The sequence below is a fragment of the Epargyreus clarus genome, unplaced genomic scaffold, assembly GCF_041222505.1.
Source record: "Epargyreus clarus isolate Ecla_fem2 unplaced genomic scaffold, WU_Ecla_fem_2.2 ptg000010l, whole genome shotgun sequence".
Lineage (NCBI taxonomy): Eukaryota > Metazoa > Arthropoda > Insecta > Lepidoptera > Hesperiidae > Epargyreus > Epargyreus clarus.
Genome location: NW_027332218.1, coordinates 12,977,400 through 13,115,192, shown reverse-complemented (window position 1 = coordinate 13,115,192; position 137,793 = coordinate 12,977,400). Strand labels below are relative to the sequence as shown.

At 36.4% G+C, this 137,793-nt stretch overlaps 2 protein-coding genes across 2 annotated transcripts; both read right to left on the bottom strand.

Moving 5' to 3' along the window:
• Window positions 1–23,117: 23,117 nt before the first annotated feature.
• On the bottom strand, window positions 23,118–117,558 carry LOC140745575 (uncharacterized). The gene is made up of 4 exons (XM_073077514.1): window positions 117,340–117,558; window positions 105,715–106,656; window positions 84,749–84,990; window positions 23,118–23,741 (listed from the first exon to the last, which is right to left on the bottom strand). The coding sequence occupies exons 2-4, from the start codon at window positions 106,502–106,504 to the stop codon at window positions 23,319–23,321; spliced, it is 1,455 nt and encodes a 484-aa protein (XP_072933615.1). The 5' UTR covers window positions 106,505–106,656; window positions 117,340–117,558; the 3' UTR covers window positions 23,118–23,318.
• Window positions 117,559–130,527: 12,969 nt separating this feature from the next.
• Window positions 130,528–132,588, bottom strand: LOC140745650 (uncharacterized). Its single transcript, XM_073077590.1, has one exon. It carries the CDS (start codon window positions 132,586–132,588, stop codon window positions 130,528–130,530), a length of 2,061 nt encoding a protein of 686 aa, XP_072933691.1.
• Between the last annotated feature and the right edge of the window lie 5,205 nt (window positions 132,589–137,793).

The window sequence follows — 137,793 nt, the reverse complement described above, 5'->3', positions numbered from 1 at the left end:
CTGACTAATACCAACGGTAATAAACTCCTAACCATTTCCCGCGCACTGGACTTTGATATCTTCTCTCCAATAGCGCCAACCCACTACCCCGATCGGGAAGACCAAGAACCCGACGTGCTGGATTTCGCCCTACTCAAAGGCGTCGCGCTCAATACAAGAGCGATCGAAACATTGGACGATCTGGGCTCAGACCATCGTCCAGTCTCTCTCCAGTTAGGTCCCTATGATCCAACTCCCCATACTTCCTCGAAAACCTTCACCAACTGGGAAGGGTACGAGAAATCTCTCACCTCGGCCATAGAGGCCCCCGATTCACCGTATGCTATTCCCCCAGGCTACCTTGTTAGCACGGACAAAATAGACAGTTCGGTCAACTCACTCACCCAGCTAGTTCAGACTTCGCTTCATGACAACGCGAAGGTGGTAGAGGTCCCGAACCGCAAACTACCTCGCGAGGTCAGGAAGCTAATCCAAACTAAGAACGCAGCCCTCAGATGGGCCGCTAAGTATCCCACCCCTGTCCTTAGGAGGCGCGCTAACGCCCTCCAAAGGAAAGTCAGATCCCGGCTAGCCGAACTGAGGGACTCCAACTGGAACTCTCTCATGGAGGATATCCAACCTTCTCATGAGGCATTCTACAAAATCACTAGACGATTTCGTACCGAAGCCTTTTCTAGCACTCCCCCTCTCACGCGTCCCGACGGCAGCATAGCCTTCGAGGACACCGAGAAGGCCGAATGCTTCGCAGATAGCATCGCTGCGCAGTGCTCCCCCAGCACTCAACCGTGCGACCCTATCCACATTCTCAAGGTGGAGGAGGAGGTCCTTAAAAAGATCTCTCTCCCTGTCACCTCTGCTCCCATTAAAATCACTACAGACGAGGTCCGGACCGTCATCCGCGGTTTGAAACCTCGCAAAGCCCCAGGTTCGGATGGTATCTCCAACCTGGCGCTTAAACACTTCCCCGAGCAGGTACTGACCCTTCTGGTCATTATCTTCAATGCCTGCCTCGACCTCAGCTTCTTTCCAACAGCCTGGAAGACAGCAACAGTTATCGGTATTCCCAAGCCTGGGAAACCGAAACATATTCCCTCCAACCACCGCCCCATTAGCCTCCTCAATGCAATGGGCAAGGTTTTCGAACGGGTGATCCTCGTTCACATAAGAGGGCACCTCTTCCCAATAGATGCTCCCCCACTCATCATTCCTCACCAATTTGGCTTTCGCCACCAGCACTCGTGCCCCCAACAAGTCCACCGCATTGTCGAGTACATCACAAGCGGGTTTTATCCAAGACGTAACAAGACACTAGCAGTCTTCTTCGACGTCGCCAAGGCTTTTGACAAAGTCTGGCATGGAGGACTGGTATACAAGCTATACCAATCTGGTCTTCCTGATAGCCTAGTCCGCATCGTGGCTTCCTACCTTCAGGACAGAACCTTCCGCTACAGGCACGAAGGTATCCTCTCTTCACCACGCCCCATAACAGCCGGAGTCCCTCAAGGCTCAGTGCTCGCTCCCACATTATTCATATCGTACTCCAACGATATTCCTATCCCCAAAAATGGGGTGCAGCTATCACTCTTCGCCGATGACACCGCTCTTTACATCCAAGGGCAAAAGGAGTCATCTGTCCTCGCCAAACTCCAACGCTCGGTCAACGAGTTAGGAGATTGGTTTAGGAAATGGCGCATCGAAGTCAATGCGGAGAAAAGCTCCGCAATGCGCTTCGACCACAAACGCAGGCGCTTAAACAACCTGCCCTCCGTCAAATTACTTGGGGCCCCCATTCCATGGAGGCCCACAGTAAAATACCTAGGAGTTACCCTTGACCCGGGCCTCACCTTTAGACCCCACGTCTCTAAGGTCACCCATACCGCCCGCTCTTACATGAGCCGCCTCAACGCCATGATTGGCAGACACAGCAAGTTGTCAGCCAGGAATAAGCGAACGCTGTATAAGGTTTGCATTCGACCGGTGTTAACCTACGCCTCTCCAGTCTTCGCTCACGCGAATCCCACTATCCTAGACAAACTCCAGGTCATACAAAATCTTTTTTGTCGTCGGGCACTTAATGCCCCCTGGTATGTCAGGAACGCTGACCTCCACCGCGACCTGGAGCTCGCTCCAATACAACAAGTCCTTAGACAATTCTCTGAAGCGTTCTTCGTCCGCTCAGAAAATCATTCCAACCCCTTAATCAAGGGTGCAGCGGACTATGCTGCCCCTCTTCCTACCCGCTACAATTGCCGTCGGCCAAGAAATATCTTGACCGACGCTCCTAACAAACTCTCCACCGATGTGGAGAATCTTCTGGCCGCCCACAGGGGCGTACAACTCTCCATAGAGAATCGTCTTCCCGACGATTCTAGTCTTATTCACGATACGTTGACACCTTCAGTGTCATCTATCCAGCGGTCGCTCTCTAGGGAGCGCCGCTAGCGCCTCTCGGTCCGCAACGAGAGGTCGCTATCCGATGTCGGCTGTACGGTCCCCTTGGACGAATGCCTTTAAAGGAGTTTTTTTAGTGGGATGGTCCTCCCTTCAGGAGGACCTTTCATTCAGCCCCACACGACGCAGGCACCGGCCGTCGCGGCCTGTAAGTGCTTGGATGCATTTTTTACTCCTCCCTCTCCGTAGAGGGTTAGCCCTTTTTCCACCTACATCTGGGCGCCAAAAAAAACAAAAAAAAAAAAAAAAAAACCGACAAGATTGCTTTATTCTTATTTGTTTTTTGTATGGAGGAATGCGAGCTAAGGATCGCGACCGGTGTGGCTAAGTGTTTCCATTGCACTTCTTACCCGATAAGTTTACCTGTGTTATAGCTAAGCTTCAGTCTGGCACACCGATTAGTTATCTCGCTCGATTTAAGCATTGAGAGAGACATACCTAAAATGTAATAATGTTTATGTTTTGAGTTCTATTAAGTGTAACCGCAGTCGATCCGCCGAGGGTTCTACCAACTTCACCTATTCGTAACACTAATAGTATACTTTATACATCATCGTCATCAACCTATTATTGTCCCACTGCTGGGCACGGGTCTCCTCTCAAAATGAGAAGGACTCTCCACAGCGCTGGCCAAGTACGAATGGGTAGACATATCTTTGAAAAGTTTTTTTTTTCAAGATTTCTCAGACTTGCAGGTTTCCTGCACCGTTTAAGCAAGTGGTAATTAATTTCTAATAATCAGAGGTGCGTGCCTGGGATTTGAACCTCGGACCCCTCGAGGCCCCCAAGAGGCCGTGTTTCTTAACTACTAGGGTATCACTGCGTACTATAAACATACTCTTCCAAAACTGCAAAAATCGACGAAGATCTGGAATGCAAGCCCCCAACTGTCCAAGCCTTTGAGCTATCTACGAACAAGACAAACCCGCGGCACAAAGCTAGCCAGTCGTAAACCACACGCCACGTGACTTTGTGGGCAGTATTTCAGAACACACCGGCAGTTAATCAAACCATCCAGAGTTTACGCGATTATAACTCTCCGGTGTACGGAATAACATTTATTATTCCGTGAGCGTCGCTATTAAAATCTCTACACGATTTTTACGTATTAAATATTTCTACAATTATGGGTTTTTGTTTGTATTATATCTTATAGGAAAGTCACTATTCCTAATTCACGCCTTTCAAGGCGCCACCTCCTAAAGGTGGTAGAACCCTTTGTGGTTCGACTCCGGCACTACCGCCACACCTACTTCTGCCTCATAACAGCAGTGTTAAGCGCTGCTGTATTCTGGTTTGGGGTGTGGTAAGGGAGACATAATTGTCCGAGGCGTTCCAGCTTAGTCCTCAGGGGCAGCGGCGCATCAGGTAGGAATATCTAATCCTATCTGGGGTTGATTTCAGATGTCCATGGGCAGCAGTAGTAAGTGACCATCAGGTGGACTGTATGCTCGTCTGCTAATACTATATTATAAAAAAACGCATGCGGGAATAATCATATCTATAAAATGACCTGTAAGCGTTTTTCCTGTCACGCGTGTTAGCGTAACGGCGAGCCAGGCGACTTTATAAACAAATTGATATAGGGAGCATAGTTATCGAGCTACATTTGGATTAAAGTCTGAGAAGTAAGATTTTTTGAATAAAAAAGTTCTATACTGACAGCCTTTGGGCAAAGACGTGTTTTCATTTACCGAATCTCCCATACATACATACATACATGTCAGACACGCGTGTTATGCCCACACGCATGTTTCGCCTGTATGTATGCCACTAGCATCCTGTCTACAGAGACTGCAGGCAATTACCTCATCCGTGCGAGTAAGACACGCGGACATACGACCGTGTGACAGGAAAAGATGGTAGAGCTTTTCGTTCTAATATATCATTTTTGCTTTAGCTGTACTGTGTTTTGGTTTGAAGGTTTTTTTTAATGAAACATTAAATACAATTAAAGTCTTACCTGAGGGTACAAGCGCTTTGCTACGGTTGAAGACTAAGGTAGAATACCTCCAGTGTTTCTCTTACTTACCACATTTTCCCAATCGGAGTACAGCTACAGTCCTACTGTTGTTACGAAGCAGAAATCGGTGTGACAGAAGTACCTCGAGAGTGGGACCAGGATTCTACCACCTACTCTAATTCGAGATGTGATATAGGTTATAGAATACTAATCCATAATACTTGTATACTAATCCATAGAACTGAAGAAAGCATTTTTTATCATAAAAAGTTCATCGCCATCATTTTAGTTTTAAGTTTGTTTAACATTAAATAACATTAAAAGTTTCCTTTTAAAGGACGTTTCGTTGATAGCTTTACGTCGAAAAAAGCGAGAAAATCAACAAAAGAGTCAGTATTGTTACAATAACAGCGGGTGACAGCTCAGTGGTTGTTTCCGCAAACCATTGTTGACTTGGGTTCGAGTTACTATCTCTACTTCCTATTAGTGTAAAGTGATCCGGTGAATGAAATGGCTTGAACAGGTTTATGGGGATCTATTTAAGGTTTAAGTAGATTAAAATAGCGTCTTTTTTATTTAATTGAAAGGTTTTTGGATTCTTCGGAGTTTGATTCTGATGGCTGCGTCAGGAATAAAGAACACATTCTACACTTTTAGCCCTTCACTTGGATATTTTCTTTTGTTATAGGTTCACATGGACACACACAAAGATGTATACACCAACATTAATATAAATTAATCATTTAGTGTCTGACCAACAATCTAACTTGAAACCGTGTATGTGTCAGTAAGGTATGGTAACGATTCTTTTGCGTTTAAAATCCAATGTGGTAAATAAGAGTTTTAGTAATAGCGAATACTAATTATAATCAAAATGTAAGTTTCATACCATTAAGTGAACTACATACCTGAATAAATTATTAAACCAATAGATTGCTAAAATCAAATATCAGTTTCTACTAGCGATAGTCCTACAAATTGAAATTTACATTAGAACCAACTCACCACTTGGCAGTTGTTAGCCAATACCCAGATTAACATTTAATTAAATATTGATCATAAGCTCTAATCATAAAGTCTAGGTCGAATCGATCCACATCCGGTCAGTTCTTTAATAACACCTCACTCCCATAACTAAAACGACCTCAAAAGGCCAATAAATCGTGAATTAATAACTCCATCCGTAGAAACTTCATATTAACTCGGCCATTTAATCTTTACATTTAATTTAACCCTTATACTTAAGATATAAGGTCGGTTTCGTTAAGTTTTTGAGTAACAATGCGTTGGGATATAATAATCCCGTACAATAAAAAACGCGGTCAGTATAAACCGGTAGCCGAAAAGGATTACTTATTGCCTTTGTATCGATAGCGCTGACGGGTTGGCTAAGGTTGTTCCACTACTACTGTTTGTCGATATTTCAATGATATTGGATTAATCTAACGTAACAAACATTCCTTATGTGCGAGTTTTCAATTTTATCGAAGGAATCCACGTTTTCGGAGTAAAAAGTACCGATTTGACTAGCATTCTTTGTGTTGTTATACTTAGATGGGCATAGGTACTTACTGACAATAATTTATTTTCTAAAAAAACTGTATGACATTCTGCCCAAAGGAATAAATTCGAGTGTTAATCGTAAGTATGTCCTTTTGCTGTAGATACCGTACTAAGTTGTGCCTAATGGTAATCATAGTAGACATATCCTACGACATTCAGCTAACAAGGGTGATGATAAAGATTTGATCCTTTAGATCGTTAGTCAAACAAATACTTTCGTTTATGTCTGAAGATTCACTTAGAATCTACCAATTAAAATGTATAGTTTTACTTCAAACTAATCCTTACTAATATTATAAATCCGAAAGTAACTCTGTCTGTCTGTCTGTCTGTCTGTCTGGTTGTCTCTTCTTCACGCCTAAACCACAGAACCGATTTTTATGAAATTTTGTACAAAGATAGTTTGAGACCCGAGAAAGGACATAGGATAGTTTTTATCCCAGAAATCCCACGGCAACTAGGGGTGGCGATGTAAGATCGATTAATCGGAGAATCGATCTTTTGGACCCAAAACATCGATTATTTTAATCGATATTTGTAAGGATTGAATCATAAACTATGTATTTGATCAAGTGATGATCTTTAGTAAAGTTGAAGGTACGAATTTACAGTTTTATGTATGTTAGTATGTTATATTATTTTCTTTTAAACGCGGGCGAAGCCGCGGGCAAAAACTAGTACGTGTATAATTTTGCCTTGTTCGAGCATATTACAATCATCTACAAAATTAATACTGTGTGGTTAACCCAAAAACTGTTTATTGGTTTATACCCAAACCCAATATATTATATAAATATTGATATATATTACCCAAAATATGTTTTTGGATTTGCACTTTTGCAAGGTGGTAAAGCCTGAGTAGTCCGGCTCCGGCGGCCCCACCGCCCCATCTATGTCTGCCTAAAAGCAGCAGTGTTAAGCGCTGCTGTGTTCTGGTTTAAAGGACGTGTTAAGGAAGACATGTTTTTCCGAGGCAATCCAGTTTAGTACTCAGAAGTAGCGGCGCATATTTGACCGGAAGTAGGTATAAAATCTAATCTTATATAGGTTTGATTACAGATGTCAACGGGCGGCAGTAGCTACTTACCATCAGGTTGACTACACACTCGTCTACTATTCCTATATTATGAAGAAAAACTTTGCAGTTAAATACATGATTCATCGATATTTATGCCTACAAATTTTATTACAACTAATACATCACTATGCATTATAAAAATAATTATAAATGACCGCGGCATCATTAGCAGTGGCTACTCTGCACAAAGGTTGTCTGTCTCGCTCTATCATCATCTCTCTCACTCTAGATGGGAAACCTGAGATTGTTGTTGTAGGCCAAAGAGGAATTTAGAAATTTAGACTTGGGTAATTTTAGTTCCATTCTCTTGTTATACAGGGTGGGATTTTTAATTTTAAGTTATGTTGCTTAATTGTAGTCTGACTCAGTTACCATCACCACTAAATCTATTTCTGTAGTTTTTTTTTTAATATGGAAGTAGCAGACGACCATGCAGTCCACCTGATGGTAAGAGGCTACTGCTGCCCATGGATATCTGTAACCAACCCCAGATTTAATTAGATATTCCTACCTGAGGTTGGTCACAGATGTGGAGCTACCCCTGAGGACTAAACTGGAACGCCTCGGAAAAGTATGTCTCCTTTACTACACCCTTTAAACCAGAACACAGCAGCGCTTAACACTGCTGTTATGAAGCAGAAATAGGTGTGGCGGTGGTGCCGACGGAGTCGAACCACAAAGGGTTCAATACCTTCAAAACCTTTGTAGTTTACATTGGTAGTAATATTGTCATTGATTTCAGTTAAAATTTAACGGTGGTTTAAGAGCGGGAGTGTTGGTATATGATGTAGACGATGACAAAATATGGAAAATAATAATAAAAAAGGTACTTAAATAAGAGCGTCAATTATGCCAATATTTTCAAATATTTTGATGTATATGATAAATACCACAAACGAGCATATTCCTGCGTGCTAATAACTGTAGCTATTTTACAAGCCTGTACCTTTACCATGAGTTTTTACGTTTTGACAAATATAACTGTTTGGGTATTTGTTTACGTATTTGCCCATATAATTTCCAATCAGCGCTCCTAGCGGATTGTGTCAGAACTTGGAAAATGTTTGGACCAATACGTACACAAATACCAAAACAGTCATATTTGTCAAAACGTAAAAACTCATGGTAAGGGTACTGGACATCAGTCACGGATACGTTACCACCCCGAAGACTAAATCGGAATGCCTAAACTTTTTCTCTATAATATTCTACTGTAACTAAACACAATATTATTATCATTATACAGTCGCCCTGTACGCGCGACCATTCAGTTTCCCTACCTGCAACTTCCTTCCTACAACTATCCATTACCTATGAATGACATTCCTCCCTTTGACAGCCAAATGGATATCCTGACACCTTTACAAAATTATACAGCGCTTTTATTTTACATTTACACTACGTTCAAAGTCGCTTAACCAGTGACTTTAGTGACAAATTTGGAGAACCACTACCAAGGTAACTTTACGGATGAATTAGAACTAACAAAACCTTGTAAAAGTCGAAATAAGGTTTAGTATTGATAGGTAATGTGTTTAACGGTTATAAAAATGGATTTTTATTATTGTAAGGATGTGTAAACGATACGTAAGGACTCGGGCACATTGTGATCGGTGCCACGCTGTCTGCGGTGGTTTTTGTAATTTTTTGTTATCCAACCCTCTAAAATTAAATGTATCCAATTTGGTTAATGATACCTGATGACGTTTGGATAATTAAGGGATGAAATGTTGGGTTTTTTGGTCATTAGTACAGGATTAGTCTTAAGTCGGATATGGTTGTAGAATTTTATATTTTAACTGCTGAAGTTTTATAGGTTCCAGTTTAGAGTGATTAGTTGATATAAATTTTAATTCTGTTACCTATAATCTACATATTGTGTAATATTAAATATGGACAATTTACACCTTTTTAAGAATAATTCTAATCGAGTAGTAATGATGAGTAAATTAAATGTTTTAATGGTATGATTCACCTAGATTGTTCCTACTGCGTTCTGGTCGCCAGGATAGAATTAGGATTTAAAATAAACCACATCTAAGTAACATTTATCGGAACTTAAAGAACACCTTTTGAATATAGGACGTGTTTTTGGGGTTAATACTTAAACTTTTATGTCAATAATTCGTTACAGAATATTACATATAAACAACATACATATTACATGTTGGTACTATTTTCACAATATTAGAGCAAAATCATGTGAATATAACGTACTTTTAGCGTGCGTAACAGTCCATATTATGCTCTATTGACTCCGTTAGCTAACAAAAGAACCGATCTCAACTAGATTTACTATTTACTACGACAAATACGCCATTTAAAGTAGTAAGAATAGACTCGACTCATTCACCTGGGTTTGTTGGCAAAAAATTGACTTTTATTGCAACAAATTTCCGGTTCGACGCTTTGTGTAATTGTTACTTATACTCGACTATTGTTGTTTAGAGGAAATACAGTTTTGGAGAACTCCAAAATCCTGACACCTTTGATGTTTTCACGTGATTTGTCCCAAATTCGTGTTTGTTATTGAATTTCGGGATTAATGTCCCAGTAAGCGACAGATCCAATTTTGGTAAAGTGATATTATTTGTGTAATTGGATACAATGCTTTGATGGATATGAATGGATAATCTTTGGATGCGAAATCCTATTTTTAGATTATTTTCCTTTTTTGATTTCGGGCTTAGTGTTATTAGATGTCATATTAAGTTAGAACATAATAGAAACTAATAATTAAACGTTTTTTCCGAGAAAGGTATAACAGTCGTCTAAAATTTACTTTTTATATTACATTTAGATTAATGAAAGCTCACTGGTATGAATTTTAGCTACACATATGTGGTTTTAAATTATATTCGGAATCAAATATTTGGAATTCGACATTCACCTCATGTGCTGCTTTAAGTACCTATCTTTTTCATGTAAGTTGCATTTTTTTGTAAGTGGTCGTTTCACATTACCTTAAAGCTTATGGTAAGATAGAGTTTCAAATATGAAGTTCAAAATACTCCTCAAAGTAGCAGTGTGTGATCGACCTTAAGTAGGATTTGGTCTTGTTAAAAATGACCATGGGCGACATAACCTAGTTAACATTAAGGGGGGCTTCATGGTATTGCTGCTACCGTTATATTAGATTTTTTACGTGTCTGCCGTTAAAGCCGAATCATAACAATATTGTCTAAAAAATAAAACAAATATCCTTAATTAAATTGCCTGTCTGTCAAAGGTTGAATGTTATGATAGGACGAGCGAAGTCATCAGGAAGTGGAGATGTCAGCAATCTCATTATGACCCACTAATTACGTGTTGTGTGAAATTTTGTTTGTTCATTAACAAATTCTTAAAAAGTAACACTTTTATAGCATTCACATTTGACAGTATGAAATCCTGTGTTGTGCCATACCATAAGGTAATGTATGTACAAGAAAATATAACTTAGTTACATTTGTGTTCATTAAATTCACTTTTTTATTATATAGGAGTAGCAGACGAGCATGCCGTCCACCGATGGTAAGCGGCTATTGCCGCCCATGGACATCTATAATCAACCCCAAATAGGATTATATATTGCTGCGCAGATGCGCCGCTATTCCTGAGGACTAAGCTGAAATGCCTTGGAAAAGTATGTCTTCCTTACCACACCCTTCAGACCAGAACACAGCAGCGTTTAACACTGCTGTTATAAAGCAGAAATGAGTGTGGCGGTGGTGTCACCGAAGTCCAAATGTAATAATTTAACGCCTACTGGCTACTTTACTACACGCTCCTGTAGAATATAGGTTTTAAAGTTATTTTAATATTGAATTCATACTTAAATATAATTATTTAAATAGGTGATCGCCGAATTAATTTAAAACTGCTTTGCCATCATAATTATTATATCGTGACCGTCTGTAGTATTAGTATAAATTGATTTGATTTGAAATCATAGTCAAATAACTCATTTTAGGCCGATCGGTTTTTTATATCAATATTTTTCATGTTTACATCTAAGCTTAACGTCTTATATTTCCATCTTTCTTCTTTTTCGTCATTGAAAGAGTCATATTTACTGAACCTTCCTGATCTACTTACTACCCTAACTCGTATTACTGAAAACACAATAGTCTACAAAATACCTAAATAAATTAACCATAGGTTCTTTGTAGCCACAAGAGCAGGTTAAATTGTGGAAGTAAGACAGTTAGCCCTAAATGGTAGTTAGTTATAAGCAGAATATTTTTATCGCAATAAGCCGGTGATACAGTGAGGTAAAAATAAGTTAATAATAAGATGCGGACGCCAATGATATTCTCAACTGTACTTAATTTACGCTACCGTTTACATGCCGTTGGCTTTTTTTTAAAAAATAAAACAAATGGACATATCGACGGGTCCTACGTATACTGGTACAAGTAGCAAAATGTCAAAAACGTTTTTATTGCATCATTCGTACTTAAATAACCCATTCTTTAATATCCTGAAAAAATATTTTCCAAAAATCAATAAGTTTCGGAGATAAAAATGTGTAAACTGGTCCAAATAATACTATTTTGCGCTAAAAGACTGTAAATACTAGTGTAAGTCCCTTATACTAGTCTACGTGGTCCCGAACTGCGCGACGCTCGAGTGCAAGTGAAGGTTACACCAGTAAGCGTGTTGCGACGCTACCGGCGCGCACGCGTCACACTGATGTAAGTGATGAAAGAGTTTGCGTTATTTTTATTATATGTTCAAAGAAATAGTATATTTAATAATATGTTTGTTTCTAATATTTAGGCCATAACCACGTTAATACGATGAAGCATAAAATATTTCAAGTAATGATTTATTATTTTAAAGTCATAATTTTAAATAAATCATGCAACAGTGTAAACTGGTGTAAGTGCAACTTATACCAGTATACGCGTTGTGGCACTTTAAGAAAAACAAGCTACACAAATGCAAGTACAGCTATTTTCCAAAGTTTCAGAATTAATTAAAAATTATAAATGCAGTTTTTTTTCAAAAGGATTCAATTATACCATTTTAAAATTTTAACTATGTACGTTGAATAATGTTAAAGTTACACGCATTAGAACATTCAAATCGCTCTACTGTAAAGTTGTGAAAACGCACTTGCACCAGTTTACGTAGGACCCGTCGATATAATTCATTGAGGAACCACTGGCAGGCATAGGTCATTGTTTGGAAAAGTTTCCCTTTTTATAATATAGGAGAAGCAGACTAGCATGCAGTCCGTGGCAACTGCCGCCCTTGGACATACCTGATACGTAATCAACCCCAGATAAGATCTGAGGTCAGCCACAGATGCGCCGCTGAGGACTATGCTGGAATGTTTCGGATAACTTTTTTTATAATATAGGAGTAGCAGACGAGCGTGCAGTCCAACTGATAGTAAGGGGGTACTGCCGCCCATAGACATCTGTAATCAACCAGATAAGATTAGATATTCCTACCTGAGGTCGTGCACAGATTCACCACTACCCCCGCCGATTAATTTCTCCCTTACCGAACCCTTAAAGTGGAACACAGCAACGCCTAACACTGCGGTTGTTACGCATAAATAGTAGTACCCCTAAAGTCGTAGAGGTCGCGTTCCGATCCGGTAGTAGTTTAAGAAAAATATTGTAACTGACAATTTGTAAGTACCGCCGTTGGCCTATACAAAATAAATAAATAAAGTATCACCTAGTTACGTGTAAGGGACAGCCCTACACGTTAAGTCTGCATGGCGCAGCCCTACACCGTGCTCACGCTGCATCGTGCCTTCGCGGAACGGTCAACGCTGACTAGGCGCGTCCCACGTGCAGGTGGCCGTCCGCCCAGCTCCCATAACTACATTCTTAACGAAACCTAACATTATTTCAATTTTTGTAAGTGACATTTTTAAACAACAAACATTATAGAGCTCCATATAAGCCAACCGTGGTCAGGCGCACAGCGGCCGGCGCGGGCCGCGTAAACAAATATATTTATTTAATAAGTTTTTATTGCCGTAATCTGGACATAATTTACGCTGATAAGCAGATCAGCGCGGCTTATATGAACGTTTGATGCCCAGTAGCGGCCAAGTGTTTACTTGCAACCTTTGGATACAATATATCTGTAAATTGAAAGCTATTTATTATTAATAACTGTATTTAAATGCGGTTTTTCATACGTTTTAATTTTAGTAATTTTATAATATTTTTGTACCGAAAATCATTTAGGGTACAATTCCTTATCATGATTATAGTCAGGAAGACAAAAAAAATGTTAGATATTTTTTGTATTTCCTTTGAAGGAACTAAATTATATCGAACGAAATACTGAACTATTGTTTTATTTGAAGACAAGACCACATTACACTAATGGAAGGCGTTCCAAGTTAGTCCTCGACAATAGGTTCTGTGACCAAATTAAAAACTAACTTAAAACTCTCCTATTTGTATTTAGTAGGTGGCATTTTTTTGCTACTTATCATATAAAACACCTATATCATAACAGTGACACGCTAGATTTTACCTATCTGGGAATCGAACGTTGATCCTAGTGGCGGTCTGAGGACCATTGCTATCACGTCAAATTATCCACACTTTAGTACCCATATCGTGTCATCTAAGAACCAGATGTTCAATCACACGAATCATTACACTCTGTTAACGTTGCTATCCCCGAGAATCGAACCCGCGGCAGATGTGCGACGAGAAATTGTGGCAAAAAACCTCGCCTTCACGCTTGTTACCTTCAACTATTAGATGTTAATACTCGATAAATAATGTTATTATTGACAGTAATTGCTTAGTGACAATGAGTATGAATATTTGTAGAGCGAATAGCCAATTGGGTTAGTAAGTTACGAGTACATGTCATGTCTATTCATTTACTGATCTATAACAAGTTTTATAGTTATAGATGTAAATTATTAAAAAGCTAAGAGCGAAATTAAATTGAGAGAAAGGCAATAAATATTTTTTATAGCTCAGCAAAACAAAATATAGATTTATTCCCTTAAATATGTAAGTGTGTATACAAAGGAACCAAAATAAAAAACTTGAAAGTAAATAATCAATAATTAAGTGAAGATTTAAATCGTATGAAATGAAAAATAGTTATACATCTGATATTTCATAATTAGGTATATTACGTGTATCAGAAATGCTTAATTATCACTTGCTTAAAGGAAGCTCGTAGTAGTTCGACTCCGGCGGCACCACCGCCACACCTATTTCTGTCTCATAAAAGCAGTGTTAGGCGCTGCTGTGTTTCCTATTTAAAAGTGTCCAATTTAAAAGGTGCGGTAAGGAAGACTTATGCGAGGCTTTCAATCTTAGTCCTCAAGAGTAGCAACGCATCTGTTGCCCACCTCAAGTAGCGATCTAATCTTATCTAGGATTGAAGATTGGATTGGAAAAAAACAAGTAATTAGTTGTATATCGATTCCTATATTTTTAAAGACAAAAAGTTAATTTAATTTTTTAATATCAGACTATAACACTAACCAACAAAAGCTCATACAAATGACAGTAAACGCCTTAAATAACAACTCACCGCACCTTTACAGAATTGCAAGCGTCACTTATACTTTTAGCGACTTAAACCCTATTGACGTCGCACGTCCCTATAATCCGATTATTTGTAATAGATCGGCACATTTTCACACATTTGCTTCTAAACATTCAATAAAAACCACAAAGTTATTTTTACTTGACTTACAACCACTATTTTTATAGAACTTAGGGTGGTTTTTGGGTAAATAGTGTTGTGAATAAGTTGTAATCGTAATGTGAAATGTTCGGACAATTGATATCGATACAAATAACCGATTTCTACCAAATTCTGTGATTGACGTATGCGGTGCTGCCATCTGTGTGCAGTAAATAGTATTATTATTGCCATTTAAGTATAATAAAGTTGTATTTTAGTATATTTTTGCACACAAAGGTAGACATATTCATTAATTAATTTGATTGGCTACTACAGAGTACTTAAGCGTAATTGTTCACTATTTCTAGTAAATACAAGGTAAGGTTGATAGAGTAATAGGAAAATATATATTTCGTATTCTTTATTAATTATATTTGAAGTTAATTTTCTTAAAAGTTAGTGGCAATAACGTTAATATAATCAGAGGAAATAAAGGTACTTACGACTTGTGCACTTCGTTAAAATTTAAGAGTTTTCAAGAGTGTACAGCACGATGAACTATGGTTCATAGATGTTTAAAGAGATGCCTAGAAAGATACAAGAGGAGATAAAATTATTACAGAACAGTGAAATGTTGTATACAAGATAGTATCCTTTTTGGTTCGTCGACATTAATATGTATATTTATTTAAGATTAAAAAATAAAAATGAAAAAATTATAAAAGTATCATATATAACGATTCTTCTAAAGGTCGGTTTCAGACACCCATATTCATATGACGACATAATATCGGTTGGAATGCATGCTCGTATGCTATTTAAATTTAATAAAAACATCTTAACAATGACAGATATTATTTTCCTTATCCAACGAAGATAAAACAAAGGGCTAAACAAATACCATGTAAGGGAACTAAACATACTTGTGTCCGGCCCTCCGCCTGACCCTTGCCTCTTACGGCCAACTAATTGCCCTCTAAGGGCTCCGTGAGGAATTACAACCTCTCTCACTGTTGATTTAACGGGAATTACGGGTTTATACTATGTGGGAAAGAGGTTTGTCTGGTAAATAAACTTGCACAACAATCAATAAATAAAAAAAATAAAGGTACCACCTTTACCTTTGTCGTTCGACTGAAGAGGCACCATCGCACCTATTTCTACCTAATAACAGTGATTAACGTTGCAACGTGGTGCCACCGGAGACAAACCAAAGGGTTCTACCACCTTCAAAACTTGAAACGGAGTTATTATATGCTAATTTTATATTTACCGAATTGATGACATAAAACTAGGTCTACTAAAGGTGGTAGAACCCTTTGCGGTTTGACTCCGGCGGCACCACCGCCACACCTATTTCTACCTAATAACAGCAGTGTTAGGCGCTGCTGTGTTCCGGTTTGAAGGGTGTGGTAAGGGAGACAGACTTTTCGAAGGCGTTCCAGCTTAGTCCTCAGGGGTAGCGGCGCATCTGTGGCCGACCTCAGGTAGGACAATCTAATCCTATCTGTGGTTGATTACAAATGTCCATGGGCTGCAGTAGCCACTTACCATCAGGTGGACTGCATGCTCGTCTGCTACTCCTATATTATAAAAAAAAAATAACATAATATTTTCTGCAATTTTACATCCAAAACATGGCGGATACTGCATTTTAAATAACGACAAATTGAGCTATAAATAAGGATATGATGATGGATGTTAAAATTTAACAAGCTGTCGTTGGGCCACGTTGTCAGCCCTTACGGGAGGGGGTGGGAAGATGAGCGATTTGATAACATTTACCAAATTACTCGTTTAAGAAGAGTTGTAAGTGATTCAATTAAAGTTTCCCTTTTATTAATAAGGTGGTCATGGGCATAGCCTTTTGGATAAAGGGCAAAGGAGAGTTTTGATTTAGCCAAATATTAAAAACGAAGAAGTTATAGCCTAGTGGTTGAAATGCGGTCTTTCTGTCCAAGAGTCCGATGTTCAAATCCCAGAATCGCACTTCTGATTAATTAAAGTTAAATGTGTATTTCAAATTGATTCTTTCTCGCTTTCGCAGTGAACAAAAACATCGCAAGGAAAACTGGATATCTGATAGATCTTAAAAAAACAGTTTTAAAAAGTATGTGAAGTCTACCTAAGAATTCGCAATTGGCCAGCGCGATGGACTATGGCGTAATCCTTCTCATTCAGAAAGATTTCTTCTCAGTGGGACACTAATGTGTTGACGATAATCTTTAGTAGACAGAAGCCACTTAATATCAAATGAAGTGCAAGTCCGCTTTCTACTTTAATTACTAGAAAACAATAATCCTTACCAATATTGTAAATGTGAGTTTGTTTGTTTGCTACACTTTAATGTCTTAAATACATATCTAACTGATTGTCATTAAATTTTGTATATACATTGGGCACCTTTATTCCTAAAAAAAGTACCGACCCTTCTCGAGATATACATAAAAACCTCTGACCGCAAGTGTCGCCGCGGGAGAAAGCTAGTAATAATGCATACCTTATATTAGAAACTATTCGCGAGTGTCTACAGAGGGGCGTCCACGGGAGCAGGTTGGAAGTAATCAACAATTTAAAATTGGGGCTAATCCCGCGCTGCGCCGTAATCGCCGCGATCAGTCTTCGAGTCGCGGGATATTAAGCTGCGTTCACACGTGTTTTTTTTAAAGATTTCAAAAAGTAAGCAACTTCAGATTTTAAACATAAGAGTAAGAAACGTTTAAAAGATTTAGTCTACGTCTACCCCGGTCGGTATCTTAAGTATTTTTCTATAAAATAATTTCCTAAACATAAAATGGTAATTTAGTTCAGTTCATTTAGACGAGTTGGGCCTGAGTCTGAAGAATTACTTAATAGAAAAATGTCACTATTTAGAGTTTAGGTTGGAATTTGTTATCTAGTTGTTTCATCCATGTTGGAGGACTAAAATGATGTTTATCGTAACAACTATGAAATTATAGAACCACAGTTCCTAATATATAAATAGGTACTTACCTATGTACTTATCAACGAAAAGGAAAATCCAAGAAATAATGAAGTAAGACTCAAAAAATAGCTTGACATTTCAATTTGTAGGGTATAAGTTAATTGTTCCTTTGGTCTTTAATATTCGTTTAAAGTAACTAGGACTTACTTTCGATAATTTTGAGTCCGCCTTAATACAGATATTTACTGCAAATTATAATAAAAACATAACAAAAATAAAAATACTGCAAGCCATTTTTTTAAACAAAATAAATCCTATGTGAACGCACCCTCCAAGGTGTTTGTTTTTCACTGAAACTGTACAGGACAAATTGACGCGTCACTCAGAACCCATCCCCCTCCTTCCCATACATCATCATATCTCCGTCCCGCTCGCTCTAAATAACGAATAACAAACATAATCCGGATTACATCGCGAATCATTTGTAGGCGGAATGTAGAACGCTTGATAATTGATCGCTTTCTATCAAATATCCTTAGCCTTATTAAGATGCAAATATTTAAAGAAATTGTTGTTTATCAGTATGCTTCCATAAAAAATGACTATTTCTTAAAAATAAGGTTTTTATTTTAGTTTGTCATTTATCATTAATTCCCAGAATTTGATTCTTATAATAATAAAGGCCGTGTTTTTTTTTTCAAAATGATTTCGTTTGATTCCCGGCTAGGGAAAATGATATTTCAAGAAACTAATGATGCAATTTAGTTTTTATCAAAATTGGCCCCGTAACTCCTTTCAGCATTTTTCGCTAATCCTTATAATTCCTTTGGCTCTGAAGGCCTATTTGAAAAAAACATCCTGTATAGTTAGAAAGTAGTTATAAAAATAACAGAAAGTTATAAATAGTAGATATTGATATGCTTTTTTTGATGTTGTTATTGTTTATTTCGAAGTCTATTAATAGTTAATTTAAAGTTTCTCACTTTCACTTTTCACAATTTAGTTAACATTTTGGTTAGTAATGCCACCTGTAGACTTTCGTTTGAACTTTTAAAAGTGCCACTGAACTGTCAGTTTAATATTCTTGTAACCAATTTCATTCATCTATCCATCTGGCGGATTTTCTGTGAAGCTTTAAGTTACGTGACGTTACACGTTGTTCCATAAAGTCTTGATAGATGTCGCTGTTCGTATCATTGCCAGCTTGACGTAGTTCTAGAGTAAGTCGAAAGATGGCGCTTTTTTAATTCCCATAGTGAAAAAAATATGCGTTAAAATTTGGCGTTAAATTTATTAGTTTTGTCTTAGTCAGTGATTATAAAAGCTGAAACAATGAGCTTTATTTATCGTATTATGTATATAAATAAGAAAAGTAATCCCATATATGCGTATTTCTAAGACCGTTACGTTGTAAGGGTAATAAAGAGCAATAATTAAAGTTTAACTGAATAAAAAATGTACTTATTTGTTATAATTTTAATAAATATTTGTACAAAATGCAGTCCCGCCTACAGCCGCGGGCTTTGTCTCAAACTAAGAGTTTTCCATAACGGTCAAATGCGTATAATTAAACTCTACATAATGTTTTTTTCTTATGCTTTTTTTTATGTAACTTTTTGTAAAGTTTAAAATAGCAAATGAGCTTGCAGTCCACCTGATCCTAAGTGGTAATCATTGTCATAGACATCCTTAGTCAAACTCTACATAGACTGGTTGTTAGCAGACCATAGATAAGTTGCCGGTCCTAATGAACATAATCGCCTTATATATAGGTCAGCTGGCATTCATACCTTTCCACCAAAATGTACAACTGCTTTGCGCTAGAAATGTGTGTGGTGGTACCTCCTCGGTATAACCATTGGGTCTATCACCTGTAACATTTTTCTATATAATTTCTATTAATTCCTCATCAACACCATCAGCCTATTTTGGTCCCACTGCAGGGTACACGCCACAGTCACACGGGCCTAGTGCGTATTCATAAACGAAATTACTAACATACTTTTCGGAGGCTTCCAGCTTAGTCCTTAGGGGTACCAGCACATCTGTGGCCGACCTCAGGTTGGAATATCTAATCCTATCTGGGGTTGATTACAGATGTTCATGGGCGGCAGTAGCCACTTACCATCAGGTGGGCTCATGCAGTCCGCCTGATGCTACTCCTGTATTCGAATTTTCTATGGTTCGACTCCGGCGGCACCAGACATTTTGGTCTATGGGTACCATCGTCATAACTATTTCTGCCTAATAATAGCAGTGTTAAGCGCTACTGTGCTCTAGTTTGAAAGGTGTGGTAAGGGAGACATACTTTTCTGAGGCTTCCAGCTTACTGCTCAGGGGTAGCAGCGCATCTGCGGCTGAGCTCAGGTAAGAATCTAATTCTATCTGGGGTAGATCAAGATGTCCATGGGCGGCAGTAGCCACTTACCATCAGGTGGACTGCATGCTCGTCTGCTACTCTTCTAAATATATATAACTCAAAGGTGACTGACTGACATAGTGATCTATCAACGCACAGCCCAAACCACTGGGCGGATCGGGCTGAAATTTGGCTTGTATGTAGATGTTATGACGTAGGCATCCGCTAAGAAAGGATTTTGATCAATTCTACCCCCAAGGGGATAAAATAGGGGATGAAAGTTTGTATAAATCTTCTTAGTTAATAATATTACTTCGTAACGCGAGCGAAGCCGCGAGCAATAGCTCGTATGTTATAAATCCAAATAAAATTCCAGTTTCGATTATTTAAAAAACTTTAATATCTACTGATCAATTTCACTATGGCGTCTGAACAAACTATTCATTTTTGACAAATATTTCACACCGTAGATACATAAATATAACAGCAGTTGGTTTAGATTCCGTACAGTGGTACGAAATTAAGCAAATGAATACTTATTACTATGTATATAGTTATTATTGCACAGTTCAAAAAATACAAGGTAGTAACAGCTACAGAAGTAATTGACCCACGATAATAATATTGATTTCTTTTATCTTAATCAGATAGGAATTCACAATAGTAATAAATACACTTGATATTGTAGATTTTACTATGACTTCACAATATTTCTATTTGAAAAAAAGGTATATAAATAAATTACACAGCAAAAATCAGACGAAATTCAATTGAAATGAAATTGTTTCAGAGGTTTTTTTCGGAACGGTAAGTTATTCGATGATTTTTGTACTACTGGTGTAAAATAAAACCTATAATTATGTACAGAATAACTTACAACGTGTGTTGGAAATATAAGGAATGGGTTCAAGGAATATCAATTTAATAATGTTTCATTTTATAAGATTTGGATTTATTCAGCAAAGCGTCTAACATAAACTCTTTGAAACGATAAATATAGGTAAGGAAATTACTGAATGGTTTTGATTTACATTAATAAAGAACGTTCCGGTACACCATTCCTTACGAAAATATTTTGGTTCTTTTTTGCCATTGCTATATCGTACAAATAGCTAGGTATACTTTTTAAAATGTATCGTTCATGTGGCGCCATCTCTATTCGGTGTTCGTCATAACGTCCTTTACAAACATTATGTATTCTATACCCATATCGTATAAATTTAATTTCATACAAAACTTCAGTTACTATACAGGGTGAATTTTTAAAACGGGCCTTCAGGGCCAAATCCGAAACTATAAGGATTAGCGAAAAATGCTGAAAGGAGTTACGAGGCCGATTTTGATAAAAACTACAAATGCATCATTACTTTTTTAAAATAACTTTTTCCCTAACCGGGAATCGAACGAGTTCATTTTGAAAAAAAAATACACCCTCTATATTATTTCACTATCTGATAGTGTTGCTTATAAGGATAAAATTCTGGGAAGTAATATTATGTGACAAATTAAAGGAAAAGGAAAATTTTGAAGAAAATACTTATTTTTTCATACATTGACATACTAATCCTTAAGGATTATACATAACAAATGATTTATGTATAATTCTTTAGAAACATACATAAGTCATACCATTGAAGAATTTGCTGGTTAATCAACTAATTATTCGATGTTATGACCATGACTTACGGCTTAGTATGAGAAAGTAATAGTTTGGCAAATAAGTTACCGCCGTTTTTAGGATTATTGTTTTAATAGAAATAGAGAACTGATTAAATAGTAAATTTGTATTGTGTGTTATTTACAACTTCGTTTAAACGTTAAATATGATTTTCTTTATCTCTTTGACTAGTAATCACTCGGATTTGACTCGAAGAGTCATTTTTGCAAATAGTCAACTTTACGTCTGTATTAAACGAAACTCCGCCCATAGCAAGTTAAATCTATTATAATGGTCCTTAAAATAACCTTAACTAAGTCGGACATAAAAATATAAATTCTTGGAGAACAAAACGTTCGAATGATTTGAAACATTGAGCCAAAAAAAATGTTAATACACGAATTGTTTAAATTGATGAATGGCGGGAACTTAACTGCCAAATTAGTATGAAAAAATATGTATTTTCTTAAAATTGAGGCTTTTCCTTTAGTTTGTCATTTATGATTACTTCCCAGATTTTGATCGTTATAAGCAACACTATCAGATAGTGGAATAATATAGAGGGTGTATTTTTTTTCAAAATGAACTCGTTCGATTCCCGGTTAGGGAAAAAGTTATTTTAAAAAAGTAATGATGCATTTGTAGTTTTTATCAAAATCGGCCTCGTAACTCCTTTCAGCATTATTCGCTAATCCTTATACTTTCGGATTTGGCCCTGAAGGCCCGTTTTAAAAAATCACCCTGTATACACAATTTAGATCTTCATGTAGCTGCTACATAAGGCTTAGTAATATATACAAAAGTGAAAATAATTGGCACATTTTCCAAAGGCATTAAGGTAGTCTTAACACTAGGTTCATTTGTATTTAGCGTATAAAAAGCACATTTAGCAACTGCAAAAAATTGAGATACAACAGTCGCTTATAAAGTAAAAATAGGAGCATTTGTTAGTCGAAAATAAAAAAATAATCTTACATACTTGAGTATAATTTGTACGGGTTTAGGCACCTATGATCTACACACGGATATGTACAGTTTTCCCGAGAAATAAGGGTTATAATTCATGTACATAGGATAGTTGCACATACGGTGCCAATCGTATACATAATTCCTCACACAAACTCAAAATTATTCTACTTATAGTTAATAGTACCTACTTGTTATATGACCTCTGTTTAGAATAAGAAGAGAAAAATTAAAAAGGCAATAACAAATAATGTAATTAAAGTGAAATAACTACTTCAAACAATGAAAGAAGATCTAAAAAAGGTAGTTTTTGTTTTTCAAATACCGACACGTAACAATCCTTATTCTAGATAGTAGGAACTATAACCAATGATAACGTCGACTTAATAATTATGTTTTATTTAACAAAACATAAAAAACTACATTCGATAGCATGTTGCAACCTGGAAAGACAACAAATTTCACAAAAATATATTATTATAATTATTTAATATTGACAAAAAGTGAAACACTACCGAAGGTAAAATTTTCCTTCAACCTTCAACTATGATGAAAAAAATAAAAAAATTTAAAATGAGCATATAGTCCACTCGACTAAGTGATCATTGTTACTTTTAAATCAATTCCATAATGAATTAGAGTATTAGCTAAGGTCTGCTGCAGATGCCTTTTGTTCGTTCAAAAACCTAATCAGACAAACTAATCAGAGGTCACATAACACCCTTATTCTAATTCAGTATACATTCACATTTCGACATCTCTACTCAGCGACGAGTAGTTCAATTCCTTCACTTCTTCTGGACTGAAACTCTTCACCGACACCTTCCCTGCTTCACCCAGCTCAGTATTCGATAACTTATTTGTTATCTTAGTTATCGAGATCCTACTTTCTATGTCCGCATCACAAATTGATTCTAGAACGACTCCTTTCTCCACTCTCCTTGGCTTCGGTATCACTGCTACGTTCTTCGTACTCCTTAACTTCTCACTTAACAACTTATTACAATTCTTCTTCGACATGTCGAGCGCTAGCGGATCTTCTTTCAATTCTTCTTTCTTCTCGTCCGTCGCCGGCTTGTTCTGCTGCTTCATTTCAGCTACTTCTGCGTTCGATACGTTGTCCTTCTTTTTCCATTTCGTTCTTCTGTTCTGGAACCAGATTTTCACCTGGAATTGAGAAAAAGATAACTTTAGATTTTGCAGTCAAAACAAAAATATATTTTGTTAAATTAGGTATTACACTACTATTAGAGGGAATTAAAATGAATCGTTGTCTTGGTTATAATTGTCATTAATAAAATACAAAAGTCTTATTAATTGATATTTACAACAATGCATATAAAAATCAGTACATTACAGTTTAAGGCTGGATTTAAGAATGGGAGCTTTCAGCTTGGTTTTTATATTTGTTATAATTCACCTATATGTATAAAATTTCAAACCAGTAGGAAATTAAAAAAGCAGAAAGAGGAGTGACTGTGGTGCCACCGTCAATATACCTAACTGTACTTTGAACTTGACAGTCTATAGACTTTAGTTCTTAGCTAAGCTTAGCTGTAACCATCACTCTTTGAGTGAACTACATTATCAGTAAGTAGGTTGTAGTAAACTGCTTTTAAAAATAAGTACTCAATTTACATAGTTAATATGAAATCCCATTAAATTTCGTATTCAATCAATCATGTACCCATTGAACGCTAATGCAACATTTGTGTTATTAAACCACTATTAGTTCCGGCGTTATGTGTGTATGTGTTTCTATAATAACATGGACATAATTATGTTTGTTTATTTGCATATGTAAGTGCTAATAAGTAGGCAGACAATGGCATGTAATATAGACGTTTAAAGTGCTATAATTTAAAGGGCTGCAATATTTTATTTCCATTATCTTCCCACAGCTGAAAAAGCCTGGAACTAATAATGTTTTTACAATGTTGATGGATGGAGGAAGAAGCCAGCAACTGGTTAGTTTAGATGTATTCATATTACCTATAAGGCCGCTGACAAAGCTCTGGCTTCGTAGCTGGTGTAGAGTATGAACGTCTAGTAAATTTTTTTCCGCGCTTGACAAGACGCACGCTCCCAAGCTTCTTTTAGGAAGAGAAATATCCTAATCGATCATCAGTTTATAAAATTATGACCCCTTTTCCGACGACTTATTTTAAAGACATGATTTTAAAGCCATGGTGTCTTTTTGTTGCATGTACTCGTACCTACGACGATTTTATGACAATTTTTTCGACTGACTGTACTCGTAATATAGACGACTTAATTTATTTTTTCAACAATCGAAACTTATAGCTTAACACACGCTCCAAAACACAGATCACTAGTGATCATTCATCCAACTCTTGACAAAGCTAACGTTAACTTCCAATAAATTCTATGCTGCGCAAATTCCTACTAATTAATAAAAGCTATTTAAACGCTATTTTAAATATAATATTTACCATATTTTTAATCGACTTCCCAGCGGAAAGAGGTTATCTATTTCTCACGTCTAACTTTATATTATGTGATGCCAATTAACGTTTCGTATTTATTTCCCCATATCATGTTGCGAGTATGGATAATGTGTGTGTCTTGATGTGTGTTCGCTACAAACAGCTAATTACCAGCTGATCGATGCCAGCCTCGGGGAGAATAGGGGTGGGAATGACTTTAGCTTGTCGATAAAAATATTATAAGCAATTTATTTAATTCTTAATAATTAGTTATTAGTTTTGTAAAAGCTTATAAGACCAATAATACAATAGTTTAACACCCGGGGGTAGAAGTCCTATTAGTAGAGTAACAAACGAGATTGTCGTCCACTTGATGGTAATTGACCACCACCGCCCATGGACATCTGTGGACAACTCCTCAGAGTGTAGGTTCTTCTTAAAGCCTATCACAGATGTGTTTATATATATATGTAGATACGGCTTAAACTTAGAGATGGGTATGGTGTTGGTACCTTCATGACCGCTCCATACTGGCTCTTTTTTATAATAAAATAGTAACAGACGAGCAGGCAGTCCACCTGATGGTAAGTGGCTACTGCCGCCTATGGACATTTGCAATCAATCCCAGGTAATATTGGATTCCTATCTGAAGTCGGCCACAGATGCGCAGCTACCCCTTGCGGACTAAGCTGGAATGCCTCGGAAATATATGACTCTACCACGTTTCAAATGTAATAAGTATTGGATTCGGACATAAAAAATACTGGACCTATGTATATTCATATAGGCATTTCATTTTAGGCCATATGCTCTTTGTTTGAAAAAAGAGACACATATTACGGTCGTGAATATTATCGTATTACTGATTACACGGAATTGTACAAGCGTCCATACAATTAAATTAAAGGCGTTTTTCATGTCTCTTTGTTCCGAAACGGTATTTTTTGCATAGGGAAGCTGATACGCGATATTATTGTTACCTACCTGATAGATGTAAGTCCGAACATTTGTTTGTTACATAGAAAATTTTCTGCCGCATAGAACTAAAGTCGCGCTAATTCACAGTCTCGTTCTGCCTGTTATTGATTACGCGGATGTGTGTTATCCAGACCTGACGGATGAACTTCTTGACAAGCTAGAGCGCCTTCTTAATAATTGTATCCGATTTATTTTCAACCTACGTAAGTATGATCATATCTCTAAATATAGACGTCAGCTTAAATGGCTAACTATTCGTCAGAGGCGTAACTCTAGAATTCTCCTGGTTCTGTAGTCTATTTTACATGATCCAGCTTCTCCTCCGTATCTAAAGGAAAATTTTCAGTTTCACTGTTCGTTTCACGGCAGTGGACTACGTTCGTCCAGAATCCTTAAAGTCAATATTCCACCGCATAATAGTGGTTTTTTCCAGTATTCCTTCACAGTACAGGCGATACTACTTTGGAACGCCCTGCCCGAAAACATTAGGAAAGCCACTTGTAGGAACACCTTCAAGAGATTGGTTCGGGAGCATTACTTACGCATGTCCTCCAATACTTGAGTCTTTCAACTTTCCTTAATTCACTGTGTTGTATATATTTATTTGTATATATTATATTTTTATTATATATTTATATATTATTTATATTTATTTATAATATTGCATATTTGTTTATAATATGTAGATATTGTATATTTTTTTTTCCCATAGTTACAACTTTCTTGATATTTTATCATTACTGCTTATGTTTATGCCTACCACATGCTATCGCCATCACCCAGGGTCGACTGGCAGAGAATGCCATTAGGCATTAAGTTTACCCTTTGTAACCCTTAGTTTAAGGTGTACAAAAATAAATAAATAAATAATAAATAAAGATACGACTAACGTAAATAGTTGAAGGTGCTACGCCGCTTCACATTTTTCAGCGTAATAACTGTAGTCTTAAGTATCTTATCCGAACCGTTACAACTTAGTTCTCAGTTCGCGTGGTGGAACGGTTACCATACCAGTCGGACGCGCAGAGGGTCCCGGGTTCGATCCCCGGCCAGACAGACATCTAAATGATGAATTTGGATTTCTGTTTCTGGGTCTGGGTGTTTGTGTATTTGTCTATGTGTGTCCATGGCACCCACGACACAGGGGATCCTAGTGTGGGGCTGTGAGTGTAGAAAGCGTGTGTGTGTGTTCTCTGGCCGACCTCAGATAGGACTTTTATTTTACCTGGGGTTGGTTAGAAATGTACACATGGGCGGCAGTAGCTACTTAGCATCAGGCGGACTGCATGCTTCTTTGCTACGTCTAGATATTTAAAAAGAAATAATCTCCCTAATGTTTTTGTATCAATATTTTTTTATCAAACACTGCTATTATTTCTGATTCGAAAAAACATCAAGTTTAAAATATTTTACCTATCAATGTTTCATGAGAGTTTTTTTTAATGCAGAAGATACGGCGAAAGAAACAAAGAAATTCCATAACAGTTTTTACTTTTAACATAAATATCCTTTAGGCATGTTCTATGACAACCACACGGAAACCAAGAGGACACGAAACCTACTAATTACCTTACCTTCTTCCTAAAGTATCAACTTACAACTACACATATCTGTTTAGTGCACTACTAATTACTTAATAGCATCATACTCGTATAAACTTCATGAAGCGACGTTTAGCGAAGGTTGTAGTTAAGCGGAGCTATAAATGTCAGTCAAGAAGCGTCTATAAACAGGCGTAAACTACTTTTACTGTGCTATCCTAGTAAGCCTCAAATACTGAGGCCTCAGAATTATGATTCTAGCTTTTTTACAACAATACTTAAATTTTTGTCATTCACACTATTCTTAACTCCAAGTTTGTAGTTTGGTCTTCTATAAAAACGTGTTTTATAGTTTAACTATTATTTATTAATTACCAATAAAGGCAAGGGAACTTTAAAAAAAATAACTTAGTGTTCTATAATTGGTAATAGGCTGACAGGTAGAGAATGCCATCAGGCATTATGTTTGCCCTTTTGTGCATTTCTTTTTAGAGGTGATGCAATAAATTTTTAAATAAATAAAATAAATAATTACTCAAAATTAAACAAAAAAATATTCTGAATATGAGTAGTGTTATTTAATAACACTGATTTCGTTATTTACTTTTTTATAAGATTTAAGTTGCAAAAGAGTCACCCTGATGTTCACTGTCGCACAATGCACATATCTACACCGCCGCATATATAGATAGATAGATAAATTCTATACAGATAGAACAGGGTTACTATGTAAATCAAATCAAAGACCCGTTGCCATTTGTGAGGACCAACTGCTATGTGGGTAAGTCAGCCTGCATCCTCACCTTTCTACCGTAACACATATATATTTCTTGCTAAAATTAGGCGTGGCGATAGTACCACTCCGGTCAAACCATACTACATAGTTATATTAAATTGTCTAAATGGTGTTAAATAGCGTAATTAGCTACAAATAGGTCCGAAAATCAATAGAGCAAGACAGCTGGCTAGATTAAGGCAATTAACCTAATTATTTCGTTAATATGTAATCCGTGAAGCCGGTAAATCCCGTCATTACTAACGGCTTATAAGTCGGAATCCATCAATTAATGATTAAACTACATAATCATAATAGGTATATATAAAAGTTTCTTTGTGTTAAAGGTATCAGTAATAAAAATACTTTTACAAGAAGTACTACATACTACTTAAAACCATAGAATTTCTATAAGAAATAATTTCATAATAATGAAGCTTGCAGTCCACCTGCAGTGATCACTGCTGCCCATGAACATAAGTAATCAATTTTGACTACAATTGAATTCCTACTTTCAATCGACCGCAGATAAATCGCTACCATAAGGACTAAACACTTCGAACATTTTTTATTATATAGATGTAGCGAGGCAGTCCACCTAATGATAAGTGGCTATTGCCGCCCATGGTATAACAATCAACCACCAATAAACTGAAATTGGACACAAATCTGTCGCTATCCCTGAGTACTAAACGTGGAATGCCTTGGATAAGACGTCTTCCTTAACATTACTATTTCTCTACTAAATAATTGATTCAAAAAGCTACACGTTTGAGAGCCACTGATAAGTGAATTGTATAGTGATTCTCAAATGTTTTGGTAACCTCATTAGCCCCGTCCGAGCAAACAAAGCGATACATCACTTGCGTGTAATTGCGAGCAAATTAATCCGCATAACATGTGACATTTGACGCGGCCGCTGTACAACTATGCTGGTAGGGTGGCCATATTTTATGTTACATTTTTGACATGTTAAAAACCTGTTACAAGTATTAGTATGATTTTCTTGTCGACGTGTTTACTTAAACCTGCTTATATCATAAATAAATAATATTATTTTGTTGTTGTAAATAAATGTTATTATTTTTTAACAAAATTTTAACGAAATAAAGTAGCAATAATAGTCAATAAATCATCACAGCAGATTTTATTATTTTTTCGCACAACTACGGGTTCCTACGTAGTATAGGAAAAGTTTGAATATTTCAAACATTACTCTCAACAAAGATTGTGTGTTGATCATTTCATAAATGAAAATATTGTGCCTAAGGAGGAAATTATTGTAACTAGTAATTATTATAAAAAACAAAACCTCGACTGCTTATAAATACACCACACACACTTTTTGGACAAAATATTAAAATCAGTCAAGTCATTTGGGCTATAGAACATGCCAAAGAATAAAACATACATGTGCTCGAAAACCATTACCCCCGCATTCGGGAAAACGTAAAACGTACCTCTTCTGGTCACCGTACACATAAACTCATTATGCAGCAGTTCCGCTTAATAGCCAGCGAATTAATCCGTCTAACATGTGACATTTGATTCCGCCGCCGGTGTGTTGCTGGGTGTAGGGTGACTGTGTTAGCTAATTAATGGGATTTCCTGATTCTTTAGTGTAAATTATGATATAACTAAGCTTTATCGTTACAAATTCGTGGCAGTTAATGTAGTTTTGTTTAATTTAATGATTATATTTTAATAAAAGTATACAATATGATACGAAAATCAGCGTCCATTTCAACAAAAAATGTTTTTACGTAACAAAATTTGTGTACCACAAATATTCAGAATGAAATTAATCATTGATATGGCGCCAGCTACCTCTACTAAAAATACGTTAATCATAAGCGAATAAGCAATGTACAATTAGTATTGCAAATAATTTGTAGAACTTAGACAGTTATCATAACAGTTATTGCCAGACAGTAGCCATAGTCCTAGTTCATTTTACAAGTTTTTTTTTATTATTATTCTGTATATAGGTATACCTATTGTAGTATATCGTATTATCCATTAAAATTGTGTACTATACGTAAATGATATTAGAAGTATTAAATATCAATTTAACGGGACTAATTGCAAATATAGACCTACTAATATAATATAAATCTGCTTTGTTAAAAAGACAACTTGCTGGTGAAAATTTGAAACCTGCCTGCATGCAATATCTACCAATAAAGGAGTTCTTTAATGCTAATTAAACACATTAATTAACCTCCAAATACGTACATACACACTCACACACACACACTCTCTCGCACACACACACACACATACACGCTTGGATTTTAAAACCCAGGAGATGCCCCACGGCTGACTATCCTCTTATCCCACCTAACACCACAGGGATTATAGGAGCGGCTGAAAAACAGCGCTATTCGAATCCCTGATTCTGAGACAGCAATGCTGAGCCGAATTCCTTTTGTCATATTAATATTACTGTAAAATGTACATTTATTCTTTGTGTAAACTGTGTTATTATGGCAATAAACGTTTATTATTATTATTATTATTATTATTAATATTACAATAGCTGCTATTACCGACTAGGTAGGTACTATATAGATTGGATTCTATGCTCTGAATAGGCGTTGACCAAGACTGTCCTATTTAACGGCTGACTCGTAGCCACCCACACAATACCTTCATATCATCGTACAATGCAATCCACTTGCTTGCAAACACGAAGATAATTATTATTGATTGCGCATTAGTACTGCTGGAGGGAGACAACAATATGCCACTAGGGTTGCCACCTTTTATAAATTGCAAAAAAAATTTACTAAGCTTTTTATAACCTTTAAGCTCTATTTAAATGAAATATATCTCTATCAGTTATGTAAGTTATCAAATAACAAGTTATTATTTTTTTTATTTACAAAACAAATATAATTATATGGCGTAGTTTCGTCAAGAACGGCTATCCGTTTTATAATACATAAGATATTTTTGTTGATAATTTTATGTACCCAATATAAATTAATATTAGTTTCGGCACTAAATAAATAAAACAAAAGAAAAATATGAATGATAAAAAAATAAGCTTAACTATCTTAACGTCACTTGTGTTCATCGAATGCAAACTTTTTCTGTTTGTAATAAACATAAATTTCAGTGAGTGTCAACCCTGGAGCGTAAGAAAGAGATAGTGCTACAATGCGGGTTATGTGTAACATGTCAAAGCGCGCTAATTGTACGCCAGTGACGGCTAGTGATGTGCTTGTTTACTCATCATATCGATAGTTCATATTTATATTTTATAGAAATAAAAATAGCAAACAAGCGTTTAGGTCGCCTAATGCTAAGAGGCTACTACAGTCCTTGGGCATCTGTTTCCAACCCCAGATAACCTACATTCCTACTTCAGGTCGGTCAAAGGCGTTGCTACCCCTAACGACTAAATTAAAACACTTCAAATAAGTTGGATCAGTTAGATCACGAAAATTCCTACAAAAGAATGAGAATTAAATTAAAAGAAATTTACCACGGTGTGCAAAAACAGGTGACGTATACAGGGTGAATTTTTAAAACGGGCCTTCAGGGCCAAATCCGAAACTATAAGGATTAGCGAAAAATGCTGAAAGGAGTTACGAGGCCGATTTTGATAAAAACTAAAACTGCATCGTTACTTTTTTAAAATAACTTTTTCCCTAGTCGGGAATCGAACGAGTTCATTTTGAAAAAAAATGCACCCTCTATGTTATTCCACTATCTGATAGTATTGCTTATAAGGATCAAAATCTGGAAAGTAATGATAAATGACAAACTAAAGGAAAAGCCTCAATTTTAAGAAAATACATTTTTTTCATATTAATTTGGCAGTTAAGTTCCCGCCATTCATCATTTTAAACATTTCGTGTATTAACATTTTTTTTGGCTTAATGTTTCTAATCATTCGAAATTGACATTTTGTTTCCCAATAATTTATATTTTTATGTCCGACTTAGCTAAGGTTATTTTTAGGACCATTAAAATAGATTTACTTGTTATGGGCGGCGTTTTGTTTAATACAGATGTAAAGTTGACAATTTGCGAGAATTACTTTTTAGAGTCAAATTCGAGTGATTACTAAAAAAAGAGATATAGAAAATCATATTTAACGTTGAAACGAAGTTGAAAAACAACACACAATAATAATTTACTATTTAATCAGTTATCAATTTTCATTAAAAAATAAATCCCAAAAACGGCGGTAACTTATTTGCCAAACTATTACTTTCTCATACTAAGCCGTATGTCATAGTAATAACATTGAATAATTAGTTGATTAACCAACAAATTCTCCAATGGTATGACTTATGTCTGTTTCTAAAGAATTATACATAAATCATTTGTTATGTATAATCCTTAAGGATTAGTATGCTAATGTATGGAAAAATACGTATTTTCTTCAAAATTTTCCTTTTCCTTTAATTTGTCACATAACATTACTTCCCAGAATTTGATCCTTATAAGCGACACTATCAGATAGTGAAATAATATAGAGGTGTCATTTTTTTCAAAATGAACTCGTTCGATTCCCGGCTAAGGAAAAAAATATTTTAAAAAACTAATGATGCAGTTTTCGTTTTTATCAAAATCGGCCTCGTAACTCCTTTCAGCATTTTTCGCTAATCCTTATACTTTCGGATTTGGCACTGAAGGCCCGTTTTAAAAATTCACCCTGTATAGCTGTTAGATAGAAATGACTTTTTTGGCGACTCTATCGCACAAGACATTTATACCATACTAGCTAACCCGGCAAACGTTGTGTTGCCATATAAATAAAAATATTTAAGGGTGAACCTTATCACTTAGGGGTATGAAAAATAGATAGTAGCCGATTCTCAGACCTACTGAATATGCATATAAAATTTGGTGAGAACCGGTAAAGCCGTTTCGAAGGAGTACGGTAACGAACATTGTGACATGAGAATTTTATATATAAGAGAAAAAACTATGTCCTACAAACAAAAAACTAAATATCTATTATCTTCCAAACATGACAAGATACAAAATACAAGGCCGAAAAAGATACAAAATGGATGTTTCCGACCAACAATTGCTCCATTATTTAAAGACTAATACTCAAGCCAAAACGTTTATTATTTAAAGAGACTACAGTTTATATTTGTTTGTTACAATTGGGAATAAGCCTGGAGGCTACCAGGCTACCGGCCTTGTCGAGGGAACATCAAAAGGGAATTATCCCGTTTTTAAAACTGATCCCATGTACGCAATGTTCAAAGTAAATGATTAATTTATAAATCGGTGCTTATTTACGACAGAGTAATTGTTTCAAATATTTTGGGAAATAAGCAAAAACGTTGATGTTTGCTTTGTGGTAACTATTTGTATCTCTAAGGCAACTTATAACCTTGGGGTATCATATACAATATCAGGTTAGTGACAATGTCTGCTCATTATTTATCATATTAAATATTTATGTAAATAAAACAATTAGCAGTTTACTTCTAATTTCAGGTAATTAGTTACGATGATATAAAGACAATTTGTTAATAAAACCAATTTTTCGATAGACATTTTAGTTGCTTGGACGTTTTGCTACTGTATTAGGTGTTAGGTGTATAGTTAGAGTTAGGTGTATAGTCCGCGCCAAACTGCAAGTCCCCTCTGAAGTCATTGCAAGCAGGTGTTGTCATACAATTTGCTATGGCGATTAGATTCATTTCTATATTCAGAGCGGACTAGCAGTTTTACGCGGACTCTACTGGATAATTACAGTAAAAAGTGACAATAAAATTTGCATTGTCTTTATAAAAATAAATAATTAGAACTCTTATTATAAACATAACATAAAGCTTCACACTAAAACAACTTGTTTTGTGCCATGAACACACAAACCAAGTACAAAAACACCCAGTCAAGACCCACAACACAAATATTCCATCATTTTGATATGCGATTCCGTACCCAACTTGATATTTGGAAAATCAATCCGCACCCCTAATCCACCCCCGCATGCTAACTGATGATCACGGTTACGTAGAGCGACAGCTCGCTGGGCAGAAATAATGGGGTGTTCCCATCGACCGGTACGGATGAACTTACCATGTGCATATTCCCACTATTTTCGTTAGTTATAATAATACACTTCACTGTACCCACAAAATGAACACACAATAATAATTTTATGGACAAAAATTGTAAGTACATAACAAAAAAACATACTTTAGAACGATACAAAAGGCAGTCTTATTCCAGACAACCTTACGGTACGGAGGTAGAGTTAGGATGATTCAAAAATAGCAGCCTTATACCAGACAACCTTACGGTACGGAGGTAGAGTTAGGATGATTCAAAAATAAATGGGGTAAAAATAAGAGTACAGTACTAATCAACAGTAAAGTAAGAACGTTAGATTGATTTTAAGTTTGCCTTCTTGCTGTAAGCGGTATTATATCCCACTGATGGGCATGTGTATTTTTTTTAGAAGCGAAGAACGCTTAGGACATATTTCACCAATCTACATTAAAAATGTATGATAGAAAATTATTATTTTTTAAATTATTAATTAAATTATTTATCGTTTTTGATATTTTCTCAAATAAATGAACAAACGTAAGCACTAAGCAATCCTTATAGGCTCACTTTATGAAACTTATTATGCACATTCTTTATACTATGTTCCGAAATTATAATTTTATTGTTTGTAATGTTTGGAGATAGTGTCTTATAGTTTCATTTGGAATAGGTTACAAATGTAAACAATACTAACCACTTAGCATCAGGTTAAGTTGCAAGCTTCCATTACATTACATTACACAAGCAAAGACGCCTACATCCGCTAGTGTAATACAGCGGCTATCAATATGACAGGCAGTCGCTTGGTTCGAGAGATCGCTGTACACGATCTTATTAGTGGCAGCCTGCTGTAGGGATGGGGCGAGTTTTGTGAAATATCGATATAAGTTATTTATTTAAAGTTTACCGTTCTATATCTGCAATTATGCATAAAGTTTGAATAAAACATTTGGATTTTTAATTTTTTTTTTGGTACACTCAAGAGCCGATTTTCTTAATGAGGTATTTTTTCGTTACGAAAGTTATTTAGGGCATTATTTATCTAATATCTGTTTGTTATAAGTACATGTTCTCAGATCTTCTTTATCAGTTCTTATTCTCAAACTAAGTGTTTTTTTTTTATTTTTTGATGTAAATTCTTGAAACCTTGTCTAGTAAATACAACGAGTTGGCTAATTTTGTCACAATACCAATAAATACTACATAATTATGTTTTTTTTTCAAAAAGTGTACCTAATAGGCAAAAGTGAAATACAATTATTCTACTTTTTAAATACGATACTTCGTGATTTTCCTTTAAATGCTTCATTTGATAAAAGCTGCTGTATCTATAAATAATTTATCGATCTTCACCATCCCCTCCCTAATCTTATCCGATCGAGGCCGTCGACTAAGGCTTGTTAATCTACCAATTTTATTCATCGAAGATCCTCCGCTATCGGTGCAATCAACTCTGTAGTTGTCCCTTTTGTTTTTGTGCAAATATTAACGCGAGAAAGGGACAGAGAGAGTTTAATAGCAAGATTGATTTATTGGTCGTGAAGATTATCTTTGGTGTAGTGAAGTTACATTGTTTAATTAAATGAAAATTTCGCGAAACGCAATTAAATTTGGAAATATTGGTACGAGTATTACAATTTTAATTTGTATTGGTTATTGAAATTAAAAATGATAAGCTTTTTACAACGTCTTTCATGAAATATTAGAATTTAGAAAATATTTCAAATATATTTTAAATAGTCCTTTACTTTTAGCGTTAACTAGAGTTTTTAAATACTATAAACAGACCTAGAAAAAATATATCTTAAGTACCATTAAAATATAAGCTTGGACTTGGATCGAATCTGGGACATCGTACAATGTACATTACAACCTTGTCGAATTAAATATTTCACTTATTCCACAAACGCAAGCCAAAGTCCTTAAACTGAAGAGCCTTAAGGATTTATCGGGAACTGTAGTGAATATGAAAAGTTGGAATCGGCAAGGTGGGAGAGTGGTGCTTGAAACTCCACATGGAACTTCTGCTATAAAACATTCCACTCCTCTGTGGCTATTAATATTCCAACACAGTACGAAAAAATGCTGCAGATTACAATCTGGGACAAGATATTTTCTGCGTAAAGAATTTGTGGGAATTGTAATGATTATGTCAACGTAGCGGTAAATATTATTACAAGATTTTTTGATAGAGACCTGTAGAGAAGATTGTGAAAGATTTATTTGAGGCCTTTTTCCTGTGACGCGTGTCACGCCCGCACGAGCGAATTAAGTCATTTCACTTATAACAGAACAAGAATACATGAAACAAAGACAATGCAAGTGGTATGCAGTCGAAGCACGCGGTCACACCGCATTGTTCACGCGGACACAATTTGGCGTGATAGGAAAGTGCCAAACACATAATTTTTTAAAGGTGAGCCAACAAGGTATTCATCTGTGCCGGTACCAACATCATACTATTTCTATATGGCGGCGAAGTTTATTACGACTGTGACTAGTTTTGGGTGTAATAAGGGTGTCGGAAGAACTGTCCAGCGAAAAGATTTTCTCGAGATAGTCGCGAAGTTTTCCTTCCCTGAAAGCGTGTGCCAATTACATCAAATATCTACAATAATTGAGACTAAAAATAAATGAACGACATCGAAATATTTCATTCAATTCACTAATCTATAGTGAAACTCTTTAAACGTCAATCACCTATTAGCGTCATAAAGTTTCGTGTAAGGAAAAAAAGCGGCGAAAGAAAATAAAGAGAATCCGTAACACACATTCCTTAAGATTTTCCTGTACAATACGAATACCGAATCCTTACTGTTCCCGTACTCACCTGCCTATAAAGGCTAGCTTTAACTATATTTTAAACTCGAGTGTTTATGAGCACGTAATTAATAGGATATGGGTGTGAAACCGATGTGATCAAAGGGCTATAACCATGTGTCGCCTCGTTGCGTCATTAACATACGCTTATATTTTATTTGAGTTTTGGGATGAGGTACTTTGAACTTAATGATATGCTTCAGGATTTAAGGAGATGAGGCTAGACTTGTAGATAAATACTAGATAGAGTGCAGTCAATAAGATTGTAATATTTGCATGTTTCATGTATGCGTAGATAACTTGTACCTATGTATGGTGATAATCTCATCAATGGTTCAAACTCACGCACATCTTTTTTTTCAAAGATATGCGAGTATCAGATATTAGTATGCTATAATGATGAAGCAAAACACCGCAAGGAAACCTATACATCTGAAAATTCTGTAAAAAAGTTCTCATTGTGCAAATTTGCATTTGATCAGCGCAATAGCGCAACCAGTGGACTATCGCCTAAATCCTCTTACTATGAGAGGAGACCCATGCTGAGCAATTCACGTGTTCCGTTGACCCCGGCTATGATATCTAATTATTACTTAAATGTACATCATGCACGGGTATAAAAATAAAATACAGCAAAATAAACAAATTCTGTTGCTACGCCTACGAAAAGACACATGAAATATTTATCAATATTGTTAACAATTGTTCAACATGAAATATGTATAAATACTGTGATTGCCTCTTGAAAAAGTTACTTTTCTGAAGATATCAACGATTATTACGCAAAAACTGTTGGTTGTTACCGTAAATATGTAAAAACGCAAAACAAATAATCCAAAAATGGAGCTCAAACAATAAATAGTAAAGAGTACTTTCAGTTAAAATGTTTTATACAAAATGAAATATTCGCTTGTTTGAACGATATTACAGTCGAAATTTAATTACACAATATTTCGCAGTACTCATAGAACCAATAAAGTACGACTGATCAAACTACAATGCTCAAAATATACTGGAAACGACTTCGGAATATAAGAGCGTACCTACTTAATGTTTTTAATAGATATCTTCTATTACATTAAATTTCGTGAAATATCACAAATTACATGAAATGTTCATAGACTGACTCCGGAAGGCACCACCACCACGTCCTTTTCTGTCTTATAACAGCGGTGCTCAACGTCATGAGGGAAAGCGAGAGGGGCCCTTCCTCCGGGGCATGACCACCGCCAGCGAAAGTTGCTGAACCGCGAATATAATGCTAACACTTTTGCACCTTTGGCACGCTTTGATACGTGACCTGGCACCGAGCGTCCAGAGGATCGCTGTGGAGTTTTAGGAGGAGAAGGAGGCGAAGGAGTCCGACATACCCGTTCTGCTACCTCGGGCAAGACATTCATGAAGATTTCTTCATGTTAGAAAACATTTTTTTAATATAATGATTTTCAAAGTTTAATGCGTTTTAAAAATTACTTAATTACCACTTGCGTTAACGGTGAAGGAAACAATACCAAGGAAAACATAGTGAAGAAACCTGCACACCGGAGAGATCTTAAAAAAAGTTCTCATTGGTTTATGAAGGCCAGCGCGGTTGACTATGGCCTAATCCTTCTTGTTCTGAGAGGATACTCGTGTCCAGGAATGAGACAGTAATGGGTTGACGACGGCGAGATGTGGCTATGGTGCACTCACAATCAAATCACGAAAGATTTAGAAGAGAAGAGAGAATTAACACATTTACAGTTATAATTATAAAATCCTTACCATGCGTAACAATGTAGTTTCCTCGTGTAAATATCGATTCGTTTTCAACAAGTGTCACTTCCATAACAAACGAATGAGTGAGTCCATGTACATTTGACAGGTAGCGCATTATATTTCATGGGAGTGAGTATTATTCCAGCTCATTGCCAGCGCGGCTAACGGTGCTCGCCAATGAAAATATATTATTATCAATACACCACACGGAAATGTTTGATAAATTGTAGTTTAGGGACATTTCGCATGTGCTACTTTTTTATATAATATAGGAATAGCAGACGAGCATGCAGTCCACCTGATGCTAAGTGGTTACTGCTGTCCATGGTCATATGTAATCGACCACAGATAAGATTAATTACCCACCTGAAGTCGTAACTAATACGACGCTAACCCTGAGGACTAAGCTGGAACACTCACTTCAAACCAGAATAGAGCAGCGCTTGATACTACGATTAATAGGCAGAAATAGGTGTGGCGTTGGTGCCGCCGGAGTTGAATCACAAAGGGTTCTACTTCCTTTTAAACACAAAACATGTGAGGAAGTTCTGTTATTGTATTTTGAGGAATACGTGTTTTTTTATAATATTGACCAAACAAACAAGCATGCAGTCCAGTTGATTTTAAGGGGCTACTGTTGCACATGGACATCTCTTATCAAGACTAGATGAGTTAAGAGTGCTACCTCAGTTCGAACATAGATGCGGACCTGAGGACTAATTTTAAAGGCCTCGGATAAGGATGCCATAAAGATCTTTAAATAGAATAGAAAGAGTCTTTAAATAATGAAATAATAAACTTAGAACTTTGCGTATTCGTATTTGTGTATACAATATATGTATCCATAAAAGTTATACACGAGTAGGTAATTCTGACGTAAAGCTAGGTTATAAGATATCTATTAAAACTTATATATACCTATAAGAAACATTAAACTACTACTCGTTGGACAATCAAATATGTTTTAATTACACACATCATAAGCAATACCTAAGAAATTTAAGTACTACAATAAATAAACGATTTTGTTTTAATTCGATAACATTAAAAATCGCGTTGTTTTTTTATGTGATCAACCCCTAAAATGTTATAACTAACCTATATCCATGTATGTATGTATCACCAATGTTCACAGTTATTGACACAGACGAATGTGCATTAACTACATATTACCAAACCAAAATAGGCTCGCATTTAGATATATGTAGCTAGTGTAGCAATCGTTTAAATTGGAGCTAGTTCTCTCTTGGAGGTTTGATATTAATTCTAAATTTGATCAATATTCGCAACTGAAATATTAATTGTATCAATAATCTATACTTAATATTATAAAGAGGAAAACTTTGTTCGTTTGATTGATTGTAATGAATAGGCTCAAAAACTACTGGACCGATTTTAAAAATTCTTTCACCATTCGAAAGCTACATTATCCACGAGTAACATAGGCTATATTTTACATGAAATATATTTGATAAATAGATTTTGAGGCGGTACAATGTTTGCCGGGTCAGCTAGTACCATATAATTTGTATATCAAGAAGTTACTTAACCCTACAGCGAATTTAAATGTATGTCATAATAATAAAATGATAATTGTTACGCGATGCTGTGTTCTACTTTGACGGGTGTGGTAAAGGAGACATTTATACCTACGACGCGGTCCAACTTAGTTCACAGTTGTATCAATGCATCCCTGCCCAAAATCAGATTGAGCTCAATTCTTATTTGGAGTTATCTTATATCGGATTTTCAAACGAAGATAGAATGGATGAACTCCAGATTCATCCCTAGAAAGAGGCTGACGGCCAAGCCAGCCGTGCCCGTTTCCGTCCTAGGCATAGAGTGAAAAAACGCGAATTTTGCCAGTAAAAATATTTATAAAACACCTTAAATATAGATTTTACTTACTTATAACTTGTTTAAACGGCGAAGGAAACAATCGTAAAAAGCTTGTACTCCTGAATGTTAAAAAAGTTCTCAACGGTGTGCGAAGCTTACCAACGCACTCGGTGAACGTGATGGAACATGGCCCAAACCACACTCACTCTGAGAATAGACCTAAACCCCGAAGTAGGAGTGTTATGGTACCGGGACAAACATATAGACACAAGAAAAATAAAATAAATCCGTAGGTTTTAAACAAAAAAGGCCATATGATGAAAAAACATTTTTCATATTCTAGTCAAAAATTGTATCAAAAAACTGCAAAGCGGATTAAATTACTCCCGTCCGGACAATCCGCTGAAACCCATTAAAGCCAATAACTGAACCCAATATAGACAATTCAATATCTATTCGCGGCGCGGTTTCACGGAATAACAGTTAGTATGAGCAGCTGCGTTGACTGTGGTTTCATTCATTGTTATTAACTATTGACTTTACACATACACTATTATGAAATTGATGTCAAACTCATAAATGACCGGAAGAAAAACGCCTATGTGTCACTCTTAAAAGGGTTTAAGTTTTGTCCCTAAGGACTAAGTTGCAACGCCTCGTGTGCCTCTACCCTAACTATGAACTGTCGTTGTAATTATTAATAGTGGATGGTATTGCAATTATTGAGTATAGTAATTGCAGCTTTGAGATCTGTGTTTGAAATATACGCAAACTATACCTTCACTGAAAAGTAAAGTGTGACTTAATATCCGCTGCACCATACCATCTATTTTTAGCAAATAGGTGCTAGAAAGGACAGTTTATAAGCTTAAAATATGCTCCAACATTGCTATAAGACCATCACCTCTATTATTCGCACTTGTCCAGTGCGTTAGTACTATGACATGAACCTCGCTCTGAGAGGAGACCCGTGCCCAGCAGTGAGAAAGCAATGACCAAAACCGACCCTGACCACTAAACACCAGGACATGCCAATTCACCACTTCCATTACACTAAACACAAACCAATCCATCAACAATAAACACAGAGTAAATGTACACTAGATGTGTTATCACAGACGAATCTAACAGCATTGGCGCGGACTAGAAGAGATAACATCAAAGCGAACTGATATAAATGCACTCTCTTACTTCTAGAAATAGAGCGACTAGAAGTGCACTTTCAACGCATCTGGTTTATAGCTAGCGGTTTCAACGCAATTTCTAACACATAAGTTCATATTAAAATGGTGAACTAAGAATACGATTAATTCAAAACACTTTACTGGCGTGAGGCCATAATCTGTTAAGTGGCTATTGCAACCAATAGATTCTTGTAGGTTCTGAATGAGACAAATTGCTTGGTAAATAAAAATATTAACGCATTTGTTAGCAATTTTAGGTAATTGAAAGTATTCGTTCAGATTGAAAATGGCCATAATTTTAGGACCAAGGCTAAATTATCTCTGTCTCTGTATACAGTCCATATGATGTTAAGTGAACTGCACCGCCTGATCTCACCATGTAAATGTGATGATAGCTCTACAAGAACATGAATACATTACTACCTCTTATGGCTATGTATGTTAAGATGATTATTATCTTGCGCTTTCTTCATTTAAAAGGATAAGTGTAAGCCACTACAAAGATAGGCGTAAGCATTAATCCTATATATAAAATTCTCATGTCACAATGCTAGTTACCCTACTCCTCTGAAACGGCTTTACCGATTTTCACCAGATTTTATATGCATATTCAGTAGGTCTGAGAATCGGCTACTATCTATTTTTCATATCCCTAAGTGATAAAGGATGTTCACCCTTAACATTTTCTTTATTTATATGGCAACACAACGTTTGCCGGTCAGCTAGTAATAATATATAATGCTTTTGTTCAATGCGTATACTACATCACTATTTATAAAAAAAAGAAATATGTGAATTGTAAAAGGCGACGCCGTCTACGAATTCCAAAGGACTGTACTACGCTCTTATCAATCATATATTCTAGTACCTGCTTAAAATCGTAAGGTCGATTCTAGACTGCTATACATCTTCGTGATCGTTGTATCGCAATATCTGCAAGTCGGTGCTGCATCAAGTGTACTTGGCTCCAAACCAAATTGTATATAAAACACTGACTTACTATTGTAAAGGTGTTAAAGAGAAGAAAAAAGTTTACATTTATAGCAAATATTGAGCGTCTAGTTTCAAAATGGAGCATACTTAGGCAATCTCTCAAATTAGGAAGGCTGATGACCTGCTAAAGTCAATAAAGGATTAGATATAAAACTGGTAGGAGTCTAGTCTAATAAGTCAAATAAGTCTAGTGAGAAAAGGTGGTTTACCTTGATAGGTGTATAGATTGAAAATTACGATCATAATGTCAGGAGGACACATCTAAATATATATAACTCAAAGGTGACTGACTGACATAGTGATCTATCAACGCACAGCCCAAACCACTGGACGGATCGGGCTGAAATTTGGCATGCAGATAGATGTTATGACGTAGGCATCCGCTAAGAAAGGATTTTGATCAATTCTACCCCCGAGGGGATAAAATAGGGGATGAAAATATTACTTCGTAACGCGAGCGAAGCCGCGAGCAAAAGCTCGTTTTGGTATATTTATATTTGAACGATGGTTGAGTGAATATTGTGCCGGCAAGTCACCACCTTAACACCCATTCCTAGCGTTAAGCAGTTCTTGCTTCCGTAACTGTGGATGCCACTTCACTTATATCTCTTAAAATATTTATTTTTTATCATTACTGCCTATGGCCATCTGTGCTGAATTAAATATAGAACAGATCCTACCTGAAGCCGATCAAAAACGTGTTACCACTTTCCTGGATTAAGATGATCGAATAACACGTAAGTACTCTACGAATTACGTTTATATATTTCGCCGCAGTGAATGCAGGGAGTTTTCCCTAACCTGGTACATATTGGAAACATATTGTGCAAGGTTGTAGTTCACTGCAGCGACTCAAGTGCTTGGCTCTACACCAACTTATTATTAATAGGTACCTAGAATTGGTTCAAACTTACATTTCATGAAATGGATTGTAAAATTGTGACCTTCTTTAGGACGCCTTCTAAACTGAGCAAATTAGACCTGCTGTTATTAGATAGAAATAAGTATGATGCTAGTGTCAATAGAGCCTAACGACAAATGGCTCTACTCTAACCACCTTAAAATAAGTAAAACCTCCCTTCTCATGTCTCTCATTTTTCAGGTAAATAATAATAACAGTACATACTTTATATACTATCTAAGTGGTGGAGGCTTCTTGTAAGTATTTGTTACATATCCTCAAGGTATTTTAATTGAAAAAACGTTGTAAAAGTATTAGCCCTGTAGTAGCTACTGTTTACGCACTTTAAAATATTCAGCCGCAGTCAATCTGATGAATTTAATTCTAATACGAGTGCAATCAATAAGTGCTCAAATAAACACACCTAATTATAAATCAATTTTAATACCTAAAACAAGAATAGATCGCACTGCTATTTTTCAGTCATACAAAAAACGTTTAACTTTCGAATATGGAAGCACAAATCGGTTCTGGTTTTAAATTCCTTCAGCTTCCACGAAGACCACCAGCGGCAGTCAAGCCTCATCGCCGGCCATCTGTCATACGTTTCAGCTGTCGACACGGATCGGACAACGTTAAGATCCCCGCCACTCCCACTTGAAGCGTTGCCAAATTATCGTAGTGAAAACATCAGCCAATCAGCGCACAGCGTTGTAACGGCCTAGATAAACCGACCAATCACAGCGAGCCGGGATGCCCACGCGCATATTTTCGTTTGCAATTCAATGAGGTAGCTAATTGCTCTGCTATTAACTCATTGAGGGAAATTTAGTGTTTAAAGACACGGAATGGGTTGACAAGCGAATATATTAGTATTGTTATTAGCTTGTTTTTAAATGGTTGGGTTAAATTGTATTCATTTTACTTAGTAACGTGTTTATTGTAAAGGTCAGTGAAGACTCTAATTAAATATGAAACCCAGGGAAATAGGAGTTTGTTTTGATGATTAAAAGGTTAACACGCGGATATTTTCGAACTTTACTTCAAATAAAATATGTATTTAGGTTATACGGTTTTATTTATGTGGAGTTCAAAAGGTGATATTATAATTAGGAGTTAACTGTATAAATAAATCAATAAATCTTTATTTATAACATAGCATAGCGAAAAACAAAGGAATTTTAGAAAGTTTTCCCGAGAGTGGTAGGTGATAGGATAAAGAAAGGGAAATATATCAGTTTATCCACCAGCTGTTATAAGAATTAGAGATTTAGTAAGATGTTTCATGCCTTTGAAACTAATAAGTTTGACATCTGTAATCAACTTCATATAGAATACTGAGTCTATCTGAAGTTGGTCACAAATGCTTCTCCTGAGGAGTAAAATATTCGCCTCAAATAGGACACCCAGCATCCGGCATAAATAAACTTGTATATAATATATTTATCACCATCTATCTCTACTACATTCTGACACTAAATAATTTTCATTTAATTTCATGTCATTGTATTGTATGAGCTCTAGGTACCCAGAAACTTTATAGAAATGATTCTTCATTTTGTTCAAAGTTTACGCAGATAAAATTTGGCACTAACTAATTAGTCCATCATTATATATTGATCAGTATAGTTATTGATGTGATTGTAGCCATTGGAGTTCGACAGCAATGGAACCGCAAGTCAATCACATAAGTGTGGTTAGGCGGAACGTAGAGCCACATATATCTACTGTATTAGGTACATAGCACGAATATTGGATATATCGACATCGATGTATACAAAACTGTTCAGGTATTTGGTTCAGATGAAATGACCTATTTTGAATCTATAATGTACCCTATGTAACCTATTTTTTATGTATAAAAAGAATTGAAAAGATAGAGAATGGTTCCGGGGAGGTACCATCGTCATCACTGTTTCTGGTGTGAAGCTATGCTAAGCTAATGAAGCTAAGCTATGAAGGTGTGAAGTGGAAGGTTTTGAATGCCGTCTGATTTACATGTGAAGCAAAGTTCTTAGGCCTTAGGAATGTGGTTACCCCTGTAATCGGCCTATTTCTACCTCATAACAGCAGTCTTAAACGCTGCTTTGTTCTGGCTTGAAGGTGTAGGTAAAGGAAACATATTTTTCCGTGGCGTCCCAGCTTACTCCTCAGAGGTAGCGGCGCATCTGTGACCGACCTCAGTTAGGAATATCTAATCCTATCTAAGATTCATTACAGACGTCCATGGGCGGCAGTAGCCACTTACCACCAGTTGGACAGCATGATCTGCTACTCTTAAATTATAAAACAAAATAGGCTGTAGGTAAAAATCCCACTCTACTTGAATTTATCATAGTCACTCACCACACTCACTCACCACTCACAGACCCATTCTGTTTAGTATCAGATGTTCACCGCCCAGGAAACTTGCTTCCCGTTTCCCATTCCATCGAATATAAACAGTGGGTAATATACACATACGTGTGTAGATAATAAGCTAACATATATTTGGGCGGGCGGGCGCGTCCATCAAACCGCACTTATTGACTTGCGGTTATCACCACCGAATGCGTGTAAGCCGTATCATATAGTAGTTATACGGTTTTAATGGGAACACAATTATTGTAACAACAAAATTATTCCATCTGAAATTGGCGGAGATCGGTATAATTTACAATTTTGATATTAAACGACATATGACTTTTGTCCTTTTAAGCTAATTAAAAACAGCTTATCCATCTCCTCAATATTGACGTCAGGCGAACATTATTGATAAGTATATCTATCCAACAATATTATGCTTATGTAAGATCGGCATTGTTATTTATTTACTCAAGACATAGGCAAATTTTCATCTTTATATAGATTGATGTTTAATACCTTCTTAACTTAACTAGAAAGAAATAGATATAATCAGACAGAAATAGATGTGGCGGTGACTTTGAAGTCGATCGTCGTTAATAATGCAGTCAGTTAAAAAAAAACTATATACCTCGACACTTTCTTACACTCAAAACTTTTGTTTTAGCATTGCTTCAAGTGAGTCTACCGCTCGTGCAATACTGAAAATGGAGGTCCATATCTCAACTAAGAAATGCGATGTCAGCCATTTAGCAGTTGCCTCGAACCCAATAAGGGCCCAATTAGCACCTCGCCCTTTGATTATCGTTTATTTGCAGATGCGATAGCGATATTCCCTTTAATGTTTATTTGTTTTAACCTCCGCGGAATGCATCGGGTATTGTTTTAGGTAAATGTTTTATTGAGAACGAGTAACGAGCATTTAATATGTTCACAATGCAGCAAAAGCCGTGACAGCCTAGTGGTTGAAATTCGGTCTTTTAATCGGGGGGTTGAGTATCGAACCTAGGCTCGTTTCTCCAGTCTTTTTAGTTATTTAATTAGTATATTAGAGAATAATTATCACTTGCAATAGTGGCGAAGGAATTTCTACACGCCTGAGAGTTCTCAAAATTGTGTAAAGTCTAAAACGGCTCTCACTGGGCAGTAATAGGATGATGACTTGATAATTTGATAAGTCACAGATTTTCTGAGGTAATTAAAAACAAATTAGCACATGTACGACGGTAAATGAATAGTGAGGAAAACTACACGCCTGAGAACCAGACAGTTCTCTATATTTTTCCCAAAAGTCTTCCTTAATTCGTTTCGAAGTGGTTAACGTAGTGACGATTCCTCCTTGGTACGACGGAAGATCTAACAGTAAGATATTAATAGAATCAGGAGGATTTTTTACAACACCTATAGCTTACCTGTTGGTGGTGAAACAAGTTTGAGTAGGCGACATTATGCAGGAATAAATATAAAGAGACTGATATGTCCAGTAATTTATCTTTACATTGAAATAGGAAACATACAAAACATACATAAAATTTAAATGACTAAATAAAAGGCCCGGAACATTAAGAAAACCCCCATTAAACAAAAGAACAAAAACACAGTACAGGCAAAATCGGATCACAATTCATAAAATAAAATCCGGAATCGAGCAAGCACTTAATTCTCGTCCACTCGACGGAATTGACGATCCTGCATAATTGTGAAGCTCATTCATTTGACGTGGCCTTTTGATTTTAATAAGCTTAATTTGTGAGGCCCCTTGTCCTCGATTGTAACTGTAACTCTTATATTTGTATGTATGTTTGACTTAAAAGTAGTTCTAATGTATCGGAATTGTTTACGTTACAATTGTTGAACGTGGCTAAATTTTTAGCTCTTTATCAATCACACCTTACCTTGATAGAGCGTTAGTAGCATTGTACCTAAGAATTGGTACGTTTGTAGAATATATTAAGACATACCAAGTCACATAAAATTTTAACTTTTGTATCTTAAGAACCCAAAGAAAACGATCGAAAAGTTATCGACTTAAAAAAGCTCAGTTTACTATCCAATTTGAGGTTAAATACATTTAATTAAGGCGAATTGCATACTACATTAATTACTCTTACATCTATCATAAAAGTCGGTAAAATTTAATCTTTTTAAAAGAATAAAAAAGAGAGAAATACAGTATTCTTGTTCACGTCAAATTGCCGATCCCGCTAAATCATAAGCTTCCATTGCGCATCTTTTGAATTTTTAATGGGGCCCATTTATCCTGTTCCCCTCCCAATCGTAATGATGCAATTGATCCACGATGGCGCGGTGATAACGCACGTTCAGCTGTGACGAGGTAGGGGACAGGTTTGTAGATGAGTCGGCGTTTATGCGTCAGTACTGTTCGTTGTGCTGTTTAGGTTAGGTTATGTTGGGTTACGTCCGCGGGAAAACGTCGTCGGGACCGCGGACGAGTACTTTTAGCGTACGCGTGGTCCCGTCGAAAATCAAAAAAGAAACACTGTGGTGTTTTAGCCGTTATTCCCATGACTGAGAGGAGCCTATGCAGAATGTCCAAACGTATAAACGGCTTGACCTAATAAAAAAACATAGTTCCAAAAAAGAGCCTTCAGAGGAGCACCGTGGCGATTAAACCAGTAAAGTTCACCATATTCCAAGGCAATCTATATAGCTTGCCACAAAAATTAAACTCGCATGGCGTTGCGTTACGTGTTACATTAATAATTACTCGTAACTCCGAAAAATTCTAAATAACAGCACTTTCTCCGCTTTTTTAAATAACTGAAGGCCTTATGTAATGGCAGTAGTTTATTATTAATGTAATAGAATAACTCTACAAAGAATTCATCTACAATGAAAATATTTTGATTTGAGGTAACTATTTTTCTTACAAGTAGATTTATAACAGTCTTAGGTAGATACTGTTATAATTATGTTCAATGTTATTACACACACATACCTACATTACCCTCTGCAGATAAAAACTATGATTTTAATAAAAAAAATTATAAGCCTGAATGTCTTCGTTCGTGACCTGCGATTATGAGGTAACACCGCTTTTCGGAGGTCCAAGTGACGCAGAGTGTCATTCGCTCCGCGAAGATACATTTTAATGAAAAGTTGGCTCTTAAAGCAGCTTTAATGCTTTGTTGCATTGTTGATTATATTTTGTGACATTTTAACTCCCCGCTGTGAACGTTCAATTCTGCTCATTATATTCACGCATCGTCATTAACCTATTACTGTCCCACTGCTGGTCGCGGCTTTCATCTCAGATTGAGAAGGATTAGGCTATAGTTCACCACAATGGCCAAATATGCAGGGTTTCTCACGATGTTTTCCTTCACATTAAACAAATAATATTTAATTTCAAATACGCACATAACCTTGAAGAATCAAAGGTATGTAACCTGTAATTAAAGTAGCTAATAATAAAGGTAGCACCGCTTTTCGGAGGTCATCGAGAGACACTCGTTTCGCGCAGATTCATTTTAACGAAGAGTTGGCTCTTAGAGCAGCTCTAATGCTTTGTTGCATTGTACTCTGTGACATTTTAGCGACCCGTAGCTGTTCAATTCGTATTTAACTTTTATTTAACAAGTAGACGAGTATTTTAGACAAATTCTCAATTTCAAAGAACGCCTGCTAGTGCTTACTTAAATACTTATTTTTCAGTATAGCTTTTAAATTGATTTTAATTAGAAAACTGGAGATATTATACTTAGGGGAATTCATCTTTAAAATGCGATAAAACACTAATACATATGTAGATTTAGAAGTGACTTCAATTATTATTATTTAGTAAAAATAAACCTTACACCGACTTAGGTCTGTGCTACCTAAGTCGGTGCTTATAATAGTTTTGTATTTTTATACTATAAACGAGCATGCAAACCCTTTGATGAAAAATGGTCACTGCCGCTCACGGATATCAACAATCAATCCCAGATAGGATCTTCCCGAAGTTAGCCACAAATGCGTTGCTACCTCTGAGGACTAAGTTGGAACGCCACACATGAGTGTTACTTTAACACTCAAGTTAAATCTAACTTACGGTTATATCCAACCTAACTGGTTCTACATAAAGTTGACTTGACGGATGCTCATTACATAATTATACGTTTATGGTTTAATGACGTCTTGATTTAACTGTCGCTGTTAACTTTTATAGCGTCAATAACAAGTGTACATTGGAAAGTTAGAAACATACTTAGGTCACGGTATGCCACGGATATGTTTATCAACCCATTTTATTTTTAGTAAGATATTATAGAATCATCCATAAGATCTTACTAAAAAAATAAGTTTACAAAATCGTGACAAAATTACACAAATAATCGCTAAATTATTAAAATCGTCGACCCATTACTGTCCCACTGCTGGGCATAGATCCTCTGTCGTATGTCGAGGGGTTAAGGAAAACTTGCATACAAAATTCACTACACGAAATTGCTAATACAGCGCAGTTTTAAAAATAAAATTTTCATATTTCATGAAAGAGAATTTTAGAAAAAAATTGTGACCAAAATAATATAATTCAATCATTAATTAATCATCTAATAAATTCCTTAGATCTCAGATTTCCGACTGAGGCTGAATTTCAAACACTTGATTATCATTATTCATTCATTAAAACCAACTCCCGAATTACTCCACTCTAATATCTCAACTTAAAAAGTCCACCGTGTTACCAATAAATGATTTCTAAGACTCTAAATCGACGATCATTAATACGTTTAGATATTTAACCGGGAGATAAGCGGAGATAAAATCTCCGTGGCGTAGTGAAGTCGAAGTGTTAGACCACCGGCGGCGGCCATTTGCATAAAAATGCATGGACACGCGCCTTAATTGATTGTACGTACGGTCGGCAGCAACGCGGGGATAGGTTACGAGTACTTAGTATGCTGGAAGGGTATGTGAATCTAACGATAAAGTCATTAGTTTAAATATATCCTTTAATCCAACGGTCAAGTTATAACTAATTTTATTACTAACTATTAAGTAATACTTTTTATAGATGTATTGAGGGTTATATAGACAGACATGTACAAGGTACTGTACCATGAGTTTTTACGTTTTGACGAATATGATTGTTTTGGTATTTGTTTACGTATTGGCCCATACGATTTCCTAGTTCTGACACAATCCGCTAGGGGCACTGATTGGACAGTCTGACAGTCATATTTGTCAAAACGCAAAAACTCATGGTAAGGGTAAAGAATTCTTAAACTTATAACGGGCATTGTCAGAAGTGAATCTGGGAACTTCAGCGCGTTTTTCCAAAAGCAGTAAATATATTGAAAAAAAGAAAATATGTTTAAAAACTTCCTGTCCGTCTTAATAAAGGATTAATAAGAATAGTTAGTTGCTGTCCTACTCGTGTTGGTGTTCTAATCAGTATGTTTCCACGGGGTAAGTACCACCGCTACGCTTATTTCAAGCTTGAAATGGAACTTGCATTTTGGTGAAAGGCTGTGCTATGAGATGACCTTAATTCTCAGAAGTGGAAACGCATCTGTGATCGACTTGAGGTAGGAACTTTATTATATTTAGAGATTATTATAGATACCTAACTATAGATGACAGCAGCCTTACCATCAAATACTCGTAACTACTTCCATATAATAAAAACAACAAACTAGAACCATTTATAGCATTAAATCAACACTTTTTGTGTCCTTTTCCTTTACCAGATAGGTATACGATTTAACCTTAGTATTTTTCAATTAACTCCAATTAAATTTCTAACTAATTAAAATACCTTACTTGCTGACGGTACGAACACAGGTTTTGCGCAGCGCTACAATTAGAGTCCACTTTATGCCTTGTTTTAATTGTTCCTCCACAGAGCTGTGGTTAGCAGCCCACTCAAAGGTCGCGGGTTCGAATTTACGATAAATTATTATAATTAGAGATTTGGAGTATTATAGAAATTGCACGATGGTAGGTTGAATGGGACAATGTTTTTACGATAGATTCTACCTATGTTATCTAAATGATTCGTTCGAATTTAGTGTTCATAGATTTTCAGAGTAACAGTAAGCATTCGAAATAAGTGTCATGATCATTTTATAATATTGTTATTATCATTTATTAGCAATAGACCGGAAATAGGAAGCAATACTATCATCGACGAGATATTACCGATTGGTAGTAAGTCGAGTCGAGTCTGAATACGCGTCAACTATCAATCCGAGTGGTGAAGAGATCAACTCTCTCAGACTCTATATTTCAACTCTTAGACATAACCATTTACAGGCTTGATGGTAGGAGGCCTCTACCACTCATAAACCAAATAAGTTTTTAATTCTTTCTTAACTTTATTATAAATACGTTTACCAAGACGACTAAGTTAGCTCGCCTACACTGTAGTATATATTTAACTAGACCATGATATTATTTAATTAGCTGTTATAAGGCAGAAATATGTCTAGGAATTATGCCTAGATATCCTACGACTAAACAACCTTCAACTTTACCACCCATGTTCATAGATAATTACATTATTAGATATTTTAATTATGAATAAACACTTAGTAGATTTACGATTATTACTTATAATAAATTCCGATAATCAGTATCAATATAAAATACCGCACGGAATACCCTACATGCCATACTAATTTATGTTTGTTACGATATTAATTAAGTATGTATTTACTCGTAATAATTTATTATCATCTGCTTTAATGAGGGAAAACAACGTGAACAAATACACTCCATATACTTCTCAAAAAGTTCTCAAAGGTATGTGAAGCTTACCATTTCGCGCTTGACCAGTATGGTGGAACCTACCCCTCTAAATCTGAAAAGAGTGCCCAGTAGTGGCAATGGGTTGACGACAAAGACATACATGGTAGCAATAGACCAAATATGGAGAGGACAAGTATCATCCACGGCTGATTACCAATTGGTAATAAGTCCTGAAATACGTGTCAAACGTCAATCAATCCAAGATGGTTTTTTATTCGAATATTCTGACAATATCTGATCTGTGGTCCTTTGAATTTAATATCTTCGAATCAACGATGAATGCCATACATACATATTAATATTTATGCTTATTACTATATTAATTATATACAAAATTAACTTTATTTAAATCCACATCTTTGATCTAAACATTATCGAAATAAACACTCGATTAAAATGACAACTGGAGCACAACACTAATCCGAACATCTTTCAAAATCTATATTTAAAAAATGTTTCTCATACCACATCACGTCGGATAAAAATCCGTGTCATCCATAAAAATTCCGACAAAAAGAGATTCGACTGTCTTCATTAATCTGCGAAAGTCGAGTCACAACATAATCGTCTAATCGTTTATGACGAAAGATTAAGTGTTCGACGAAAAATGTACGACGAAACAGCGTCTGGCGACAGGAGGTAATACCTACTCATAATATACTAGTAAAGACTACTTTGTTTATGATAAAGCAAACGTATGTATGATATGATAAAGCAAAAGCATACCTATTGTATGTAGTTCACCTTTTTTATTTATAGGAGTAGCAGACGAGCAGTAGACTTCACATACCTTTGAGATATTTTTTTTATAAATCTCTTAGGTATGCAGATTTCCTCACGATGTTTTCCTTCGCCGTTTAAGCAAGTGATCATTAATTTCTAATACGCACATAATTCTTGAAAATCACAGGTGCCTGGGATTTGAACCTTGAACCCCTCGATCGAGAGGCCGAGTTTCCTAACCACTAGGCTATCAATGCATGCAGTCCACCTGATGGTAAGTGACTACTGCCCCCCATGGAAATCTGTAATCAACTTCAGGTAGGATTAGATATTCCTACCTGACGTCGGCCACAGATGCGCCGCTAACCCTGAAGACTAAGTTGGAACGCCTCGGAAAAGCATTACCTTACCACACCCTTCTAACCAGAACACAGTTTCACTTAACACTACTGTTATGAGGCAGAAATAGGTGTGACGGTGGTGCCATCTCTAATTACTATCTCTCACTAGAAACAGGTATGGTGATGGCACTTCTCCGGCCAAGCTGGTTCTACGAGCTTCAAAAATATTTCGTGTATCTCAAACATTCCACTCTTTACATCATAAATGTTAAAGTTCAATGAACAACCTCAAAAAATAACATATTTTCCAGAAAATCAACTTTATGGTATACAACAAAATATTTGTAGGTAGTCGATGCTAGCTTCTTATAAGCTTAAAACATGGACGTTGAAAAGTGGATCGCGTTGAGATTTTGAAAATAAAAACAGATCGAAGTTACGTGGAAATGGGCGATTAGTCGGAGAGACTTGTTCTTGTCAAATAAAATAACACACAAAACTCTGGCGATTAGCGTGGCGACAGGGAGCAACGGTGCGGTTATAGAGCTGCGGAATTACTGATACCTATATAAAACAGGTATTTGTTATGTTTATAAAATTAGAGTAGTAATCGTGCTTGCAGTCTGCTTTGGTAAACCCCTTTGAAATGCCATTAGGAGTGAATTATTGAAAAATCCTTCCTAAATCAGCAACTACGTCATAAAAGGACTGTTTTTACCAATTTCACCTATCTTCAGTGGTTTGAAATGAAAGAACTAATGCTTTGAAAATAGAAGAAAACAAAATTAACATGTATAGCTACAGATATTTTGAAGGTGGTAAAACCTTCTGTGATTCGACTCCGGCGGCACCACCGTCACACCTGTTTCTGCCTAATAACAGCAGTGTTAAGCGCAGCTTGGAGTATAGTATGTGTAAGGAAGACAAATGCTGTTTTTAAGTTTGACGAGTGTGGTAAGGGAGTTGTTTTTAGGTATTCCAGCTTAATCCTCTGGGGTATTGGTGGTACTTATCGACCTAAGACCTAGACCTAACCTAAGACCTAGGATTCTAATCTTATCTGGGGATTACACACGTCCATGGGCGGCAGCAGCCACTTACCATAAAATCGACTGCATGCTCGTGCTACTTATATATTATTAAAGAAAAATATCAACATAAAATACTAAATAAAAAAAAATCAAATAAGCCAACTTAATGAAATACGCTCAGCTGCTTGTTCGGTGGATTTCTCGAAACCCCCGAGCACGCTACTAAGAAAGCTATTACAGTAGACAGCTCTCTTGTCAAATAAAATCCAGATACGAGTGTGGTGATAGAATGCGATGTGATTGTGACATAGAAAATAAATGTGGTTATTAATAGAGGTGAAATACACCTTATTTAGAATTGGTTTGGTTTGTTTGACTCAATGTTCTGTTGAACTTTGTTCTGACATTTTTTAGAAAAAAGGACTGTCAGATTACATATAAAAAAGTCTTATCATTTAGCATAGATTAGTAAAGATTACTCACTCCTAACCAGAAAATGTACCCATTTTCGAGAATTGAAATAGTTGCGTGAAAAGTTTTGCCACGTCTCCGTGCTAAAATGTCCCTAAAATATTTAAAATAATTATTTATTTATTTTATAAATTACGCACTATTAGTGATTTATTCGTAAATTTTCTCTAAAAATGTTTTTATTTGTCAAGAATTAAAAAAAAGAACTTACTAATAAGCCGTTTGTGGCTTCAGTCAATTTCAAGGCGGCGAAGTATCATTACTAATCTATGTCATTTAGGTAAAAAAAAATAAAGAATTAATTTCATGTATAGCTCCTCAATGCATATAATAATCAAGTTTGCGTTATTTTTGAGGTCTCATTTTATTCTTTTTATACAAATTTGATACATTTTTATTTACAGAATAGAAGGCAATGGCTCATTATAGGCACATATTGTAATAACATATTTTGTTATTATGTAGCAAATAAATTTATCCTTTAGATATCTGTCTAAATGTCTGTCTGTCGGGAATCGAATCCGGAGTACTATGCGTATCAGTCCCAGGGGACTTTTACAGTTTTAACCTCATTTATACCAATCTCAATAAGTATTAGGTACAATTGAATATCTCTTTATAATTCCAATAAGACATTCACATTTACAGGAAGCTTGCGTGTACCTCAATTCCAATTCCCTGAAAAAACACTTTACATTTCTACCTCATCTATCCTCAGGCGATCCCTGAAATTCCCGTAAACTCATTTTTCAGCCGCTGGCATTAAAAACATAATACAATTCCCTGAAACGGGATTCTTCGATCTAAACTTTCACATCGTGTGGGTTTAATTCATTATTATTGGTGATTGTTAAGGTATAATGGAATTGTAATTAGTAATTGTTTTTTATAAGTTAAAAAAGTTTCGGGTACAATGTTCTATGCTAGAAATTTCGTATCTAAGAATTTAGAATTCTGTTCTGGGTCTGGGTCGACATCAACCCATTACTGTCCCGCTGCTGGGCGCGGGTCTCCACTCAGAGTGAGAAGGATTAGGCCATAGTCCACCGCGCACCGCAGGTATGCAGGTTTACTCACGGTGTTTTCTTTCACTGTTTAAGCAAGTAATAATTAAATTCTAATCCGCACATAAATTCGAAAAATCAGTTATTTATTAATGATTTTGTATGGTTAGTACTCTGTATTAAAAACAAGTATGTTTAACCGACAATGATTGACATCTTATTTATTTGATATCGCATTATTTTCAACAACACCTTCGTCAAAATTATAAAATTAGTTACTTATTGTAACTAATTTTATAATTTTTCCAATTAAATAATATTATAAGGGGATGTTTTGATAAACCTGATACTAATCACGCGAATTTATAAATTAATCTTTGTTAATAGTTGCAAATATAAATTTTATAGATTTAAATATTAATTTTAATTACATATAATTTCGTTATTTAGCTTTAACGACCAATAAAGCCTTACTTTAATGATGCGTAACAACGTAACACTATGTAACGTTATAACGTCAATAAATATAAGGTATGTTTAGGGTTCCGTACCCAATGGGTAAAAACGGAACCCTATTACTAAGAATTCGCTGTCTGTCAGTCTGTCACACTTTATCTCTTTATCTCTGGAACCGTAATAAATAGACACTTGATTTTTTACTGAGGATTCACAATGGTGGCAAACAACAAATACTAAAAATAAAATAAAGTTGAATATTAAAGGGGGTCTCCATACAACAAACCGGTATTTTTTTGTCATTTTTCGATGTAACTGTTAAACCTTACTAGGAAGACACTTGATTTTTTTACATTCCGTATACTACTATAACTGCTATTATAATAAATACAAATAAAACATATTTTAATATGGTTATTTTATAAAAAGAAATAAAATATAATGAACATTTGGTGGTACGGAAGCCTCCATGTGCGAGATCGACTCGTACTTGGCGAATTATTATAATGATAACAAGCTACCTAATTAGTCCGCGATTAAAATGAGCTCAGGATTTAACGTTAGGTCATGATTTTACAAAATTAAAGTAGTAAACTAGAATGTAGTTAATTTGTTATTAATAGTTGTTGTTGTTGTTGAAGATACATTGTTGTTTACATTGGATCGAAGTCCTTTTAAGGTCAACTACAGTTGGGTTGCTACCCCCGAGGAGCAAATTTAATTATTTTTCCAAGTGACTCTCCCTTTCAAGTTCTACCACACTCTTACAATCAAAACACAACAGTGCTTAGTGCTGTTGTTACAAATAAATTCTATGTTTACTTCCTTATATCACCAAATTAATTGATTGCAGATGGAAGTTATTTGAAAGTGTAATTGTAACAGTAAGCTTCTACTTCGAGATACAATCACACCATGTATGTCTTAAGAAGAGCAGTTTTTTTTTATAATATAGGAGTAGCAGACGAGCATACTGTCCACCTGATGGTAAGTGGCTACTGCTGCCCATGGACATCTGTAATCAACCCCAGATAAGATTAGATATTCCTACCTGAGGTCGGCCACAGATGCGCTGCTACCCCTGTGGACTAAGCTGGAACGCCTCGGAAAAGTCTGTCTCCCTTACCACACCCTTCAAACCGGGACACAGCAGCGCCTAACACTGCTGTTATTAGGTGGAAATAGGTGTGGCGGTGGTGCCGCCGGAGTCGAACCACAAAGGGTTCTACCACCTTCAAAGTTTTTACGTGGAAGCTGGGTTACCTATGAGATCAATACATAAGGACGTAGGTCCTTACGTTTAACGTCGATAATTGTTCCACAATCCCTGTATCTAGAGTTGGTTAAAGTTGTCCATAAGCAGCTGCAAACACTAAAAAAATAAACTACAATTTCCACTAAAGTTTCCCATTCATCTTCTACACGTAACCCAACAAAAACACGCACAAGTTACAAAAATCTTAGCATCCGGTCCCTTGCGCAAACTATCGCGTGGGAGGAGGAAACGGGCAGATCTTAAGATGTAACATTATCTCCGGAAACATACAATTAACTCGTATCGCAAACGTGCTCCTTGCCAGACCAATAAAACTGAAACTGAAATTATAATGAGGTCGGTAATGACCTACTTTTGAACTGAGTGACAGTGTGCCATGATTATAATTGAAGCGTCTATCTTTGATTTCAAAATTACTACGTTTTTTAACTAGTAGGTATACAAAAGTGTTAAAAACTCCAGTTTGTGGAAATAAGGGAAAGGATTCTAGCGCTTTCTTAAGTAATTTCTGGTAGTATTGGCACGGGTCTCCTCTCAGAATGAGAACGATCAGGCCATAGTCCACCGCGCTGGCCAAGCGCGTATTGGTCCTTCACATACCTTTAAAACCATTTTCTTTGAGATCTCTTACACATGCAGGTTTTTTCGCGACGTTTTTCTTTATCGTTAAAGCCATTTCTTTTTCTAATCAAAGTACCTGGAAGTCAAACCTGGGTCTTCTTAATTTGTAGGTCGAATTTCACTACCAAGCCATTACTGCCATTTATTATATTATCTTAGATATACCTATGTCTAGTATTTTGAAAATGGTAAAGTCGTTCATTATGATTATGACTCGACTCTAGATGCACCAACGCCACTTATAATCTGCCTAATAACAGCAACACAGACCTGTATTTGTTTGGCTGTGAACAGCAGCGTTAAGTGCTGCTGAGTTCCGGTCTTAAGGGTGTGGTAAAAGAACATAAATCTTATAAATCAAGTATTTCTTATTCAAACACAATAATTACTATATTTTTGGTATAATAAACTCAAAGAAAGACACACAAGACTCATAAAGTCAATATGAATTTTCCTACACAAGCTGCGAGCTGAGCTGAGGCCCTCAGCGCATCAATAATACAGCTGGAGGCTAATTAGAGGCGCCCGGGGACCCGTGCCCTTCGTGCTCATTATACCCTGGTACTTTTCTGCACAATCATATTAATCGGGTTCTTTCTTACTGTACGACTTAAGTGTGCGTGTGTGCGTATATCTTTAATCTCTTTCTCTCTCTGCCTCTGTATGTTTGTATGAGTATATTATGTGTGTTATTTCCCTCTTTGTGTGTGTGTGTGTATGTATACGTGTAAGTAATGCAGCTCACGATAATCAGATAATCAGATCAGTGGTGTATCAATTTGGGGGCCACTAGTGTAATACAAAGAAAACCTACTCTTACTTTTCCTTCATACGAAAATAATGAAAACTATGCGTCAACCATATAATTGAAATTTAAAATTGAAATTGTCACTGTCATCTATTTTCGTGTTTGAAAAATATTTACAAAATGTAGTTTTTAGATCATACGATATTTCTCCGCACTTTTTCTTCGATTCCGTGTTTTCGCACGTCTTAACTGAACATGTCGACATTGTTCCGCGTAAATTACACCGTGAAATCTAATAAACGGCTGACACATTTGTCAGCCGTTTAAACCATTAAATGGCTTCCTTCAATTACAAAGCGGTTAGATATCTATACTTATCTATGATGTCAACATAACATTATATTGAAAATGAGGGCCTAATCTTACAAAATTTAAGTTTAATATTATCATTTATGTCGTTTTAAGTGTATGTCTGTTTGTCTCTTCTTCACGCCTAAACCACTGAACCGATTTTAATGAAAATTTGTACCAAGATAGTCTGAGACCCGAGAAAGGACATAGGATAGTTTTTATCCCGGAAATCCCACGGTAACTAGGGATGGCGATCTAAGATCAATTAAACGGAGAATCGATCTTTTGTACCAAAAAGTCGATTATTTTAATCGATATTAGTAAGGATTGAATCGTAAACTATGCATTTGATCAAGTGATGATCGTTAGCAAAGATGTTGTCCATGAGCCCACGAACGTTACAGAGTTGGTACGACCAATTTTCGCCAGACGGCGCCACTTTCATTCCAATGAAGGTACGAATTTTCAGTTTTATGTATGTTAGTATGTCATATTATTTTCCTTTAAACGCGGGCGAAGCCGCGGGGAAAAACTAGTTTGTCTATATTTTATTAATAACACCTTCCTAATTATTTTCACGAACACAAATCACATTTCATCAGTCCGCAGCGTGTTTACATTATAACTGCGAGTCAATACGGCGGAGAATGGCCGCGGCTATTTCCAGCGCGATTAATGTCGCTGCAATCATTCTAATACCGAGCCGCGATATGCGCAAATGCATCGCTAGGGCTTGTGTGGTCTTTTTAGCCCACTGCGGAGGGTAATGTTCTGCTAACATACGTCTGTTTGTATGCGAGAATATCTGTGTGGGTATGTATGTACGCTGCTTTTATTTAATATATAACTTTTTATGATTTTTTTTTATATTTAGGTAACTAAAATACTCTATCGAATTGGTACGTCGTGTATTGTTAAATGTAGTTTGAATTATAATCAATACTAAGGGCATATGTGTTTTTTTAGCTGACTGCAGAAGGTAATGTTTTTGAAGCGTATTATATATACGAGTATGTTATTATTTGTCAACCTAATAAACTTGACGGTTTGGTTCTGTAATTTTAGAAAGCGTCTTGTATAAATCGATTTTTAATACCTAAGTGGTCACTGCTGTATATTGTTGACAATAAATTTTCGTTGTCAGAAATCACACACCTTAATAACTCCAAGTGTCCCAAATGAAGAAATTACCACAGGTTTTAGACCTTAATAGGTACAATGAACCCGCAACTGCTAAAACACAGATATTCAATTTGAAATAAGCAGATCCATATACAATATTTATTTCTTGATTTATGTATATTTGTAAACTGAAACTTTATTTAGAAGCAAGTAATTTTATGATAAAATTAGTATAAGAGAAATTAAATAAATTTTAGATATAAGACAAATGTATTTGTACCTCCGATTTCTATGCCAACGCATCATCTTAGAACGGTAGAGTTATAGAGTTCTGGCAAGATTTGGTAAGCGTGTACTGATGTGGAATACGGTATTATGTCGCGCTTCACATTAACGCGAATGTGTGGCGGTAATCGCAGCTCTACGCCTGCTTAAGGCGAAGTTTATTATTATCTTGATCGTATATACAGGGCGTATTTCGATAAGTGTCTAAGCAGTGTAGCAACTAACATAGATTCTAAGGTACTAACTGTAAACTTATGTAAATCAAATATACAAAAACAAAATGATAATTTGTGTTGATTTAGAAGCGGCTTCGAGATACAAATGATGTAATGAGTATTTTATTTCTAGTATTCACGTAGTAAATAGCAGGTGGAGTGGCACCTGGAAAATGCCTACTAAGTACTAATCAATGGACAATTGTTTGATTACAGATGTCTAATGGTCAGGAGGCTTTCAAACTGACACACCAGCGCTTAACACTGCTTTTATTGGCGGAAATATGGCGATGTTACCTCCGGAATCAAGCCCCAAAGGGTTACTTTTAAATTGCTATGTTACTAACGGGTATGATCTGGTGAACTATTCGCCTTAACCGCTTACGAACATCGCCGTAACACTGTACATCATACATTGCTCTTTGATCTGCCACCCAAGCTGAAATGGCACCACTTTCCCACAAACCAGAGTTCACTTTCCGCTGACGTATCAATAATCGCTTGGTCTGCATCAATTCGATTTCACTGGAAACCACCAAACTAAATCGAGACGTATCCAACTGATTTAAAGTTTACTTCAGGTTGTATACAGTTAGGCAATATAACTGTTGGTTGGGAATCGTTGAAGGAATTTTCATCTTGTTCCTAAGGAGATAGAGTTTGGTTGAAATGGTCTACAGACAGGTTACCGGGTGTATTTGACACAGGGTATAATTGGCGCGAAATGGACTCGTCTACAGGGTGATCTAAAATCGCTGCTAAAGGTTGGCAGATACTAAAATGTGAAAAGTGTTGATTTTTATGATATCTCGTCTATAAAATACTTTTATGTATGGTGACGTGATCTTAAATATGTCAAAAATGGATTCATCATCATCATCATCATCATCATCAACCCATTACTGTCCCACTGCTGGGCACGGGTCTCCTCTCAGAATGAGAAGGATCAGGCCATTGTCCACCGCGCTGGCCAAGTGCGTATTGGTAGACTTCACATACCTTTAAGATTTTTTTTTTTTTTTTTTTTTATTATAGATCTCTCAGGTAGGCAGGTTTCCTCACGATGTTTTCCTTCACCGTTTAAGCAAGTGATAATTAATTTCTAATACGCACATAAATTTGAAAATCAGAGGTGCGTGCCTGGGATTTGAACCTCGGACCCCTCGATCGAGAGGCCGTGTTCCTTAACCACTAGGCTATCACTGCAATTAAACGGCAAAAATGGATTAAACGGCATTAATTAGGTACACTATCACAAACAAATAACCACATATACCTAACCTATATTTGGTAATTTAAATGAACACGACTTATCTGATAATCTCGCTATTTTTCATAATTAACTTTTAGACGTTTTTAAAATCAATTCTTTTGTAAAAAAAAATAAACATTAACTTTAAATTCCACAACATTTGAAAATAGCCGATTTTTAAACAAATGAATTATTTATGGTATCAATTAGTGTCTCAAACACTATCTCTTGTTTCATATAACTAACTATACTCATTACATTGAAGTAATAAAACAATAAATAGAATTTATAAAATACAGAGGCGAATGCAGTGACAACCCTAGCGTCTATACAGGGTGCTTTGAAATGGCTACAAATAGAGCAGAGACAATCCTGCTTCCCCGTATCAGGTTAACGGTCGGCAAAAAGTTTATTTTTTATTTGCACGATCTATTTTAACAAACAGATGATTCATTGGTTTTTGTGCTTTTGTTTTAGATTCGGATTCAATAAGTTCTAGCGCTATTTTTTGTAGAAGTTAGCTATTTTTTAAAAGGTTGCAGATTAATATATTTTAAAGGAAGCAGCGATTTATGGATTTTTAATAGAGGAATAGGACTTAAGTGTCTGATCAAACACTATAGTAACCTACATTATGTCTGATAACCAACACGTCTCATGTCCCCGGGGTCCCGAGTCTTTAGTGTTAACATAAAGCTCGATACAAAAATATAAATTTAGAAATTTACTCACATGGTACGTTATACAGGCTGATATTAATACATACTTTATTTATTTATTAATATGTAGTACCATTTCCGGGGTTTCGACTTATGAATAAAATCGTAAATTAATAATTAATTTCACTGTATTTGATGGCTCGATTTCGAATTCAAATGTAAAGAATTACGTGCCTATCGGGAAAAGGGAAAGTTATTTAAGTAAATAATAATCTTTTTGATGTTAACGCACCTATTAAATATGGCCTCTTATACCTATAAAGGTAATTAAATTTCAAAAGCTTATATTTTATACGAGACGCATTTCATTTTATGTTCTGTACAATGTCTGCTTAATAACTTCACTATTTAACAGCCATAAACGATGTTGCATTTATAATTCATAGGACAGTCGCGAAGATAAGTATCAACATTGGATTATATTTTTATATTTAGAAATCTCTCAATTTCAGATCTAGTAGAGTTATTGCAACTTTTTTAGAATTGCAATGATTAAATAAGATGATTTTAAATCAATATTTTTTTACAATATTACCGTTCTCCAAAAATAGTAGATCAACCAAAATGCAATAAACCTATTTAGCAGTTAAATGAATCATTATGAGAATTTAATAACGAAAAGAATTGAGTTAAACAACTTTTCAAAATCATAAGAACGAATAATAAGAAGCAGAAGTCATAAAATTCTCAATGACTTAAGATTAAATGGCACACAATTCCTTCCTTACCAATCCAAATGTCTTCTTAAAGAGATGAAAGGAAGATTAAAAGCATGTTTTTCTTACGATGAATATATGAATAAGAACTTCATTCGCAAGGCCCGATATGCAACACAGCAAAAAGATAATAGATCCTGAACACGTAACGACGTTCATTTTCCTGGAACCAACAAATCAGTAGCAGAAAGAAATTTCTCCTCTTTTGAGATAAGTCTCATTGACAACGATTAAGCGACAGACGATGCGCGATCTTTTGGTATAAATATAATAAGGTGGTAGAACCCTTTGCGGTACGACTCCGGCGGCACCGCCACCCCTATTTCTACCTCATAACAGTAGTGTTAAGCGCTGCTGTGTTCTGGTTTGAAGGGTGTGGTGAGGGAGGCATACTTTTCCGAGTAGTTCCAGCTTAGTCCTCAGTCAGTCCTTAGTCTGTGTAACCTCGAGAAGGATAATCCTATCTGGGGTTAATTACAGAAGTACATGGGCAGTAGTAGCCACTTACCATCAGGTGGACTGCATGCTCGTCTGCTACTCCTTTATTACAAAAAAAAAAGAAATTGGTGCTTACAATCGGTTTCTCTTTTTGATAGAAAGTAAACTAAACAACAAACTGTTGTATAGTAAATAGTTTGCAATATTGTTAAAAAAACACTGAGTACCGTGTATATTGAGTTTGTTTAACAATCGCTGTGTAACTTAATCAGCGTGCAATCACTAAAAGCTATGCCACATCCATCCACTTCAAAATATACACTTAATAAATGTTTACACATTTGTAAAATAGTATTGTACAAATCTGTTAATCCCTACTTGATATCGGACCTGTTTTTATTTGTAACCGCTAAAAGCCCAGTTTTGTATCTAAATGCCAGTGATAATTAAATATACACTGTGGAAACAATATACATAATTAAAATCATTATTGATCATATATTGAGTATATAAGTAAGTGTCGACTTCCCGCTACTCTTCAAGAGATGGAGCCACGAGTATTCTGAATCACGCTATCGAAGTTTTCTCAACATCTCGTATATATACAAGCTCCGAACTGGGACTGTCGGAGCATAGCCGCTCAGAAGATCTCCCACTGCCAAAAGTAGATAGATTAAAAAAATAATGACGAATGAAAAATTATTACGCAATCAATGATGATTTATGAACTTCACTCGCTCGCTTTCCACTTTTCATAGAACAAGTGCCTTAAAAGGAAAAGAAAACCCATTAGCACCGTTGCTTAGTAACATTTCCAACCCCAACTGTTGATCCCGAGCGAACCCTCTCTCATTAACTCCCTTCCTTCCCCATGCTGCGTCCTGCTCGCACGTCAAGTGGTAGAGGGGGATGCAACAACGAGGAGCGCTTAACTGAACCGTGATGAGCTTTGATTGCAATGAATTGCGTGTTTGTGTGAATGGATGACCGGAGACTAAGGATGGGAATCTTCCTTTCCTTATGACATGACAGACATTTCATACATACATAAGTATATGTCATTTCTAAATATTTATTTCCGAAACTCATATGTCGATTTGACAACAAATAAGAAATATAATTTTAAAATCTTTTTGTCCATTTTAACACGGTTACTTAAATTTTGCTGAAGTTTTATTGAAGCTTTTTAAATTGATGTACTAATCTATTTGATACGTCAAATCATTCAATTTTATTAATGTTGAAATCTATACAAATTTATTACTTTCAATAGATTTATTGAGTTAACAAACGAAAAAACTAATCTTAAATTTAAATTACAGCTTGATGTACCAATAGATACCTCATAGAAATATAAAACAAAAATTCTTTTTAAACCAAAATTTTAAATCAACATGACAAATTCAAATTTTAATGCTTTAAGTATTGCACTTTTTATTTAAAACATGAAATTAAATACTAATTAAAATAAATTAAACTATATACAAATAATTAAGTGTTTCTTCTCATTGTAGTCTATTCAAAATACGTGTTAATACCTAAAGTAGGTGTACGACATTTTAATACCGACATTTACAAAATTCCCCTGACATTTCTAAGTACTTTTACATTAATTTAACGACAGTCACTTACGCGCATACGTGTACCGAGAATGGCTCCATTGAATACGAAAGGCCACTTGAGGACATTATTATTTTATTGCGAGGAAACAAAGAAACCAATAAAACCCCCACCCCTGATAGCGTTGTTATATTCCTATGACAGCCCTGGATAAAGTGGTCGCTACTAATAGGGCTGTCAAAAATTTAATACAAAAGTTAAATATGATTAAATTCACAGTTTTTTATACTCAAAAAAAATATTAAAAGATATAAAAAGTCAAATATGATTGAATAGACAGTTTTTTATTATCGGTATTACGATTTAACAATCATCTTTAGCTCCTCCGAATATTGTTTATGATTGATTGAATATTGAATATTTTTTATGATATTGATGATGATGAAATATGTTTATAAATAGATACAATTTAAAATAAGGGTATCCCTAGAATTGAATGGGTACATGATTTTTTTAAATGTATTGAAAATTTTCACACAGTAAATTTTCTCTTGAATCACAATTACTTCTTTCATACAAACACGATAAGTTGATTGATTGAACATTGATTATAAATATAAAGGCTCAAATTATCACACAAGTTCAGAAGTATTGCATAAGGGGTAGGAATTTCTTAATTGAATTCCTTTAAAAATATATGATTTAATTCTGTATTTAAAAGGCAACCCTAAGTCGAGAGGCTTCAGAAAAAAATATTTATTTGTTAAGTCATTTGACTCTTCAGCTGTCATCCGCTTGTATAAAGTTAATAAATGTGGTAGAAAATGAATGATGTTGATGATGTAATACTAGATACGTGTATCTACTTAGATATATACGAGTAGGTACTTAGTTTATCTCAATAAATATACAAAATTCTCCTGAGATTTTTATAGTATTACAATTTTATCCGCCACCCGACCAGGGTCCACCTGGATGACCTGAAGAAGACCGCGGGAAACCGCTGGCTTCAAAGGGCACGGGACCGGTTGGAGTGGCGCACATTAGGGGAGGCCTATGTCCAGCAGTGGACCTGAAACGGCTGATGGATGGATGGATGACAATTTTATCTTACTTATCATATACTCGTAGTATACCTACATTCAACTTAATTTCAAATCCGTTTTTTAGTTCTTTTTTTCGTTTATCGATTAATCTCCATTACGATATTTTAGACGTATATATACGTAAGTCCGTTTTATATTTAAGAAGAGTGAAAGCTCACAGGAATAGTATAGCTCCTTTCAAGGGCAGCCCTGTTAAAGACAAACCTATTAAAACGGCCGAACATTCAGAATAACTTGGATCGTAAACAATCGCTCCTCAAAGCCGACAGTTTTATTCCAACACTTTATGGCATCACCCGCCGCTTATTAAAGGACCAATTTAACCCATTATACTGTTCATAAAAGCGTACATCATCCTGTTTTGTTCCTGTCTCCCTCTAATCAACCAAAAATCACATTTTTTGTCTCACACCCCAACGAGAGGGAATACGACGAATATGGTTTACGAGATTCCAAAGTGAAGGGAGTTGTATTTTCGAAATTGTTCGGGATTGACAGAAAAGTGATGCGCGCTGTCTTTCCAGTATCGATTAATTGAGAATCAGTTTTAAAATTAAAATAAATATTTTTTATAAAAAAAAAAAAAACTAAATAAAATAAAAAGGATTCTCATTTATTGCAAGAAAATTATGTGAGAGTTTTATACCTGTGCCTATGTGCGTCACTGTCATAACTAAGAAGTAAGTATGGAGTTTATAGCCATAAGTAGTTTAATATTAGAGATTGGTACTATTTTCTAAAGGTCACTTGGAATGAGTTTATAACTTGATGACAGCTAATGCTCTTATGGCAATAATATATTGAGCGTTTACTACACACGACGACTAAAACATATTAAATATGTTCGTTCGATATCAAGACTAAAACAAAAGTAACTAGATACAATAAAACAAGGAACCAATCAAAAATGTTTTATCTAAGTGACCAGAATTTATCTAGGTACTTCAACCTGACATCACTCCTTATTAACGCACTTTAAATAAATAATACATTTGCGTTAATGACATTAGATTAAACCGAGCTGGAAGCTTTAAAACCCCACAAACAGATTTTAATTAACTGTCATGTAATTTATCACTCGCAAACCAAACTGTAAATTTAGTTTAACTAACAAAAATAAATCATGCTAAATGCATTTAGAGCAGACGTCTAAAATAATTAATTATAATATGTTTAACAAATTCATTAGCCGATCGCTTTTAAGTTGCATTTTAACATCGTTTGAATATACAAATATATAAGCGATGCGGAAGTACTTATTCATATCTCGTTGGCAATTAAATAGACGTTTTTGAATTCAAAGCGAAACCATTAAGCCTGGCTATAAGAGTAAACATCGACTGACAAGTTGAAATCATCCCAGCACTAGCGCCTAAATAAGTGCTCAGACGGACGCTTTAAAATTGCAAATGGCGTCGTGGAATACAGACGATTTTGGTGCTGTATTTCAAGGCAGTAGGGATGTGTGGTTAGATATCTGACGGTAAATATAATTTAGCAAGCGTAAGTGGCCGATGAGTGCTCGAGGTGATTTTATTCGATTGTTTATTTGTGTGATTTGTTCCCGCTCGGCGTGAGCAGGAAATTAAGAGTTTGAGCGCAATTGTGCCGTACAATTTAAATCGCATTCGCTCCGACTTGCTACATTGTTTGTCTGCTACGTAACTGGATAGCGAATGAAAAAATGCTTTGCATACAACTGGTAGGAAACTGAGGAGTATTCTCACGTCGCTCTAATTGGGATCGGTTTTATGATTTACTACTTCAAGTTTTATGATTAAATGAAAAGTTTAATTTAATAAGTTTGTTTTAATTAATAACTCGGCAGGCAGTATGTCATGTTTCCGATTCTATTTAATAAGTATTCAATAATTACTAAATAATTAAATAGTTACACAATATTTACGACGAGTTTACATTATTAAAAAGAAGGTTTGAAGGTGGTAGAACTCTTTGTGGTTCGACTCCAGCGGCACCACCGCCACACCTATTTCTACCTAATAACAGCAGTATTAAGAGCTGCTGTGTTCCGGTTTGAAGGGTGTGGTAAGGGAGACAGACTTTTCCGAGGCGTTCCAGCTTAGTGCTCAGGGGTAGCGACCTGTGGCCGACCTCAGGTAGGAATATTTAATCCTATCAGGGGTTGATTACACATGTCCATGGGCGGCAGTAGCCGCTTACCATCAGGTGGTCTGCATGCTCGTCTGCTACTCTTAAATTATAAAAAAAAGAACTGTACTGTCTACACAAAGCTCTACACAGTAGTAAAATAATCCTCTACCTTTACGCAAGATCACTCATCTAATGTAGTCGTCTATATACACCAAATAGCCAGTTATGAGGGTTATGCCAATCAGCGAAAATATTTTTTTCATACCAAAGAAAATTTTTCTCCAGTAGTGGATTACTAAATATCAATAAGTTAATGGATAAGTGTCAACATCAACTGCCTACTTCTTTCTACTGTTATATCGATTCAGATACTCGTATATTGGTGTTATAAAGTTATGGGCGCTTTGAATTATTAATAAGCTTTAGGGGGTAGAGAAAAGCAGAACTGGTTTCGTAAAGTACATTTTAATATATATTTTTTTTCCCTTGTATAAAGTACCGAATGAATAATAAGGTACTTTATATTTATTACAATCTAGCCTACTATAAAACTAATGAGTAATTTTACGCTAACTTAAACTGCTAAATAATCATATAATGAAGGCGGCGTCCTCTGACACTGCACTTCTTTGTCTTATCACATAAAGGAGTAGACACATTGTTCTTGTGTTCTATAATGTTCACTTATCATTACTTCACTAACACTACACTGTGTCATGTCACTAACTCAAATGGTTTAGTCATTTTGAGTCTTAATTTAATTGAGTATTTTAATATGAATAACTCTTTGATTGATACTACTTAAACCAAGTAGACACAAGCAAACAACTCATCTAATGCTAAGGAAGATAACACACATCTCAACGATAAGGCAGACGGCCTACTCGGTGGAAAGTAGTCACCATCGCCTGTGGACAGTTGCAACACCAAAGGAGTCGCCAATGCATCGCTGGCTTTGAAGAAGAGTTGTTTTTGCACCCTTCTTGAAGAACCCCATGTCATTATGTAATCGACGCAATTCAGGACAGAAATCCTACCTTGGACTACCTTAAAATATATTTCTTATATCTCAAAGCATATCATATTTACAAGGCTCTTAATCAGAAATCAGAAATAATTCTTCATTTAACTAAAATTATGTATTTGACTACAGATTTCGATAGATTCATCAATGGATTAATTTAACTAATTATCTGAATTGTTCTTCTGTGAAATGTTACTAATTGGTTTAATTTGTTCTCCGGCGTCCCAACATGAACGAAATTAGGAGTTTTGTAGCAATTATCTCACACAAAAAATTAATAGAGCTTATGGATATTTATAATAATACTAGCTGACCCGGCAAACGTTGTGTTGCCATATAAATAAAAAATATTAAGGGTGAACAACCCTTATCACTTAGGGGTCTCAAAAATAGATAGTAGCCGATTCTCAGACCTACTGAATATGCATATAAAATTTGGTGAAAATCGGTAAAGCCGTTTCGGAGGAGTACGGCAACTAACATAACACGAGAATTTTATATATAAAATAAAATAAATTAAACTTACGTGAAGTCCATCAAATGGATTGTAATTTACCATTGATACATAGTATAGTCCTAAGGTACACCTGAGGACATTAAAATGCCTCACACTAGTATTTAAATAATATAATTTTGTTCATATTTTGCCACAGCTGAGAAATAATCCCAACTTAACTTATTACTTAACTTGTACCCTAATACCAGCAGTATAAGCGCTGTCCACTTTGAGGAGTGTGGTAAGGGTAACATACTTATCCGAATTGTTACAACTTAGCCTTGAGGGCATTAGCGGCTAACCTTAAGTAGGAATCATATCTATCTGTAATGTCCATGGACGACAGTAGCCGCTTAACATCAGGTGAACTGCTACATCTATATTATACAAACAAAAGCTACTGTAACTCTTTCTAAATCACTTTTTATCAGCATACATTACATTTATTCTAATAAATCTATCAAGCGACGCCGTCCCGCCACAAATCTCTAAATCTAGCATATCCTTTATGTTGTTTATAAAGAATTAATCTGTATCCTCCTTCAGTAATTAAGCCAACGAATAGGCAATTAAAAACGTCACCATTATTTATTTTTCGTAATAAAAAACCTTTATAAAACATAGTCGGTATTTAAGCGGTCCATTTCTTAATCTATCACACATCAAGCGTGTTTAGCGGTTGTAGGGATGTGCCCTATGTCGATAGAATTTTATCGATACTAATTATAGAACAGCTTAATTTATAGAACAAATTTGTTATTCTGCTTTGACAATAAATCCATTAGAGAAATAGTTTTAGAGAATTTACGGAATAACTTTGTTACACTAGTTCGACCAAATCCATTAGAGAAATACTTTAAAAGAGAAGTGGAAGAACTACAAAATTTCATAGAACCAAACCTGCTGCTTTCAGATATTCCCTGTTTGTTAAACAGGATTAAAATTGTATAAATAGATCGTGCTTAACAAACAAAGTAATTTAATTATAGATCCTTTCTACATATAAAAACCTTTATCGAAATGTACGCGACTCCAAAAATTCATCATTCAGACCGATTCACCATCTAGGAAGATATTACAAAACGTTCTCAAAAAACCGTACGAATTGAGCACTTACGTCATTTAAAAACATCGATACACATAACATCCCTACACAGAACAAAAAAGACCACATCTTAATTCCATCTAGAACAACACGGCTACAATAATGGGATATAAATCAAACGCAGTATTTTTGTAGTCGTCGGATGGCTTCCTAAAATTAAACGGGGCGTTTTTTGCCCGCCCGGGGCTTATTCGGCCCGATTTGGCCCGGATGATAATTTAAATTAATTATGTTTGGTTAATAGGCCGGGTTCGGTCCCTTTCGGTACGATGCGTTTCGTCTCTCGCTAATTTATATTTTATGAGTGTGTTTGCAGGTTTTAATTGTAAGAAATTGTTGCTCATTTTTTTGTTGTTGCGTTCGTAAAAAAATACTGTTTCGTACTCATCTTTTGCGTAGTATAATCAAAGACAGATACTATTTTGATTCTTTCAGATTGATCGTGATGAGCATCGTAGTTGGAAAACATCGTGAGGAAACCTGCATACCTGAGAGATTTATACAAAAAATCTCAAAGGTATGTGAAGTCTACCAATACGCAGTTGGCCAGCGCGGTGGACTCTGGCCTAATCCTTCTCATTCTGAGAAGAGACCCGTGCCCAGCAGTGGGACAGTAATGGGTTGATGATGAGCATCGTAGTAAAACTAATATATTTTTTCACATTTATTCCTTTGTTTAAGCTTTCGTTTAACATGAGCAACGATATAACAAGTTGGCAGAGTTTTCTCCAGTGCTCCGAGGCCTTAGGGAGTTATTATGACGAGAGTTCCATGCTTCATAGTGAAACAAAAAAGATTGAAGTTGAATAATAATTTCAAAGTTTCTTTGTCTCTCAAGTTTATTTACCCAATAAAAATATAATTACATCAAGAATGTTCATGAATATCGTGTTACTCATCAACTCATCCGATAATTCTACAAAATATTGAGCATAGACAAAGCAGCCGCAACAGGCCCAATATCAAAATATCCTGTAGATTTTTCTTACATAGCTTTAAGAAAAAACGAAGATGTAGCCCGCCACGGGGTGCTTATGTTTTGCCTCTAATGAGGCGGCCCGTCTGATGTAGCCACGACCACTACCGGCCATCACGACCTTGGGGCTTCATCTTTGATGGAACGGACTCTTGTGACGTCACGGTTCATGATGTATATCTTCGGCATTAATATTCAAATTGTAATCGATACTAAATTGGTCCTCCGTGCTTTCCTTTTAAACGAGTAAGTTTCTCGACAAAGAAGAGTTACCGAAAGTATTCCAACGTAGTCTTCAGTGACATCAACGCATTTTTGAAATAGGAACTACTATACAGTGTGCCTATTACTTAAGGACCGTTGCAGGTAGGGTTACCACCGGTACTATAATATGCCCATAGAAATGTGTCACGCTTAAGGTATGAAAATAAACCTTCATCCCTTAAGCGTGACACAACTTCAATGATTGTTCCAAAAATAAGGGTTTTATGTTTTTTTTTCAATTCCTATTCATATTCTCTACTCATTTTCATTTTTATTCACTTTCTTCAATCGTTGGTGAAACAAAAAAAATCGGCCGGGTATGATTAGAAAAAATATCTTAAAATAATTGTTATGCCTACAACAAATAGTTTATATTATAACATCAAGTGGTCTCGTTTGCTGCCCACACAACTTTTAAAAGCCTATATTCCCAAAATAATATCCTTAACCTTGTACCCAATTTACAATAAATATTTTTTTAGTTATGTTTTAGTACAATAAACCTCTTTATCTATCAGTAGGCCGCTTATCCCACGCATCTATTGTTCCTAATTGATTTCTATTCTATCTACAAGCCAAATCAAGGTTAATAGTTTTTGAATTATATCATTAAATTATACTATAATAAATAAATATTATATATAGGAGTTTAGGTAACTCAAATGTCAGAGGTAATTCAGAAAACTACTTAGAGGATTTTTTTTAACAATTTTCGTGCACATGAATATCTGTTTGTTTATAAGAGCAAATTGTAGAAACAGTTTAACTGGTTCTCTAAACTAGAGTTTATAGAGTGCCAAGGTTTAAAGAGAACTTATGCCCCGAAAATATCGTAGAGTTCTCACATAAAGATAAAATCCTTTTAAGTTTAACGTGAACCGCACAAAACTTCATATACACATAAAAATGCTTCATATACATATCAAGGATCACTTGTGTAACATTCATCATTTAAAGTTTAGACTTTCGATTTGCCGGGGAATGAATTCAATATCCCCGCGTAGTTGTAGTATTATGCATGTCTCCAATACTTCTCCATTGTAGACGCTACAAAAATCCAGACAAGTACTTGCATCTGTCTCATAACTTTATTTGACTTCCGTCTGCAAAGTAATTCACAAATACTCCCCTGAACATTTTTAAATTCGCATCACGAACTTTGGCACAAGCATTCACCGTTTCAAAGAATGTGATAACTTACATACTCGTATATCTGTAGTCAGCCACTTCAAAAACAACCATGTTTATAGTTCACAAGCAAAAGAGCACACTTCGTTGTAGGTTTAGTTTGATATTCCCGTAAAAAAAATCGGGATAAAAAGTACATAAAAACACTCTCAAATAGAAGTAGAATATTGTGTAAAAAAATTAAGACGATTCATTTACTACTTTTTGAGTTATGCGGTCACAAACAATATCATAATTTGTACATAAAGATTAGGACTTCGAATCGAACAATATTCAGAAACAAAGCTTCCTTATAAGCCAATTCTGTAACTCGCCAGCCCTGAAATCTCCATCCATTTCAATCTAAACTTTATTACCCCGATAAAAGGTTTATTATCATAATATCATTGTAACGGTAATGGGCATTATTAAATCGTTCAAAAGCGCGTATCTATTTGTTCAGGGATTACGAATGCGAATTAACCTTAGATTTGGTTAGCTATTACCGCCTTTATGCCTGTAAGTTACGGTTCATATTCGCTGTACGCTATAAATGATCGTCATGTTTTGTATGACACTTGTTTCACTAAGAACGAGTAATTAGTTTCGTTAAATTAATGGCGTAGAATAAGGTTAAATTTAGTAGAGTTACTTAAGAGAAAACTTTATAAATAAATTTCAAAAGTAATTTTTTTGGAGCGATATGCAGATTGGTAGTGGTATGTATGGTGGTATCCTTTTTTTTGTTTTCGAAGGGAAAACCTTCAAAAGGTACCCGATGCCGTGGGGGCGACACAGGGTTATGTGGGACTCTTATCGCACTAAAACCCCCCCGGTGGCCTTCCTCGGCGCTGCGTAGAGGACTCCGGCATCTCCAAAGGAACGCAACCGGAGTCCTCTTATCACGTTGGTTCATGTGTGGTGGTATCTATTGTATTTTTGCGTGCGCACGTATCCTATATGGGAAGATGGTGCATACAATAAGGAAAGGAAAGGGAAAATTTAACTTTATTACTACATAACGATTTAGTTCGCTACGATTAACAAAAAGCCAATAAGTCGAAAATCATGAGAGTTTGGGCTAAAACAAAAATCATAAATCTGATAGGCCATTGTATGACGTACAAGCTTATAAAGTTTACAGAACATCTGTATAGAAACCAAAAAGGAACATAAAATTTTGAATATTTTTTTTGTAAATTGTCTAGGTAAGCCTAAAAAGCATTGACTTTAGGTGACAAAAAATGCCACTATTATAAAACATTAATTTTACACAAATAATATTATAGTTTGTCGCTTGACCGCTCGCGATGAAGCAAGTGGTTGCATCTATGATAATTTTACCGTATGGCAATGTTTGTTGTAGGCATAAAACAGGGTTGGAAGTACTCAGTTAATTAATTTTGTTGGTTATGAGGAATAGTTCGTCGTCTAATGATTTCACGGTTCCATGTCGGCATTTACAGGGGGTGACATTCTATGAATAAGTTGGCAGTTGGTCTTCGTTACATGAATAATTATAGTTTTTATCTAAAATAAAATTAATGAATAACATGAAACTGCATTGCATTGCATTGGACTGTGTCAATAAAATAATTTGAAGAAAGGAGGAGTGGAGAAAGGGGGAGAATTGTAACTATCGCTGCAGTTGATCTACAAATAGTTTGACAACAAAATAAAATAATTCATCTTTTAGCAATCCCGAATATAAAATTCATTCATTTTATAGTTTTTTATATTATAATTAAATATTAAACTTATTGTCCCCTCGAACTATATAAACTTCTCACATTGGCATAAATATCTTTTCATTGAAATATAGCACATTTCCAAAGCAACCTGGAAGATCTTAGTTCCTTATAGAAGCTAATAAGAAATAAGAGCAATAGGTTAATAGATAGAGCGCGCATCGCCGTCGCGGCGGGGGACGACAAAAACAAAGCTTACATATGACATATGGTGCTGAATGTATACAGGATGCTTGAAAATGATAAAAAGATTATTTTAATTTTTGTGATGTTAGAATTTTTCGCCGCCACGCATTGGAGCAACGTAACACAAGATAATATTGCTAATTATTACAAGCTTTCTTAGTTTAGTTTAGTTTATTTAGTTTCATCTGTCCCGGTGTTTGTAATGAAATCTTACAAGATAAATTTCACCCACTTCCCCGTGTGTGAAATTTGGCATCTTATGCACGCTTATATTTATAAAAAAATGTGTCTGATATAAAAACGCAAATATTTAATTTATCAGATTTAAATTATTTTAACTGCTTAGTTATTTTTTATTAACAAGTAAAAAAGTTTTTAAAAAGATTTTATTACGAGTAGATTCAATATGTTTTACAGTATCTTTAACTTATTTTTCACTAATAGAGCGCTTAAAACATATTAAAAAAATATATTTACATGTCACATGATAAAATGAACAATTTAAAACAATAATGTAAAACGATTATTTCTTACATTAAACAGAAGTATCGATAGCAAATAATGTCAGTGACATGAAAGGAAAGCTGATCAAAGGATTTGTTGTTCGACCGGTTTGTGAGTGACATAATAATATCACAATAAGGTCAATAAATTCCTGAGATAATTTTGTTTGTATTTGATATAGATACATAATTGAACTAAGAAGTAATTTAACCTAGAAGAAGAAGTAGTTTAATCTCGTACCTGAACAGAAGTAGGTGAAAAAATTGGCCGAGAATGGGTAAATTTCAAAATGTCATTCAAAGTCGAATAAGAAAAAAATATTAAATGTCTCTTAATTTTTATATCATGAATTAATTTATTTTATATTTAAGTATCTAAAACGATCATTAAATTTTTATGTTAAAAAATCAACCTGTATACACCAATCTCGTATGAAGCGTAACATGTCCAAAAAAGCATAAGTGCTCCGTTAAGTACGCAAAATAGCATTTTATTACAAAGTTGTAAATCAACAAACGATTCGACACCATTAACAAAGTATTTCGATAACACGGCCAAATTCGGAAGGTCTGAAACCAATTCGAATGTATTCCGAAATAGTATTATTTGCATACAAATAGGGTTACTAATGGTTTGTCGAAGTTAATACGATATTACGTGGAAAGTAGGCGAGTTCCTTCAATTAGTGTCGTCCGGAGGCCCGACATATAGAATGACTTCTACGTAAAGCCGAGTTCACACGTTTGCTTTGAAATGTGATACGCAGTTAGGTCCGCATCCCACTTAGAAATGAAAACAATTGTATGAGTGGTTTAGGCGGAGGGCAGATTAGATGTTTGTTGTGTGTCGCTGGCTTTATTTGACAGCTTTCTGGCTATTTCAATTACTGTCATTGTTATTTAAATGTCGACAGTTATTGACAGTATAAGAGTCGAATTATGTACAGTGAAACCTGGTTAAGTGAGACATCAAGGGACCTGCAATGTCGTTTCACTATAGAGGTATTCCACTTACCCAGTGTCTCAGATATACAGGTATAAATAAATATCTGTCTCATTTACAGAGGGTTCCATTAATAGAGGTGAGAATACAGGTATAACACTTTCATAAACAGATATTAACTTCGGTTTTTTACGTAATGATAACGATTGTAGCTTTCGTTTTGACATTTTTCAAATAAACATCTGTATGATAGTAAAGCGAAACTAAAACTGAAGGTAATTGAAGCTCAAAATTTGTACTTACGTACTTGGAATTACGTGTGGAATTTGTGGGTAGAATAAGAATGAGTAAACAAACAATGTTATCTCAGTTACAGAGGTTTATGCATATAAAATTTACTCGCTGTCTCAGTTATAGAGGTAACTATGAAGATAAATCGAAAGAACAAATCCCAGATATAGAGGTTTACCTCGTCCCACTAACTGTATTTTGTTAATGATACACATAGTCCTAGGTTTTTGGATAGATAATGTTGTTACATGTTTTTTTCCGAAAAAAGGCTTGTCCCGAACCATATCATTAACAAAATCCATTTTTGGTTACAAAATATCTCATTTTGTTTAAGTTCATGTTGTTATTTTTAAGCCTGTAATAGTGTTTTCAGACATTTTAGTGTTAACCTGAAAATTATTTTTTCCCACTTATTAAAAAAAATGTACACGGTCCCACGGCATAATTACCCCGGCAGGTACATACATACTTCAAAAGTATGTATAAGACCTGCGACAAAAAGTCGTAAAGTCGCAACAAAAAGCAGCCAGTGTGCACGCAGCAACACATGAGTCCAATTTCCGCGAAGCATCGAATGGTGGACATTCGGCGAATTTCACTGTGTTATGTCACGGGAAGTGTCACGTTTGGGTACCCAGTACACGGGTAGAGGGAATTATTAGAGGTAGAAGTGGTATTGAAAAGATTATTTTTTGTCGTAACACATTTGCCAAGATAATGTTTATGGAGTAACGTGATATTAAATGTTCATAATTCATTATATGTAGTTCTTATTATTATTTTTTACAAAACTTCCCTCAAAGTGTATTTAATTGTAATGACATATGGTTTTTTGTGTTAAAGTATAAATAATACAAAATAAACCATTAATTAAATGAGAAATACCGTTCCTATTAGTGATCGAAGGAAATACCTAAATAAATAATCTTCAATGTTCGTCGATATTAAATATTTGTATTTAAATCACTAATAAACAATTAAGTGTAAAATTAAATACATTTGATATGTAATTTATTTTTTAAATGACTTTCGAAATAAGAATCCCATTATTATTTTACATTTATTACATATCGTACAAATTAATTTATATTAACACGTTATAAAGTACCTAACTTTGAAATTCGAACTCCATGTCATTCGAAATTTAATTAAAAATAAATAAACGGTACAATACAAACAATTTCTCTATCAAAAAAACTACACGCGTCATCGTCATCCGACGCTCCCTACAAACGCTTTTTGTAGGAGCCTCGTTAACGACAGTTAGTGGGTATAATTGACTCCCAAATGGGGAGCGCGGGGACACGTGGCGCGGGTCATTAGGGCGAAGTCGGTTTTATTATCTGTGCGCGATTAAATTGTTCTATATTAATAAAAAATAAGTTGTCACTATATTTTGTGGATACTCTATTTTATCTATTTTATCCGTTAGATATTTTTATATCAGAATTATTATTGTTATTTTAATAAAGATTGTTTATTAGAAGAGTAAAAATATTATTTCTTGTACAATCGCACTTATATATTAAGCCAACTGAATATACTGAACTGAAGTAGGTACTTGGGATGTTTAAATAAATAAATAATTAAATAGGTATAAACCTTTATTAAAATTAGTTATTTTATTTTTAATGACGGGAAAAGTTTTATTTATCCGAAGTATTAGCAACTCTTTGCTGACTCACATATCTTTGAAGAAAAGGGCGGTTTGAGATCTACCATGGCCCTACCTAAATATATAGATATCAGTTAAAATAATTTTAAGAAAAATGGATAACAAAAAATACCTATTGCGTTGTGGATTATATTTTGAACATACTCGTATAAATAGTGTTACAAAATTAGGATATCATAATCATTCATCTAATTATACTTTACTCTAGTAATTAATGTGAGTGAGGGAGCTACATTAACTGTAGATATACGAGGCGATGGAGCCACGTGGCGTTGTAGGGCTATTAAATACCATTCTAAAACAAACAGTACATTTATCATCATCACTAGAAGATGAACTGTAGATATGCCTTTAAAGAGAGGTGAAGTTTAACTTTTTTTGATTTTGAAGAAGTACCTACCTACCTATACCTAATGACTTAAACCTCAGTTCCCGTGGTAAAAAAGATGTGTGTATGTCTCTTTTAAAAAGAAAAACTTTTTTAAATCGACTTATTCTGCAATTTTCAAAATTAGAGTATATAAATAGACAGACAGCTAGCTTGAAAAACTATATGCCTGAAAATACTAGTTATTTAACATAGACAGCAATTAAATTTCATTTATTTATAGAAGATGAGATATTCTGGGCAGAAGAATAAAACTCACATTTAAGAATCATCCAATTGACCTTCGGTCGCCCGGAAGCACAAAAAAGGTCGGAAAGACAGTAAATAATATATTATATCGAAGACGAACCCGACCGTAAAACACATTATTCAATAATATGTTTGACATTGATCATTAAATCACCATCTATGATGTGGTTTTATTATATGGAAGCAGCAAACAAGCATGCTACTGGCCACTGCTACCCATAAACATCTGCCATCTACACATTACGTACTCTCCCACTGCCAGGCAGGGTCTTCTCTCACGATAAAAGAGAATAGGCTCTCTACCACGCTGGCCAAATGCGAATTGGTAGACTTCAGCTTGGAGAACTAATCTTTAAAGTAGTCTTAAGTGTGTGCGACATTTAAGTTATCGTTGCTCTTACATTGTTCCTTAGCGTTACTATAAGGTCTACTTCGAGTCTTTATCCTTCATAGAACGTACAAAGAGAGTTTACATTGAGAACATACGTCGCTTTTATAAGGTAGAAATAAGTATGGATCAAGTAACACCACGAACCACAATAAACCCTACCCTGCCAATGACATGGGTCACACATTGTGCACAGAACTACTATAATTTTTCATTCCATTCCCTTAAAGTCATTCCCTGTTTCCCGTAACTCGTCATTCATCTGGCGATGCTCCTCACACTAATTACTTAATGGGTCATCACCTCGCGTTCCCGAAATCTCCGACCAAATTAAACGCTTAGCTGTTAGTGCTGTAACGCATACGCTCGTGTTGTTCTTCGGTGGAATGCTGCAAGTCATGAGCGGCAGCGGAAAATCGTATTGACTCGTAAATAAACATCGTAGATTCTTGGTGTTTATTGTCACATTATCAGACGTTCAGCTTCATAAAAATGTTAAGTACGGCTGTTTTCTAATTTAATAACAATTAACAATGCATCAACAATCAATGTTGGATAAGACACTTGTAATCGCTATTGACTGCACTGACTGAGAAAAATGTAAACCGTATTCAGGTATAAAAATACTACTATTTTTCAACTACATAATACAATTAAGTAAATTTGGTTTTCAACTCTAAATCATAACCTAAACCTGTTTACTTTCCATACCAATTAAACCAAACATATCCCTACTACTAGCACGTTACACCCTATCAAGTGCACTGTTAGCTTATTTACCCTACAAATTGTAAACAAAATATAAGCCGCTCTGGAAGTGTACCTTACCAATACCAAATAATCCATTCCGCTAAAGCTCATGACTCGAACCGCAAGCCATCCAAAACCAAGATAATTATACAATCACCGGCAGGGCGGGTCCCCCGCGACGTGACGCGATCCGACACATATGGCGGCACTAATTAAAGCCGAGCCTCGTGCTGCCCTTTGTAAATGTCGTGCTTGACGCTTTAATAGAAAATACTTGTCAACAGCTAACATTGGTAAGGATTTAGTGTTGCTTGTGGCGATGGATGCACCTGCTTACGTGTATTTCTTGTACAAAAGATCCCTTTGCAGTAATCTTTGTTCAAATAGAAGCCTGAAGTTAGTATGCAACCTTGGACTTCATTAGGCTTCGTTTTTTGTATTAGTATAATAATTCATTCTTCATTCAAGGCTTCTAAGAATTAATCGCTTCTTAAGAATCACAACCTTTACTTCGAATTTGCCTTCATATGCTTGGAAGTTTATGGCTGATACCATAGGCGTCTATCTATTACTAAAACTCTTGTTTCCTAGCCAATAACCATGCGTGCTTAATGTGCACCTTAGCTCAAAATCATAGAGTAGAGAGAGTAAACCATAGATGGAGGCAACCTCACCATAGTACGAGTATAGATATATGATTTTTATTAAATAATGGGCAAATTTCAATATGGGCGAATATCTTACTTCCTCACTAAATTCTTAATTAAACAAAAAGCTTCACAGCTTCAATTTTAATTCAATTAACACATTTCACAACCACCCAAATAGTGTGTTATTTTTTCATACGCTTTTTATACGCTCACTCCCGCCGACAGCTGGGCCACACCCTACCCAATCAAATTCATTAAAATGGCCTATCAAACTATCCATCTTATTTCTGTCAACTATAAATACATGTCCTTGGAGTGTCTACAACAGAATAGCTTACTTAATTAGTCCTCATAATGTTTTAATTGATGTCGTTAAAATTGTCGCCAACGATAAAATCGCGACTATGTTGAAGTTGGGAATATTATTAAATGAGTAAATTAGCTTAAGGCATTTATAACAAGATAAACTTAAAATCTGTGGCACTCAATTCAGTTGGTTGTAGAATTTTATCATATTTTTGAAGGTGGTAGAACCCATTGTGGTTCGACTCCGGCGGCACCACCGCCACACCTATTTCTACCTAATAACAGCAGTGTTAGGCGCTGCTGTGTTCCGGTTTGAAGGGTGTGGTAAGGGAGACATACTTTTCCGAGGCTTTCCAGCTTAGTCCTCAGGGGTAGCAGCGCATCTGTGGCTGACCTCAGGTAGGAATATCTAATCCTATCTGGAGTTGATTACAGATGTCCATGGGCGGCAGTAGCCACTTACCATCAGGTGGACTGCATGCTCGTCTGCTACTCCTATAATATAAAAAAAAAAAAAAAAAAAAAAAAATTGTATCATACGCACTACATTATTAGCCCACCATGGCTTTCAATTGTTTTATCCATACAATCTACGCTATAAGAAATTGTGTGTTGAGAGTGTGTGAGTCCGTGTGTATGCATGTGAGAATGTGTATGTGTGTGTTTCCACTTATTTAGTACTAGTGGTGCCCGCGGCTTCGCCCGCATTTTAAAGATATAATATGATTATCACTTGATCAAATGCATAGTTTCCGATTTTATAAAATGTATATAGACAAATATTCATTTTTATATAAATAGATAGATGATCGACTAACATGGATAAGTAAAGTAAATTATGAAAAAATCGAATTTCGATCTTCTGGGTTGAAAGATCGATTCACTGAATCGATCCATTACTGGAGATCGATTAAAATAATCGATTTTTGGTTCAAAAGATCGATTCTCCGATTAATCGATCTCAGATCGCCATCCGTAGTTCCCGTGGGATTTCCGGGATAAAAACTATCCTATGTCCTTTCTTGGGTCTCAGACTATCTTTGTACAAAATTCCATTCAAATCGGTTCAGTGATTTAGCCATGAAGAAGAGACAGACAGACAGAGTTACTTCCACATTTATAATATTAGTAAGGAAGTAAGGATTTGCTGACGGATACATAATTTCAGTGCTTGTTTGATCGTGATAACCTTTTTTTTCGCCATCCTCGAAAAAAGATCGAAGATAGAATCGATTCTTCGGGTCTCGATTTTTTTGTGAATGGATTTATTGCACTTCGATTCGAATCGATTCAAAATCGATCTTTTTCGGAAAGAATCGCCACCCCTAATATAATCCCAATAAATCTATATAAATAAATATAATGTTGCAACCGTCTCCGCTTGCAAGAATTGATATTTTTAAACTCATGGTTATTTAGAGTATGCCAAAAGACCCACAAACGTAGGTAGGATCCATTACTGGAGACCGATTAAAAAAATCGTCTTTTTTTGGTCAAAAAGATCGATTCTCTGATTAATAGATCTAAGATCGCTATCTGGGATAAAAACTATCCTATGTCCATTCTAGGGTCTCAGACTATATTTGTACAGAATTTTATTAAAATCGGTTCAGTGGTTTAGGCGTGAAGAAGAGACATACAGACAGACAGAGTTACTTCCACATTTATAATATTAGTAAGGATATCGATTAAATAATCGACTTTTTGGTCCAAAAGATCGATTCTCCGATTAATCGATCTTAGATCGCCATCCCTACTTCCCGTGGGATTTCCGGGATAAAAACTATCCTATGTCCGTTCTCGGGTCTCAGACTATCTTTGTACAAAATTTCATTAAAATCGGTTCAGTGGTTTAGGCGTGAAGAAAAGACAACCAGACAGACAGACAGACAGACAGAGTTACTTTCGGATTTATAATATTAGTAAGGATGCTTTACAGCCCAAACGCCTCGATGAATTGTAACATAAAAAGTTGTCGATGGATTCTCTCGATTTTGTCTACCAATGATCGAAATTTGAAAATTAGTAATAGACACTAAACTGTCGATGGTAAGAAAATATATATTGAATATTAATAACGAGCGTGATACACTATATATTTACAATAGTTTCAAATATTTCGGGAATCATTATACTACTAATAATAATCTTACCTGAGTTTCAGTCACATTGAGCAGCTTCGCCATGTCAGCGCGTTCCCCTGACGACAGATACTTCTTCACCTCGAAGAGTTTCTCCAGCTCGAAGATCTGCCTCCCGGTGAAGGTGGTCCTGGCCTTCTTCCGTCTCCCCACTCCCGGGTCCTCGCCTTCCTCGCTGGTCATTGACCCTTCGCCCCCGAGGGGTGACCGCACGTCATCAGTCGACTTCTTGCGTTTGATCAGCTTAGATGGATCTGGAAGTTTATAGATTTATTCAAGGTAAATCATTTTAACAATTTTTACAGTAATTTAACTATACATTTTGAAGGTGGTAGAACCCTTTGTGGTTCGACTCCGGCGGCACCACCGCCACACCTATTTCTACCTAATAACAGCAGTGTTAGGCGCTGCTGTGTTCCGGTTTGAAGGGTGTGGTAAGGGAGATAGACTTTTCCGTGGCGTTCCAGCTTAGTCCTCAGGGGTAGCGGCGCATCTGTGGCCGACCTCAGGTAGGAATATCTAATCCTATCTGGGGTTGATTGCAGAAGTATATGGGCGGCAGTAGCCACTTACCATCAGGTGGACTGCATGCTCGTCTGCTACTCTCATATTATAAAAATATATATATATATATACTAGCAATAGCCTAGACGAAGGGTGGAAATGTTACCGGCATCTTATTACCTATTGGTAGTATGTTGTTCTGAAATATATGTCAAACGTCAACCAAACAGAGATGACGTATGAAAAGCAGGATGAAACGTATGAAAAACTGAACTATGTGATCTCTATAGCTCTATATTTCATTGATCTATATATTTAATTTAATACCATTTATTCAACTTTCTGTAACTTTTTACCCTTCAACTCTTTAACACCTTTAACTTTAACGCTTAACACTTGTTGTTGTTGTTTGGTGAGGCAGTGATGGCTTCGCAATCGAACCACAAACTGTCTATGTCCGTTGTCCAAGGTCTCAACAGACGACTTATAAGTGTGGTGTAAGTAAACGGCTTAACCCTTTATAGGACGGCTCATACAAAGTGGCCAGTAAATTGGACAGTCACATTTTGGTCTTTATTTCATATATTTTTATTCAAATGTTGAGCCTTATGATCATTTTCGACTCCCAATAAAATAAAATATATAATATAATAAAAGTTATAATAAATAATGAAGTTGATTTCAATTCAAAGTTGAAATTAATTAGCATGTATTTGATACCTTTCTTTTTCAATTGTTCTATGTTAAGTATATATTCTTTTACTAAATACTGGTTAGAAACTTAATGTAATCGTTATATTTTATTAACAAAATAGAGTAAATTTTGTCGATTTGCAGTTTACTGGCCAGTGATTTTGCATTGATAGTTAGGTCATACGAACGCTCAGTGGCCAGTATGATGGCCACATGCTTTTTTGGATTTTCTCGAAAAATAATTAATTTCAAAAAGTTTTACTATAATATACCATTTAATATTATGACATAGAACTTATTAGTATCATAGATTATTAAGATTTCCAAAAAAAGTGAGGGTGTGCGTTAAAGGGTTAACTCCATATCACATAAGATAAAATATTTTATTCATACTCATATCTACAAAAGTTTGTTCTTTACATAAATCAAAGCATATCTACCACTGAACACATTATAATTTAGACTAATGTTATTACCGCGGTGACTCTCAGTCACCATTTGGTGTATTTTGATACAGTTTCAAGATATATCTGCTTATTTCCAGAAATTACCAGAAATGTTAGCAGATAATTGACATAAGATCCATTTCTTAGATAATTGCAGTAGAGTTAATATGAAGATGACCTACATGCCTAATGATAGGAAGTGTGGTGTTAGTATCGAGTACTTCGTTATTTGGAGCAGGTGGTATATCGTATTTACAACCTATAAATGTTCAACTTTTACGTACTCAATTGATTATTCTTATTTTTTTTATCTAAGTAATGTTCAACTTTTACGTATTTAATTGATTATTCTTATTTTTGGATCTAAAGACTTAGATATCTACGTAAAAAAATACATTATACGTTGTAAAAAGGATATACCACCTGCTTCAAATACAGAAGGACATGATATTAATACGAGTACCTATACAAGTATCCCATCAAAAACATAAAATAATTACAAGAATCAACGCAGGTCTACCGCAAAGATCTAATCTTAATTAGTGTAGATTGGACTATTATTCATTCATTAATTTGGAGAAACATGTAGGTTTTGCTAATATACCTACTTATGTATTGTAATGAATTCGTCTTCTATAAAATATAATTAAATTTATTATTCACATTCATCAAAAACTCGAATTAGGTATATTTAAAATTATAATTTTGAGTTTGAAATAAAATATGGTAGAACATTTATTATTTGTAAAAATAAGGTTATAAACTGTAGCTAAGTACTTATGCAAAGGCATTCCATATTAAAGCTCTTGACTCGAGCATCTCTGTTTTTACTTATACCATCCGGTCAGAACAGCAATAAACCTAAAACATCAGAGGCTTACTTAGAACCGAAATGCCAACAAGAGCACGACAACCCTATTCTGAAAGCGCACGAAATAGCCGCGATTAACGTCTGTAAATAGTCGATAAATCGGCTCCATGATGCGAGGTACAATCGGTCGCGATCAATCCGCCCTTTTCACCCGCTCGTCGGAGCAATTAGAATATTTGGCACGTTCGCAACCGTGTCGTCTGAAATAACAACCGCCACAGAGTGAAGGGTATTTAGACATGACATGTGGCTAGGTACACTGTAAAACTATTTCTGGTCATAGCTCCTCACTAGGATATTTCCTACGTGAGTTCCATTAAGAAAAATATGTATGCATGTATACAATTGTACACCCAAAACACAAATCGATATTCATTGTTTTGATATTTGTTTGGAAGGGGATCGAACCCAAGTTTCGGACCGCTATAGTGATCGTTCTACCATATGAGTCGTTTATTATGATTTGTACATTTGAACAGGGAAAAAAGAAAAAATAATAACTAATTATGTGTATTACTTACACATTTTTTCCTTCATTATTTTCACTCTTCACTCTTACAATGTACGCAGAAGATACGGAACAATAACCTGATATAATACTTATTGAATGCGAATTGCATTATTGCAAGATCTACTAAAAATCACTGCATATTGCACTGCACTTTCCATACTCAATTCCACCCATACATGATTTTTAAGTAACCCATTTTTAAGTAACTTAATGATTATAAAATATATTATAACGTATTATCGATAAACAACAAAATTACCTCAATTAAGAAAGTTGCAATGGATGGATTAAAAACTGTTACGATTGATATACTTATGCGTCTTTTACCATTAAATAAGTACGTGATAATTTACGAACCTTTTGAAAAGCTTTACTTTGCGGAAAACACATTATGATACATTTGATTTACAGCAAATATACTTGAGTACTGTCAAACGATTCTAACACACTATTAAACGAACAGAATGCCCGCATGCCGCTAGAGCGTGAGTTTGCGACACCTGCATCCGCTGTAAACTCACGCGTCATTTCTACGTATTACGTGATCTGTGACAGCGATACTTGAAGATACGCTCATTCATATGACCTATAAATATACCGCTGGTGAAATATCGACGCCATTACCATTCGCCTGCACCGTTTGTTTTGAGCGACATTGCTTTATTACGCGCGAACCGAAATGTCATCTGTTCATTGATTATTCTCAGAAAATGATTACGTGTCGTTTTATTATTAATCATGATGCTTAATAATTGTGTTTGCCTGTTTTAGTAATAAATTTAGCAGTACTAGACTAAAAAAATTAGACAAAGCCACAAAAATCTATTGAAATATGCCGAATTGTTCATTGTTTACGCGAATTATTAACATACATTTAATATATGCGTGCGCATGTGTAAAACACAAATCATAATGATGAGTCGTTATAAATTACGATATTCATTAACCATATCATCCTGTATCACTAAGTGCGAATATTTATGTTACATCACTTAAAATGTTTACATTCGTCACGGAATCTCACAGCATTGAGTGCACTCACAGAAGTGCGTGTTAAACTTCAAAGCAATATTCCGCGAACCTTGTCTTCCGTTTTTTTTGGTCTGAGTCATTATTGTAAAGGGCAATCCATGCAAGGACTACATCTTATTCTAAAGTAATAATGTCTCTCACATGTACACACACACACAACACACACACACACAACACAAACATACAACACAGACACACACAACACACACACACCCTCTCACACACTTTTATAACATACCCTAACTCCATTGTAACCATTCATATATTTTTTCTCGACTAAAATTAGATTTCAAATTGTTAATATCGCCTTGTTTGGAAGAGCGGGGTACCCAGTAACACAGGATTTTCAACCCAGTACAGGGGCCCTTGCCACTTGTTTTGTAGACTCCATTTGAAAGCAATAAACTATTTTTTTTTTTATTTTTTTTTCTTTTGAACTTTTATTTACAATATAAAAGTAACAAAAGAGATTAAAGGTTATATGATGGGATTGATGGCAAATGACAACTGCCGCCCATCGATACCTAATAAATCCTGGATTGGATTGAAATCTTACTTGGAGTCGACAAACTACGTTGCTACCTCTAAAGACTAAGTTGCAACTCTTCGTTTAACTGTCTCTTCCATACCACACCTCAAACAGAATACAGCTTCACTGATGGGATGACGACCCGCAGAGCGGAGCGGACATCATACTTGTCTCCATGCAAAGAGTTCCGCCTTCGGTCCCCGGCCAGACAAATATTTAAAAGATGAATTTAGATTTATTTTTTGGGTCTAGGTATTTGTATATTCTGTCTTTGTATTTATCTATGGCAATCACGACACAGGATCAATCTTATCCTATTATAAGGCCGAATTGGTGTGCAGGTGGTACTTCCGAAGTCAAACTACAAAAAGTCCAACCCTTTAAGCCAAAATATCGAAGTGTCAACTATTAAGCAACTTAATACCAACCCTTAAGCGTTATTAAGATATTTTAAAAGAAGTTTCCACGTAATCAATCACCACCTAAACGCTAATAGAAGCCATCAACAATGAACAATAAGTCTCGAATGCAGACGAGCTGTAATTAACTGCAATGATTACATCGGGACACACGATACAGATATATCATACGTGAGAAAAGTTCCTCATTCAGCGCCGTATGCAGTTTTATTGTTAGAGGGTTGGGATATAGTGGTTCGCTTAGAGGTGAGTTTTTATAAATTTAAAGAGTTGTTAGAAGTATAAACGTGGAAACGATCGAGAATGTATCTACATATAGTCCGCACCAAACTGCTAGTCCGCTCTGAAGTTGTTTTGCACAACTACAATCATATATTCCGTAGCAATGGACATACTAACGCAGCTATGTACCCGTGGGCGAGAGCGGGCAGCGGACGGGTGCCGGGAGGGGTCCCGTACTGCCTTCGTCTCGCTAATATCTACAATTTGCTATTCAACGCGACTCGTGTCTATATTCAGAGCGGACTAGCAGTTTGGCGCGGACTATAATATAGTACATTTCATTGTAATGTAACAAAATAAGTATCAAACGGGCATGCAGTGTACCTATTGATATATCTGTAATCGTCAGCAGATAGGACAGAGTTCCACCTCAGGTCGACTACAGATACAAGGTTACTACTCTCTTAATCTAATGTATACCATCAGACGGATTGTTTGCTACTTGCTTCTGCTTGCTGCGAGTAAATTTAAATAAAATCTTATATGTATATTGCTCTTTCTACTCAACACATAAAAATGTTTTAACTAAGACCCCTAATTAAAACTTAATCTTTCTATAGTCTATCCAATCTTTGACTATCAAAGATCGGAATTTGACAATGTGCAATATAAATTTATTGTTAATCTATCTTGGGTACACAAAAAAATTGATAGTTTGATTATAAATAACGGGCGTAAAATGGTGAGACACATTCCCGCTAGCCGCCCCGCTCCGCTCATCACCATATACTCTCAGATAGAGACAATGCAGTGCTGACAACTAAGATTTAAGAATCACACGTCGGTAGCACATATTAATTACAGTACTAGGAACCCTCGGCCTTTCGCGTTATAACGGTTATGTATTACCGCGGAAGTTATTGTTAGCAGATGAACTGTGTGTGTATGAAGCTTTATTGATAACTTTATTGATTGCATGCTTATGTAATTACTAGTTTTTGCCCGCGACTTCGCCCGCGTTTAAAAGAAAATAATATAAATAACAACATACATAAAACTGAAAATTCGCACCTTCAACTTTGCTAAAGATCATCACTTGATCAAATTCATAGTTAACGACTCAATCCTTACTAATTTAAAAGATAAGATTAAAATAATCGATGTTTTGAGTCCAAAAGATCGATTCTCCGATTAATCGATCTTAGTCGCCATCCCTAGTTCCCGTGGGATTGCCGGGATAAAAACTATCCTATGTCCTTTCTCGGGTCTCACACTTTATTTGTACAAAATTTCATTAAAATCGGTTCAGTGGTTTAGGCGTGAAGAAGAGACAACCAGACAGACAGACAGACAGATAGACAGACAGACAGAGTTACTTTCGGATTTATAATATTAAGTAAGGAAGTAAGGATTGAATAACAAGTTTTTAAATAAAGTAAAGAAATATCTTTACATTAGGTTGACCGTTAACATTGCTTGCTACTGCAAGGGAGTGTACAGTCTTTTTTTTTATAATATAGGAGTAGCAGACGAGCATACAGTTCACCTTATGGTAAGTGGCTACTGTCGCCCATGGACATCTGTAACCCCAGATAGGATTAGATATTCCTACCTGAGGTCGGCCTCAGATGCGCCGCTACCCCTGAGGACTAAGCTGGAACGCCTCGGAAAAGTCTGTCTCCCTTACCACACCCTTCAAAACGGAACACAGCAGCGCCTAATACTGCTGTTATAAGGTAGAAATAGGTGTGGCGGCGGTGCCGCCGGAGTCGAAATACAAAGGGTTCTACTAACTTTAACAACCTAATGTTAAGGGGTCACTGCCTTCCATGGAAATCTGTAATCAATCTTAGACTGGAGGGGTACTCAAAGTCAATATATGATGTATTGCTACTCTTGCCGCTCCGGTGTACTATGTCCTAAACCACTCTCACTCTGAGAGGATGTCTCCTGAAAAACGTGTTCCCAGCAGTGGAACAGTACCTAATGAGTTGACGAAGACATACCAGCACACATCAGATATACACTGTTATTATAAGGCGAGATAGTGTGACAGTTTTGCCTTAAATGTCAGTGTTTTAACCTTTAATACCAACAATTTAATCCAATAGACATCATTATCTACTTGCTACTAACCCCAAAAAGCGACCTCATTACAATACAAAACGTAGCCAAATAAATATTAACCCGATGTTCACGTAGATTATCTGAAATTAGGCAATTACGACACAATAGTCTGAAATTAAACCATATTGACATACAGGCAATTAAAAACACGGTTCATATTAAAACGACCATAAAATGCGTTAATGAGCCGCGCGGCCAACCGCGGTTTAAAACATAAGAGCGTTTCTTACTGATGTCGGCTAAATAAACAGTTGAAGAATAAATTTCTCCAAAAAACACAGGATTATAGTTTTAAAGATGTTCTCCATCTGGTGGGTAGTTTATGGCGGAAATATATATGTCTCTCTCTGTCATTATGGCGATGGATAGTGTAAACAATGGTGTGAAATAACCCACATGTCAATGCGAAAAAATGTTTATTTGTTAAACGTAGACTACTTGGAGACTAAAGGAATCCGGTGCTTATTGTGACAAGCAGGTGCATATGAAAGACTTGAGCCAATTAAATCAAGAACAGTTTTATAGCTTTAATTACTATTTAGTAACACTTACAGCTTAAGTGTTAGGTACCTATATGAATAAAATAATAGATTTCCTGTAATTTCGAAATTCCATATTACAATTTTTCAAATTCATGTCATGCCTATTTTCGACTAGATTACAAAACAAAAAAATATTTTTATTTATTAATTTCTGAAAAAATGGCAAGACTACTTAAAAATCATATTTCGAAGTAGTCTTGCCATTTTTTACTCATCATTTAAATATGTTCTTGGTCGGAAATCGAACCCGGAAAGGACATGTAAGGGACATTAGCCCATAGGGACATACATCTATGTCTTTTTTATTACACCATTATGTCCAAACAGAATGGTACCCATCGACATTAGAGACAGTAGGTAAAGTGAGTTATGGTGGAAGCATCAAAGACGTCACCACATTAACGGTACGAAAGATATTGAGTAAACAACGATTGAGTGATGTCTCGTTACCCAGCGGGCATCAACAGACATGCTACTTTTACCATCAGCAATCGACAAGTTAGCTGCATTTCGAAAGCGCATGTAGCGATCAAACTCCGCACCCGCACACGATTAGCCGTCGGTACTTTGGACACTCGATACAACAACTGATTCAACTTTCAATTAAAAAACTCGTTCAACTATACTGAATTCGCTAAAACGCGCTTTTTCAATACTGCGGCTGAACGCAGCAAACGTCAAAATGAAATCGACAAAACGCAAAACATCGATGCTTAAAGTTGCATGTCTGCTGTGGCCACTATTGGCTATTACTTTTTCGTGGTATACAGTTCGTTTTAAGATAACATAATTTATTCAAATTTTATTTTTTCTTTTTTCCAATAAACGAAAGAGATTGTGTATAGGCCTATGGAGTGAACATTGTCCGGTATTTGCAAGAACTTAATAAAGAAGATGGAAATGAACGTTCGACCGTACAAAATGAACAATGAACTTCTTCCTTAGATATTCCCAAAGCGCTGTAACATGCGATTCTTAAAAAAAGGTACTAAAAGAGTTTTCCTCCAAAGCAGTCGATACATTCGCTACTATGTCATTGCAAATATCCATAGGCGACGATGACTACTTTCAGGCAGCCCGCCAACCTCATCATTAAAACAGAAACTCTTGGTCAGTAGACATAATAATGGATGCATCTAAAGCATTCTAATATAAACATAAAGTAGCATCAGATCATTGACACATGCGGTACAGCAGCCGTTAAACCAAGTACGTCTGAGCGATCTAAATTTAATTGCAACTCTTAAGCGCGTCCCGAGGGCTTTCAGCAGGACTTTAATCTTCGCGGTGCAGGCTATAAATCACAGGTCAATACTAGATTATGTATCTTCCAGCTATAATGGTGATCGGCATTATTTTAGTGTCAAGCTGCACCTAATGTTCTTTTTAGATTTTTCGTGTACTCTTTGGTACAATTAATGCAATTTAGTCTCTGTCGTCGACCCATTACTGTTCCATTGCTGGGTGCACGTATCTCAGAATAAAAAGTGTTTAGGGTATGGTCCACCTCGATGTGCAAGTGCGGATTCGTATAGACAGAACTTTTTCAACAGATAAACCAAAAAAATCCGAAAATGATTTTCCTGTTATTATCAGTATTTTTTTTCCAATTTTTCTTATTTTTATAATATAGCAGTAGCACACGAGCATGCTGTCTACCTGATGGTAAGTGGCTACAGCCGCCCATTGACATCCGTAATCAAGTCCTGATAACTTTCCTACCTGGGGGGCTAGCCATGTTACAAACTTTGCATTCTATTCGTTTTCTATTCTATTCGTTAGCAAGTTTCATTCTACATATACGATAAGTCTATGGTTAGCGATCACATTTAATATCAATGAGCCGTCAAATACAATATCGTCTGGTTTCTACACCAGCCAAAAAACCCACATGGTAATGATTAATTATTTAATAGTAATATTAAAATATAACATCATAATATACATAAAAATATACCATATTTTATAGTACATGTATTTTGTTAATTAAAACTATTTGCAAAAACTAAACTTAATAATGTCTATGAACGGTAACTATGGTGATTGGTGATTGTTTACAAAGAGCATACAAATTATTGTTTATAGCGATATTACTAATGACAGTAACAGCGATTGCATGTAATTTGTGATGTGACCAAAAGAAAATATCTGGACGTCCAACTTCGTAAAATTTACTGGCTCATGGCACGAATGTCTCTCAGCAACAAACTTGACTACTACGAAGTCATACTAAAACCGATATGGTCATATGGATCTAAGCTTTGGAGAACCGCATCCAACTCAAACTTGGACATCACACAACGCTTCCAATCGAAAATGCTTCGCATGATAGCTGATGCCGCAGAGACAACAGGGAAAGAGGAAGTGACAAATAAACTAAAATCATATACTCGTCATTTAAAGACACCCCAACGGGCTTGCTAGTGAGCTTATGAAATCCACCCGCACTTTTAAGCTCATCAAAAGGAGAGCTACTCAGGATCTTCTCCCATCGTAGGAGCGGCTTCCGAGGAGGCAATAATTATAAATGGGTATGTCACTGGGTGTATACCATAGATGGCATGCATCTCAACAAATAAACCTCATAACCACCAGCGTTATGCCTAGACAGGGAGATTGCAGGGAAACAGGAGATAATAATGAAAAAAAAAAGGATACGGATATTAATATTATATTTTTCTTTTAAGATTTAAATAAATTGTTTAGTTACAAGTAAAGTTATTATGAGAAGGATTAATAATGATTCAATAAAACAGTTAAACTGAGACAATATTTTTATTTAAGCACTGGAATAACTCTAAGTTCTATCCTATCTACTTATCTATTGTATTATATGTTCATATTAATTTAAAATAGAAAAACGTCTGTGCAATTCATTTCTATAATATTTTAGGATACACTAGTTATAGAGAGCCATATTCAAATTTCAACAAATTTAAAGTAGGTATACATTTTCAAATGATCAAAAGTAATTAAAGTGTATAATGCAGTGATAGCGCGTAGTGAAGTGACAAACAGCTGATACAGAATTCGCCATTTTATTAGCGTTTACGTTTTCTACAGGGTCGGCGCGATCGCTCACTATGACATTTATCTTAGAATACGCTTCGCTAACAAATTTGACAAAAAAATCAAAAGGTTGTCAAAAGGTTGTCAAAGGTTGTCATTTGTATGGAAAAAAGCAATGACATGGGTATTGTAGAATCGCTAGCGTTCTATTCTATCGTGTAACTTGGCTACGACTTTTCTACTTCGCTATTTTGATCACGTGATCATTGATAATTTCATACATTTTAGCGTTTCTACAGCGTTTCTACAGCGCAAGCGACTGTAGAATGTCAACTTGGCTAGCCCCCCTGGGGGGCTAGCCATGTTACAAACTTTGCATTCTATTCGTTTTCTATTCTATTCGTTAGCAAGTTTCATTCTACATATACAATAAGTCTATGGTTAGCGATCACATTTAATATCAATGTGCCGTCAAATACAATATCGTCTGGTTTCTACACCAGCCAAAAAACCCACATGGTAATGATTAATTATTTAATAGTAATATTAAAATATAACATCATAATATACATAAAAAATATACCATATTTTATAGTACATGTATTTTGTTAATTAAAACTATTTGCAAAAACTAAACTTAATAATGTCTTTGAACGGTAACTATGGTGATTGGTGATTGTTTACAAAGAGCATACAAATTATTGTTTATAGCGATATTACTAATGACAGTAACAGCGATTGCATGTAATTTGTGATGTGACCAAAAGAAAATATCTGGACTTCCAACTACGTAAAATTTACTGGCTCATGGCACGAATGTCTCTCAGCAACAAACTTGACTACTACAAAGTCATACTAAAACCGATATGGTCATATGGATCTAAGCTTTGGAGAACCGCATCCAACTCAAACTTGGACATCACACAACGCTTCCAATCGAAAATGCTTCGCATGATAGCTGATGCCGCAGAGACAACAGGGAAAGAGGAAGTGACAAATAAACTAAAATCATATACTCGTCATATAAGGACACCCCAATGGGCTTGCTAGTGAGCTTATGAAATTCACCCGCACTTTTAAGCTCATCAAAAGGAGAGCTACTCAGGATCTTCTCCCATCGTAGGAGCGGCTTCCGAGGAGGCAATAATTATAAATGGGTATGTCACTGGGTGTATACCATACATGCCATCTCAACAAATAAACCTCATAACTACCAGCTTTATGCCTAGACAGGGAGATTGCAGAGAAATAGGAGATAATAATGAAAAAAAGGATACGGATATTAATATTATATTTAAGATTTAAATAAATTGTTTAGTTACAAGTAAATTTATTATGAGAAGGATTAATAATGATTCAATAAAACAGTTAAACTGAGACAATATTTTTATTTAAGCACTGGAATAACTGTAAGTCCTATCCTATCTACTTATCTATTGTATTATATGTTCATATTAATTTAAAATAGAAAAACGTCTGTGCAATTCATTTCTATAATATTTTAGGATACACTAGTTATAGAGAGCCATATTCAAATTTCAACAAAGGACAATGCCCATGAAAGTATGGACCGCCGTCCAGAGTTGCATCAAATTGAAACTTGGTGTGGACGATGTATAATTAACCAAATACTACCACCAATAATTATTTTTATATCAGCACCCGGGTTCTGAAGTTATTTACCGAAATGTTACATAACCTCAAAATCGAAAATATCCGACGATAGATTGATGGTCGGTTTTAAATGATAGTAGGTACCTATAATGTAGTTCGATTAACATATATCCATTTACTTTTAAAGGTAGTAGGTAAAAAAACCTAAAATAATCCTAAAAACCTAAAATAATGAATTTCGAGTATAAAATACCGCCATTTTAATTTTTAAGAACAACAATCAACATTTCGTCTTATTTTATCTTAAATGGAACCCCCTTGTTCAAAAAAACTATTCTGATTGACAAACTATGTAAGAAAATCAAAAAATAATTTTAATATTACTTTCATTTTGATGCATGAGAGAAATCATTAGTCAAACCAATAATAGATCATATTGAATTCCGAGTATAAAATTCCGCCATTTTAATTTTTAAGAACAACAATCAACATTTCGTCTTATTTTATCTTAAATGGAATCCCCTGTTCAAAGAAACTATTCTGATCGACAAATTATGTTAAAAAAATCAAAAAAATATTTTAATATTACTTTCATTTTGACGCATGAGAAAAATCAGTACCAAGAATGGGCACTCTCCTTTAAAGTAGGTATACATTTTCAAATGATCAAAAGTAATTAAAGTCTATAATGCAGTGATAGCGCGTAGTGAAGTGACAAGCAGCTGATACAGAATTCGCCATTTTATTAGCGTTTACGTTTTCTACAGGGTCGGCGCGATCGCTCACTATGACATTTATCTTAGAATACGCTTCGTTAACAAATTTGACAAAAAAATCAAAAGGTTGTCAATAGGTTGTCAAAGGTTGTCATTTGTATGGAAAAAAGCAATGACATGGGCATTGTAGAATCGCTAGCGTTCTATTCTATCGTGTAACTTGGCTACGACTTTTCTACTTCGCTATTTTGATCACGTGATCATTGATAATTTCATACATTTTAGCGTTTCTATAGCGTTTCTACAGCGCAAGCGACTGTAGAATGTCAACTTGGCTAGCCCCCCTGATGTCGCCCACAAATGCGCCGCTACCCCTGTAGACTAAGCTGGAATGCCTATGACAAATATGTGTCCCTTCAAACCAGAATACAGCAGCATTGTTAATACGCAGAAATAGGTGAGGCGGTGGTGGTGTGGAGTCGAACCATAGAGGGTTCTACCACCTTCAAATAGTGTAATTATTGTAGGTAATAGTGACCAAAGTAAAACACACTTATAAATTTCATGTGTCTATCTATTAAACTAATAGGATAAAGACATCCTCGTGTTTGTGTACGTCCGTTGCACCAATAAAAACTTACACTAGTTTTTTATACAAAAATAATAATAATGACTATGTTTTCATTGTAAAGTAAAAGTTTGTAAAGTTAAAGTTATTATAAATTAATAATTCCACGTAGTTCTCAACTTTGTCGTTAAGAAGTAACTGAGGAGTAAGACTTGTTCAGTTAACTCCAGGTGATCCCGGATTCCCGAAAGGACGAAAGTTAGCGGTGAATAATGTAGAGTTAACGTTATGTCCAACTGCGGTAGCGACTCTAGCTCGTTTGGTAGAGTGAATCGACTTGTAAACTACAGTATTTTATTGGGAACATTTGTATTGTTTTTGTATTTTTGTATAGGATTGAATTAGCATAAGAACATGTCACATGTTCTCTAAATGCAAAGATATCCTAGTGGTTAAGAAACGCGGCCTCTTGATCGAGCGGTCCGAGGTTCAAATCCCAGACACGCACCTCTAATTTTTGTTAAGTATAATTGAGAGGGTTTGTGAAGTCTACCAATACGCACCTGGCCAGCGCGGTGGACTATGGCCTAATCCTTCTCATTCTGAGAGGACACCCGTGCCCAGCAGTAGGACAGTAATGGGTTGATGATGATGATGATGACATGTTCTCTTATTCGTTTGATGTAAAATGGTCATTACATCATGGATATTTTTAAAGAACTCTACATTGAACACAGATTCTACCTGTCGATCACAGATGTGTTGCCTCTCCTGAAAACTAAGATGATCTTCTAATTCTAATACGCATGTCAGCACCATAACAATTAGTTGGAACTCAGTTGCTCACGTGTTACCCCTTGCTTCTCTTCGCTATACGCATATCCGTGAGTCACTCTGAGAGCTCACTGACCAGCGCCGTGGTGCGACATACACTGGCATCAATGCTGAGTGAGTGCCTTTTCCGTATGCAATGTATACATACAAGCATAGGGATATACTGTAACGTATTTATTTAACAATTTTTATTCGTTTGTGTTGCCATTATATGTATCATAAGTTTTCTATTTACCTATATCCCACTATTTTGTAAGTAATTTATATAATTTGTTGTTGATATGTGTGTGTACAATGCATTACGTAATAAAGTTATTTCTTCTTCTTTTCTTCTTCTTCTTCTGAAGCATTAACGTAAAAATAAGCACACTTGATGAAATACAGTAGACATATATCTACTAGACTATTTATTAAATGTTTTTCAAACTAATTTTAAAAGGTAAAGATGATAAAGGAAACAAAGCTTTTCTAAGTACAATATGTCCATGTATACGTGAAGATATGAACTTAATAATAAACTATCCTGAAACAAACGCAGCTAGTTAAACAAACCGATAAATTAGGCTTCTTTACGCATCTACAGACGGACCACCATTTCTATACATAGTCGTCTACACGAAACGTTACAAATTAGCGCATCAATGCTCCATTTGTACCGATCTGGTATAGCAATCCGATTGTAATAGGGTTGGCGACATTCCGTAGCACGTTTGACGTTCCCAATTAGTCTTCTTTAAAGTCGTATTGAACATAGTAGGTAAACTATTCAAAATTTTACAATGCAATTTACTTCGGTATATGGATGGCATGATAATAAATATTAAACAATAAAAATTAAATGAAAATTGGTCGTACAGAACCCTCCGTTCGTGAGTTTAGATTTATACTTGGCCAATTGTTTTAGAATATTTTAATATCCTATATTTTTTATATTATAAAATAATTCGAGCAACCGAGCATGCAGTCCACCTGAAGGCAAGTGATTACTGCTGCTCATGGACATTTGTAAACCCCAGATAAGATTAAATTCTTACCTCAAGTTGGAAACAGATGCGTTGCTACCTGAGAACTAAGTTGGAACGCCTCGGACAGTTATGTCATCCTTACCACACCTTTCAAAGCGGGACACAGTAGCGACACACTGCTGTTATAAGACAAACATATGTAGGTATGGCGATGCATCTGAAGTCGAACTTCAAAAAGTTCTACCAGCTTTAGAATCAATACTATTCATCATTTTTATGTATTTTTCGTTTTTATTAAAATCGGCCTCATAACTCCTTTGAGCAATTTTTGCTATTTCTATAATTTCGGATTTGACCCCCCATGCACACATAAAACAAACCTTATGTGTATAATTAGATACGTGTGCAATTTCGTTAATAAATAATAATGGATAATACTTTTATAAATAAAACTTTCATATAAATCTGCGAGCTACATCAATATGTAATCTAATCATATGATTAATACGCTGGTGGAAGAATAAAGAGCAATTAAACGATAATAGCAATTAAATATATATACACTTTATAATCTCTACATATTATCGACACGTATACTTTGGAGATAACGATAGATATAGATAGATTAAGGGAAATGTGTCAATCTGTCGGTTAAAAAATACAAAATGTTTTTAAGAGAATGTGTCTACCAGATTAATATGTGGTATATGTCTTAAAAATAATTGGTCTTAAAAATTACTCTACCAGGACTCTTAGGTCAATATGTGGATATGTGGTCGATTTCTTTAACATAAGCGACCACAAACATCCAGACCCTGAATCGACAGTATTAGTACTTAGCATTAAGTGAGCCTGAACCGAGAATCAAACCCAACACCTTACGAGCTCTACATCAGAACTACACGGTGTACGTGACATTTACTTGGGAACATACATACGTTGAAAACACCATGAAATTATAGTAGTTATAAGTAAGTAAGACTACGTTCCCACTAACAGATTCGTTGCTACCCCTGACAACTAATTTGGAACGCTTCGGCCTCTGATAAGCACCTTAACACACCCTACAACAGCACAATAGCACTCAATTCCCACTCAAAATAGCAGTATATGTATGATTAGTCAGAAATAAGTTTGGCGGCAGTGTCTTCGAAATCGAATGATAAAGGCTTCTACCACTTTCAAAAGTCCCTAGGCATAGGAGACTTGAAGGGAAAAAAGGTTCAAGCGATATCTATTTATATTACACTAGCGTACCCGGCAAACTTTGAACCGCACTTTGTACTTTTAAAATCGGTCCAGTAGTTTTTGAGCCTATTCATTAAAACCAAACAAACAAACGAAGTTTTCCTCTTTATAATATTAGTGTAGATTTATTCAATGAAATAACGTTTAAAAACGGAATATTGTTGCTTATAAAATTTAACACTCAATTAAAGATAATGAGAAATTATACTATAATTACAGTATTAATTATAACCATAGTAAGATACTAGTATGTACAATTGTACATACGACCATTTTGTTCATCATTTGACACGATTACAGAGATAAGCATTTAATACAGATTACGAATAATTTTTACGCCAATGGATAGATTAGATATTAGTAGCAGATAGTTATAGGGTTACCAACCTCTTTATATAATTGCATTTCGTTATTTAATATAAAATAAAACAAATATATAATGATAATGATTATCAAAAAAAAAATATTTCTGTTAGGTAATATGTATAATATGTGTTTCTTATACTATTCACTTGAATGTCAGTAGATATCTATTTGTTATATAATTTTACGTACTATTTATTTTAATAACGGTTTCTTTTATTTTCATACATATTTTGATCCTCCACCAGGAAAGCAATATGGTTAGTTGTTGGGTTTAGCAAACGCTTACTCATTCCGCAGAAAGCCTTAAATAAAATAATTGCTATGCGGGAAGCATATCACAAATCATTATCTATAATGTATGAAAAGAAATTAAATTAACAAGGCAATTGTTTTCATAATATTTATTTGACAATGATTTTTTCTGGGTTATAATATGCTCAAATAAGCTTTTAAAATTTTATTAGTGTGCCGAAATATTCCCAGTATTTTAAATATAATACCATTTAATTTTACGCATGATTCCAATAGATAAATGATACTAACTTAGTAACAGGTTAACATGTAATTTAATATTCAAATTAATATACCCATTACTCAATAACTAACGATACTATTTATCAAGCCGTTAAAACTCGTTGCACCTCAATCCGTCGAAAGAATCGTAAATCATAAGTGTACTAAATAGCTCCAATACAAATATCATTTGCCAGAATCAATCACTGTCTCCCCACATTAGTTAGGAGCTCACGCAGCCCTTAAACAATGACACGGATTGTCGACTAACAAATAAACAGGTCTATTTCACGACACTTCGTAATACGATTAATATTTTTGCTAGTTTATGACCCTGACAGCGTTTGCAATAAAAAATAAGGAATTACTAGTAACAATCCGCCTGATGTATATTCCGCCTGATGGTAAGTAATGCACGGGATTGAAGTCCTATTTAATGTCAATCATAAAGGTTTTAATGATTTTGTAAGATAGAGACTTCTTACTTACTCTTATTCTGTGGTAGGGAGAGCGCTTACGCCTTAAGGTTCCGTTTATATCTATAAACATTAAATGTTACAGACAGGATCACATTGTATAGGAAAATATTGTTTTGTCTGACCCGTTCAATGTCTGTATATATGTACCTAATTAGGTATGTATGTAAATGTTCATTTATATATTGTTCACTTTATAATCTCTACATATTACTACTACTACTACATCTACATATTACTACATTTGGACATTGCACTTCACATTGGTATTACAAAGTTTATTCAAAGAAAAAACACTGACGTAAAATAACGTAACTTACGTTAAATCACGTAACATTTTGCACGTACTTCTATAAATTCAAAATGAAAACATTAGTGAAACAAATGTATTATGCTCGGTATATATATGTAATGTACAGACAAACCTAGGTCACAGTTTTCTAGTAGTATACATCTAAAAATACGTTGGCAGCCCTAGTGACGGACGCAGCTGCATCGCTCGATAGCTTATTGCTCGGACGTTCAAATTATGCCTCGCAAACTTATTCGCACGCCCTCAAACACACTCTAACATCATATCGCCTCGTAATAAGGTTCGATATTAAGAATAACAGCCGCAAAGCTCAACTAGTCGGTATTGAGCTCTATTAAAACGTTACAATATAAATGCAAGAACGACTCGAGATTAGAATGGCGCTATTCCCGTTGGTAGGGTCCAATCCTCCCCTGTTCACTCTATCGCATTGTGATTGAGTTGGTTTTTGATAGTCAGAATCTTAAGATAAGGTGGTGTACAGTTTTAGAGACAATCCCATATTGATTGTCGTAAAGTACAGCAGTGGAAGGGAGATTAATACTACTTTGTAGGACTTGATATAGCCGTTCGGTAATCACGTTTGGTAAGTAACATATGGGCGATTTGCTTAGTCATATCGGTTCAAATAGAATCGGATACAGTGTACAGCGGCTGTCATAAAGGATATAGAAGATTAAACGTCGCCGAACGCGATTAGCCCTTCGATGACGATTACTTGCAATTTTTATATTTCCGCACTTTGGAACTCATATTATAAAAAATGAAAAGTTTCTGATATTTTGTAAGAGAGTACTGTTTTATGATTGTAGAAATGATACTTTAGAACAGCTTTTAAAAAGTATAGGTTGTATTTTGTTACATTTATTTTTTACATACAAATAAATCATCTAAAATACGTGTATGTAATTAAAGTATATTGTTTATTACATATCTTTTCAGATTTACAATTAAAATATTTTTTGAGAAAATGATTTAGCAAGATAATATTAAAACACAAGTAGAAAATTTAATTTTTTAAATCAGAAGAAAATATATTTAAATGAGTGCACTACTTTGCAATATAATGATCTGTAGTAGCAAATTGCTATACTTAATTTTTTGCGCATTCTGCATTGTTTATAAAAATATTTCGTACATTAAATAGGTGTATAATTGACAATATAAAATCAATAACCTAGATTTGAAATTAAATTATTATTCAAATAAAATTCAATAGCATAATATGTACTATTGCATTTCTATTCAGTACTCGGTAGGACGTGGTTTTAATAATAATGTTGTTACTCAGATATTGATAAAATCCTTTTTCAGAAACTAATTACACTAACTCGTAAAACGTCACAGGTGTTTCGACAAATGGCCTTGTTGATGTCTCCAACCTTCCTAATTTATGAAACCTCATCACAGCATTCATTGGGACCATTTAGTACGAAATAGCTAACAAACAAAGCATTGCAGGCGCATCGACGTATATTAATATCATTACCCCGCCAGAAATACAAGCACTGCGCGCCGACCACTTTCGACTAATTGACTGTGATTTACAACTTGCCTGCTTTATAGCTTACTGCTACACAAGCAAAAAGACAGAACTCCGTGCTCATTACAGTCTAAAATAAACTCTAATTGACATCAAAAGAAAACATTTTTAAGCGATCGTTAATGACCTATACGATTTTATGTAACGACGTTTATGGCAACCTCCCTGCCACAAACTTCATGGAAGTTTTCATTTATTTGTCAGCGTGTGTGGGATTTTTGATGGTTGTATCGACATTTTGAGCTTTGAAGAGTAATTACTGCACGTTTTATGTATTTTTGTAAAGTGAAGCGGTTAACTGCGGCGGGGATAACCGAAAACAGGTTGATAGCTCAATCGATAAGATAAACAAGCAATTAGGGCCCTTGAAATCAAGATTGATTAACGATAAATGTAAGTATGATTAAATATATAAAAAGGATTAAATATGTTCCTAGGTCTCTGTTCTATAAATATTAAAAATTTCCAATTGTATTATTGATACCAAACTTCATCAACAATAATAAATAACAAAAAAAGAAAATCATTGGACATACAAAAAAGAAAATGGTACTGACCTGTTTGTCTTAGCTTATTTTTAGAAAAAAAATTCTAGAACCAATTATGTACGTATTAATCTTAACTACAACAAATGAACCCATTAAATCAATGATGCAATGGTAAGATTGATGTGTCTGTGCCACGAGGAACCCTATTTAAATCTACAGACATTTAACGTGTCGTGTCAGACATCATATTTTTATATTGACAGCCACGGCCTGAGTCTGTGCGGTCATGTTACGGAAGATGTAAATACGTAATACACATTACATATAATAGAACGATATGATTTTGTTTTGTTAGGACCATGTCTGTAAATATAAATGCGCCATGAGAATTTAAAAACAGTAAAACTAGAAGATAAATAATAGCCTTACCTTTCGCTAGTTTATCTTCATCCACAGAACTCCACCCAGGCGAGTCCTTGGACTTAGGCACTGATAAGTTCAAGGGCTGATCGTCCGCTTTCGAATATTGCACTTTGTCGAACTCACTCTCACTAGTTCTTACACTACGCTGCAGCAACTGTTCCTGCAGTTTGTTCTTGTGCACACTTAAGTTAAACTTCCTCTCGGATAAGTCCCTCTGCACCTGCGTGCTTTTCTCCTGGTACGAAAAACCTTTCTTGTTATCAAAGTTCCTTTTCACATTCATCAATTGACTCACTGTTGATCTTTCGTCCTTAACTTGCTTTTCACCGTTCTTGCCTAACCCTAAAATATATTCTATCGTGTGTGGTGTTGGCTTTTTTGGCGGCTTCCCGTACACATGAGGATGCCATGACAACTCAAAACTTTCTTCTCTCTCGCTGGTTTTACTTCTCTCTTCACTATAACCATCGCTTTGCGTCGAACACTCGACACTATCTGTCGTTTCTTCATTCTGAGATTTCGGGTAATCATCATCAGCTATTACTAATTCTTCGTCCTTATCATCACAATCGTCTTCAACGTTGATCTTCTCCTCCTTCGTATCGGGGCTTAGTCTATCATCGTTATACTGGTAGTCTATATTGTACGCGTCATTCGGATAAGTGGCATCAATCAATCTGTCGGCCTGTCCAATCAAGTTCGGGGCGACGTAACTCGACACTATAGTTTGCATGTCTCCCGCGCTGCGCCCGTCGGTGTCCGTGTCTTTGCATCCGATCTCGTCTTCCGCGCTCATGTGTAAGTCTCACCCGCGATTCGTACGGAAATAGTTGGTCATGTTTGTTTTTATGATTGAATTAGAGTTTAATAGCCACTCTGGATTGACGCTGGTTAGCCGTTTGATGTCGAATGCGGCTTTGAAGTCGTTGCGATGTTTTCAGACGCTTCCTGTAACAAACGGACGGGTGGTTTGAGTCTATTGGGTGAGTCAGTGCGTGCGATCGAGCGGATTCAATTATAGTCGGCGTTTCTGTACGACGGAAGATAAATTGTGTTTTAGTTCGAGCAATTGTAATGTACAGTTTGATTGTACAATTAACCGTTATGACATGGGTTACTTTCTTAATTGGGATGCAGTCATAAACTATTCACAGAGCAATAGTCATTTGAAACATTGACAACTATTACGAGGGATCAGGTAGATTATTAATTACATAATAATTGTTTATATAGTATTGTGTATATAGATATGCGTTTACTGAATTCAATATATATAAGGTATTTTGTAAAATAATCGTTTTACTACATATGTACCTCTCAATAGTATTACAATACCTATCTGCTTAAAATTCCATTTGACCTAGACTGACTCTAGAGATTTTTATATGTAGAAGTAAAAATTGTTAAATAGAGTTCGTGTGTGAACAATGTCTCTACGTTTTGGCAGGATGACTTGAAGTATCCTTGCTCTACCAAATCCGTGCTCTATCGGTCATTGTTTCACGCACCCCGCGCCACCGCACTCAGTAAATGCGATGATTGCTTTTTATTGGGGGATTGTTAGGGTTGTCAACCACGCACAGTGTGCATAAATGACACTGAGTCAAAATGTATGTAAGAAATACTATTAAGAATATTCTGGTGTGAAAGGTCAGTAAGTACAAAGTAAACTATACATAAAGGAATTAATGCCATAATTATAATAAAAGTGTAATAAATATAGTTCAAAAAACTAAAAAACTAAAATCAATTGTATAATTGTGGAAAAGGTGTGGGGTGCTTTTCGAAAATTGATAAGTGGAGCACTCCACGCTTTTTTCACAATTATACTATTTACTGTTCCTTAATTAATTCCTAGATTGAAAATTATTTTCTACTTTTTAGTTGATTTCATCATAAAAGCGTGTTTTTTTAGTTTTTTTAACTACATTTATTTTATTAATTTTTAGTATGTGTTGTTATAGCGACCATCATTATGCATCGTCTGTAAAAAAATCAAGTGTCTATCTATTACGGTTTAAGAGACCCTGTGACTCACGAATAGACAGCGGAGGGTTTCGTTTTATCCTTTGAGTACGGAATCCTGAAAATCATTCTACAAGATGGCATTATAGATATGTTTCAGTACATTTGAGTTATAGGGAAATAACATTATTATTTTTCAAAACTAAAAATCAATCTAGTAACTTTGCCTGAACTCTCCCTAAAGCGCTTTCTCTCGCCTCGAAAATCGTTAATCCTGAGGATGTTGATAAGGACAATGGTACAAAATTATTAAAATCGTGTATTGTCATCGGTTTTAGATAATTTTTCAAAATTTTGAATTAAACTGAACGTTCAAAGTGGATACAAATCGGGTTCAAAGATTCCGTTACTGTTACGTACATACAACCCAAGCTAATAAAACCGTGTTAAAAAAAATCACGCGATACATTTGTATACCGACACTCATGTTATAGATTACCATGATTTTACAAAGAATTTACTGCTTTTACAGGTAACCTAGCATACTTAACACTGAAATAGTACATTATATTATTTCAAAAAGTTAGTAGTACTTGTTAATATCCTTGAATAGTTTCAATGATTGATGGGACCGAATATTCGGAAAATAGTTAAACCTGCCAAAAAGTAAACAATCGGTCAAAAATAGCAGTGTTGCAATTTCTCAAATAAATAGTGACAGCCCTAAACTCAGATTGAAACAAAGCCGTCACCACGGATCGCGTCATATCGCAAAATATCTTGCCTGTTCTGTGATCTCGTAGTTACTAGCATTTTAGGGTTACCAACCAATCCGACGTTCCATTTATATTGTTTGTGGTTAATAGCAGTGAGCCAGGAAAAGAAGGAATACTATAAAATAAATGTGACTTACTAATTTCTGAAAAAAAATATTTCACGCAATTCTCACTAAAATTGGTTCAAATATGGTAGCACCATCTTCAAACGTATTTAACCTTTAGCATGATTACAGTGGTTTAAAGTTGATAAAAAACGTCCGTGGGCGGTTTAAGGCTTAATCACTTATTAAGTAGCCGGCTTCATGCTTGTTTAATGCTTCGTAACGACTTTTGATATTGTCCGAACGACAAAAAGAGATTTAGCCCAAAATATTTATATAATTTTTTTCTTTCAATTCAATTTCGTCAATTTCCTTACGCGGCAACACTGATGATGGCAAAATTCGTTTTAGCGAATTATTAATTTGATGTTGAGCCTAGCGTCTTTAATTATTTGTAGTTAGCAACACTGCTTCCACGCCAAAAAATCTCTCTGCTTTTATATTCTAAATATAAAAGCTTTTATATTCTTTTGGCACTCTATTGTATTACTCGTCGGTTAAACAGCTCTAAAGTAAAACGTCAGGGAGAACCCTGGCTTCAAATTGAAACAAATCGACTTCACTCGAGTGCCATTGTTACGTCATATCGCGAAAATATCCTCGCGTTCCAAGTGGGATCGAATAACCTGGGAGCTAAACCTGAGATCATACCATACTGTCCCACTGCTGAGCGTGGGCACAACTTTTTTATTAGATTGAAGCAGTGAAAAAGCTTGCAGTCTACCTGATGGTAAGATCATTGCCGTCTAGGGATATCTGTAACCAACTCCATATAGAATGGGTTTTCGCAGTGACGCCGAACATGGTGTTCGCACAATGTGTTGTCATAACTGCAATTTTTATATACCCTTAAATAAAGTAGTAGCGACGCATCTATAGCCGATGTCAGATCAGTAACCTTTTTTTTTCTCGAGGGGGAAACCTTCAAAAGGTACCCGACGACGTGGGAGCGATGCCGGGTTATGTGGGATTTTTACCGCACTAAAAACCCCCGGTAGCCGTCCTCAACGCTTGTTGGAGAACTCCGGGATCTCCGATGGAACACAACCGGAGCCCTCCAAGCACAACGCCCCGATTGGGCTCTACCCTGAGGAAGCAGTTTTCGCTCCTCCCACACCATGTGGTGTTTACGCCAGTATGCGACCACACATACCGCCGTCTTTCCCGGGGTCGCTTGCTAGACGGTTCGAGCACGCACTCTTGCCGCCCGCAACCCCGGAAGGAAGGAATACCGTAGCTCTATTCTAGTCCCGGAACTACAGGGACACAGATAAATAACCAACATGCACATTTGCTACTTTCAATTTACCTATAAAAATAAAGAAAAAAATTACACATGTGAATTTCCTCACGATATCTTCTTGCAAAAAGTGACTAATACAACAAGATGATTAATGGTATCAATAGCTCCTGGTACGTATCCGGCTATTTAGTGTTAATTGCTATTCAATCTATTCAGAACTTGTTTGACTGTCAAACCCGTTCAGTGAAATTTTTGTTACGAAAGTTATAAAAACATTCTGTTGTTGTGGGTTAATGTACGAGTAGTAATACATTTAACAGATGTAGTTATTTTATTATCAGTTATCGTGATTGTAAACTAAGTTGAGATTTTTTTATAAAATCGTAGTGGAGCATGCGGTCTATCTGAAGGCCAGTAGTCGCTGCCGACCGATCTCATGGGGACTAAGATCATCAGCAATCCATTACTGTCCCACTGCTGGGCACGGGTCTCCTCTCAGAGAGAGAAGGATCAGGCCATAGTCCACCGCGCTGGCCAAGTGCGTATTGGTAGACTTCACATACCTTCGAGATTTCTTTTTTTTTATAAATCTCTCAGGTATAGATCATCATCAACCCATTACTGTCCCACTGCTGGGCATGGGTCTCCTCTCAGAGTGAGAAGGATCAGGCCATAGTTCACCGCGCTGGCCAAGTGCGTATTGGTAGACTTCACATACCTTCAAGATTTCTTTTTTTTATAAATCTCTCAGGTATAGATCATCATCAACCCATTACTGTCCCACTGCTGGGCATGGGTCTCCTCTCAGAGTGAGAAGGATCAGGCCATAGTCCACCGCGCTGGCCAAGTACGTATTGGTGGACTTCACAAACCTTCGAGATTTCTTTTTTTTTATAAATCTCTCAAGTATGCAGGTTTCCTCACGATGTTTTCCTTCGCCGTTTAGCAAGTGATAATTAATTTCTAATACGCACATAACTTTGAAAAATGAGCGTGGCTGGGAATTGAACCCCTCCATCGAGAGGCCAAGTTTCTTAACCACTAGGCTATCACTACCTTTAGCCTGCCGGGGACCAGCAGTCATTTTCATCCTTAAACCCAAAAGCACGTATCGATCACGTACAGAGTGAAATGGATGTACATTTCATTTATTGCACAAAAGAAATAACATAATTTCATATTTATTGCATCACATACATTTAAATTACCCGGATGTAACTACGGTTCCTTATTAGGCGTATCGAGCCTACTCAGTACACAACACGATTAGTATTATCGAGCTGAGCTTACGGAAGTTGTGACAACGTGTGTGGGCCTTTTGATATTACCGACCAAATTATTATACACCCAATCCAAAACGACAGCCCGATCGCTAACTCTAACAGAAAGTCCTAACGTCTATTATTAAGTGCTTAAAAAAGAAAGTGTCAACTCAAAATGGTCGGATTATAATTTTAATAGACGTCGGAAGTTTGTGGCGAATCCAAGATGGTGGTCGGTTGACATTTTCATTCTCAAAGCGAATGTGTTAATAGTAACATTTCCTGGATTAATGTTTTTATTTATACTTTTCCTTTGATTTTTGTGAATTACGCAGACATTTTATGGCGACGGGGGCAGGATACATCGCGTGTAAAGATCTGAGGCACGCCATTATGTAAATCATTGATAAAAAAAGTATTTATATTTTTAATCTGTTATAAATTTGACAGTTTGTCGGAAATAAATTTCGCTTTATTAGTTCTCAAGATGATAATCATATTTCGATGCTTATTAACTTAAGCGGAAGATCTGGACTTAATTTTGTTGTTTTGAAAGTTAGATAATATTTTAATTCAATTAATTTTAAAAGGTTGTGGAACCAGTATGAGCTTAATGTTGAAGAACCTTGTTGAAGTAGCTTGCATTTCGTTGAAAAGATATGTTTAAAAAAAACGCTTTCTACACTCACAGCCCCACACTAGGATTCCCTGTGTCATAGGTGCCATAGACACACACATAGACAAACACCCAGATGAAGAAACAGAAATCTAAATTCGTCATATAGATGTCTGTTTGGCTGGGGATCGAACCCGGGACCCTCTGCTTGTCAGACCGGTATGGTGACCGCTCTACCTCACGGGTTGCCAGCTGATTTACACATGAGGCACCTTCTTAGTCGTCAAGAGTAGCAAGGCATCTATGATCATCTTCAGATAAAACCCCTATAGGTTAATTATATTCATGGGCACCAGTTACAACTACCAATTTGCACAGTTTGCTCGTTCGGTACCTACGTCAATTTTATGAAAAAACTAGCTGACCCGGCAAACGTTGTGTTGCCAAATAAATAAAAAAAATGTTACGGGTGAACAACCCTTATCACGTAGGGGTATGCAAAATAGATAGCAGCCGATTCTCATACCTACTGAATATGCACATAAAATTTAATGAAAATCGGTAAAGCCGTTTCGGAGGAGTACGGTAACTAACATTGTGACACGAGAATTTTATATATAAGATATTTATTTATAAAATGACTAGACACTTTACTCTCACTTATACCTTTGGTAACACTTCTATTATGACTGCAAGCAGTTTAATTTGAATCTAGACTAACAGAGAACTACTGAATGCACACGACTTTAATTGCATAATTAACATAAATACGAGTATTTAAAACTAACCCGAATATTTGAAATGAAAAAATCTGACAACTGAGTGGTTCAATGGTCAATGATCTTGTGTTCGCGTTGGAACCACGGCCAAGCAGACATCAAAACTATGGAAGGCATATCTGTCTGTGGTAATGGAAATACACTCGTGCGAGGCGTTCCAACTTAGTCCTTAGATGTAGCACCGCATTCGTGATCGATCGCAGGTAGCACTCTAATCCTATCCGTAGTTGATCATTGATATCTACGGGCGACAGTTGCAATTAGCCGTTAGACAGGCTACAGACTAGTTTGCTATTTATATAGGTAATAAGAAAATCGTGTGTGTGCATCTTACTCATTTTATAATTAATAAATCGTTATTGAAAATATAATTTATATTTTCATCCCTGAACTAAAGCAATATTTCTTTAAAACGCCTAATACTTACGTACTGTTTTACTTAAACAATTTTTCGCTCCTTTGTCATTTAGAAAAAGGATAAAGATGTCTTTTCAGAAAGCCTTATATTTTATACTAGCTGACCCGGCAAACGTTGTACCGCCCAAAATATATTTATCAAATATATTTCATATAAAATGTAGCCTATGTTACTCGTAGATAATGTAGCTTTCGAATTGTGAAAGATTTTTTAATACGGTCCAGTAGTTTTCGAGCCTATTCATTACAACCAAACAAAAAAACAAAGTTTTCCTCTTTATAATATTAGTATAGAAAACAATTTTTCGTCACGCAATGTACCTAAAAGATTAAAAGATATTTAGACCAAAATCCAGTTCCAGACTTGATAATAAATTGATTACAATTCACTTATCACAAAAACACCCACTTGTGTTCAAAATTAATAATAAATTATGGCAATCGATAAACAGACATAATTGACAATTGATATATACTTAGACATTATTCGTAAATCCTTAATTTACTTAATTTTCGCCGTATCAGCGTATGACAAATGTTTTAAATAATTATGCTTAACAATCTCTTTGCATTGACGTCAATGGCATCGTACCATAAGATAAAGCCTATATTATCATATCTATTTGCTATGTAATTATCACCTCTATTTCTATGCAATAAGAACAATAATTGCACTTTATTCTCAATTGGTGGATAGACAGAAACCGATATTAAATTTCCACATACCAGTGTTTTAATTACAACAATTGAAGTACGTAATTGGAATTATTTTTCAGTGCGCTTAATTCTTAATTAGTAGGTTATAATAAAATTGTATGCCTAATTCTTATTGATTAGCGATGAGGCTACTTAAGGCGATTATAATTTTTAAAGTAGAAATCTTCGTAATTCGTCTTCGAAGGCATTATCGCAAAACATATTTCAGCCTAATAACAACAACGTTAAGCGTTGCTGTGTTTTGGTATAAAGGGTGTTGTAAGGGAGAGACTTTATACGCAATATTCTAACTTATTCCTGAGGACCCTATGTAGCACACAGGCTTGTGTTCTTCATTTTTCACAAGTTGATCGAGCAGTGAATATGAGATTTTTTCTATTACTTGTATATACTTTACAAAGACTATACTTTACAAAAACTTATTGGGAAGATTTTAGTTCTGTGACTATAACAATTTGCGGTACTACGACGCCCTTATCAACACAATATTGATATGATAAAAGTCAGGGAAAGTAACACGTTGATGCAAAACGGTTCATGCAACACTTGCTACTTAAAATCCACTAAATATTACTTCATAGGTACCTATATATTAGTGACCAACTCCATATTTGCAGAAAAGGGGTCCTAACTGCAACCGATCACAGATGCATTGTGACTCCTGAGGAATGGGATGATCATCTCATGATCATTAGTCAACATGCAACCAAAGCACCGACCTGTAAAACCCTTCCAACGATACGCTAAACTACCTTAACCTTTTTTTGTTTATGAGGGGGAAACCTTCAAAAGGTACCCGACGCCGAGGAAGCAACGACGGGCTATGCGGGACTTTTAATGCACTAAAACCCTCCCGGTGACCTTTATCGGCGCTGCGTAAAGGACTCCGGGATCTCCAAAGGAACGCAACCTTGTTCTCTTAGAGCGTTGCCTGCCAGGCTGCCCAGATGACCATGAAGCTCGCCACTCCTTGTGGAGCGTGCGACGGTATGCAGTCACACATGCCATCGTTCTTCCCGGGGTCGCTAGCCCGGTGGTAAGAGCTCCCACTCTTGCCGCCCGTAACCCCTAAAACCCCCTTTTAGTATCCTCTTACGCTAGGCAGAGGATACCGTAGCCCTATTCTGGTCCCGGAACTACAGGGACAGAAACTACTTTAATCTAGAAATAGATATAGAATTCATAGATAGACCGTTGTGACTAGTGTTAGTAAAAGGATTGCATATGCATACATCTAAATAAAACCAACGCGTACCATTAAGCATGAATTCATGCAAATCATGTTAAGCAATAACAAGAGAACTTTCGCAATATCGTTGGCTTATCTGCGGATCTGCGCGCGCGCCTTATCGCTTTGTACTGTACTGAGTAATTGGATAGTTTTTAATAGGTATCATCATTGCATGATTTTTATGTTTCTGAAAAGATTGTGTGTACTCTAGAAATAATTAATGAGTATGCACTCTATTGTAAGTGACATCTGCTGCCCATCTATAATCAATCCAGGATAGAATTTGAGTCCGATCTGAGGTCGGCCACAACGGCGTCGATATACCTTCAAATCATATTATGGCAGCACATGATACTGTTATTATATGACAGGAATAGCTATGGTTGTGACACTCGTGCCTTCGGAGGCGAACCACTATAGGTTTTTTAAACATACACCAGGCGGACATAAATAAACATTCTTAATATTATTTCTAGGTTTATAGAAACATTCCATTTCTAATTCCAAAACTATAATATGCCCATAAATTTAAAAAATCATTAGTATATTTATTGAATATATTTCGAATAAGATCCGATTGATTCCAATAACGATTTAGACTAAATGTTCAATCAAACTTAAAGACATCATTGACTCTATCAACATCTAATCACAGAACTATTTTTCAAACTCTACCAAGATTAATTTACCTATTTATATGCGCATAATCGAATCAAATCTAACATCTAAATATGTAGAGTCGATAGAGTTTGTCTAATGGTTGTTTAATATTTACTTCTCACGATTAATCTTACGTTTCTCGATATTTCGAAATTAATAATTGAAATAATTTTATCTTTTACTTTTATTTTTTATTTCTATATTTTATATTAGTGGACTACGTCTTTTTATGGAAATTATCTTTTTCTTTTCATTTTCAGTTTATATTATGCTTTGTAAAACGATGTCAAAACTAAATGTAATTACTTTTCGTACAGAATGCGAGTACAACTGTACTATTACACGTTATACACGCATCAAAATTAAACTTATTCCTTCACTGGGTTTTCCTACACTAAGATTATTATAATACTACTTACTAATAATCACCCTCATCGAGAATATCTACGTATATTTTTATTATTCATAATTTGGATTAAACCCACCCCGCTGGGACTCAAACGCGAAACTATGACACTAATCTCATATCTTTCCTGTGCCTATTTCTAATGAATTCCTGATAATTGTTTATGTAAATTTAAGAATATTTATCGTTATCGTCAATTCATTATTGTCCCACTACTGGGCACAAGTGTCCTGTCAGATTAAGAGAGATTCAGACGATAGTCCATGGCACTGATCAAGTGCATATTGGTAAATGTCATACAATCTTGAAAGCTTTTTAAGGAACTAGCAGTCTAGATATCGTCGTGTTATTTGCTTTCAAAGTTTAATTAAGTCGCAATTTCTAATACGATGATAACTTTATAAGATCTGGAAGACAAACCAACAACGCCTATCGAGAGGATTTCAAACCACCAAACTATGACTGTTTTTAAGACTATAAGAATATTATCATTATCAAACAAAAATTAATATACTTATAAATCGTCGTTTATTGCAAAACAACTGATAGTGATGCAGGTAATTGTACAGAAATGGATTACAATCATAACCGAGTAGCTGTGAGAATGTCGTTAATCAAATCGATTACCCGTTATCATATATTATTAGCTCGGTTCTGATAATCATTATTTCGGTATTTACGGAATTTCCAATATAACCATCAATCATACATATTCGTATCAAAATGAGTTTTTAAGAACTATGATAGTGAAATATTATAAAAATAGTTCTCATACTGAAGGTCTGGGGTTCGGCTATCCGGTAAACATGATTTTCAAAGTTACGTGTGTGTTTTTCAAATTTATGTGTGTTAGAAATTAATTATGACGATATAAAGGGTAAGGTGCGTCGTGAGAACATTCACAAGCTTTACAGTTTTATGGCTCTGAGATGTAAGCAGTCCATTGCACTTGGCTATAATCGTGGTGGGTGATTTTTTCCCATTTATCCATCTAATTTTGAGAAGAAACTCTTGTCCAACAATAGGATTGGGTTAATGACTCCGTTTAAAAATATTACAATGAATAAGTAAATTTTGAGACGTTATCTGAATCTTTATTTTTGTTTACAAACAAATATTTAGTATTTTTGTTACAAATATTAAGTATTTTTGTTTAAAATAAATCAAATACAACTCTACCAATGTAAAGCTCAAAAGCTCTGTTATTGTTTAGCTTACTACTATCACCCTCATATAAATAGTACCTTTGTGCATTATTTCAAATAATCAAAAACACATTGGAATTTCAACTAAATCAATTAGGATTATAACATAACAAACGCTCGAATGGCTAATATCTAATTATCCGCATCGGCGTCCACTAATCCGATTTACATAACCACTGGAATAAATTAATTTGACTTCGCGCTTCATTAAACTTAATGAACCTATTCGAAATTAATTTTATAAGCTCACCTGACTGGTTGGATATCCGTGTCACAATCACACAACACTTAAAAAAAAGTAAATGTCACTTAAAAAAATGAACTGTCAACTGTCACGGTATTATGGCGGGAATAATGGGCCAAAATCGCTTTGAGGTAGACGCGATCGCGTACAGTGTCGCACTGAGCTGAGCGCGTGTGAGTGTGCGAGGGGGACGGCGGCAGTGCTAACGCGACGATCCTCACAGTTAGACTAACTCACATCCAAATCGCTTAATTTTATGAGTTGTTGCCTTCTCCACCCCCTCGGAATGGTGCATCGTGTGACTTTTTACGGGCGGCCTGTTTATTTTGAGCATTTACGTTTATTCTGCACTACGTGATAGTTATACAGTAACTGATTATTGCACAATCATGTTGTAATACTAAACTTAGATATGTTCATATAATTGGTGCAAAGATGGCAAAAGCTACTTAGTTTTCAATTTTATTTGTACCAATGCAATGTACCATGATTAAATTAGTAAAATTCATTATTGTGCATTTTACCATTTCACTCAATGTAGTCTACAATAAAATGTATATTTTTATGATTAACATGATTAGTAAAGATGTAATTATTAATATAACTGATTATTATATATAATTGATATCTGAAGTATTCATATCCAAATTATATAACATACTATTTCCTTTCTTAAATTATACTTAACAAAAATAATGCACTTACCTTCTTAAACGTTCCAAACATCTAATCCTTGATTCTAAATTATTAAAATTACGTTTCGTACAATCGTAAATTTACGTAATTTATAAATTAGTACTTGATTAATAAACGCAAAAATCTATATTTACATGTGTCACTCCGTTAATTGTTATTGATCCTCTGTTAATTGTTCGTTCTCTTATCAACTGATCGCAACAGCTAATGTGATAATACACCAATACCTTAATAATCGACGAAGATATGGCATATTAATATAATTATATTATCAACTATAAACATCTCATGATAAACACTAGAAATTATACATTGTTAATATCTAGGGAAAATGCGTCTTACAAAATCTATTATATTACTTACTTTATATATTTTCTATTTTCTAAACTACCTAACCTTCATTGTAAATGACGTTAAATATTTAAAAGTACTTAAAATTGTTTAAACCCTATAATATAGCCATTGCATATTCAGTTTTTAACCGAATTTAAAAGTATCGATAACTTTTTACTAATGTTTTACAACTAGCAACTTAAATATCTTACTAAATTATTTTATGAGAACATAGAACTAAAAGGCAAATAGTAGCTTTGAAACTCTGTGAAGCTTTTAAAGTAATAATATAATAAGTATGAATAATAAGCAGTTTCTTATTGCATAACCAAGATAAAACGATTTACACTTTTCTGTAATATACAAATAAATAACTTCACATATTTTTGCATGGAAAGAATCTTAATGTTATCACCAATACAACGTTACATAAATATATTATTAAGTAAAAGATATCGTGCCGCGCACCAGAAGTTACTGCCATTCGGAATAATTTGAATAAGAGTCCCCAAATGATAGAGTTATATTTACCCCAGATTAGTTCGCCAGCAAAGCACCATGTAGCATAACTTATTTTTACATAGTTCCTAGAGACGAAAACGTCGTGGTCCCTTATTATAATAATCACGTAACGACCATTGTAATGATATTCAACGATAAAATACGACGACGTATAATTCACCTTAAATAGCACTTTGACGGAGGACGTCGCTACAAAGTCACAGCGCGCGAACCATTTAGCGCCGGTACAGTAGCAATAACTCAGCTCAGGAAATCACGTCATCGCTCTATTACAGCACCCACACTACGGTGCCCGCGCACACAGCCGCACGATCACTTGTCGGATGCACGCAATGTCCGTTCGGCCGACAATGATGCAATTTCAGAGGTCACGAGCGAATAATTACTGCAAATATATGCAAGTCTCTTTGACTCTGAAAGTTTTTATAGTGTATCTCTTAAAGTGAGGGTATGTTGTTATCAAAAATATTTTCAAGAAGAAGCCCAGTGGTTTGATAGACGAGGTTTGACTCTAATTTGAAATTTTACTCAATTGACGAAGAAGAAAACACATCGTCCCTCACTCTGCCATTAAGTGGCTTACAAATATTCATTTTAGTTATAAAATTTAATTCAATTCAATGATAAAATAATCTTCTTTTTAAGAATCATCCACTATATAGGTAGATAATGTATTCAAAATTACCAAAATCCCAAACCACAAAAATCAATGTGGTGGACTATGCCAAAAACTCTTAACATTTAAGCTTAATACAAAACTAATTTGAAACCCTCGGATTCACATTCAAGGTTAACTGAAAGCTAATTGGTATACGGTAATTAAATGAACAATTAAAATTTTCAAATAGTTTCAACGTTTATATAGCTTGACTATTCCTAAGGTTCCGTAGGTTTCTACTAAGTACTAAATATTTACTTACTCAATCACAGACATAACTTTCAATCACGTTATATAAGTGTTCATAAACTTATAAGTTTCTGTATTTAAAAACACAATAGATATAAAATATATCATGAAATTAAATGTTAACTTTAGCAACGATATCAATATGAACGGCCTCAAACCAAGCCCAAATATCAATTTACTGATAAATTAATATCCAAATTGACAAGCAATCGGAAGTTATCAATTTTATAGCTTAAAATCAACACGTATTTACTGTATTTGAAATTTTATTACTTATAAAATAACAAATATACCAGATAATTGGAACGATTAAGTGTATACATTACGATAAGAATGATAAGAGTGGAGGTTTTTTATCATATAAAATATAGTTCAATCATTTCATGATATAATTGATGATTTAATTAATAAGGATTATGTGATAACACCTTACATTTGTGTATAATATCATGTTGATATGTTACCATAAATGCAACTTTAATGATGTAAATTTAAAACAGAGACTTGAAATATTATTTCATATAACTAAATGTGTCTATCATTCCAATACAAATAAATATTATAAACTGATTTAATGTAAATAAACATAAATAAGTGATATTTCAATAGTGAGAACCTTTTAATTGATTAAAATATGTTCAGAAAAAAAAATATTATTATAAGAGGTACTAGAACTTTCGACGGTATCATAATGAAAAAATGAACGCTCCGGCCAATTTGCTCCTAGAATCATAAGATATCATATTTTTGTCGACGCACTTTTGATTGCATTCAGATAGCACTAAACTTCGGACTTATACTTTGGGTGTAATCCAAAAGATCAGAAACACTAATCGTGTTAAAGGAAAAACTATAGATACTCGTAGTTTACAGCTACGCAACGGAATTCTAATAATAACAATGAAATCAATATACAAACTTAGTCTACAGACATCCTTAAGCTAACTAAACTGGCAGTGGTCGCAGTATTTAGAGAACTGATAACCTTTGAGGAAGAAAAGTTCTCAAGTGACGACTATGTCTATTCACCTATGCTAATACAGTGCACCGACAATAATTTGAAGAGCAGTTGCACAGTAAACAGTTGGAGATGCGCCAAACAAAAGAGACTATATAAGTCTGGCCATAAATCCAAAATGCCTATTGTTCAATTCCATCACCATAATCAAGCGATGATTATATTGTGACTAAGGTAACCTGACATTTTTAGAAATATTACACATCACAAAAAAGATTATCGATTACATGAATATCTATTATGTTATCGATTTCTTATCGAAGTATGGTTTTAAACAATTCGCACGTTTTGCCTGCGTGGTGGTTAATAATATTACTTCTATGTAAGCATGATAAAGACCTAATACCATGATAAAAAATGATACACCCTAAAATTAATTATTGGATTAGTGAAAATATTTATAATTCCCGATAAAACGTGCCTCAACGTTGAGACACAGTGATTAATGAGTTAATACTTATTTGTTTTGTAATTTTGATAGTACTAAGTTAAAAATTTACGATATAGCATTCTTTAGTACTTTGTCTTGTCATATAAATTGCATTTCAGCCATCCATGCATCAGCCTTTAATAGTCCACTGCTGGACACGGCCTCCTCTAATCTACGCCACTCCGACCGGTCCTGAGCAGTCTGAATCCAGCGGTTACCCGCGGTCCGCTTCAGGTCATCAGTCACCTGGTCTGGGGGCGTCCTGTACTCCTTTTACCGAAACGTGGTCTCCATTCGAGGACCTTCCTTTTTCTTTTTTTTTTTGTTATCGAGGGGGAAACCTTTAAAAGGTACCCAACAACGTGGGAGCGACGCCGGGTTATGTGGCATTTTTACCGCACTATAACCCCCCCAGTGATCCTCCGCCCAGGTTAGCTTGACGTTCGCCACACCATCTGGTGCGTACGACGGTATGCGACCACACATACCGTCGTCCTTCCCGGGGCCGCTGGCGGGGTGGTTCGAGCTCCCACTCTTGCCGCCCGCAAACCCGGAAGCCCCTTTTTACTCGCATCTTACGACAGGTAGGGGATACCGTAGCCCTATTCTGGTCCCGGAACTACAGGGACATCGAGGATTTTCCTACCATATAAATTTTCTGTCCTACGAACTATGTGGCCAGCCAATTGCCACTTCAGCTTACTTATCAAGTAAAAAAAAGAATAAAGTACATTTTCTTTTTATAAGAGCTTAATAGTAGTTTTTAACTAATATAATATTTGTAACCGTGACCCAACCCTTTCCTCCCTTTCTCATTATTTACCATCAAGATATTATGATAAACATGGTCTACAGTTTCAGGTCATGGTCTACAGACTAATTCATTGGAACTAGCGGACGCTAAATACCAGTGTTAAGCCATGTGATATTTCCGGAATAATGTTCCCTATAACATTGAAGTAGCCAAATAACATTCAATCCATAGTAAGTGATCGGTTACTCGAATCTATATTGAAGGAGCGTTCTACTTCAGGCCGATCATAAATAGGTCCACTCCTGAATTCTTTTAGGGATATGAGTAAGCCGGTATCCACACCCTTCCACCGAAAAACAAGAACTGCTTTACGCTAGAATAGATGAGTTGGTTGTACAACCGCGGTCGAAGCAAACCAGTTCTTTAACCAGGCAATTTGGCTCTACCACCTTTCTTACGTATAAGAAAAACGATAATTTACAAGGAAACATATTAAAAGTACAACAACATCTATACTTTGTAAACAAAAAATGTGAAACTAATTTGTAAACAAATAAAACGTGACAAAAGACCGCACTAGCGTCACGCGAACGGGCCGCTCGCCTAATTGTGTGCGTTGCCATCACATCGCATTGTTGCTACTGTATCCATTTGACATATTAACGACGCGTTATATTAACTGACATATACGTTACAGTGCGTCATATACACTGACATATACACGCCATTATACTACTGTGAATGATACCTAATTGTAATGCTCCTTTGTAGACAATGCCTAAAGATTACTTGTACTTTGTATCTACATACGTACTTAAACTTTGTCTGTGATTTAAGAATCAAATCAAATCAAATCAAATTCGTTTATTATGGAATGTAGGTAAGCTAGGTACATGTACAGTCATAAAATGATATTCCTCTACATTCCCGCCGCAAGCGGGCATATAATAATTATAAGAAATACAAGAAAAAAAAAATTACAGCGTGAATGATAAAAATTATGTTCATAAATTTAATTTAAATTACATAAATTTAATTATGATATGATATGATACCAAATTTAATCAATGTCAAAGATAAAAATTACATACAAGAATCAAATATGTTTTATGACTTCAAATATATTTTTCATATCTGTAATTGATTTCATATTTTCCAGAAATAAGTTCGAAAAAAAACTATCGGGCTATACAATTAATTTTAAGTAAAAATTGATTTTGGATAGTTAATTTTTAATAGTAGGTAATTAAAATCATTGATGCCAGAAAAAACAACAGAAGATTTTACACTATGAAAAAAGATGAAAACTTTTGAGAAATGTAAGAGGTGTACGACAACATGTATATAAAACTATGTTTTTACTCCTTAAAGGAATATATAGACGCTCCTACAAGTATTATTTCTGAATTAAACTGAAATATAGATTAACATCAAAAATAAAAAGGCTACATTCACTTTCGAATTATTATTCTTTGAATTACTTAATACTAAATATTACAAAGTAAATCTGTATTTAAAACTACAAACAAACACTACAATTTCATTTATTTGTATGATGATCTCACACGAACGCCATACATCAGCAGTAAAGCCGTCATTTGTCTGCTAGAGCAATTTCATGCATGATGTTAATGCCTAATATTGTAAACTTCATATACGTAATAACACAACGCATTCCATATAGGCACTTTTATAATATTCATAATGAGGAACAATAACATTAAGTAAATACTTACCTCATCATCAACCCGTTACTGTCCCACTGCTGGGCACGGGTCTCCTCTCCGATTAAGAAAGATTAGGCCATAGTCCACCGCGATGGCCAAGTGCATTTTTTTTTATTTCTTAAGTATGCAGGTTTAATCACGACATTTTCCTTCACCGTTTAAGCAAGTGATAATTAATTAATTAATATCTAATACGCACATATCTTTGAAAAATCAGAGATGCGTGCCTCTGATTTGAACTTCAGGCCGAGTTTCTTAATCACTATCACTGCTTATCTTTATCACTAAACACATACTAAGGCAAGTACATAGCTATCTGCATATTTAAAATCAGAACTTTACTAAGTAAATCAGTGAAGATGAAACTAGTTTTACTGCCACTATTAGGCAGCAAGGCGCTTCCGCGCTGCAGAACATTACATTTCTACCTTTACTATTTATGTAAGGTACTAAGTTAACCATGGTAATTTAAGACAATATGTAGATTACGTTTTAATTTATTAATGTCGCTAAATGAAAACGTAATTAAGATCTTGTCACGCATAAAAGTAATGCGCATGTCAATTCTTGATTCGTGACGTCATAAAATTATAAATCTTAGCATTATTAAATATATTTCTTGTCAATTTGTAGCTAATTTTGGTTAAGTGAAATTAACCATAAATTGAATTAATTAAGTTGAATAAAGGATTTTTTATGTTTGACTTTTAAAAATAATTTCACGAAAACTCAGAAATACAGCTAGTCTCATGATAATTATCTTCCCCATCATAATATATTTTCTAATTTAAACATTGGGCACAAAAATCAGGTGTACTGTGGATACGCTCCCAGACCGACGGAGTAAAATACTTAAACATACCACTACTCAAAACTTCTTACAAGCTTGAAACACGCCAAGTAATTATGGCTATGTAAGCCCGCATAATATTGTCGTGTGAGAGACATTTGTTGCTGTTAATTAGGTTTTATTTGCTTGGAAATTAATATGCTTTTTATTGTTATTTTTTTTATAATATAAGAGTTGCAGACGAGCATACAGTCCACCTGATGGTAAGTGGCTACTGCCACCCATGGACATCTGTAATCAACCCCAGATAGGATTAGATATTCCTACCTGAGGTCGGTCACAGATGCGCCGCTACCCCTGAGGACTAAGCTGGAACGCCTCGGAAGTCTGTCTCCCTTACCACACCCTTCAAACCGCAACACAGCAGCGCCTAACACTGTTGTTATTAGGTAGAAATAGGTGTGGCGGTGGTGCCGCCGGAGTCGAACCACAAAGGGTTCTACCACCTTCGAAAGTTTTTAGTTTTATCTTATGAATCTTTATAGTCCTACGTTTACAATGTACAGTAGAAACTCGATTAACAGGACTAATAGTTGTCGTAAGGTATTCGGATAATGGTATTCAACTTAATTAATATCCGGATAATCGAATGTATAAAGAAAAGCGGATTTTGTGTACATACACAACGTTATGTTTATTAAAATCAACAAATATCGACTTTTATTAAGAAATTACAAAGAGTTACAGTTTCTTCGAGTGCATACATACGTGTATGTACTGCAGCCTTAATCATTTAATAAAATATTTAGGTACGTATGTACAATAAGTATAATTTGTTTATTATTTGGTAACTTGCATTTGGTAATCATGAAATAGATAAAACACTAAGTTTAGTTTGATGGAAAATATTTGGTAATTGTCATTTGACGTAAGCCACTTTTTCTCTTCATTGCTGTTACCTTTATTGCGAATTCGTTTCAGCTGTAATAAACTCACAGTATCACTCTTTGTTTTTCAAACCACTTTAAAGCTCTTTACAGGGCATGAAGTGCTTCATCATGTCTTGCATCATTTTCCACATATAAATTTTCTTTTATTGACGACCCGCGTAGCCGAGCGGTCACCATGCCGGTCTAACGCGCAGAGGGTTCCGGGTTCGATTCCCGGCCAGACAGATTTCTAAATGATGAATTTAGACTTCTGTTTCTGAGTCTGGGTGTTTGTGTATTTGTCTCTGTGTGTGTCCATAGCACCCACGATACAGGGAATCCTAGTGTGGGGCTGTGAGTGTACAAAGCGTTTATTTATTATTTAGTGTACAAAGCGTTTATTTATTTCTCGGTACCTTACTCTGGGGGATTCGAGCGCATACGTGCGCGACTATCAGTCCGATTCTGACACGTGTTTCAAACTTTTGTACAAGAAATGGCGCAACAAAAATAAAATACCGTAATTATGCAGTGGACGATTGTTTAAATTCAAGATTAAATCGTGAATTTTCGTATTTTTATAGCTACCAATTTTTAGGGAGGTAGTCCGATAATCGCGAATCCGTATAACTGAGGGCCAGATAATCGAGTTTCTACTGTATAGTCTGATTCATAATTAGGTGTCCAAAATGTAAGCAAAGGTGTTGACCTATCAAGAAAATATGTTTCAAATGGTAGTTTCATATTTTTGTCGATATTAAAATAATGCAACAATAATAAAATTATAATCTAAATAAATTAAGATTAATTCACATTTTCTAATATTTATATCACCTCAATTTCGTTAAATACAATAATAATAAAAAAAAAACAAAGATTATGGTAGAAAATTAAAATGTGATAATGGTAACACAATCGGAATCCAAAACATTACTTGTGCCGTCATTTTTAAGTTTCGTAGCTGATATTATTCATTTTCGTGATTGTGATCGAACTCGAATGTTTTCTCGTTTACATAACGCGTTTGTTAAATTGTGTAGGTATATTTCTTAAAATTTCCGTTTTTTGTTGAATTTGTTAAAGTTTTTGTTTCTTGTTAATTTTGACAGTGACATTTCTTTGTTTACATTTAAGACACCTAATTATGAATCAGACTATAGTTACTTAGATGAAAGGGGGTGAGTAGCAAGCATAATGGATATGGTTTTGTAGTAGGTAATACTTGAAAAAAATACCGAAAAGGGGGCGTCAATAAAACGGGTTTCCATGAATGGCATTTTTTTTGGTTAATTAATTACCATATTTAAAAGCAGTAAGAGTGCTAAGAAATTTTAAAAGTAATTTTTTTTTCGTCCCAAAAAATAAAAACCATGAGTAGGTGTAATTTATTTGTTTATCCGTTTGTTGAACAGAAAACTCTAGGTTCGATTCTCAACAAAGAATACAAAACTAAATTTAAATTTCTTTTATATATTTGAGTATTTGTGTACTCATCTGTGTTTATCCATGTACTTATCTGTGGTTATCCATCCATCTGTGTTTATCCATCCAAGGACTTATTTGGAGTGAAAATACTTTTTTTTTTTTTTTTTTTTTTTTTTTTTTTTTTTTTTTTTTTTTTTAACGCGGAGAAATCCTCATGGATTCCCTTCCGCCCGGGGGAACGAAAGGGATATGTCGGACTCTTACCGACTAAAACTCCGCGGCGTTCCTCTGGACGCTCGACGCCGGGTCGCGAGAAGCGTTAGCATTACATTCGCGACCCGGCAACGTCGGCCGGCGCTGATGTTAACGCCAGCCACTTCCCGAGAGGGAGGGGCCTCTCTCAGTTATATTCCTCATGAGATGAGCGTGCGGAACGCACACACGACATCTCGAGCCCTAAAGACCGGAATTGGATTCCCCCGAATCCGCCTCCGTGGACTCAGGGAACGGGGAAAGAGCGGCTTTCGAAAGCCGCTCTACGGCGTCCCGTGCGCCTGCGACGGACTGGCTGGGCAGACAGAGCTTCCCTGACCCTTTCCGCCGCCTCCTTGGCGAGCATTACTGCTTCGCAGAAGGAGCGCACCGCCTGCCACGACCTGTCACTTCCGACCATGGCGCGAACCACGGACGGGAGCGAGAGGTCGGCCCCCAATACAGAGCTGAGCGCACTGCGCTCCGCACTCCACGCAGGGCATACCTCCAGCGTATGCTGGGCCGTCTCATCGAGGCAATTGTCACAGTGATGGCACCTGGCCGTCGGCTCCCGCCCGATCCGACACAGATAACTCCCGAAACAACCATGTCCCGAGAGTATCTGAGTCAGACGAAAGGACAGGACGCCGAATCGCCTACCTAACCACTGTAGAAAAATCGGACGAATTGCCTCGATTGTCCGCAAGCCGGCACTAGGATCCGCCAGCCTGGACCTCCACGTCTCGGTAGCCCGTTGAAGCAACTCAGCTCTGTGCCCCTCCAGTTCCTGCTGTGCGGGCGGGCGGCCCCAGGATCGGTGCGCCTCCTCACGCCACTGACGTAGCGACGCGAGGGCTCTCGCTTCCAAATCCCAGGGCAGAGAACCCGCCAGCACGCAGGCCGCCTCACACGAGATCGTGCGATAGCCCCGTATAGCCCTGATCGCCATCACTCGCTGGACTCGCATTAATAGAGCGACGTTTCGGCGATTCAGGGCATCGGCCCATACAGGGGCCCCGTACAGGGCCATCGATCGTACGATGCCCGTGTAGAGACGTCGACACGACGTCTCTGGTCCACCGAGGTTCGGCAACAGTCTTCCCAAGGCTGCCGCCGTCCTCAGTAGCCGAGGCACCAGGCATTCGAAGTGGGGACCGAAGTTCCACCGGCTATCCAGGACAAGTCCTAGATACCTCATCGACGGCCTCACGTCGATACGAACTCCGGAGACGACGATATGTGCGTCCCGGGGTGGCGCTTTCCGTGGGCCGTGAAACATCACAGCCTCGGATTTTTCGAGCGCCACCCGCAAACCTAATCGCCGTATGCGGCCCACTACGAATGCCGTGCCGGCGGTGGCGCGGAGAGAAGCAACCCTGTGGTTCTCGCCACAAGCAGTCACCAGGGTGTCGTCCGCGTAACAGATAACACCGACACCCGATAGGGTAGCTCCTCGCAGCACCCAGTCGTAGCCGATGTTCCACAGGAGGGGACCCAGCACTGACCCCTGTGGAACTCCGCACGAAATTTCCCGCCGACACCACCGGTCTTGGCCGGGGTATTCCACCGCACGCCCAGACAAGTAGTCACTGACGATCCGTTGCAGGTAGGGGGGCACACCATGGTAACGGAGTGCCTCCCTGATGCAACTCCAAGGGAGGGTGTTAAACGCGTTGGCGATATCAAGAGACACCGCCAACACAACCTCACCCCGGGCAACTGCATCCTGCACAAGGGACTTCACTTGCTGCACCGCGTCTACGGTGGATCTCCCTTTGCGAAACCCAAACTGATTAGCAGCCAGATCCGGACCGACCTCCTCGAGGTGCTCCACGATTCGGGACGCCACAACCCTCTCAAAAAGCTTGGCATCCTCGTCGAGCATCACGATAGGCCGGTACGCGGATGGGGATTCCGCTGGTCGCCCTGCTTTTCTGAGGAGGACAAGACGGCCTGTCTTCCACCGTTGTGGTATCCTGGACTGTGCCAGACAGGCGTCGAAAAACCTCCTCAGACGAGGCGCAAGAGCTTCCATGGCCAAGACCACTATGCGGCCCGGTATGCCGTCAGGACCAGGGGCGGTGTTTTTGGTACGAAGCCGTGACACCGCAGCTCCCAACTCTCCCAAGGTCACTGGCGGTACATCATCCGGTCCGGGCGCCACGACAGTTGGAGACACCATAGGAGGACATGGGTGTTCCTCCGTCCGCGGAAACAAGGCCGACACGACTCTGTCTAAAAGCTGAGGCCGGAGACTTTGCGTTAGTGGGGGTGCCCAGGGGCGAAGTTTTGACATCGCCAACCTATACGGCCTGCCCCATGGATCGCAATCTAACGTCCCCAGCAACTCCTCCCAGGCCAGAGTCTTAGCCCTGCCGATCGCTGCCACCAACTGCCACTTGGCCTCCTTGAAAGACGCATGCAAGAGTGCAATCTGCATCTCGTTCCTGTTCCTCCGACGCCTGTAATTGGTGTACTGGCGTCTGGCCACAATACAAGCGCTACGCAATTGCGTGAGCTCTGCAGACCACCAGTACACTTGGCACTTGGGAGGACGACGCCTGGAACGGGGCATAGATGCGTCACACACTTGTGTGTACGCTCCCCGAAACCATTCAGCTTCTTCCTCCACCACCACAGGGTCAGCGGATGACACCCAAGATTGCACAATTGCAGCCTCCTTCGCTAGGTCCCTGTCGAGGTGCCTCAACTGCCACCTCGGGCCGTTGTCAACCGGGGACCGGCGTGTGCCGGTTGGAGCGTTCTGGGACGCAGAGAGATCAAACCGAATATATCGGTGATCGCTCAGAGTCTCCGCATCGACCATGACTCCCCAGCCTCTTACACGGCGCGCGAGGGTGTAGCTTGCGAACGTTAAGTCCACAATAGACTCACCCTGAGGCCGCACGCACGTGCTCACCGATCCCCGATTGAGAAGAGCTAGTCCCTGTCCGAGAACCCATTCCTCCAGTACCTCACCCCGCGCACTCGTGACGCGCGATCCCCAAGCCGTGTTCCAGGCATTGAGATCGCCCGCCAGAAGTACGGGGCGAGGGTGGCTCTGAACGATCAGGCCACCCACCTGTTCCAGAAAAATCTCGAACTCGGCGAGTGATCTGTTGGGAGAGAAGTAGGCGCCAATAACCACAACATCTCCCAACAGAGCAGCGACGCATCCCGGGCCCTTTGCTACCTTTTCAAAGGGCGGGGAAGCTATCGCGTCCTGACGTATGATGGCCACTAAGCCGTCCCGGTCCCCTACCCAATTTGTATTATCGGGAGGAACGAAGTACGGCTCAGCAACCACAGCCACGTGAATCGACCACTCCTTAAGGTGTTGGGTCAGGAGACTCTGTGCTCCTGCGCAGTGGCCGATATTAGCCTGGAGGAATCGGAGGTTGTGGTCCATAATTAGGATTCCATGGCCACAACTCCGTTCCCGGACCCTCCAGCTGAGCTGCCGCTAACCGACTGTGTTGAGGGTACAGTCGGTGGTTTTCGCCCTTTAAGCCGAGGGGCAGTACAAGACTTGCCCCCTAGCCTATGGTCGGCCGGCTTCTTGGCTGCCGCACACGCTGTGCAGTGTGCTGCGACGGCGGTGCAATCTCGGGCAATGTGGCCCGATTTCCCGCAGCGGTAGCAATCACCACTGCGGTCTACCGTGCTACTGCACTGCTCCCGAACATGCCCAATCACCAGGCAGCGGTAGCAGCGCAGCGGTCTCGCTTCAAGCAGAGAGACCTTGGCCGACACCCATCCGATCAGCACTCGCCCGCCATCAGCCACCTTTCTGGCAGCACTTACCGGGCAGCTCAACCAGAGCGTGCCCAGACCCGAGTGGTTGCGGCGGATTTCGCCAGTCTTGACGGACGCTAAAGCACATCCGCCAATTCCGGCAATCGCCGCCGCGACTTCTGCTGCGGAGACGGCGTCATCTAAACCGGACACGCGTAACTCCGCACACTTTACTGGTCTGGACACTACCGCGTCCTCCCCCAGGGCTGCACGCAGCTTGTCTGCCAGTGTGTCCGCCTTGTCGGAGCTGCTAGCACCTGGAATCTCGAGGATTCTAGCCCCTGTGGCGGACACTTTAAATTTAACAGACTCGATGCCGAGGCCTTTAAGATCAATCTTTTCTTTGGCCTCGGATAAAGCTGCGGCGTAAGTAACGCCCTTCTTCAAAGCTTCTGGCTGCAGCTTGATAGCTACAGCAGAAGAGCGGGGGGGACGCAGCTTGCGCGTCTGTCTTCGTCCCTCCTTATTTTGCGGTCGCTGAGAGCCTGGCGTCGCAGATTGGGCCCCCTGTGGTTGCAGTTGGGCGGCACTCGGTTGTGCAGGCTTGGATCGTCGCCTTGTTACCACATTCCACCCCTCATCCATGGCAGCAGGAGCTGGTGGCAAGGGTCGGGGCTCCTTTTGGGGCGGAGTCTGAACAGTCTTCCCCTTCTTCCCCCTCTGGGACTTCAGGACTGGACTGTTGGAGGGCACGACCTGGGAGGTCGGCGCCGCTGGACTCTCTGGCTGCTTGGCATCTTTCGCCCTATCAGCAGCCAGTGGCGGGCGAACGCGCGGTTCCGGTGGCAGCCTCTGCTGCAGGGCCTCAAACCTTGCGTTGACCATCGTACCCACTCGGAGCATGATGGTCCTCTCTATCTCGGCCAATGGATCGGAGGCCGTGGCAGCCACAGTTGGCGGTGCCTTCTCGGCAACTGAGGTCGGATCCTCCACCACCCTGGCGTTACTTCGCCGGATATCGACCCTCAGTTCGGCCATTTCACGGCGGAGTTCTGCAAGCTCCGTTCGCAGCTGGTCATTGTCCGCTTTATATCTGTCGTTGACCAGCCGCAAACGGGTGACCTCTTCCGTCTCAGTGCGGCGTTGGAGTGCATCTATTGCCTCCGAGATGGCGGCAGCGGCGTCGCGCAGGGCCTTCACTGAGGTCCCCTTGAGGTTCCTCGATTTGCTCGCTACTTTGGAGATAACCTCCACCGAAGCTCGAACGCGGTCTTGGAGCTCTGTTGCCAGAGCCTTCTCTACCGCGTCATTAGCGTTTGCTGGCGGGGTCTTCATTCCTCGCGCTATTCGCACCTTGCGCGCCGCTTCTTCGACCTCTTTTTCGGCCCGTAGCTGCATTTCCGCACGCTCTGCGGCCACCAGTTCCGCCTTTGCCTTGGCTAAGCCAACGTACTGCCCAGTAGTAGGCGGTCGACCTCTGCCTCGGCGTGCAACGGAAACTTTCGGAGCCTTCGCCGGCTCTGAATTTACGCCGTCATCCTCATCAGACACTTCTCCTGTGGCGGCTCGATTGCGTTTCCGTGTCCAGAACCGTCCTTCCACCTCCGAGCCTTCAAAGCTCATAGCCGATTCGGAGCGTGACTCCACGGCTTCCACTCTTTCTACACCCGTCTCAGGCACTACGTCTACTCCACCCGTCTCGGGCACACCATCATTTAATTTAACAGGATCATTCATGTTGTTCCCACGAGTATGGGGGATATAAAGGTCCATCAAAGGAGAGCCCCCTGTCCTTTGGTAACTCTAATACTGTGCGGGGTCGAGAGGTCCCGCACAGACGGCCGCTAGAGGGCAGACTTGTCCCAGCCTACCACCTCTCATCTGTTGTGAGAGGCGACCGAACGCCACGTACCTCAGCGTCCGGCCTTTGGGGTTTTTTATAGAGGTTATCTCCTCGCGGTCCGGGCGGTTAAGCCAAGACCCCCGCTTCACCAAAGCCGCGAGACATGACCACGACACTCTGGTGGGTTACGGTTTTGGTGACGGTGGCAAATGAATGCCTACGTGACGGCAGGGTAAGTGCACGCCACGCCCGTCACCCTTGACCCGGGAAAATACCCCGACGGTCAACGAGATGCCACTGCCGCCCGATACGGGACAGACGCAGCGCATCACAACCACCACACATGGTAATACTGCCGCCCGATACGGAACTGACGCAGAGTACCACAGCAACATTACGGGGTAGTGCTGCCGCCCGATACGGGACAGACGCAGCATACCGATGAGATGCAACTGCCGCCCGATACGGGACAGACGCAGTGCATCCCAACCGCCACTGGAGCGCTTTAGCTTCACCCGCTGCTAAATTGCAACGGGCTACTGAGCCCCCCCACCACGACAAGGCGCACTCCAACTTGAGGGGGTGGAGTGAAAATACTGTCACATTTAAATTTGTTTAATTTAACCACCTACAAGTTTAAATACCAAGTTATCGACTCCTTTGTAAAAGACAATATTATTTCAATAACAGAATTTTCGCTGGGGTTATTTTCGCCCCGACTTCAGATTTTTGGGGTACAATATTTTTATGAATATTTCAATTTGTGTCGTTACTTGTAATTGATGTGGAGTCACGTTTTCATCACCTTGAATAATTCAAATTATTCATTATTTCAACAAGAGTATTCTGAAGCTTGTACAAAATACATTTATTTACAGAAACGTATTTTCATATTCTTATTGACAACGAGCTTTTGCCCGCGGCTTCGCTCGCGTTACGAAGTAATATTATAGTTAATAATAAGAAGATTTATACAAATACCTACGTCATAACATCTACTTGCATGCCAAATTTCAGCCCGATCCGTCCGTTACGTATGGGGCAATACGATTTCCTAGTTTTGACACAATCCGCTAGGGGCGCTGATTGGAATTTGTATGGGCAAATACGTAAACAAATACCAAAACAGTCATATTTGTCGAAACTTAAAAACTCCTGGTAAGGGAGGTGAAAGGCATACTCGTCTGCTACTCCTGTGTTGTATATTAAAACACTTTCGGCAACGTATTACAGTCCCACAGCTGGGCACGGTTCTCTCTCAATGTAAAAGGGGTTTATGACATAGTCCTCCGCGCTATCCAAGTGCAAATTCTTAGGCTACGTAGTAAGTATTAATACGATACTTGTACCTAGTTTATTAGTAAAAAGGCATTGTGTGTTACTTTATTGAGACCTTAAGTGAGGCAACATATACCATACGTAACATAGTTCTCTAGTCTATAGTAAAATGTATGAATTTGATATCTTTTAAATTAACTTAACTAACTAACTTAGAATACTTAAATAAAACTCTCTAAACAAACTTTAAGGAATAGTAAGGAATATAATATAGCACTAATATTTTAACATTCAAATAAACTTAAAAACTTAACATAAGTTAACTAAGGTTTCGTAAGCATCACTACACATAATTATTATTGTATAAAAGTTAATTAAATTGCGTCACCTGCTACGTCGTAGGCACTTGCTACGCGGCACGTGCTACCGCGCTACGCAAACGTCATTTTGAAGCCGAGAATTATGCAATATGCAATATGGGTGAATTGTGGCATTGATGGCTTTTTGGGTGTAGGATTAGAGGAGTCCTTGATGGTAAGTGGTCACTGCATATGGACATCTATAATCAACCGACGATAGGCTCAGTTCAATGTGACGTCCGCAGCAGATAAATTGCTGCCCTGAGAAAGTATTTTCATAACGTTTGGTTTAATATTACGGGGAATGGCAACAGTTTAATATTACGGGGAAGGGCTTGTCACTACGACTAAGATCTACCCGATAAGTTCATGTAATTTTGCTTGTATCTTGCATAACACAGTATAACACACCTACTCGATCCACTTGTAAATATTGAAGAACTTCATCCTTATAACACCTCTAGGAAAAACTGAAGATTAATTTAGAATGCCTCATATCAGTGTCTCTCCCTTACCACACTTAAAACCAAAACACAACACCACACAACATTGCTATTATTAGTCAAAATAGATATGGCGGTGGTGATTCCAGAGTCGAATCACAAAAGCCTCTTTTAAACTAGATACGTTAAACCACAAACATATGACATAAAAAGCAACATACTCATACTATGTATATATGTATAGTATAATAATATGTATAAACCGGGGCACTATCGGGAGTAGCGGCGAAACATTTAACGACGCTATAAAATCGGCAATAAAATACTACTTACCTTTGCTCTTATAGTTTTCTTAATAAACATCTCAATAGAAACAGAATGTTACCGCGGTGTACACAATAAAATGTGTGTATGTATGTATTATACGTGTAAATGTAATGTTATCGTCAATAGCTTTAATTTCATAAAGATGGAATTTTTCGTCTTATAATAATGAAAATCGCCTTTTCTTCTTATATCGAAAGGCAGAACTGTTTTACGCTAAAAATATATGTGACAATAATCCTCATCCGGTGGGACCATACTGGCTCTATAAAGTATTTATTATTATAGTATTACATGAGGCAGCATCATCGTTTTTATTAATATTCTATTTGATAGACACGCAAATAAATTAAAACTTAGACACAGTTTAATTGAACCAATAAGTTCAAGTTTGGACAGATACAGAACGATACAGAGATATATTATTGTCACTGACTTACCACTTTAAAAACTTTGTATTAACTTTGTATAACTTAAAATCGCAGTGAAGTTACAGCTCTTACTCGTCTGTGGCGGTGACTGTCACTAGTGATTTGAATTTCGGGGTCCCAGGTTCGAGTCTCAGGCATACACCCCGAAGTTACATATTAGAAATTCATTATCACCTGCATTCATGGTCAAGAAAAACTCTGAGAAGACACAATTCCTAATTAAGATTACAACCAGTAAAATGTCTCAATCATTTTCTTTGACATTTACCTTATTTTTGTAATGACAGTAACGTACTAAAAATCGGTACTAACAGAAGAATATCACCAATCTACTAAGGCATTCGTTAATGCATCCTAATAACGAAACTCTAACATCTAATGTGTTTCAAGCCTCATAAAACGATTTTTTTATAATCGAACGGGCAATTAAAACTGCTATTCGGTTAATCGCCTTGTAACAAAAAACGAGACAAAAAGTTCAAAAAACGTCTTCATCACGTGTCTACGGTTTTTTTACCTCATAAAGACCAAGAAATTTAAATGCCTCCGTCGGCAATTAAAAATCGATGTTGCCAGTACGACGAATATAATTTGCTTTTTAAATATCTCTAAGAATTTGAATATTGTATTAAATATCTTGTGGACAGATAATATACAATGTTGGAAACGTATACCGTCATACACGTATGTTAGAAAATATCTATATAATATATTACTTTGTCAATGACTCTAGAGTTATTGCAAAATTAACATTGCATTCCAGACAGGTCTGAATACTATGGCATTCTATTATATTTTAATACCATAGTATACTAATTGAACTTCGAACGAGGAATTGAGTGAATTTTAAGTGATCTCCAACGCTTATAGCTGTTAGGAGCGAGCTTTGCAAGTAGCTAAAGACTAATTTAAATTTCTTCATGCAAGTATACATTGCCACACTCTCAAAACCATAAGGCAGCTAAAATTATAAGACAGAAAAAGCTTAAGCACATAGACTACTTAAGAACTACTTGAATAAAATTATAAAAAAACCTACCAACAAGCAATTCAAATCGTAGACAATGATAAGCCCTATTATATTTTATAAGGGTAGGCATTTGAAGGAAATTTCCTTACAATCCGCACAAGGGAGACAATTTACGGAATACGTGACAGGAAATTCTCCCTTTAAAATACCGATATTATTCATGACAGCAACACTCGACAACCTATAAAAGCTATCCAACAGGCCTATAAAGCCTCTTGACTCCGTAACTCATATTACAAGGGTGTAGGGTCGTGAATTCAATTGAAGACAAAGTGGGTTTTACGTCGTATTTATTAGCAGGGAAGCTTATCGTCCCTTTACGAGGAACGCAGGTAGCTAAGCTATAAAAATTAGTAGGATCCCTACTTCAAGTGGTTTGGGGTCAGCGGGTGTGGTGGAACCTCGGTCCTTGTCTATAGTAACTGCAATACTAATTGTTATTTTATTACCTTAATACTGAGTTTTAAGTTAAAAGTGCGTTTTTAAACAAAAAGTATTTTCATTTCAGACGAGATATAAAAAGTTATAGGTACACATAGCTTTAAATAAAAATATAGTTCTTTAACAATAATTTCGACATATCCATATCTGGAACAAACAATTTAATGATGAATTTAAGACAAAATAAACTGTGAAAAATGAATTTTCTTAAATATTAGCACTCTGTCCCTAAAACATAATCCACCCGTTAATTTTTATAACTAGGGTGTCTAATTTAATAGTTATGGTGGTTAGTTTTAGCTATTAACTCTTTATTATTATTAACGACTTAAAGTAAAAATACATATAATACATACATAACATTATTTTATACGGAATTATGTACAAAGTTTGCTCAAGATTCCAATATACAGAAATAAAGCCACAAAGGTTGTGTCGAGACACTCAGTTACCTCACCCTTACCATAGGAGGGATACCACAACCCAATAAAACTAGTCCGCCCTATTATTGATACGAGTATACTTAAATTAGAGTGTAATATAGTATAAACATACTAATTTTATTTAAATTACTTTAGGATATACTTAAGTCAACTACAGAAACAGCAAAATTATATCTTTTTCAGCCTAACTGCAAAATTGTTTATGCTCCTTAAGTTTAGAGTTATTTATTTATTTAATTATTACAAAATCCATTATGATTTCCTTTATTATACTATAGGACTAGCAGACGAGCATGCAGTCCACCTGATGTTAAGTGGCTACTGCTGCCCATGGACCTCTTTAATCAACC

Excerpts from the sequence above, each read along its gene's own strand:
- LOC140745575 (XM_073077514.1), bottom strand. The coding sequence starts at position 106,504 with ATGAGCGCGGAAGACGAGATCGGATGCAAAGACACGGACACCGACGGG. Across the intron at positions 84,991-105,714 it reads TGAAGATAAACTAGCGAAAG|ATCCATCTAAGCTGATCAAA; the intron begins GTAAGGCTATTA and ends ATAAACTTCCAG. Across the intron at positions 23,742-84,748 it reads TCAATGTGACTGAAACTCAG|GTGAAAATCTGGTTCCAGAA; the intron begins GTAAGATTATTA and ends TCTCAATTCCAG.
- LOC140745650 (XM_073077590.1), bottom strand. The coding sequence starts at position 132,588 with ATGAATGATCCTGTTAAATTAAATGATGGTGTGCCCGAGACGGGTGGA.